At 44.5% G+C, this 144179-nt stretch overlaps 5 protein-coding genes across 6 annotated transcripts; 3 read left to right on the top strand and 2 right to left on the bottom strand.

Annotated features, from left to right (window-relative positions):
* The first annotated feature begins 5228 nt into the window (after window positions 1-5228).
* klf9 (Kruppel like factor 9) lies at window positions 5229-10555 on the top strand. The gene is made up of 2 exons (XM_080003389.1): window positions 5229-5976; window positions 7914-10555. The coding sequence occupies exons 1-2, from the start codon at window positions 5616-5618 to the stop codon at window positions 8192-8194; spliced, it is 642 nt and encodes a 213-aa protein (XP_079859515.1). The 5' UTR covers window positions 5229-5615; the 3' UTR covers window positions 8195-10555.
* A 2185-nt stretch (window positions 10556-12740) lies between these two features.
* On the bottom strand, window positions 12741-18724 carry fam219ab (family with sequence similarity 219 member Ab; the record flags this gene model as incomplete). Of its 2 annotated transcripts, none has more annotated exons than XM_080003662.1 (6): window positions 12741-12899; window positions 13387-13441; window positions 14322-14402; window positions 15284-15389; window positions 17321-17420; window positions 18647-18724. In XM_080003662.1, the coding sequence occupies 6 exons, from the start codon at window positions 18722-18724 to the stop codon at window positions 12741-12743; spliced, it is 579 nt and encodes a 192-aa protein (XP_079859788.1). The 2 variants fall into 2 exon arrangements, with proteins under 2 accessions (XP_079859788.1, XP_079859789.1); XM_080003663.1 differs by having other exon boundaries at window positions 12741-12896; window positions 18698-18724.
* Window positions 18725-37814: 19090 nt separating this feature from the next.
* ela3l (elastase 3 like) lies at window positions 37815-41931 on the bottom strand (the record flags this gene model as incomplete). The annotated part of the gene is made up of 8 exons (XM_080004256.1): window positions 41880-41931; window positions 41624-41712; window positions 41254-41351; window positions 40809-40937; window positions 40061-40197; window positions 39042-39187; window positions 37952-38104; window positions 37815-37832 (listed from the first exon to the last, which is right to left on the bottom strand). The coding sequence occupies exons 1-8, from the start codon at window positions 41917-41919 to the stop codon at window positions 37815-37817; spliced, it is 810 nt and encodes a 269-aa protein (XP_079860382.1). The 5' UTR covers window positions 41920-41931.
* A 5476-nt stretch (window positions 41932-47407) lies between these two features.
* On the top strand, window positions 47408-63700 carry bco2l (beta-carotene 15, 15-dioxygenase 2, like; the record flags this gene model as incomplete). The annotated part of the gene is made up of 14 exons (XM_080004254.1): window positions 47408-47526; window positions 49341-49382; window positions 54489-54598; window positions 56666-56846; window positions 57870-58081; window positions 58562-58677; window positions 58779-58881; window positions 59719-59859; window positions 61359-61519; window positions 61710-61880; window positions 61993-62130; window positions 62797-62979; window positions 63127-63237; window positions 63575-63700. 14 exons carry the CDS (start codon window positions 47408-47410, stop codon window positions 63698-63700), a joined length of 1914 nt encoding a protein of 637 aa, XP_079860380.1.
* Window positions 63701-68949: 5249 nt separating this feature from the next.
* LOC307232781 (GDNF family receptor alpha-2-like) lies at window positions 68950-128369 on the top strand. Its single transcript, XM_080003937.1, has 9 exons — window positions 68950-69065; window positions 70317-70664; window positions 82714-82800; window positions 93936-94314; window positions 112757-112869; window positions 113891-114031; window positions 122352-122515; window positions 127149-127199; window positions 128161-128369. Exons 1-9 carry the CDS (start codon window positions 69029-69031, stop codon window positions 128308-128310), a joined length of 1470 nt encoding a protein of 489 aa, XP_079860063.1. The 5' UTR covers window positions 68950-69028; the 3' UTR covers window positions 128311-128369.
* Window positions 128370-144179: the final 15810 nt, after the last annotated feature.

Below are 144179 nucleotides of genomic sequence, written 5' to 3'. Positions count from 1 at the left end.
GGCCGCTCGCCACCGGGTCAGCCGTGGCGCGGGTTCACATTCAGTACACACACAGGAAAGGAACATTCTGTTCTCTTGACACTGATCACATGTCGACGTGCTCCGAATGCGCCGTGCACTTTTGCACTCTGGGTGAAAACGGGGCTGGGGCAACCGTAAAGACCCCGCCGCCGCCTCCCTTCCTCTCCCTTCCTCCCCCTCCCCTCTCCTCCCCTTCCAGGAAAGTGTTTACAGCCGGAGGAGACAGGCTTCAAGCCCAAAATGTTCTTGGAAAGTCAAGGCGTTAGGAAAACAACACAAAAGGGTGGGGCGGCGGAACAACTGGGAGGGGGGGGGGGGGTTAAAAAAACAACTGTTCAACCGCTTGAATTGTTTGTTCCGCTGAAAAATAAAACGCGGCTTTGCTTTTTTTTTTTTTTTTTTTTTTTTTTCGAAGTTAAACATTTATTCAGTTATGAGGAGCTGGCGTGGGATCTTCCCAACACTGACTTTACGTTTTTCAGTGATGGAAGAAGTAAAAAATACCCTGACACAACGTGACTCTAGTATGAAGGGAAAGTGCCACGTTCACATTTGTGCTGAAGTACTTGCTCATGAATGTACTTAAAGTATTCAGAGAAAAAGTACTCGTCATATCCAGTGCCCTGATATAAGATGTCATAAAGTGCTACTGTACCTTTTTTTTCCTGCAGATCAGTGTCCATAACTATTTTACTAGTAAAACAGTATCGGTGGTGTCATAGTAATTTGTAGATATATATATATATATATATATATATAAAAATACAAATCCGGATTTGAAAAAAAGGAAAGTAATGTGAATAAGTATGGATATTTGCCTTGCACCGTATGAAGTGAAAGTCGAAAGTCTCCAAAAGTGTTGTAGTGTAAACACTTATGTAAGTACAGACACTTAACTGTCAACGTATCTCCAGGCTTTTGGACTGACTGAGCATGTTGAGTTGTTTTCTTCTTGCCTGGAAAAAGAAACATGTCCAAACCATTTCTAATGCGTTGCTCAATATTTGCTCCTGGAGTTTTACACTCCATAAGGATTTGAAATTATGAAAGAACAGTCGACTGTTGCTCCATGGCTGTGGGCATTGGAAATAGTTTGCTATTTGGACACAGGTAAGATAAGACTTAAGTATCTAAACAAAGCACATCACAAACGTTTCTTTACATTTACATCAGACAGTATCCGCCTGTCTTTATAAGTGCAAAATAATTATCGCTCAATAAAACCTCTTAGAATTTCTGAGATATTCAACATCTCACAAAGTCCAAAAAAATAAGCAAATTGTGCTTATTTGGATTTACAGTTGCAACGTATGTACATCCGGACGTACCTTATTATGTACTTGTGTTGCTCTGCCTGAGTCTAAACAAATGGCATGTTTACAGCAAGCAGAAGTCACCTGATCAGTTATGCAGAAGAATATAGTCCATGAGTGGGTGCGTCAGAAAAAAATACATCAGTAAACGGATATCCCCTGACCTGTCAAGTCACTTTAAAAGCTCAGCACACTTCTTAACTGCTGCGAAGCGGGCCACGGTATTTCTTACAATATAGTAGGTCACCACGGAAGCACAAATAGGTAAAATGTACATTTCTAAATCAATATTGGCTTCTATATTCATCCTGTGTGCATAAATGATATGCATCCACTTAAATGTATGTACTATACAGCACTACATGTACTATAAGTAGCAGGACATGTTCTATATGTAGCACTTTATGAAGCACTAAAGGTTTTATATGTAACTATAACAGATTCGGTCTGGTGCACCCAAATGCAGGACACAACAAAGTCTCAGGAGTAGGTGCAAGGTTTAATGTAGAACAGGCAGGGTCAAAACCAGGGGAACAGTCAACAGGAAAACTTATCGGCAGGGAACCAGGGTCCAGGCGAACAGGTGGAGGATCAGGGTCCAGGGACAGACAGGGAACCAGGGAACAGGCGGGGAATCAGGATCAGGGAACAGGCCGGGAACTAGGGTCCAAGAACAGGCCGGGAATCAGGGTCCAAGAACAGGCCGGGAATCAGGGTCCAAGAACAGGAAGGGAATCAGGGTTCAGGAACAGGCAGGAAATCAGGATCAGGGAACAGGCTGGGAATCAGAGTCTAGGAACAGGCAGGGAATCGGAATCGTAGACAGGACCGAGAATTCAATACGCACTCAGACACACAGACACATAAGGAGACCAGGAGACAGAAAGGCACAGCTGGGGCTGTGACAGTAACACTATATGTACTATACATAACACCATATGGACTATACATTACACTATACAGTATGTACTATACGTAACACTATATGTACTGAAAAATAATCTCTTGAACTTGAACTAGAACTTGAACTATATGTAGCACTATATGTATTAACACTATATGTACTATACGTAACACTATAACACTATATGTACTATACGTAACACTATAACACTATATGTACTATATGTAGCACTATATATACTATTTCAAGATTCAAGATTTGTAACACTATATGTACTATACGTAACACTATATGTACTATACGTAACACTATATGTACAATATGTAACACTTTATGTACTATATGTCCACTATATGTACTATACACAACACGATAACACTATATATGCTGACAGTAATGCTGCATTTACATGGAACACGGTAGTCAGGAGTCGGCAAACTGGAAGTCATGTTAGTGGATGAGAGCATGACAGAAGACCGGCAAGGAAGACCGGCGATAGTAGTACTGGAGATGAGTTTTGGTCTCCAGACCGGTCATGAGATGACTTTTTGAAGGTCTCGGTCTCGTCTCGTAATCGACCGCATTTTTACTCTGTCTTATCTCGGTCTCAGACAAAGAGGACTCTGCATTTTATTTCAAGACCTACATTGCCTGTGCACTGCCTGATTTATTTGTTAACATCATTACTGTGATTGGATGTAAAACGTTTTGCTTTAAATTCAAGGAATAACTTGACTAATTTCGAATTTGAAATTTCTGTTACTCTAGCTGTCAGCTTCTTAGTGTTTGTTTGTATTTGTTTAGCTCATGGATGTGGGTGTTTTTTTTATGGGAATGTGGATCTTTCAGATCAATTTTAGGAGTGTCTATGGATTGCACATTCCAAATGTTATCGTAAGCGTGTCCTGCAGTGTGGGACTCACACTGGTCTGGTCCTGGTCTTGACTCACTCTTGCCCTGCCTTGGTCTTGGTCTCGACTTGGTCTCAACCCTCAAAGTCTTGTGTTTGTCTCTGTCTCAATACACTCTGGTCCTGGTCATGACTTGGTCTCAGTTTAGGTGGTCTTGACTACAAAATTAAATGGCAAACAGCAACGGTACACGGCATTTGCCGTCCAAGTTAAAATATTTTAACTTTTTGCCGTACGCCGCACCGGAATTACAGCTGGATGTTGTGTAGGCAAGGAGCCGGCTCTACTGCCCATATCTGCTGCGGCTGCCGGAGTTTTGGAGTCGGACCCGGTAGATGCCCTTTTCTCTGGAATACAGCACTTAAATGGCTTAAGTAAAAACCGTGGATTGATATAAAAGTTGTTTTTTTTATTTATTAATTGCATGGAAGCTGGTTGGTGCTTGTAGTGAGGAAGCAGATGGAGGATTTGGACGTGGTGGTGTCGCGTGTCGGTACCTCCCTCATGCTCCCCATGTGCCATTCAGAAAGTGCCGTTATGCCATCTCCTGTCTATCGTGTTCCATTCGAATGCAGCATATCATTATACACTATATCTTCTATATGTTCAATACGTAACACTATATGTACTATATGTACTATATGTTCAATATGTAACACTATATGTACTATATGTAACACTAGTGTTACATATTGTGTTACATATAGTACATATAGTACTTATAGTACATATTATGTACTATATGTTCAATATGTAACACTATATGTACTATATGTAGTGTAGAATGTGTTATGTTTAGAAAAAGTGATAATCAGCTATAATGAAGGGGACAAGTGGCCTTTCAATGTAACCATAAGAGTTGACCTTCATAGATTTCTGCTGGTATCTGGTGCTGCCGATGTGGGCGGGGCAAAACACACATTACAAGCACACACACAGACGCACACAGACGCGCACACACACACACACACACACACACACACACACACACACACACACACACATACACACACAGGAACCAGTATGAACCTATGCAAGAGGAATTTTTCACAGACGTATATAATAAGCCTGCTATGTAGCCTGCTATATTGTGGCTGCTTGTTTGTAGGCTTCCTTGTGATTTTTGGCGATCTTTATATTTTTCTTGTGTGTTTTTGAAATATATAAAATCACAGCATTTCCCTGTCCCCATAGAAGGCGTAGATTTAGATGAACAAGAAACGCAGTTAATTAAACATGACGCTATCTCCCCACGCTGTTTATATAATGTTATTTTAAATTTTTCAAATTTAATTTAAAATATATACTGTTTATACAATATTTTATCTCATATATATACATATGAGATTTGAAAAAAAGAAAAAAATATATATTTTTTCCCCTTCTCGCATACTTTTGTGCAGCATGCATAGTGCACACAATTCCATTTGTGACGCCAGTGGTTGCACGGAAAGCCATTTGTCCAACGCATGCACTGGTGTCGTGCGTTTGCACAAGAAACCGCAGGCTCTGCCAGCCCACAACTGGCCAGACGCCCCGTCCGTCACACGGTGAATGGGTGTTACCGATTCCGTGGGTGTAATGCTGCATTCCATACACATCGAAACTCGGGAAATCCAAGCATCGTACTTGGAAGAGCGCGAAGGAACGTCCATCGAGTCGGAACTTCGGGGCGGACAACTGTGGCCCGGGTTTACCGACACAACGCACCGAAAGTCGTGGCAATATGGCGGCACACAACGTCAACGGCGAACAAACTCCCCGTGGCATTGTTTTTATTTGAAAACACGTCTGACCTGCATTTTAAACGTCTCTGTAGCGTCATATTACGTTAACACACAGTTTGTATCTTTCGTAACTCACAAGTTTGCCGCCCCCCGCCGCCCCCCCCCCCCCCCCCGAACAGAAGCAACGTAATCTCGGATGTGGGAGGCTGCCGACTCCTAATGTGCACTTTCCGAGTTTGAAATGAACGCAGCGTTAGTCAGAAGCGAGTGACGTCACAGCGCTTGTTCCATTATGACGCGGTGGGATTCCGCGAAAATTGTTTCTCGGAGTTGCGGCTTCAGTATAGGACACGTTGCGCGAGGACCACGGAGAGACGGGGACGCGCGCAGACGCGACAAGCTTCGGTAATCGATCCTCCAGGCGGCGTGTTGTTGATCGGCAGGATAGTGTGTCTAAATGTAATCGGGCGACAAAGGAAAACATCAGTGATAACAGATCATATCTGTCCCCGGTGGGTGTCGATCCGCCCCGCGTCCCCGGTGAGAAACGCACCCTTTGCGGAACGGTCACATTGAGGACGACACGTGTGGGCGGTTAACCGCATGTCTCCCGGGACGAGCGAGGAAGGGACACCCACCGTCGATGTTTATTAGGATTACTTGGTTTTGAAAGTGCGGAGACACTCGCCCGGCGCTCAAGCCCCCTTCCCCTTAACCGAACCGGGTCGTTTAGAGCGACATGTCGGAGGTGGATCTCGCCAAACGCCCCGCGGGCGGTGGTCCCGGCGCTTTGCCCGAGGACGTGCTGAAAGAGAGCCAGGAGAACAGGGCTTTACTGATGGTGGCGATGATTCTGCTGGATCTGAACCCCGCGACCGCCGCCGCGACCAGCAGCGGCGGCGGAGGAGGGACCAGATGTCTGGGGCTGACCGACACCGGCGCCCGGGATCGGATCTCTGTGACGACTCGGGGTCCGAGTAACACAAAGGCGCGGATCGGACTCGACGCCCCGGAGAAGAAGCACTGCTGCCCCTTCTCCGGGTGCGGGAAGACCTACGGCAAGTCGTCCCACCTCAAAGCCCACCTGAGGGTCCACACCGGTGAGTGGTCCAATGCAATCACTAATTAATGGAGATGAGAAAACTCATTTTGGGGTTATTTTATCACCCAATCAAATATGTAACTGGGATACGAATAAAGAATCAGTCATATACTCTCCATCTGTGTGTGTGACCTTCGGGGTGTGTGTGTGGGGGGCGGTGTGGTGCATTGTAAATAGTTCGTCATAAATTGACATTTACATTTAACAGACCGAAAACATCAACATAATGAAGTTAGAAAAACGTTTAATACATTTAGACGAATATTCGGCTTGTTTCAGAGGCATTCAGATAAATAGATATTGAGGTCGATCGATCGATAGATCAGCAGCTCACGTCACAACAATACGCAGTAATAATAAAAGTAACCGTAAAAAACGAATCCCACTAAGCAATAAGCCCCAAAATTAACTACAGTAAAAAAAAACCCCTGCAATACAGTATACAATGAACCTAAAACATTAGGCATTGCCGAGAAAATAAAAAAATATTTTGGGGAATGTTCATGGGTTTTGAGTGTTGAATTACACGGGTCGGTTCATGTGAACAGTGCGTAAACTGTGGATGAAAGTCCGCTCCTCGGGGTCACTGCGACGTTCCTGTCCTGTCCCCACACGTTCTGCTCCGGCGAGAACAACCCCTGCGTCCGCATACGTCATCACCCGACCACGCCCCCTTTCCTCGGGTTGTAAACAAGTGCGGACACGTGGTTAGAGGAGCTTGGTACAGGCCGAGTAGCTGGGTCGTGTTATTTTAGCTTGAGCTTTTGAGTGATTTTCACGTGCCGCAGGATGTTTTTTTTTTATGATCAGAATCTATTTATTGGGCCATGTATTATATACGAGAAATATATATATATATATATATATATATACACACACACAGTTACTCCTCACTTAACGACCCAGTTTCGTTCCTACAACCGGGTCGTTAAGCAAATTAGTCGATAAGCTTGGACCCGTGTTTTTTCAGGGTAAGGGGGCGTGGCTGGTATATAAAGTGTGTGTATATATATATAATGTATATAGTCTATATAGTATATATAGTGTTATTTCACGGTAAGGGGGCGTGGCGATCGCGAACGCTAGTGTAGTGAATACTGACAGACTGCGGGAACGAGACTTGAGAACGGTGATGAGATGTATACAGTGTATATGGTATATATAGTGTATATAGTATATAAAGGGCGGTGCGATGAGATGCTTGACGCTGAGACGCCGCGGTATTGAACGCAGCGCACAATACAAAATGGTCGGAGAGCTGGTCAAACGGTCGTTAAACAGGTGGGTCGCTAAGTGAGGAGAACCTGTATTTGGTAAGGTCATTGTTGTACAGACAAGTAGTGTAAAAAGCTTAACAACAAGATTAAAAAAAAATGCAAAATGTGTGGCAGGATCAATTAAATTAAAGTGGCTAAGTGGCAGTATGGTTATATTTGTACCATGGGTACAAATATTAGATAGGATAAAACTTTATTTATCTGGGTGGGAAATTCAGCAGCAAATAATACTGCGAGTCAATAAAGGGATAAGAAGTAAGATTGAGATAAAAAATAACACGTGCACTATGCTAACTAGTAGTATAACTGGTATAACTCACTAGTATAAATAGAGGTGGGATATTCTACACAGGATGAATTAATAATACAGTAACAGGCATGGATAACAAAGGATGAGTTAGGTCTAAATTATTACGATGTTTACGATGGTTCATGCATTGTAAAAAAATATTTACAATGCATGAAGTCTACGTTATTACAACACCATTACAATGCAATTATTCCAAGAAATTCATGTCTGTCTGCTAAAATTGTGTTTTTGTCAGAGGAAAAAATATATTTTTAGTAGTAATAAAGCTTGTATTCTAAAGGCCTATTATATCCCTCTAATGTTTACCTCATTCGGCGTGTGTGTGTGTGCGCGCGCGCGTTTTCACAGGCGAGCGCCCATTCGAGTGCACGTGGCCCGACTGCAGCAAGAAGTTCTCGCGGTCGGACGAGCTGACGCGCCACTACCGCACGCACACGGGTGAGAAGCGATTCCACTGCCCGCTGTGCGACAAGTGCTTCATGAGGAGCGACCATCTGACCAAACACGCCCGCCGGCACGCCGCCTTCCATCCCAGCATGCTGCAGTGCTCCGGCGCGGCCAAGAGGCGCCGCTGCTCCGTGTCCGCCTCCTCCTCGGACTCGGGAGAGCTGAGCCCCGCCAGGGTTTGAGCGGCACGCACGCGCGCACACACGCACACACACACACACACACACACACACACACACACACACACACACACACACACACATACACACACACGCCCAGATAACACAGGGAACACACACTCAAATGTTGGCATTGAACACACACACACACAGCACAGCACTGTTTGTGCTGGGACGCCATAACCTCAGAGTGCTGACTAGTGACTACGAGGCCTCTGTTCTCCACGCTACCGGCGAAAATTAACATTCTGAACATTCTGGGATTGCTCAACCGCAGAACTTGTTGACAGAACCGTGATAAAGGTAGAGCCGCGCCCCCTCTCTATAGGTCAACGTACGGTCCTGTAAGGAATGTGAAAACGAACCAGGTTACACATTTTGCCTATTAAAACAAAATCATCACTCCTGTGTATACCCCATTGTCCACCATGATTGTATTATATGATAGTATAATATGCTTGTTTCGGGCCATTTTCTCTGGTACTACACTTATAGAGGATAGGAGGTAAAAATGCAGACGTGCTTGATTTGCCATATCAGACTGTTTGGCAGCTCAGATCTATATCTCTAACCACTGCAACTTATTTTACAGATGTAATTGCTAGAGAAATGTCATTAACATAATATATCTGCACTTTCCGGTGCCTTTGCGATCCACAGACGGCAATATCCCAATTCTTTGTGACCCAAGTGTGCGTTGCAGAGCGCCGTCGTTGTTGCAAGGCCGCCAAAGTCGAGTGTGTTTTCATCTGAATGCCCTGGAATTTGTGAATGATGGAAACACTTGATACCGACCTTTTTTTAAAGTGCTTGTATCAGAGCAAAGTGGCCTGATGGACGTTGATGGACGAGAAGGCACCTCCCATTTGTGACTGGGGTGTCACTTGTCCATTCAAACAAAGCTCTTTTTTTTTACAATTTGCCTTACTACCTTAAATATGTTTGTTGCATCAAAAGGCAATTCACAGAGATGACCCACAGTATGATCCAAACTAGAATCTTTGGTATTTTTTGCAGGTTTGCATTCGTTTTCAAGACAAGGGCACATTTGTGAACTTATATTATTTAAATGGACTACTCTTAATAGTTGACAATCAACAAGTCAGTGTCATCTTATGATTCTGATTTTTTTTATACTTGAATAATATGAAAATGTCTTGAACAAATCATTAATCAAAATGCATATGTCCATGCATGTGTGAAGTCATATGTAGATAAACACATGCAGTATTCGCTGTTTTTAATTCAGCTTCACTTCACTACAGGACAGAGTGAATGTACAGCGGTGGCGTAACTAAACACAAACTACCTTTTCAGACGGATGATTTATTCTGTAGTGAAGTAGAATTGATGAGAAACACAAGCCATGTTCTTCTGCAGAACATTCCAGGGCTTGGTATTTAGCTAGAACTATTTAGCTGTGTATCTTATAAATGCGGTTACATCCCAAAATACATACATTTTGGTAGTAAAACCCTGTGGAATTATTTTAAACATGTGGCTTATTTCAGGAGGGAATTTGCATATTGCATTTAACTTTATTGCTTTAGCGAGATTTAATATTCTTAAATTGAAAATATACATCTTATTTTAAAGCATAGGATTAACAATTTTATTACTTTACTTACAATTAAATCACTCTTTGGTCTTAAGACCAGGGTTTTCAGTGTTTTGAATCAAAACACATTGGACAGTGTGCATTTTCAGCCGTTGCTGCATAAATAAACTTTGCAAATCTGGTTTAATTAGCATTACCAAAAAAAAAAAAAAAGATTTCAAGTATTGAATTTCCAACACAATTGTCTCTTGGCACCAATCAATGAGTGCAAAGAAGGTAAAAAGTATTTTATTACATATGAACGGATTCTGCATGGTCACATGTACAACCCCTGGTGGTGATTTAGAAGCATAGCATTTTAAGTTTAGCGATAATGTTTATTTTATTTTTTGTTTGTTTTTTTACTTTTTCCATTGTACCATTATTCTCATATGTTTGGAAACCTTTTGCATTATGTAGCACGCATGTCATTTATTTTGTCCTTAAACCTTTTAGAACACTGCTCGTGGAAAGAATAATTTGCATAAAAACACATGGTGGGTTTTAGAGGATTTATCGTCATGGTACTTGTCAGTACCTGTCAGTTAATGCAAAGAAAGAAATTTCCTGGTAGAAAGGTTAACCTTTTCCTGCTGCGAACAACGTGCGGAAAGTTAAATGCTGCTTTCACCTCTTTTAAAGCATGATGTGATAAAACTGTGATCAAATGTTGGTGCCTTTCAGCTGATGCTACTGCACTGTAATCAGGTAATTAAAGTGTACATAGAGGGGAAATTACTGCTCTGCAAGAGTTAACATTAAAAGTACTTATCTTTCTAAACATGCTTCTCAGTTGTTCTTGAAACTGCACAAATGCACTATTCACAATTCATACCCATTTATTTTACGGTATATAGTAGAGTAGTAGTATACGTAATTTATAGCATATGATCTTAAGTGCGTACAAACTGTATAAACATTATGAACCCTACTTTAAAGTGAATGTACAAATGTTGAGCACAGAAGACAGAAGTGTTCCACTAGCTTTGTGTTCATTTATTGATTTCATTCACTACACATACCAATAACATTGTTAAATATTGGAATGAAAGTGTTTCATAGTACAACAAAATAGTTAAAAACAAAAGAAAACCGTTGTTTAAATGTAAAAAAAAAAAAATCGGACAGCAAATGCTCTTTCAAAATAAATATAAGTCGTCAGGAGGGCGCTAAATATACACAATATATTTTTTAATATCTCAGTACTTAAGGCATACTCTATTTGCAAATGATCACCGGCTATGGAGAGTGAGAAACATTACGGATTTGTTCATGAAGGAGCCTAAACAAAAAACAAATCCCACCTATAAGTAGAAAAGAAGAAAAAATGACCCATTGTTTTTTGTTGCCGGTTTGTGTGTGTGTGTGTGTGTGTGTGTGTGTGTGTGTGTGTGTGTGTGTGTGTGTGTGTGTGTGTGTGTGTGTGTGTGTGTGTGTGTGTGTGTGTGTGTGTGTGAGAGAAGCGACAAAGAGTGGAGAGCAACTTACTCGTGTGCTCGTTTTACCTTCTGTGGCGTACGCGAGATGAGTGTCCGGCCACATCTAATGTAATGCTGTAATGATACGGTTTGGTAATGGGTCCCACCAGCTGACAGGATTAAAACATTTTTTTTGTCCTTTTAGGATCCCCACAAGTCAGACTAGAAGTCTCGACAGGGCTTTGCCGCCAAGTTTGGCCACGATTTCAAGGGGTTGGGAAGGAGGAAATAGTGGATTGGACTGTTGGGGAGGTGGGGAAGGAAGTCAGTGTCACCGAACTAAAATAATTCTGACTGACTTTGAGGGTGGGGGGCTGCCATAAAACCACGTTGGAGAAATGGCAACTGAAGCTGAGAAACAGAGCTATAGACAGCCTGGAGTATCAGTGCAATAAACAGCGAACGCTCTTCCCTTTTAGCACAGTTCATACCAGATAAGGACACCGTCACTGTCTTTTGTAAATAGGGAAGAGTATGAACAACAGCCCGAACGCAAAAAAAGAAAAACCTCAAAATGTTCAGCAATAAGGACATTTGAAATGATGGGAAGCAAATTTCCAAAACAGTAGAGCGTCATTACACAGTAGAAATGGGGTCAAACCAAGCCAACGCAGGACTCCCGGCCGTTTTCCCATTGATGGACCGGTTGGACCTGGTGCTCCTCAAAGCTGGTACCTTGGTCTCCTTCCATTTTCGTTCATACATTCATTCATTCTCTGGACGATTTAACCCGCGCAGCCCCTCAAGCCAGCCAAAAAGAAGGTGAATGAGTGCAACGACATGGCCTGCGCTAGTTAAAAAGTCGCGTGCACTAATCATTGATTCAACAGCTTCAGATTTGGGGGGTGGGGGTTACACCGAGACAAGAGTCCTCTTTTCGATCACACTGATCCCTTCGTATTTGTTTATCGCACGCAACAAAAAACAAATTCAAATAAAACGCAAAGAAATACAGCAAATCAAATATCGGGTAAAAATACAAAAAATACTGCCTAGAATTGGTCGAAGCAGAGAAGGTGATCAGCAGCAGCTATGGTAGGGGTTCTTCCGATGGGAGACAAGTGTTTTTTTCTACTCAAAAGCATCAGCTCAGGCTTGCTTCGTCTCTGCGCTCATCACAGCCTGTCGTCCAGGAAAGTTTTAATGTGGGGAGTGAAGTCAACAATGCCAAAACCAAACCCAAAAAGCGCACGTCCTACCATAGGAGGAAACCATCATCACCGTTTGTCGCACCTTAAACGTATTATATATATATTTTTTAATTATCTGTTTAATGAATTGGATTAATTAATCGTTATTATTCTTACCATCGTCATATTACACAACAGTCGTAACAATATTCTATCAGTGCCTCTCTGTAGCCGCCCGGTGACAGAGATGGCGAAGTATAGTTAAGGAGGGTGAGGTTTTGGCGGGGGTTGTGTTGTGCAGAAAAGGGAAGAGGGGGCGAAGTTAGCGGATCTAGGGGTCAGGGTTACTGTATTTGACAGGCGGTGGAGGAGGTGGCCTGGCAGCACATGCAGGTGGGGTTGACGGATTTGGGCGGGATCAGATCCAGGTCCTCGTCGTCCGGGATCTCGTCCAGACGGTAACCGTCCTTCAGCAGCTGGATGTTCAGGTCCTGGTTGATTTGCTGCGGAAAAAAAAGGAAACTTTTATTTTTCTGCTTGCACTTCTCTTCCGGCAGGTCACCCATTTGACTGTAACACCGGTAACAACACTGCGGCACAGGGGTGAATGTCATGCTCGTAAACAGGGAATGAAGCGATAAACGAAAACATTTTTCCCTTAAATAACTCCTCAAATTGACAAAGTCAGACTGCTGTGGCGCATGAGCTTCATCTGAAATGTGGAGGGAGCATCTGCACGAAATGCAGATTGTGGATCGTCCCCCATCGCTTGCATTGAACTCCTGATGCAGGGATGGAGCTGCACATCCAGTTTGGAGAAAAGGCTGGAAACCGCCTATGTACTACACGAGGGGGGTGAGTATAAAACAGGGATAAACTTCAAGAAATCCAAGCTATTCCTTTGAGGAAACATTTCCACCCTTACAACCCCTTATCTAGCTGAGATTTTCACACATTCCACTCTTTAATAAACCACATCCCACATCTCACCTCAGCTGAAGAGTATCCCGATGAAGAGTATCTAGACATGTCAAAGTCATCATCACTGAAACGGAAACACATAGTTAGATAAGAGCCGGTCTTTTTATTCTATGCAGTTTTTAGATTTTACCATCATACATTTTATAGAGATTAAAAGCTCTGCATTGAAACAGTACGTAGAAGCAACTACTCTGACTTTTGCAGTTGCGTCAAATTAACCTTGCTGCTTGGTCACCCAGCACGTCCGCTTCTATGAACTGTGGTGTTGTGCCTCGGATTGCTCCCCTACCACAGAATGGATCCAGGCTATCAAACCACTTTGCTTCCTTAATATTTCAGCGTGACATGAAGTTAGGTCTGGAGGGATGTAGTTAATAAATGAAATAACAGTTGGTTCAAATTGCCTCAACTTAATTTCTCCCTGCATATGTCTGCAGACGACAACCCCGTTTTACCTGCTCTCCTACTGCAGCTGTTGGAGGAGTGCCGCAGTGGAGACAGCGTTTCCGCTGCTCATTTAATTTGAGGGTAGGACGGATGCTACATTAAGAGTGGTTTCAAACGTCGTGAACGCTGCCAGCCATGCTATCATTTTCCAGCTCGTGAAAGTTACGGCACCTTGCGCCGTAACTTCTCATGGCGCCAGTTAATGCAGTGAAGAAAAATTATGTTCGACATAAGGTCACCTCAAAACGAAGAGTGGTGTTAAATACCCGCACAGACTTGTTTTTCCCATGTTAAAAATAGCAAGAAACACATCTTGGTATTTTTAAAGTATTTTGAGTATTTATAGAGCTTATTGTGCATAATCACCAGGTGTCATAACATTTCACTGCATGTATGTGCAACCGTATGTATATGTATGTGACAAATAACCTCTTGGATCTTGGATAAGAAAAAAATTGTGAATGATATTTAAATATGTATATAATGTGTGTATTTACCTGTCTGTGTCTAGGGCGACCAGGGGCTTCTCATCTGGACTCTGGTCTAAGGAGGAATAGCCTTTGTTAGGAACTACCAACCTGGTAAGAAAAGAAAGAAAGACAAAGAAAGAAAGAAAGAAAGAAAGAAAGAAAGGAAGGAGGGGGTTAAGATGAAAACAGCTGACCAGTCAGTCAGAGCAGTGTGGAGGCGGGTGAGTGGGCAGTAATTGGGGGAACAATATAAAAAGAGAAATATTGAAAGAAAAGACAGTTGGAGCTGGAAAGAACAAAACGACAACGACCGACGCAGGTGATCTTTCCTAACGCGCCTCCATCTGTGTTTCCGAAACCAATTTTTCAATGGTATAAAGACAGCTCAGAAACGATTGGTTATGCGCATTCTCATCAACGGTCCAGTCTGCTTTCATTTAGAACTCTTTTACAGCTAAAAAATTCATTCATCAATGAATTTAAATCACCGTTAACCAGGGCCGGCTCCAAATCAGACCCGTTATCAATCAACCCGCCACAGGCGAACAAAATGACTTCAAGGCACTTTTCACAATTTACCCATAAAGAAGTGGATTCCTCTGAAAATGAGATTCATCGATACAACATATATATGTTCTATGGCAGGCCATTTATTTTAAATAACTGCTATAAAAGAAAACGCACCGCAGTTTTTGAGGTAGCTCTTTGTGATTGGACTCCTACAAAATGCAGTCTTTATTCTGGGAAACGCTTCTTTATGCCTCCGATGTCACTGAAAATCACCCCAAAATGCGCAAAGCGTGGACTCATGTTCCACCTCTCACGCTGCCTGTTCAGTGTGTCCATCTTGAAACCCGGAAGCTTACGGACAAACAGGGAAAAAACTGTATCCTAGACCGGACCAGACGTCCGGCTCTGCGTCGTGAAAATGTTCCGGCGCTTCCTCCGCTACGTCTAGGCTTTTTCGGAGCGGAGGAGGCCGCTCTCACCGCGTTCGGGCCATCACGTTGTTCTTCTTGGGCTGCTGGTTCACCGGACTCCCCGCGGTGTTGCCGTTCTTCAGCGAGCCCTTCCTGGCCAGCTCTCTCTGTTTCTCTGCAAAAAGACAAGACACATGCTGGCGTTTTAGGAAATACGAGGAAAGAAGTTCCAAAGAAGTTCTACAAAAGCGCGTGTCCTATGCCCCGCCCAGCCACGGCGGCGGGCGGCTAGGTGGGGACTCGGCCAGATCGCGATGCACCTGGAGTCGCCGTTCCCCAGATTGGATCATAACAAGACCATCAACGCCGGCCTGAACCATTAAAAAAGCTGGCGACATCAAACACAGAAGCTCAGCAAGGCGGCATCACGACTCTCATATCTTGAGTAACCTCTGTCAACAGCGGGGGATAAAATGAAAGCACCGTCATCAAAAACATATATATATATATATTTTTTTTAAGTACCTTTCTCGTCGCAATTTGATTATTGGTTAGAGCAGTGTCGTGTAGCTTTATAAGAGGCAGCATTGATTTGTCCCGAGATGTCAGTTTGTTCCGGTGGAAGTCAGTCCGATTTAATGTCGACGTTGATTTGATTCAATGGGTGTTAGTTGCAGCTGTGCCACGGCATTTATGTCATTTAAAACGTCGAAAGATCGGTCAGCGTTTGTGGCACCAGAGAGACCTGCAGAGAGACCTGCACTGGACACCAGTCTGGTGTAAGTCACTATTGTACCAAATGCCACACGGCACTCTGGAAAACAAAATTGTTTTGTCACAAGTGACAGCACATCGTTTTTTTTAGTTTTTTTTTTATGGTTGTTGTTTTTTTTCATCCTGAAATTTCTGACCACCGTAGATAAGGTCGGCTGAAAGGACAGAATGTACAGAATGAACTGAACGTGCAGAGATGGAGATGTATCAGCCTAGTGCGAGGGCTAGAGATGTAATGCTGCTGTTTCACGTGCTTTGGACAAACATTTAAGGGCTGATTACATTGTACAGGGCATTTTGGGTTCGGGATTTGGCCCGTCACAGAGGTTTTCTATTTTCAAGTATTTGCCTGTTTTCTGCAGTACTGTTAAATGTTTTTGTTTTTTTTACTATAAGCTTAGATCATAGGACGGGCTCGGTTAAATGCGGAGCTCACAGCATTCGTATAAATGCTGTGAGAATATGTTCTGCCTTGGCTGACATGGCACACGTGGGAGTGGTTGTTTTACGGGTTCAAAATGAGCCTAAATAACATTTCTCTAGTTTAGCAATATTTCAAGTATTTCAATATATGAATACTGCTTTTAGAGTGCCTTGGTTCCAAAAGGCTTGGACAAAGAGGTTAAATAAAAAGATGCCCTCTGCCTCCCTTTGACAGACCTCTCTCCAAGGTGCTGAAATGAGTCTTCAACGGTTATATTTTGAGACACAGGACAAGTTCAAGTTCAAGTTCAAGTTCAAGAGATTATTTGTCACATACATATACATACGGTCATACATATAGGCAGTGAACATTGAACTTAAACTATTAAAACCATTAATAATAAACCAGAATACAGCTGCCCATACCTGGTGTCAAAGATTTACAAAAGTAGTCTGTGGCTAAAGGCCAAAAAAATTCTATTTGCAATTAAAAACCCAGATTAGTAATATAGATTTATTTAAATCACACTTGAAAGTATAATCCATCAATGTGCCTTGTAGTGGGAAAGTTATCTCATAATTGGTCCTCACCTTACAGGAGCCATTGGACAGTGTTAATAAAAAACCCTGTCGCAAAATTGGTCAATTCATTCCATTCCAGCCTCTAATAGGCCTTTTAACATCCTTTGTGGAACAGCACACACACACACACACACACATACTTATATCCAACAATACACCAAAACGATCAACTTCCCTAACGCCTGCTCCAGGAAGGTTATATCACCTCAACCGCCCTGAGAGATTTAGGCCGGATTGATTTGTTCTCAAGAACCTCAAAAAGCACAACAACAGTATGACGTGTAGAAGGCGGGGAATATCCAAATCCAGCAAACGGCTCTGACGCACCTATTTTCATCTGCAAGGGGGAGGGTTTGTAGTTGAGGGTGACGGGCTCTCCTTCTCTGGTGTCCGAGTCCGCCTCCGAGGCCGTGGAGGAGGCCGGGTCCTGCAAACAGAAAGATGTGCATGTCAGTCTCAATAACCTATGAATGAGGAATGTGTTTTCATAATGCATAAGACACTCAATATCCAAAATAGGTTTCAACTTACAACAAAGGCTCTCTCTCCTTCAAACAACCCAACGGCATTACAACAAATTTTCCAAAGAAAAAAAACTTGCAACAACAAAAGAACAACAGTTGCCATTTAGACGTGGGTAGCTGTATGCCTAGTATACACTACAGGACTTCTGCTGGGATTTCCGAGTCTCTGACAAATTTTCAAGATGTTAAGAGAATCATAAGGAAAGCTCTTGTCTTCATGGTGAGTATATCAGGTTGGTCTGACATTATTTTAAAGTCTTCAGTCTCGGCTCCTGTCGGGTGTGCTAGAATCCCGAGATGTGTGATCCCCTGTGATCACCGTCCCTGCTAAATCCTATAGTGTGTGCACTACGCAGATGGCAGGGGGGGGAAGTCTCTAAATATGCGATGCTGTTTTTTGAAAGTCTTTACGAAGTCTTTCGGCGTAGTCCTGCCAGTCAAAGCGCAGGTTCCGTACCATACTGTACCTTTACGAGGGACCAGGCATGCATAGATGGCACAGGGCGGAGGGATGAATGAAATCTCGGGTGGGCGAGACAATAGGGGGGTTTAGGGGCCAGTCTGGCTTGTGATTCCAGTGATAGTGGGATTGACTGTAGTGGCGCCAGGAGGCTCCCACCGCAGGATGGAGTGATCACTCACCAGACCAGACTGTATAACCTCCCCTCAGTGTTCAAGAAGCCATGGGGTGGTATCACGCCACCACACCATTGCCTTGAAAACAGGAGCGTCTTGGTGCTGATGCTGAGGATGGATGCGATAGGAGTGACGTGGACGCTGTTCACTACGCAGCATCCAATCTTGCCTTAAACAACATCATTTCCAGCCTCATCAGCAAAACACCAATTATATAGTTCTTTACGTGTTTTGTGGACTAAAAATAAACTAAAATAGGCTCATCGCATTATTATCATTGATGATATTATTATTATTATTATTATTATTATTATTATTATTATTATTATTATTATTGTTATTATACATCAGATATGGCAAGTGATGAGTTTTTACCTAAACGCATCATATTGTAGGCCTCTGTTCTAGCCCTGTAGCCCACGAGAGGAGGGTGCTTTGGGGGTTCAAAATACATCATTTTAACGCAATGATTTATCATTTTATAAACACTCACAAGCGGCTGCATCTCGGCGCTCATCTCCGCCTCCTGCACGGCGCTCGGCACCTGGAATCTGTCCATCTCTTCCATCATGGTGGAGACGCTTCTCTTCGAACCGTCTTCCTCTCAAATCGGAAGATCTGAAAACCTCAAGTATTACGATAAATCCTGGCTGAGGTGTGGTCCGCTTTTCGGTCGTCGTCAGATTTCCAGGCTACATCGGCCCCAGCGATCCCCGTGTTCCCAGCCTCATCCCAGCAGCAGCCAGTGTGGCGGGGCTCGCCAATAGTGGTGGAAGACTGGCGAACGATTCGTTCGTATTGAACGAGTGTTTGAAACGACTCGGGCGTCGGGAGTGTCTCCGGCAGAAGCGTGAATCTTCAACTCACAAACGGAAAATCATTATGAGGTACAATTTAAGGTGGAAGGGGGCCAAGCCAAGCCACATATCTCTTTGGCTCAAGTAAATCATTTTTGTGATTCACACTTTGCATTTCTGTGCCAAAATAAATATATTTTGAGAGAATGAGGCTGAAAGATGTTCTGGCATCCTTCCGCTTAAATAAATAGATTTGGCAGAGTGAAATGATTCTTGTGAGAATCCCATTTGCGACTCACAGCCGACCAGACATGTGGCCAAGTGCCTCTTATCAAGTCACAGTATCTTTTTTGTATAGTATAGTATAATATATTATAGTATAGTATAGTATAGTATAGTTTCTTTATAAAGAGAAAAGACAAGGTATTAGTACCTGTCTAATAATTATATTATTGGCCATACTATCTAACCTGGTCAAAAGGTATGACAATGAATTTAATTTTTATTATAATTATTGATATTCAGTCAAATAAATGTAATCAAACGAAAAACAAATAACTTCATAAAAGCTTATTTATTTCTTCTCAGTCTAACAAAAATATTTCCTCTTAAACAGTGAAATACTGACAGCCAGACTACAACATCAACCGTTGTTACAATACCTGCCCTGCCTGTCTCTCTGCCTGTTTGCAGAATATCTCAAAAGCTTATGAACAGATTTGCACAAACTGATTTGACTGAATGACACTTTTGAATCTGGACGTGGATGAGTCTTGGCACAGTCGCGGCTGCTTGACCATGTGATCTGATCATACTGTGTGTGTGTGTGTGTGTGTGTGTGTGTGTGTGTGTGTGTGTGTGTGTGTGTGTGTGTGTGTGTGTGTGTAACCAGGGTAACGACTGCTTCTCGTTGAAAAAGACGTCAGGTAGCCTGCAGCTTAACTGACAGGGTCGTCATGTATATTTAATATTAGGGCTGTGCGATATGACGATATATATCGTAAGACGATAGAAAAAAAATGTATCGTCTATACATATTTTTAGAGCCCGACCGATGCCAGATTTTTGGGGTGCGATGCCAATCCCTGTTTTGGAGAGTGCTGGCCCACCGATAACTGTTTCAGCGGGTGTTTTGTCAAAAAGCGCAAAAATGTTGAATACGTTTGATAAACTTTTATTTTATTACCGTTTCTGTATTGAGAACATTTAACGTACAACCAAAGAAATACACAAAAATAAACACAAAAAAAAATAAAAATTCTGATGGATAAAAAAATGTAAAAGATTATATTAAATTTAAAAAAAAATTACGAGTTCCGGTGATCGCATCACCCGAGTTTCCCATGAACGCGGCATGGCGTAAAGCTTGGAAGGCCATGTCCGCGTCAAAATGCGAGCGTAAACAAACGGACATCTGCGCTTATTGTGGTGAGTAACTTCAAAGTAACACAAAACAGACAAGTACAGGAGGAATAATGAATCTATTTTTTGTTTATTATACTTGGGGGTAAAAAAAAAAAAAAAAAAAGAGTCAAATAATGATTCAAGATTCAAGATTCAAGATTCAAGATTTTTATTTGTCACATACATATACATACTTCCATACATATATGCAGTGAAATGTAATGCAACGCACCCGGTGATAGCACACAATAAGTCCTAGGAAAAAGTACAAAAATAAAATAAAATAAAAAGTAGAAAATTCCTTTCTAATAGACCGACTAACTGACTCCTAAAACGTAATACAGTAAGTGGAATACTTATAGAATAAGATAAAAATATATGGAATATATTGACTCATTGAATTGACTCATTTCGGTCGGGCTTTTACACAGTTTCGATCAACATGCCGCAAATTAGCGGCAGAACTGCTTTACGGCAATGCCCGCAGGGGGCGGGAACGTTAACACACTGGAGGAGGAGCGTGGCGCTTCGCGGACCAATCGCGGCGCACGGAGCTTATAACGCGGAAGGGGACAAAAAAAAACCACCGTTCCTGGTTTACGACGGACAACTTGTTCAGCGCCAGTTGGTGTTCGAGCAGGAAATGACTCCCGAGATCTGTCCGTCTGCTGCCGAGTCGAGGGGGGGGGGGAAACACACACACACACACACACACACACACACACACACACACACACACACACACACACACACACACACACACACACACACACACACACACATACCACGCTGAACCAAAGTCGATTTTCTTTTTTGTTTGTCGATCGCGCCTCCATTCCGGTTTCGGTGAAGGAGAGCGGACGCAAAACAGGTCAGTCGAGTCACCCCGTTGCGAGTCGAGCTCTCGTGTTGGTTTGTTTCCGGTCCAGTCAGGTTGCGACTCGAGTCCGAGTCACAGTGACTCGACCGACTCTGCTGGGCGCGCGGTTCCTCGCTCGCAACCGAATCAGAGGAAGTCGAACGACTCTCTATACCGCGCGGCTCGTCGAGGAGCGAATCCCAAAGAATCGGTCGAACCTCCCGTCGCTTAATCGGCCCCTTGACCGGGCGGTGACGTCGCTCGAACGCCCACTTCCGGGTGCGGAGCCCCTGCGAGCCCGCTGCCATGGGGGGGACTCAACAGTCCAAAAACTTCTTGAACGGTCATTAAAATGCTGCCGTCGTGGGGCGGTGCGTGGTGCTGCCCAGTGGCGAGGAGATGAAGGAAATCGAGCAGTTCGGGAAACATGGAAAATAATGATAGAGTTTAGTGTGCGGCAGGATGACGTCAAATCTAAACACAATAAGAAATTTGGTTCTAGTCATGGGGCGATATGTGCTAACACCCTGTTACACATTTGAACTCAATTCACAATCTTAAACGTGACAAAACATAGTCCAAAAATAGTCTGTGTCTATATATATGTAGTATATATGTACACACACACACACACACACATATATACTGTATATATGTGTGTATATATAATCTTATTGTTTTATTATTCATTCATTTCTTCATTTTATGAATTTAATTTATTTATATATTGTTTTTCAACGATCAAGGCCCGTCAGTCTGCTTAAAAAACAAAAAACGAACTGTAGGCAGTCAAACTTTGCTCGTGATGCCAATGAATAATGACGCGGAGAAGCAAGCGAATGAACGCTTCTTGGGCGTGAACAAGGAAAGAACACTGTGCTGCGTCAGTCTCAAAGACACCCAAGCTGATCCAAGCCGCTCACAGGGAACATCCTTAAAAACATGGGCGTTTGTTTTACATGACAATTTTTTTTTGCATTAAAAATGTAATATATTATCAGGCATTCCAACCAACTTCTTTGATGGACCAATTAATGGTTTCCAGCAATATGTAATCTGGCTGTAGGGTAGACATTAAGCATTGGTTTGGGAAGCGAAAGTAGAGATCTAGATGTTGATCAGAGGGAGATCTAATTATCGCCGACATTTTTAATCACTCCACCGTGGAGCGTGTAATTGAAACTCGTTGTTTGGGCTGATTACCGTCTGTCCTTACGTGGGAACGCCAGCAGGGGGCGGCAGACCACGGTCACGGTGGGCTTTCTTTGTTTTTCTTAACTTGTGCCAACTCGGCCAAATGTGTTTAATTGATTTGATATTTCTGACGGGAAAATATTCAAAGCTTGATTAAAAAAAAAATACTAAGATATTTATGCATTTATTGTAACTATTCTCCCAACAAAAAGGCGATGCAACGGATTTCCATTTGTATACAAATGATCTTTCTGTAATATTGGACCCCATCCTTTCATTGATAAAACAATGAATAAATCAATAAAAAATAATCAAAATAAATATTATAATAACGAATGAAATAACCTCACACATACTATATATTTTTACTTTATATATATATATATATTTTTCTTTTGCTAAACGTTTTTATCATGGTACACGTCGTGCTCCAAGCAACTGTAGTGTGAACCAGCAGGGGGCAGTGTTGCACTGGCCTTTCAACGGGAACGGAGACGTTGTGTTTAAAGGTCAGCTGGGTATGTATGGCTTTACTCGGGGGATTAGACTTTCAAATTGGATGAAATTAATTTGCATTTGGAGATAATGCTAACCCGCTCCCTTTAAATCTCTCACGGCCGCCCCCTCCCTCCTCACACAAACACACACACACACACACACGCATACACACACAGACCGCACACTTGTTTCCTCCAGTGTCATGATGCATACCATTGATTTTCTTATCACTGACATTATTTCTGCTTGCTTCATTCCATAATAAGACCTTGTAGAGTACTACTTTCATTCAGCCTAAATTAAAGTGAATTATAACGATTTGGATATCACAACTGTCTTGTCAAAGCAGATTTGCTACGGGGAGTCCATGTGCATCCGTGCGTGTATGTGTGAGAGTAAGAGAGAGAGAGAGAGAGAGTGTGTGTGTGTGTGCGCGTCCGTGTGTGTGTTTGTGTGTGTCTTTCCGCAATAGAGGGCAGTACTGCATTTACCATAGCACATTGCATGGGACGCAAAGAAGGACACCATCGCTGTTTTTTAATGTTTGAATAGGGCTCATATATCCATGGTTCAGTGACGTGTTATCACCATTTTGTTCATTTTTGTTTTGTGTGTGTGTGCGCCATTTTGTTCTTTTTTTTTTTGCGTGTGCGCGTGCACATGGCGGCGTTTTGGTGCTTTTTGCAGTCTTGACTATGAAGATGTGATTAAGGCTGTATATAATGACTCGTTTATGATTCACATGCTGTGGCTGCGCTGAGCGCTCATAGTACTCAGAGACATTAGCACCCACACACACACACACACACACACACTGACACACAAACACACACACACACACAGGGGGTTTCAGGGCCTGAAATCCTTGGCTACAAAGCCCCCCCACGCACTTGACCTTTACGCTGTCCCTCCGCCACCAGAGACGTATTTGGTTTCGCCCAAATGAGACCTCAGTTCAAACCTGCTGCGCTTGAACAAAACATGCAGCGGAGTGGAGCGGACAAGTCTATTAAGGAGTCTGAGAGATTCCCGGGGTACGCACTGACCCCCCACCTCCGCCGGTTTGAGAGGCATACACACAGCTCACGCACAGACACGCGCGTACGCATACACACATAAAATCCCTTATTTTGGAGGTTATTTGGGAGTCAACCTGAATGAGTAAAAACATACAGGAGTTTCCTTTAAGTTAAGGCTTTCGTAAAGTATATTCCTTTATGACAAGAGAAGACAAAACTTTATTAATCCCTATTGCATGCAATGATAATAGCAGTCCATAATAATTTTCACAAGGGTTAATATAGTAGTAGTGATTCTAATATAACAGCAGTCCCAATAAGTAACAACAGTCCTATAGTGTAGCAGAACCCAGCTGCCGTGTTCGGCATACTAGTCACAAATCAGCATTCCTTCTACTTCTTTTTATTATGATTCTTGTTGGTAATTTGCCACGTAATATGCAGGATAATGCGGAACCAACCGGTCATTATCGCAAAAGAACTCCCGCGGGGTGATCTTTGACCATCCCTTACTTCTATTATATCTGGCGGTGCAAAAGTATTTTTAATCAATGAAGAAACGACAGATCCCCTGAAAAATGCTGAACATCAGTAAACTGTATCAAAGTTTCTTAATTTTTTTTTTTTTTTAATTATAATGGCATATAATATCTGCCGTATATGCATCATGGGCAGATCCCTGTGCCTTTACTCGAGGTGACAGCGACGCCATCGATCCACACCGATCAAGGATTCAGACTTTCTTCTCCCAGTTCGCCTCCTGCTCCATCCATATCCATCCATCCCTATCCATGCATCCATATCCATCCATCCATATCCATGCATCCATATCCATCCATATCCATCCATCCATATCCATGCATCCATATCCATCCATCCATATCCATGCATCCATATCCATCCATATCCATCCATCCATATCCATGCATCCATATCCATCCATATCCATCCATCCATATCCATGCATCCATATCCATATCCATCCATCCATATCCATGCATCCATATCCATGCATCCATATTCATATCCATCCATCCATATCCATCCATCCATATCCATCCATATCCATCCATCCATATCCATCTGTCCATATCCATCCATCCATTCTTGTGCGGCAGAACAACAATCGGCAATTTCACCTCAGGATATACGTTCAAGGCAAAGTCCAGAATCACCTGGAAATGGAGAGGAAAAAAAAAAAATGTATATATATATATATATATAAAACTTTGCATCAATCTCATTTTTAACCGTCTCTCTCTCCTCTCACCTTCAGCCTGGGCTCCATCTGGGTGACGGAGCAGTTCAAGATGGAGGGGGTCAGGTCTCTGGGAACGCTGATCACCCGGGTCGCAGTCTGTCTGCCGCGGGACGCCACGCCCTCGCCCTTCTCCTTCACCATATTGCGTGTGTTGACCTTCCCGCGACCCCGCCGCCAGGAAGCTCTTTTTCCACGCACGGGAAAAAAGTTTGGGCTTCGTCGAGGGCGTCGAGCGGCTGTTGATTTCCGCCGTGACTTTCAGCGCCTGGCCTTGAACGTGGGAGGAAGGGAGCGAGGAGTCCGATTTGAAGTCGTGACGCAAGACGCAAACGATTCGTCCGTAGTGAACCGATAGTTGAAATGGCTCGGGAGGCCTGAGTAGCTCCGGCAAAAGAGTCGTTCGTTCACGTTCAAAAGCGTCCGCTGAGAGTAGTTTGTATGTGAATCGTTCCAACTGAGGGGACACTGCATCCCCACTGCTGCCGATCCATTTGATCCAGTTGCGAGTGCGATCCCCATTAGGTGGGGTGTACTGTACTTAATTTTATTATTATTATTTTGTGGAGTTGTTAAATAACTTTCTCCTTTTCTTTTTCTTCTTGGGTATAAATGGGTGTCAACATGCCACCGTTGCACCACCTGGAGTAATAATATTACTCCAATATTACTCCACTTAACACCATAATATTGTGTCAAGTTGTTTTGTTTTTTTAGAAAATGCTCAAAATGAGCAGTTTCCTTATTCTAAATAAATGAAATATACTGTAATAGAATGCACTTTACCAAAGGCAATCAAACAAAGGCTGCGTGTGTGTGCATCTTCATATAAGTGTATATGACCACGCACACACACGCAGCCTCTCTATCTGTTGGCAGTGACTCAGTGCGGATGTGGGTTATGCAATCCCTCCAGCGGTGCAGATGGAGCATCAGATTACTGGGCCGTGTTGTGTGTCTATTAGTAATCTCTGTGCTTTTAATATTTGTCCATCTTCTTGCGTAACGTCAACATGAGACCAGTGTCCGCCAGCGGAGGCCCTCCAGTGCAGCGCAGTTAGCCGGATAGTGGGATGGATGGATACATGGATGCGGTATGGAAGTCATGTTTTGAGCATTAGTTCTTCCTGCTATGAAGGTCACTTTTCATAGCCAGATGAGGGCAACTTTCATTCAGAGACGGCTTCAAACCACCCAGAGAGTGGGTCCACCGTCCAACAGGTGTGGCCTTGTGTGGGTGCTGCTTGCGGAAGACTATCACTGGGTCTCTGATGTGTTTTCAAAACTAAAGCCCTGCCTGGATCTCAGCCCGATCTTTCCCACCTCTCACCCCGACACTTTCACTTAAAGTATACAGTAGGTCCTCCATTTTTCACCTCATCCTCATTTGACCTCGCCGAACGCCTTAGTGTCCCATTGGGTTAAACGTTTACACCTTAAAGAACATGTGTTACATCTCCTTTTCGAAAAATGTGAAACTAATTACTTACTTACGACTCTCCATTCGAGAGTCATTACGCCACTGCCATTTGGCCGCGCAGTTACCACCAGCTCTCTGCAGACGGTAATCATTTTCACTCTAACCGTGTGTGGCTAGTAGTGTTTGTGAATTGGAAGCTCTATTGCAACGAGGCTCATTTGCGCAGAAAGGGGACAATTTCTGCACCAAATGTATGAATAATACCTAATTTAAATACATGCAAATTGCACCGACGCAGACGCAATTTGCGTGGCAGCACAGTCGGTGGTGCATTTACCCTTTGCGGCTGCTTTGTGAATTCGACGCCGCCTTTTTCACTTATCTGCACAGGTTTAGCGGCCGCAAAAGCCGCACAATCCTTTCGTGAATTACTCAAGTCAGTTATTCGGTCATAATCATCCAGTGTCTTATTCACCTGCGTAATGGCCTAGTGCTAATAGAATTAATACAAGCCTCTTAGAGAGAGAGACATGAAGGAATAGATCTGTGTACTTTGCTGTTTACCTCCCGTGTCATGTCTCCTCTTAAGTGACCTGGTATTGTCACACAAAGATAGATAGATTGATAGATCGATAGATAGATCATAAATCTGGGAAGTGAAGTAAGACATAGTCCACATTGTATTTTTACAAAAAACAACAACACTGCCATTTGGTCCTTGTATCCGAAAGGTAATTGTCCTTTATTACGTTTAACTACCACAACCGTGTCTTCACAATCATCCAAAAAAATTGAGTATGAGGTAGAGCACAAAGTGCTGCATCAGAAGCAGAGTTAAGAGAGAATTGCATAGATATGTTTAAGCGGAAACGTCAATCACTTTTGTATTAACCATCTTTCCGTGTTGCACTTTTTCCTCCTAAGGCCGTGACACAAATAACATTTTGATTGGCATGTGACACTATCGGTCAATCCAGTGTCTCCAATTTGAGGCGATCCCTCCGCCGAGAGACGGTCGTTCGGTCTTCGGAGGAACACAAGAGAGAGGCCGCGCTCGGAGTAGCTGCCGCTGTCGTTGTTCGCGATTCATTTTTCTCATCAAACACATCGGCTCTCCTTCACATTTCCCCCCCTCAAGACCCCGCTCCCATCCCGCCTTATCTCTCTCTCTCTCTCTCTCTCTCTAACACGTCCTGCCTCTTGCGCTCCCTTTCTCCCTCACCTTTTTCCTCCCTCCCTCCCTCCCTCTCTCTCTACCCCTCTCCCTCTCTCTCTCCCTTATCTTCCTTTTCGCCTCTACACCTGTTCCGCTGTTTGTCGCTCCACCCTTTGCACCATCTGGGTGGAAAAGGTATCAAAGCTGACGCCGTTGTAACAAGCTTTCCCCCGGTTTCACCCCCATCCTCTCACGTCGGCGCTGTTCTCTCCCGGCCGCCGCTCTCTCCCGGCCGCCGCTCCTTTCGTACGCGCTTGTCCTCGCTCTTCCCCACCCACCGCTGGGAGAGGCGGAGAAGGGGGGGGGGGTGCTGGAGAGCGGTGTCGGCGGACAGACAGATGGAGCGTCCCGACGCAGCGGTGTCACTGAGATAAGAGGATTGGGAGCGCTTGTTGTTGCTGACGTCATCCTTAACGCGCGATAGCCGGTCAGATTGGTTTGCCCTGAGCTCTGCTAAATGTCCAGGGAAAAGGGTCACGGAGGAGGTGGGGAGGGGGTTCAAAAATTTGAAGAAGAATCACTGATTGATCATTGATCAGTGATTGGACCTCTGCGTTTGACCCATCCTAGCCGTCTAGTCCAATTGCAGAGCCACCACCTTGTTCCAGGGTGTTGGCAGGAGTGTCTCACCCTCACATGCACGTCTTACGGGGTACCAGGAAACCTGCGCGAACATGGGGAGGACACACAAACTCCACACGGAGAAGATCCGGTCGGGTTCGAGTCCACAACCTTCTTGCCGTGAGGCGACAGCACCAACCACCGAGCCGCCGTCCCACCAATGGAAGATCTAGAAGAACCAGGCTGAGAACGACGGAAAGAGTCGACTCCGTACTTTCCAGGGGGAAGACAGAGACGGTGACGGAGGGAAAGTATAGAGGCCACGCGATCCTTTAAAGTCCTGTGGTTCTGAGCCTTCGGTCCCGTCTCCACCTCCACCTCCGCGTCCGCCAACCCCGCCTCTCCTCCTCGCCGCCTCCGTCAAGCCGCAGTCAGCAGGTATTTCTGCTCCCCTCTCTTCAGCTCCAGCTGCGGGGGGTTGAAGGCGAGCTCCGTGGGGGGCTGCGAGGGCACCTTGCAGGCCTTGCAAAGGACGACGAAGAGGATGAGGACCAGGACCCCCGCCGCGGAGTTGCAGACGATGGCCGCCACGGCCCACACGGACAGGCCCGTCCTCGGATCGGCTTCCATAGCGGCAGTGGTAATGGACGTCTCATGTGGGAATGCCCAAATCTCCGAAGTGCGATCCAGCGGCTCCATCAACATGTATGAGGTCGACAACGAGCCCCTATGAGAGAAAATACACATTTAGTGAATGTCCTGCGTGAGGCTCTGACACACCCCATGTACCCAAGCACAACCAGGTTTGGCTTTGTATTGATTCATCTGGAAAATGAGTCTTATCGGTGCCAACTCCACTGTTCAGGTCTGTTCAGCACATATGCAGCACCTTGATGGGTTTTGTTTTATCCCCCTGTGGATAAACTTGACAACGATCTCTTCAAAACGAGTCACGCTGCTCACAGTCAGTGACCTCCAAGAGCACTGCAGTGGGCATTAACCGAATAGGATAAGAGCACTTGATAAATCCCCGTGTAATAGTAACAGAATACATATAGAAAAGATGTATTTCATTTTAAGCAGCAATTTTGTGTTTAGCCTCCGTAATAACGCCCGGATCCCAGCAGAGCATTACGTCTGTGCTTTCCAATACAGGCACGTCCGTTTGTTGAGTGACTGGAGATAAGTAGGCGCCAATCGGTTCTTCCACCCTTTGGCGCCAGTCAGTACTTCCACCCTTTGAAATATTTTGAGCGTTTCAGAGCAATTCAACTTCCCGTCTCTTCCCTTCGAATGCATTCTGAAGGGAAGAAATAGGTATAATAATAGCTCTTGCCGCTTCTGTGGCTGAAGTGTCGCTGTGATGTGTGTGTTTTGCATTTGTGTGAGGAAGAGAGAGTTGAATCGAGCGGACGCCGTGGATCCACAGCATTACCTTCCACATAAACACAACACTCTGGCTCGTGCGTTTCCCCCCAATGCCTCTCCGCCTTAATGCATTATAAAAGCCTTAATGCTTTTCTAATGGCTACAGCTTATTTCTTCCCGTCTCCCACTAACACCGATAGCACAGACCGACATCCGAAATGTACAGGTTGGTCGGGGAGAAAGAGAACTGAATCACTCCCTCCGATTTTGAGCCAAAGAAGTTCTGTACTGCTCTGTTCTGTAGTGCCCTACATGTACAACCCCGAACTGAAACGCTGGCCACAGTTCAGATCCTCCCCCATATTATTGATTTCCCTCCTCGATTTCACTATCTGTTGACACACTTTGCTATACCAAGCACAGGACGGCCTGGCGGGGACGTTGATTTTGAATTTAAAGTCCATAGTGTCGCAACACTCATTTGCGAGAGACTGAATGTCAGACCATGCAACTGAATCAGTTCTATGAGACGAGACAGGAAAAGAGAGAGAGAGAGAGAGCATACTTCATATAAAATCCAAATTGTTCTCAGCAATGTTATCAAATGTGAACTCGTCGGTGTATTTATATTATATTGGCTGCGGAAAATCAACTGTGCGTGTAACAAGAAAGGACACAGAAGCAGTTCTCATAATTAATTAACCATAAATCAAAGTACCCACACGCACGCACACACACAACCAGACCTCCCATGATTTCGAGTCAGTTCTAAATCACTGCAAGGGACATTTGTTTGCGTTTGAAATATGATTCCTCAGGATAAGAAGCGGCTTTGTCTCAAGGGCGTGAGGGTTGACTTCTTTGGACTCAATAATCCGGGCCCCATAACAACCACCAAATAAGCAAAAGTAGGCTAGTTTGAGGCCATATGGATTTCAGTTTTAATATTTACGCTTCTTAATTGGGATAAGCCGCGGGTCTTAAGGTGGAGGTACGCTAAAAAAAAGACATCTTCAGAACAAGATCAGAACAAACTCACGCGGTGATCTGGGTTCTTGCTGTGTTCTCAAGTTTATTATAGATGTATTTATTTTGAGGAGCACGGCACACAGTCGGCAGTTGAGGTAAATAAAAGCCCCCGGTCACTTTTTGAGGAAATATGGGTACCGTCAATAAATGACATCTATTTTTCGTCTTTATGTAAAGCAAAGCCCCTCCCGACTCCTCTCGCTGTCGAGTTTGTGTTTCTTTCAGCGCCGAGTTCTTATTGAGAGTCCCGCTGATGGTGTTCTGGGACATGTACTCCGGTGGTTCTTACGTCTTTTGTTCTCACCTCTTTTTAAGTGCACCTCCCGCTTTAAGCAGAAACTATGCTGAGGTGGAATTCGGTTCGGAGGCCGGCTTGGCGCGATGCTGGATGGCTCGGCGCCCGGCGGGGAACAATGGGGTTCTCCAGGGCGCGCACGGAGCGGTCGGAGCGGTCGGAGCGGTCCCTCCCACACTCAAAACCTTTCATGGTCCATAACTTCTGATCTTAACTGATTTTGGATTCTAAATCGGATGTGATATGAGGGATATTCCTGTCTATTTACACGGCAGTGTCCAGAACATCAACGTGCATCATAGAATCGCGCCGGAAAACAGGTGAAAAAATGAAGACTGTCAAACCGGGGGTCATGTTTCCATCACTGCCTATCGGATTAATTCCCATGACTACTTGTTACGACCCAGCTCCTTAGGGCAAAGGGAAGCAACATGAAACCTGTTTTAATAGCAAAATAAAGTTGTTTATTAACAATGAACTTGTTAACTTGATTGTTCAATACAAAAACACAAGAGGCAGACTACAAAGGAATGGGGCCGGTGAGTGCTGTTCAAATCAATACCAAAATATAACAAAAAGAGAACAATTTAAAACTAGAGCTGGAATTATCTTGATCTCGGTAGAAACAAAATAAAAATATAAGAAAGTAAAGGCTTGCCGAAGCCGGTCAAAACACCACTCCTGCACCTAGTGTGTCTCAAAGAAAAACTAAGTGTGTGTTTGTGTTTTCAGTGCTGAGCAGGAAACCTGGCCCAGTCCCCAGGGAGTGAAACTCGTGGCTCATCAAAGGCAGAGCGGGAGACACGGTGCCGAGCCGCTCACGTCAAATCGCAGCCGCCCCGACTGTCAGGCTGGCCAAACTGTGGTTCAATTCCCCGATCGAACCGTCCGGATTGGACGCGCTGAGCGGTGCAGCGTCAAAGGGGCCTTAAATACTGTACACACGAATCAAGCCAACTGAACTGGTGGAATGTTTCCTTGTTTGTTGTCTCCGGTAAGTCCAAAAGAGCAGAAGGCACAAACAAACATCCAAATACTGCTGGCGCACGCAAACACACACACCACACACACTCTTTGCATACAATATGCAAACAGAATACATCAAGGCCGATGTCAATACACTGACGAAACCAGTTGTGTTTTTATCATGCAGCGGCTGTGTGTCTGCATGTCTTCCAGGGTTAGGAGTCGGGACTAATGTAAGATCAGTGCGTGTGCATGTGTTTCGAAGTGCTCATCGTTGACACACGCGCGGCCTTTTGTCCGGGTGCGACGGCCAAGACGCGTGCATGCAAGGAAAAAACAAACAAACAACAACTCACACCAAGGGATGCTTACAGGGCAGACACGGGAGCTAGATGCGCAGAATGCAGACATGAGCGCACAGGGAGTATATTACTAAATGGAAAAAAAAACCATTCTAATCAGTATGACATGCTTTGTATAATGCATGTCTTTGAACTCGTTTTTCTTCCCCCCCCCCCCCCCCCTAGAATCATCTTCGGTCTATCTGGCGAGAATCGGTATGACACCCAAGTGTGAAAACTCAAAGCTGTGTCGTTCGAAAAAAAAAAAAATAATAATAATAATAAATAGATGCTAGTGCGAGCATGGTTAATACGGTTCAACGCAGCCTCTATTATTTCATGCCGTTTTAATTATTTAAAGCCTTCAGTTTCGAAGCAGGCGCACATTAGCTATTCATTCAGAGAAAGTTGATCTCCTCCTCCTCCTCCTCCTCCTCCTCCTCCTCCTCCTACCAGGTCTGTGCTGTCCCGGCCAGTGGATTAACACGGACCCGTTTTAAAACGCATCTTGTTGCACGTCCGGCAGCTCGGCAGAAGTTATCCACACTTGTGCGAATCCATTTATTCGGCTGGAACTGTCGGCCAAGTAGGTCACCCGGGCTCCGGCTCCACTCACCACGCACGGACCCGTCGGAGCTCCGACCGGTTCCCGCTGACTGGTGACGGGAGGGAGGCGACGGAGCGGAGACGCTCGCGTCGCGTCGCTCCCGCCACCGCTTGTGGGCGTTCCCGGTCGACTCGTCGCCGAGTGGTTGCCATAGCAACGTATACACGCGTCAACGCGTGCACCGCACAAGTGTATTTATGTTTAAGTGAAACTATTATTGCTACCGCATATAATATTGCGTATTCATATGTTGATATTTGCGCATGCAAATATCAATATACAAGCGTCTCCCCGCTGCCCCTGCTCCTCTCTCTCCCTTCCCTCTGTGTCCCTCTATTTTCTCTTGCACTCCTCAACCAATGATTAAAATGCAATAACAAAACATTGCGATCCCCTGTCTCGTTGTGGATGCGTGTGAGTGTGTAGATGCTGTTGGAGAACATTATCCTCGAGGATCACCAAGTTGTTCCGTTGTAATTAATTCAAGTATGATAACTACTACAACCTGTTTCAATCAATTACCCAACTCCTGTTAACCAATTCAAGTATAACAATTACCTCCGAGGTTCAGTTGGTCGTATTTATTGTCCGGCAGAATCGAAAAGTACAGCATACAGAGTCTCTGGGTCCGCACCTTGTATCCCTGACAGAGCTATGGAGCAGGGTCAGTTCGCAAAGTATCCGCCTCGTTCCTTCTTGTCCGGACCCTTATATAGTTTCATGTACGCAAGTGGTCACAAAAGGACATACGGATCACAAAGAACTGCAGAACGTGCAGAACAACATGAACAACACGCACGCAAGCGGAAAAGTACAGGAACAACATGTGCGCGACTGGTCACAAAAGGACATTTCCAACCCGAGGCGCCATATTATTTCTAACGACGCACATACAGGAGTCTAACTTATAGAAGTTGTTTTCTATACCTGTCAGATTAACTTCTCAATCATTATTCCCACCTGTTCTGACCATGTGATGTGTGCTGTATGACGTCATGCTGCAATCAAACTGTTTGGGAGTATAGGGACAGTCTTGACGAGAACTTACCCTCAACAGAGATCCAACTTGGGCGTTCACATTTTATACTTCAGTGCATCGTGGAATAAACCAGGGATCCCAGCTACCTCCCAAAATCGTCTACCATCGTTTCTCTGAGACATCCCATAGTTAGTTCACTGTAGGGAGCCTCCAGCCGAGGACTAATGATCAATGGTGGAGAATGTAGGGTTAATATCAATGCTTTAGTATTTGGAAGATAAATAACATCTATATATTTATTTATCTATTTATATATCTATTTACTTATTTATTTATTTTTGTTTGTTTGTTTGTTTGTTTATTTATGTGTTTATTATTATTATTATTATTATTTTTATTATTATTGTTGTTGTTGTTGTTATTATTGTTATTGTTAGTATTATTAGTATTATTATTAGTAGTAGTAGTATAATACGATACGTTTTTTCAATCCCTGGGGCATTGAAATTCAGGTGTTACAGCAGAAAAACATTCCAAGAAAGAGATAAAAAACAAATAAAAAAACATAAAATAAAATAACCATGTCAACAAGCCATGCTTGTTCACTGACTTGTGTTTTTTATGATGCTGAGTGTAATAGTGAAATTCATATACAGTATACGTGTATATATATATATATATTGGGGTATTTTTCCTTTCTTATTGTAGAGTGTAGTGGAGAGAGAAGTAGAAGAGAGGCACTCCAAAAACACATGCATGCTCGGATTCCAACCTGCGTCACTGCAAGGTATTTGCATGTACACAAATGCTTGTGGTTGAGCCACAAGGACATGACATTATAATGATAACAGTAACCCTAATAATGACAGCAATAATTAGCATAATAAAACTAATGGTACAGTAGTACCACTAATAGTAATCATAATGTAGTTTTAATAATTTTATTTAATAATTATAATGGAAAAGAAAAATACTCTTTATTGCATGTGGGGCGCAAAAGAGAATGTTTCGTAGTTGTAGCAATAGTAGTATTAGTAGTACAATTCTGTATAATAATAATAATAATAACTGTTTTTATTAATGTATTATTTACTTTATTCAGAAACATCCATTAACATGTCAAAGTGGTCGTCTGCCTTAAAATGTGACTAATTAGACGATGAGGGGCGGTTTAGTAGCTCAGGGTTTTTAATTTCTGACAAATTTAAACAGGGTCAAATTAAAAAGCCCACTTCTCAATCTTCTAAGCAGGCAGTGCAAGTAACCCAGACTCTTGCAGCTGCACAAACTTTGGGCTGAAGTTCTCCGCCTCATTGCTATTCAGCAGAACAGCGTGATGTCCCTAAAGCCCTTTGTGCTCTGGCGCCGTGTGTGTGTGTGTGTGTGCGTGTGTGTGTGTGTGTGTGTGTGTGCGTGTGCGTGTGTGTGTGTGTGTGCGTGTGTGTGTGTGTGTGTGTGTGTGTGTGTGTGTGTGTGTGTGTGTGTGTGTGTGTGTGTGTGTGTGTGGACTACCCTGACCCGGAGAGCTCAGGCTGAGACAAAGCATGCTTTTCAGACCGGGCCCCCTCACTCCTCGCTCCTCGCTCTTTTGGACAGCTTCTCCGAAAACACGTCCACCGTGGAGTTTTGAGGGAGAGCAGAGCTGCGATTCGAACAGACAACAGCTTCTCCAGCAGGAAAGTGTATAAATGTAGGTTGAGGCCATCAAATGAAGGCGGCAGTCGCCGACCCATCAGTCCTGTTTGAAGCTTAGAGGCTGACAAACCCACCACAGGCTCCCCCGAGTGGCTGGGTGAGGTAGCCATCAGTAGTCGCAGGCTGACATTAGATTTGAGAAGCGCCGCCACACACCGTGTCCTTCCTCAGATTGGGAGAACTTCACTCGAGTGTAGGCATCACCCGAGAGGGCCGCCCGCAGGAACGTGCCTTTTAGTTTTCAGTTTCCTGCATCGCCGGGGATTGACGCCGTGCGCGTTTTCCTTTTAGGGATCTGAGTGTTGGGTCTCTCCTCCTGTCTGCTATGTTTTCTCTCTCTCTCTCTCTCTCTCTCTCTCTGTTGTAGCCTGTGTGTGAAATGGCGTACCGCAGTACCACACCGTTTAGTACGTCAAGTTCATGGGTGAACGTGTTTAGTATGACTCAACCCACAGTATGCATCAAATAGTATGCGAGGGCTACCAGGATGACGCGCGACAGCCGGTGAAATATGGCGCCGTGCAAGCACTGTGCACCAGTCGAGCCGAGCGTATCCCGCGTTTGCGTCGTGAGGGCGAGACGACGGAAAAACGCTGCGTTCTGTTGAAAAGTCGCAACGTCAGTTATGCTTCCAAAGATAAATGTGTTCCGTTCCCCCGGCCCAGGAAAACGTGGAGGATCAAGTTTTACCGGGTTCCATTTTCAGTGGATTGCAGCAGAAAAGTTTCATTCCCTCGAGGAGGGGACGTGGAGGGGCTTTGTGACAAATTGGTACGAGCCATCGTTCTTTTTTACTCACATACTGAGGTACACGGGACGAAAAATGCCATAAATGTGTAGCACGCAGGGTGGGTTTGGACGCAGGGTGTGTAATTATCTTCGTCACCCATAGGTGGCGGAAGAGAGGCACGGTGATTAGGCCAATATTATATTGACTCAATTTCAACTGTTTACGCAGTAGGGAGTATCGACCACAAGGGGGGGCTCTCTCACCACTAACCCCCATCTCGGCGTCCTCCTTTTCCGTCTCCCTCTCTGTCGGTGTGTCTCTCTGTCGGTGTGTGTGTGTGTGTGTACACACACACACACACACACACACACACACACACATAACTGCACATTTCATATCTAATGTCCATCATGTCATCAAAGCAGGTCTGATTCCATGTCAAAACCAATCTCAGAGTTAGAGAGAGACGAGAGAGAGCGAGAGAGAGAGAGAGAGTTGAAGTACATTTCTATAATTTCACCTCCTTTGATCACTGTAACTGATATCCTCATAATAATAATAATAATAATAATAATAATAATAAAAAAACCCTGAAAGGAGTGAGGAAGGAGTTAATCTGGTGTCAGATGAGTATAATGGCTCTCTATACGGCGCTCTCCCATTAGAGTAGGGGGTGGGGTCGCCCGGGTCAGAGACACGCAGGAATATTAGATTCATATTTCACATAAAGACTCCATTTCATAGATGAATAGACTTCATTTGGAAGAGGCCGCTGCTTCGACCGCCGAGATTAATCTTCATCTCCACACACACGTGGTTATTTTACTCTTCTCATTTTACTTCGTTTTTTTTTCCGTTGTCAAACTGCACATAGCATTCACTGGGATCATATCCCACACACGTCTGGATGCTGGGTGGACGGACGATGCCTTTTCCGGAAGCCCTGTCCGTTCTTTCCCTTCCTTTTTGGTAAATAACTTCAAATTTGTGAGTTGTTTTTTGTTTTGTTTTTCCCCCCGCTTTTTGGCCGGAAGCACTGACCATCCTGCACAGAGGCCCGCTTCATTAGAGCGCTGTCACCATGCATCGCTTATCACGAGTGTGCAGGGACACCTTGTGGACATGCGCTGACATTGTTTATTTTGGCTCAGCCCTTCAGATGACAGGACAGAGGCCTTGTAAATTTAGGGGGGGGGAAACAAAAATTAGGGTCACCGGTCAGAACCGTTCCTGCCGATGGGATATAATTAAATAAATGAAGTCGGTGTCTTTTGACGGTTGCACCAAATACACACGCACACACGCACACACACGCACGCACGCACGCACGCACACGCACACACACACACACGCACGCACACACACAGACACACGCAAAGAGAGAGCCGGGGTTTTGTCTGCGCAAATTTATTTATTGACTCCAGTTTAGTTGTTCATCATGGTCTGGAAAGAGAAAGGGAGCAGGCGAGGTTTAGTCAACCTGTTATAAGCGACACATTATACCACACTGTGCGGTAACGACCTGTGATGATATGTTTGAACCGCGAGGTGTGCAGCGTTACCTGGTCGATCCAGTCGTTGAAGGCGGACACGCGGGTGAAGACCGTGGGCTTCCTCACGTAGTTGCAGCCCAGGCCGGACACGAAGCTGGCGATGCCGTGGACCTCCCACACTCCCTGGGCGTTCTTACAGTTCAGGGGCCCGCCAGAGTCCCCCTGCACAAAGAGAGAGGGTATAGATGCAGGTGTGTACTAACATAGGCAGGCAAAACGCTCATTAAAACATAAAATTCAAATCTAAACACAAGTATAAAAACATGATTCAGTCATTTTCGTTAGGAAACCATAACTGGTGCAGCACGTATTTGACATTATTGATTAATTATTATTTATTTTACTATATTTATTTTACATTTATATAAAATAAATACATATATTTTTAATATTGTATATTAATATTTTTATTTTAATTATATTATTATTATTATTATTATTATTATTATTATTATTATTATTATTATTATTATTATTATTATTATATATTATTATTATTTTTTTCAGTTTCCAATAATGGAAAGAACATTTAAAGTTCTTAAGTACATTTTTCAAGTACCTGTACTTACTTGAGTAACTGAGTTGAGTTTCTTTAAAACAAATCAGGATTAATATGTATAAATATCAAAATCATGGGCTGGATTAATCAAACTGCTCATCAATGATCCATTAGATCTATATCTTTGTAAAGGATATACTGACCTATACTGTCTTTTTTGTAAATTGTAATCAGATTATGCATGAGAACTGAGCTGCAGAAAACTAAGGTATAGTAGTATTTTATGAAGCATTATTGGCTCTGTTCTACATATATATATATTGAGTCAGGTTTATTTGTACTTTTAGTGAAGCAAAGTATCTCAGAACCTTTTCCACCACTGGAGTGACACACTGAAAGACTCATACGGTTGAAAATGAAATTCAAGGTCAGCATAAAACTAGGAAATCTCATATCCAGATGCAGAAAAAGTTTCCCGTGCGGTAGTGAAACTAATCGCGCATCGACATTCTGAGCTGGGGGAAAAGTTCCGGCTCTACTCAGCTCAAGTTTGATTCGGAATGAAGTGGTTATGAAACAGGGATTTTCCTCAGAACTTACGTTGCATCCAGCCACGATCCCATCCCCTCCGGCGCACACCATGGTGGTCCTGACAGCGAAGCCCCACCAGTCAGGCTGGGAGCAGGTGGCGTGGTCCGCCACAGGCATCAGTGCCTGCTGCAGCATATCAGCGATGGGGCCTCCAGCTACAACAAACCCAGATGGAATCTTTTACCATGCTCCACGTGCTCCAGCCAGCCAGCAAGCAAGCATGATTTGTAGCATTGCTGGGGGTGCAAAATTAAAAAAAAAAAACATGATGTACAACTTTGTGGAAGATCTACACTATAAGCCCATAAGAAGAAGGTCCATGCTTCGCTAAAACATTTGATTCCAAGATTTTAGTGTAGAGCTCCCCCCACCCCCCATTTCCACCTTATATGGGCCTGAGCTCATACTCCGAGGTCCAGGCTCAGAACCAGAGGCTATGGGAAGTCTTCGGCAGCGGGGTTCCCTGGAATTTGCAAATGACTTGCTGGAGGAGCTCAGACACGACCATTCACTGTCCTATTTCAAATTTTGTAAATCTTAAAATGCATTATTTTTTTTTGCTTTTACCTCTTTATCGAGAAGTGCAATAACCTGGATTCTCCTATTTTATTCTTATTTATACTGTATCTGTTTGTTATGTGTTTTTTTTATTGTTTCTATCTTCTGTTATTTGTATTTATTACTTTCTTTATATGAATATTAAAAGTATAATAATAATAATAATAATAATAATAATAATAATAATAAAGTTATAGTAGTAATAGTAGTTTTAGTAGTTGTCATAGTTGATATAGTAGTCATAGTAGCAGTGGTAATAGTAGTACTGTAGTAGTATTTTTATCATCATTATGATGATGATGATGATATTATTATTATTATTATTATTATTATTATTATTATTACTAATAATTAATTAATTAATTAATTATTATTATTATTATTATTATTATTAATAATAATAATAATAATAATAATAATAATAATAATAATAATATGTCATTACAACATCACATCCTATTAATACATACTGCTGATTCTTCCCCAGCCAGTGATGTAACAGGGGTACAGGTTGGGCAGCAAGTTTCCAGCAGGGGGAATACAACCTAACTGGATATGGTCGCTCAGAACCGCAGGCTCAGCCAGCTTGATGAGGGCAATGTCGTTCCTGAGAAAGGCAGACAGACAGACAGACAGACAGAAATGTGTTCAGTGAGGCGACATCTCTTATCTATATGTAACAGTTAAAAGCCTTTTGATGTGAACAGTTTTCAAAATACCCTTAAAATTTTTTTTGAGGACTTTCTCATTTTTCTTCCATATTTTTCTTTTACATCTTGTTTCTTTGTTTAATTACTTTAATGTCCGTGAATGGAAAAACTTCATACTTTAATTTCCAGCTTTGTCAATCATTCAAAAAATACCACTGCAGCAAATTAAAGAATGTTTTTTTTTTTGTCTCGCCCTTAATTTATTTAAATTTTCACAGACTTTTGTTTATCCTCCTCAAGCTCGTCCTGCAGATAGACCTCCGGGAGGCCAGGATCGAGGAAGCAAAATAGAATTAATCAATCTTTTTTGATAAGGAATTTGAGTCCTTCAGTTCATTGGTGTATGACACAACCTCCCTCAACACACAACCTCTTATGTTGTGCACGTGCCCCCTAGCCTCCTAAAATCTGAATGAGTCAAATAATTGTCCACACAGTTCCACTGTCTGTCACGGCGGGGAGCTGGCACGCCTTTTCGCAGGTTTTAATACAGAAGGACCCGCCTTACCCCAGGGCCACAAAAATGGGATTCCACTTCTCGTGAACGATAATCTTCTCGGGCAGGATGGCCTTGGAGCCCGCCTCCTCCTCCACCAGGTTGTTTTTTCCCACATAGACCCTGTAAGAGAGCTTGGTGCTGGAGACAAGGAGAGACACGTTAGCGGTTCGCCACACCGAGCCATTAGATGAGCTATTAGATTTGGTTGTATCACCGACGTGTGGGGTGGCGGAGGTGGGGTTTCCTTTGGTAGCGGAGCTATTGAAGCTATCTGCGGTGCACTTATGTTTTGTGTGTATTACGCGTGGATTTGTTACAAAACAAATTGAAACGTACCTATGAATGAGTTTTTGATGCTTGTCTGTGTGTGTGTGTGTGTGTGTGTGTGTGTGTGTGTGTGTGTGTGTGTGTGTGTGTGTGTGTGTGTTTTGACTGTGCTGGTGCATGTGTTTACTTGATACAATGAGCAGCAGTCATGACCCAGTTGGCAGCGATCAGAGATCCTCCACAAGTGTGTCTCCACTGGCCGGCCCTCTCGTACTGGAGAGAGATCTGGAGACGGAGAAGAACAATGTCAGACAGATGGACGGACAGATGGACAGAGTCAGAAGGCAACTAAAGTTGCCACACTGCCAATAATGGCTTGGCCGTCTCCTTCCCAAAAACCCTTCCCCCCAAAAAAACATTTTCCAAAGTTTAATCTGATTATACAGCGCTGGATGGCCACTGGCGGTTCATTGTTTGAAACTATAGAAGCAGATGCAGGACCCGGGAGGTCCGCTGTGAAGTCAAGAAAACAAACAGATGTATGGGAACCAGCGTACCTGCCAGGGCCAGCTATGGGGCCTGGCATCCACTCCATTGACCACACGAGACGTGAGTGGCTCGATGGGAGGGGTGCCGCACCCGAGGGCTGGGGGGAAGCAGACGTACGAGTGAGACAGAATATTTATAAGGGTTCTAGCAAAGTTAAATAATAAGAGTTGCTTTCGATCGTGCCAAAGATTCGGTGTGAAAGGCATAGGCGGCGGAGAGGGGAACAAACAAACACAGAGTCTAGAGAATGCCAGATGTTCTTACCGCTAGCAATGAGCACTGAAGCCAGCACGATGGGGATCATGGTGATTGATGCTTCTGCAAATGGACGGCGGATCACGCGCCCCTTTATACCGTCCTCCACAAAGCGACACCCCTGCGGCGCACCCGCTTATTGGTCTGCGCTGGCCTTCAGGGCGGAAAGACAGACCAATGACAAAAAGGTTGGCACCGAGTGGCTTGGACGTCTAAACAGATGTGTTCTCTGGTACAATTCACACAACCTTTGCATGAGCATGGAGCTGATCACGTGTGGTTCACCAGCCTCGGCGATAGGGAGTCTTTCAAAAACCGCCTTAGTCAGATGCATGTAGCCTCATGAAGGTTGGTCATGTCTGCATTTGAAAATACTAGTGCATGCCCGTTTAAAATGTAAGACTTTCTAAGGCTAATGGCACAATTTAACAAAATGTCAGTGATTCAGTCCTGTGATCCACAATGGAAGACGAAACTGCTGGTTAAAGTCATACACCGGCGAAAGACACTCTTTGTGACTCCGAAAATTAGACGAATTAGAATTAGATTAGAAAATCTCAACACTGCACGTCCTTGGGTTCCCAGCAATACACCCACCAAGTGCAAAGGTGATCGGATGAACGGTTGTCGAGATAATCGAAGGACATACTAACATACATACTGTACATACAAACATACATACATACATACATACATACATACATACATACATACATACATACATCACTTGTTTTGAAAAGCTCTTAAACTTTAAATGAAATTATAACTTTGTACCCTGGAACTCCCCCACTGTTACCAAGCTGTACATAACATCTGGTTCAGTGAAAACTGACCATATTAGTTAGTAAGTTAGTTCATTAACAGTTTTCACCAACAGCTCACCAACCATTATTTCCAGTTTCATGAGTAACAACCAATTTAGAATGGATCATTTAAACACATAATTGACCATTGCCTTGGTGTCATTTGTGCAGACCCTACGGCTGTAATGGTGAGTTATATATGACCCTTTTTTCACTGCACCAAAGACCGGTAACATCTGGCCTTTCTCTTTCGTGGGAAAGGCTACACCTGACATTGTGTCCCCGGACAAATGACTCTGCAGTACTCATGCCTTCTTATCGGCTCCGGCTACGATTGGCAGTGATGGAAACAGGACACCCGGGTGGACACACTGGACCTTGGCGCCTAAATAGACAGGAATATCCACGTATCATTCGATCATTTCATTCCTGATTTAGAATCCGAAATAAAAACGTATTGACTTTTTTTTTTTTTTTTTCCTGCATGCAGGACCATGAAAGGTTTTGGGGGGAGTGGAGAGGCCCCACGGTCCGCCGGCACCACCTGAGCCACTCCAGCACCGCCCCGAGCCGGCCTCATGACACGCCGCTTTTCCAGCGCGATCGTAATGTCGAACGTGGCACACCAGGAAAAAAAGAAAAGAAAGCCATACTCGTTTACTGGCAATGGGAATGGCGTAGTGGCTTGTTTTTGGCGGCTTTACCCGTGTTTAAAAAAATCTGTGTATACACGCTAATTTTGGTTTTAGTCAATAAGCAGTATATGTCTGACAATTAACACTCAGGTGTGAGTTTTCAAAACAGTATGAGCAAGCTGGCAAGGTTCCGAAGAGGTCAAATAGTCCCGACGAAAGGGGAACAGTCGCAAAAAACATGACTGTATACTCAACATGGATGAACTGCATCAGCAAAGAGGTTCATTGTTTGCAAGTCGCAGATCACTGTCAGGGTCAGGTGACGGAAAATTAGAACAGGGTGGTGGACAACTGCTACGAAAGTAAAGCTTCACCGATTACCACGGAATTGAATAAGCACCTCTGTCACCCAGTCCCAACAAAAAGTACACGTCGTGAGGTTCAGAAACCTGGACCTTGAGCAATGGAAAAAAAAGTAATATGGGATGAAGAGTCCCTTTCCCTCTTGTCTGGAGAAAGCCAATGGATGCCTCCAACCCACAATGTCTATTGCCATTGTTTAACGGTGGTGGATCTTTACTGGTATGGCCAACCCTCATGTGGGGAGTCATTGTGTGCCGCAGTCATCATTGCTCTGCGTGGCTACGTAACAGCCAGAGTACCACCATTTAAGACAACATACCCAGAGTGTGAACTCATGTAAGACCAATGAATATTGATGTATATTGACATATTGATGACGATGGTCCCATACACACTGCTCGGCAGATTCAAGAGTACTTTCATGAGCACCAGGATCCTGTCAACCTCCTACCAAGAATTGCAACCTTTAGGGGAAGTTCTGGAGGGAAGCTCGAGTGTGAGCTAGACGTCCACCTTCTCCCTCCCTCAAAGAACTGGAGGTTTTTCTTCTTCGAGAGCGGTTCAGCATGTCACAATACACTCTTTAGAACTTGAATGACGGACATCCTACAAGGGCCGCAGCGGTTCTGAAGGTGAAGCGCTGCACTGTTTAGTAGGTCCTTGCTATGAATTCATCGCTTGGTGTTTCTACAGTAGGTGTCTGTTATTTTGTCCGCCCGCTGCACTTATATATACATACACAAAGAGTATCTGAATCATCATGAACCGATATGCTGAACTTAGGGGAGTTGCAGGAACCTTGGCCGTTGCCACGGAAAAGTATGCCAGTGCCTAAGGTGACACGGGTTCCGACAGATGTTGAAAATCCGTGCCAAGATTGCGCAAATGCCGTTGAGGTAGGACAAAAAATAATAATAATAATAATAATAAACATAAAATTGAGATAGCATGTATGTGTTACAAGTGGTGGGGAATATTTGATGTATTGACGATGCAAAGATTGAATAGGACAATGGTGTTGTTATTGCAGATAAGGGAATGTAAGAGGAAGAGCGAGTTGTTAAAGGAGAGACAGCGTCCTACCGTCCTATATGCCAATCCCGTGGCTCCTTTCAAAAGCGCGGCTTTTACTATCAAAAAACACAGTAGGTTTTAATTAAATGATACAATCTCATGTTTAGTTTGTAAAGCCTACTAGACTTAAATGTCTCTGTTTGTTCATGAATAAGTCTGTTTTCCTGCTCACCACTAGATGGGACAATTTATCTATATGAACAGAAGTGAATACAATTATTCCATGAAAGGAATATATGTATCAATAAATCTTTTTCATGTGTGCGGAAGCCAGTCATTTCTGTGGGAGTTCATAAATTGAGACTGCGTAAAGCGGGACAATTACGATGCAAGCCTGGAACCGAGCTGGGTGACACCATTATATGAAGACATTTTGGGGGGGAAAACTGCCATTTGCAATGATTACAAGAACTATACTCCTGACCTACAGAGGACGCAGGGGCATCGAAATAAGCAGCCATGACAGCAGAGGCAGGTCAGCCTTTGAAGATAAATCTAAACCCAGGAGTCCCTCGCTTTAATGTTTGATTTTCTCCTTACGTTGGAGAAGAAGTGTCCTTTTCGAATCTATAGGTCATTGTTAGGCTTATAAAATGACAACACTGAAACCTCTTTATTTTCCCATTTGTCTCTTTTTTTTCTCTCCACAAAAAATAGGACACCTGATGCTATAAATAAGAACTGAGTGCATTTTGGGTTGAATTGATTATGCTATACTTGATTAAAAATGAGCTGAGAGCGGAGAAAGCAATATTATATATCTATGTTTATAATATACATAGATAATAGACCTTTTGAAGCATCACATTCAACTGCAAACAGCGTCAGGATTTTGTTCTGTATCCTATGATCCAGAAGCTTTGATCATTATGCTGAAGTCATTGTGATGCCATTAAATCAAGAGATGCCATTAAATCAGATGTATCCTTGATTTAAAAGGAGGCTGGAGGATGGAGACTTCCAACTCGTATACATTTTCCATAGGATGGCTTTGGTTTGCAAAAGGCAGTTGAAATGCTTTATCCATTTGAACTACGGCTGAACTCTGTTCTGGGTGACCCCTCTAAACCTTTTTATGGCGGGTTTATGTCACAGTCGTCCCCGCCGTCCCGGCTCCAGTAAACACTTCAGTCGTGTCTCCACTCGAGCAGAGCTATTATCACAAGCGACGGAGGGCAAAGGCTCCGGCGCTAAAAGAAAGACTGGCAAAGATCGTAGGATGATGATGCAGAATGTGCGATGCATGGTGCATCTCAGAAATGATTATAATGACACATATCCTTCAGCATGGTGTTCTCTGTCATCGAAAACACTTAACCCCAAACCACTCCCGAGGAGCTGACTCTAAACAAAAAAGGGGGAATAACAACATGAATTCATTTACATTTCAAGTCTTTTGAGTAGCCATACGGGATATAAACCATATATACATCATATATACTATTCAATTTAGCATTTCATTGAAAATAACCACATTGTATATTCTTGAACTGTTTATTATTGATCTAATATTTGGAATGTATTTATTTGTGAATTATGTGTGTATATGATTCTGTACTTCACGTTTCCTGCTGAGCAGCCGCAACACCCAAGTTTCCCCCACAGAGGATAAATAAAATGCTATCTTATCTTATCTAATCTTATCTTATCTTATCTTATCTTATCTTATCGTATCTTATCTTATACCAATTATTGACATTATTATTATTAAAGGGTTATTGAATAAGCCTTTATTATTATTATTATTATTATTATTATTATCATTATTATTATTATTATTGTTGTTGTTGTTGTTGTTGTTGTCATAATTATTAATATTATGATTATTGATAATAATAATAATAATAATAATAATAATAATAATAATAATAATAATAATTATAGGGAAAAGGGACTTGTTGCCTAGACAGAGGGACCGAGCTGGGGATCACGTGCACCAGGTAAGGGCGGTGAAGGATTGAGATGGAAATGTGCTGGCAAGCGAGGAGAGTGTGTGGAGAAGGAGTACTTGGAGAGTCTGATGGATGAAGAAAATGAGAGAGAGAGAGAAGGTTGGATGATGTGGGGATAGCCGATCAGGATTAGTGGGTGGATTAGCTAGAATGAAGTGAGGGCAGCTGTCAAGAGGATGAAGAGTCTGTCATCTACAATCTTGGAAAGTGAGAGGATGCCTGAGGAGCAGGAGAAGGAGTGTTCTGGTACCGGTTTTGAAGAATAAGGGTTGATGGGCAGAGCTGTAGTAACCACAGAGGTGTAAAGTTGAGCGACAGCATGAAGTAATGGGAAAAGAGTAGGGGAAGCGAGGTTAAGAGGAGAGCAGATGTTAAGTGAGCAGCAGTGTGGTTTCACGCCAGGGAAGAGCGCTACAGGTGCAATGTTTGCTTTGAGAGCGGTGATGGAGGAGTATGGAGAAGGTCAGAAAGAGTGGCATTGTGTCTTTGTGGATTTGGAGAAAGCATCTGACATACTGTGCCAAGAGAGGAGGCGTGGTATTGTATGAGAAAGTCGGGAGTAGCGGAGAAGTATGTAAGAGTGGTGCAGGATATGTATGAGGGCAGTGTGACAGTGGGGAGATGTGCAGTAGGAGTGACGGATAGGTTCAAGGTGGAGGTGGGATTATAACTAGGTTTGGCCCTGAGCCCTTTTCTTGTTTGCAATGGTAATGGACAGGTCGATGGACAAGATCAGGCAGGAGTCTCGGCGGACTATGATATTCGCGGATGATGTCGTGATCTGTGGCGAGATCAGGGAGCAGGTTGAGGAGAGCCTGGAGAGGTGGAGGTAGAGGCGTAGCTGTATGCACCGGAGAAAAGAGGAATGAAAGTCAGTCGGCGCAAAATGGAATACGTGTGTGAATGGAGAGGATGCAAGGAGTAGAGTTGGCAAAGGTGGATGAGTTTAAATACTTGGGGTCAACCGTCCAAAGCAACGGGGAGTGCGGAAGAGAGGTGAAGAAGAGAGCGCAGGCAGGGTGGAGCGGGTGGAGGAGACTGTCAGGAGTGATTTGCAACAGAAGGTTTACCAGCAAGAGTGAAAGGGAAGGTTTACAAGATGGTAGTGAGACCAGCTTGTTGTGTGGTTTGGAGGCGGAGAAGAAGAAGAAGAAGAAGAAGAAGAAGAAGAAGAAGAAGAAGAAGAAGAAGATCACCCTTATTCTCGAAAATCACCATCACTTCTTCTCCGCTCCTGAGGCATCCTCTCACTGTCTAAGAGTGTGTTAAACAATCTAGTTAAAAGCTCCACTGCCATCTCTCCTAAACATCTCCATGCCTCCATAGGTCATCCTCGTCACAGCTGCAATCACTTCATCCTGGCTAATCCATCGCACTTTCTGAATCACTATCCCCACATCATCCAACCTTCTCTCTCTCTCTCATTTTATTCATTCATCAGCCCCTCAAATAATAATAGTTATAATAATAATAATAATAAATAATAATAACAATAATAATAATAATATTATTATTATTATTATTATTATTATTGTTGTTGTAATAATAAATTATTATTATTATTGTTATTATTATTATTATTATTAGTAGTAGTAGTAATAATAATAATAATAATAATAATAATAATAATAAGGCAAATATTAATATAATAATAACAAATAATTTTATGAATCCCCAAGGGTCTGTTTTGAAAATAAACTGGAACTGGCAATGATTTTTTATTTTTTTACCCTTTGCTGCTTTGATGTGGCCGACATAACAGTGATATTGGGTGTAACTGAAACGAGGAATGTACTGAATGCCTGAATCCATCGGCCTTGCTTTCCACAAACCAAGGCCGATGGCGGTAAAGTGGTTTCCACGGGGAAAAGAATGCACAGATTCATTATTCAAATATAAAATATTCGAAATTGTCCTCGCCGTTACGCAACGCTAATAGTCACAGTAGAGTCGTGAAATTGCTTTATGGGAAAAAATGTAAAAGGTTGTCTGCTACAGTACATGAAAAGCCACAGCTGTGGAAAGCTCAATTATACATACTATGAAATTATTAGATACTGCTAAGTGTGCATCGACAAGAGAGGACGTCAGGAGAGATCTTTGGTCAATTATGGCTGAAACACGATCTCAAGTTTTTCCGCAGAAATATGTAATAGAAAATGAGAGCTCAGTTGAGGTTGATATTTTAACTTAAGAAGAAGATTAATTTCCTTTTCAAAATAGACTAACTGTGGTTCCTTTCAGCATATGGATTATTGGTAAGGGCCACTTTTGGGAACTCACTGTGGGAGTAGTTTTATTGAAAGGTAACTGACGCTGAGATGGTGTAACTCGGCAGTTTTTCTCAGAGTTTTATGTTTGGCGAATAATTTCACAAAAGCAAATTGTTTTTTTTCAAGACACACACCATGAAAACAATGAAAGGAAAAAGAGAGAAAAAAAAGAAATTATTATTGTGAATGCCTAAAAGATCTCTTTTCACGTATTATTTTCTTTTAATGGGTTTATTTATGTGCTATCTTTCCTCAGATTCATGTGACAGATAGGACCCCTGATAGAAAATGATGCTTGATTTCATTTGAATTTACTGTCACCACTGTATTGTTTTTGTGCAACTGTTTTGTACCACTTTTGTGTCTGCAGGAACTCCCCGCCTGTGTTTGCCATCGAGCCGAGCGTCCAAAGGTCTGATTTCTCACTCCGCAGCGTTTAATTCCCACTCTGTCAGAGGCTGATCCCATTCACAGATCAGTGGCACCAGCACCAGCACCAGCACCAGCACCGGCACCAGCACCAGCACCAGCACCAGCACCAGCATGCCCAAGACAGCAGCGGAACAACATACTCCAAGTGGTGAGTATGTAGAAATAATGTAAAACTGCTGATGGGTCATGGACAGGCTACCAACCAAAGTGTATACTGAGGTAAAGGTATACTGGCGGTAAGGATTTTAAAAGTACTCAAAGCTTTTTTTTTATGTAATCTGTTTTAAGAAATACTATTTGGCTGATATAGTCTCAAAACTAATGTTTTCACATTCTACATGCACCTCCATGATCATGTCATTTTCTTGTGTGTAGCTTACATAGATTCATGTACAATTTGTAAACGTGCATATGTTAATACATTTGTGAAAATACAGTATACATGTACTGTATTTATGCAAACACAACAGTTCATAGTTCACAACACAATCATACATGGCTGCAACAGTTTGGGAACATGTATATAATAGTAATAGCAAACAATCACAATACAAAAGCAAATGTCTAAATACTACATCTGTGATTTTGTAGATTGTTTTAGAAAAGAATGTGAAAATCAATCTCCAAATTAACAAATTGAACCTAAATAGAAAATGTATCGATTTAATTACATTTACAAATATTCTTACACTCGCTTGCATGTTTGAGTTTTACGCTCACTGACTCAGAACAGATGTGAACCCATAAGTACAAGCCAAAAACAATCAGGTAAGAAGTCAAAGTGCACAAGGTTTATTCCAAAAAACAGGCAGGGGTCAAAACCAGGAGATCAGTCAGAGAAGGCAAACTTGTCCGGCAGGGAAACAGGTGAAAAATCAGGGTTTAGGGACACAGGCAGAGGTTTGGAATGCAAGAGACAATCTGGCAGAGAACAAAGGGAAGTGGGCGGGTATTTAGACCGATCGGCCACAACATTAAAACCGCTGACAGGTGAAGTGAATATATTAGGGATATATTAGGCAGCAAGTGAGCAGTCAGTTCTTGAAGTTGATGTGTTTGAAGCCGGAAAAATGGGCAAGCGTAAGGATCTGAACTACTGGCTAGACGACTGGGTCAGAGTATCTCCAAAACTGATGGTCTTGTGGGATGTTCCCGGTATGTAGTGGTTAGTGCCTACCAAAAGTGGTCCAGGGAAGAACAACTGGTGAATTGGCAACAGGGTCATGGATGTCCATGGCCTCATTGATGCACGTGGAGAGAGAAGATTAGTCCATCTGGTCCAATCCCACAGAAGAGCTATTGTGGCACAAATTACTGAAAAAGTTAACGCTGCTATGATAGAAAGGTGTCAGAACACACAGTGCATCACAGCTTGCTGCGTATGGGGCTGCGTAGCCACAGACCAGAGTGTCCGTGCTGAGCCCTGTCCACCGCTGAAAGCTCCTACAGTGGTCACGTGAACCTCAGAACTGGACCATGGAGCAATGAACAAGGTGGTCTGGTCTGATGAATGACGATTTCTTCGACATCATGCGGATGGGTGGGGTTACGGTCTGATCCGATGGAGCATCTGTGGAATGTGCTTGAACTACAAGCTGGATCCTTAGGGGGCCCCACATCGCAACTTCCAGGACTTAAAGGATCTGCTGCTAACGCCTTGGTGCCAGATACCACAGGACACCTTCAGAGGTCTTGGAGTCCATGCCTCGACTGGTCAGAGCTGTTCTTGCGGCATGAAGGGGAGCTACACAATATTAGTGGTTATAAGTGGTGGTTGTGGGTGATCGGTGTATACTGAGGGACTAAGGAGGGAATGAGCTGCAGACGAGGAAGGGCAGGTGAAGTGACAAAAAGTAAAAGGGAGCGGGAGGATCTGAAACGACATGGAGGTTAGTGACATTTCATCTGAGGAGATGACCAGATGATACTGGGAGATCAGGGAGGCATTCATGACATTTAAGACTCTCCTGCTGTCCTTGGGCTTTATACGTTTACTGCCTCACCAGTTGATAGAATGCAATGACCCTTCAGAGCCAATCAGAGCCAAACGATCACCAACCTTCAAGACTCCAGAACTGGTCCTGCTCAAATGTTTGTTGACCTGCAAGGCCTCAGCTGATCAAAAAAAAAAAATCCCACATGTGTTCCTATTTGAATCAGAAAGTGCATAGTATGAAAGGATGAATAGTAATAGTAATGTCATTGCATAAAAATAGGTTGGAGAAATGAGAAATGGCAAGATTCTTTTTAAACCTTAATTAAAAAACACCTGGTTACGGATATAATTCATGGAATACCAAACATGACTAAAAATATGTACTCGGGAGAGAATTTATCATCAGTTTAAATTATTTTTTATATAAAAGATGTCTTATTTAAGTCAAAACTCATCTAATTTATCAGATTTATTACCTAAGAATTTACTTCTTGAGATACTTTACTGGGGAACATGGTGAACACAGTTATGAGTAATTCTGTATTTTTTTTCTTCACCATTTATCTAAGATGCAAAAGAAAATCTTGTCTATAACATTGAATTATGGTATGATTAATGCATGTTACGATGCATGTTATGATGAATTATCAACGAACATAATTAGGTTTCCTTTTTTACATTATATTAATACATTTTTCTTTTTTTAGCACACAGGCAAACTAAGGCTTGGTAAGGCCAACTCAAACGCCAATAAGTTCATATTTTCGATAGAAAAGTCATTTGATCGTGCTGTTAGGAGCCATGGCAGACTTAATAAAAGCATGACACTTTGACAATCATTTAATATATTTCTGTTCACATCACTTTATTTGCGGCTATAGGTTAATGACGGTTAAAACCTAAATCAGTCAATACTTCTCTCCGAGGTTCTCTCTGGAGCCCGAAAAAACAGCTTTGTGGAGTTTAATTTAAAGTTTTTAATTAAAAGCATTGTTCTGTTTTTGACAATGAAGTGACTCTCCCAGTAGAAATCTGTCTGCTTTTCTGCTGAATGACGACTGAATCTCATGCTGGCGTTCATTTGTTGCATTCCACCGACGGTGTCGAGACGCAGACTTTGTGTCGTTGCACTGCGAGGTGCGGGGCTTTTTTCGGCTTCTCTTCAACATCTCTCTCTCTCTCTCTCTCTCGTTGTTTTAATGAATTCAATTATATTTAAAATGAGCATAATTCAGATTAACCAGATACTGTAGTTCAATCAGGAGGGACTAGATTGAAAAAAAATAATAATAATAAATGTTCGGCGTTAAGACCCCATCAAATGTTTTTTATAAGGAATATACATTCATGAGAAGAACCCTCCAAGGTTGGCATTAGGACACCTTTAAAAGTTGCAATAAAGTCCCATATGAAATACATCTTTGGGAGAAGCGTGAAAAAAGAATTCCAACATAATTTTTACAGATTCGACAAATATTGAGGCAGGTTGAAGATGCGTGAAATGATGAAATGGCTGATGGAGGCCCAACAGATGCATGTAGAATTAATAAATGTTGATAGTGATACATGGTACATAAACACGTTAATCGACCTGAATTTACCAGCGCAGGACCATAAAGTGTAATCTCATTTTATCTTACATATTAGAGAGTCAATCTGGCTGATGGAGGGCCAGACAAATGCATACAGAAATAATATGTACTGATAAATACATAAGTTATGAATACATAACTGAAAAGATGATGTATTGTTTCAATTAAATCTGACTTATTCAAGAGTATTTATATCAGCGCCAGGTATGCGCATGGCCTGCCTTTAAATGTCAGAATAAATGAACGATGCGAGGGAATGACAACAGCTGGAACTCTTGCACTTGGTGAGAAGCAATGAGAAAACAGCAGAAATTTGGATTTGGAGTATCTGTCTGAAAACGACACCTCTCTAATAGGTCAAGCATTTAATCGAGAGCGCTCAAAAACGCCCAGACCACAGTGAGTTTCCATCATTCCTTTCCAAACCTCATCAAAACTGTTTTGATTGCACCTGAATGAGACGACAATACAATAAGAACTGTAAATCGCTGTTCCCGTCAGGATGGAACAGAGGGGTCCAGCCTTATGTAAGTTGATCTGGCTTCACGAGCGCAGTATCGGTGCCAATGATTGAAAGGTGCATTTGTTGGAGGACAGATTATACCAGCATCCCAAAATAAGCTGTTAATGGTCATTAAACACAAGCTCAGGACAGCGGAAAGTTTTTAAAGGAGAGGCCGCAATGTTTACAGGACGTTGTGTTAACTTCCACTTCAAGAAAACCCTTCAGAGCGATACAAGACCCTCGTCATCCTGTCGGGGGCCGTTATTTTGCGATAATGACCTGTCTAGCTGCGCATTACCCCTTTCTAAATTCTTTGGGGTGGGCCACAGGGCAGGGAACGTTCCTTGAAGTGGAGAAGTGTTTACGCACTCTGGAAATGATCTGAGCTGTCAGTCGGGTGGAGCCAATTCCTTAAGGAGGGTCTAGGTCCCCTGGGAACGGCGTGCCGCTTGTTCTTTTAGCCAAGTTACGCTCGGGTCATGCCGCCGGCTACGGGGCTTCTGTGCCCCTGGCGTTTGTGGGCGTGTCGTCTAAAAATCCACCGGCTGTTGTGGGTGCGCCAGACATTTCAAACCTCTCTCCCTTTCCATATTTAATATATATTATATAGATGGTGTGTGTGGGTGTGTGTGCGCATATTTTTTTTTTACTGAAATGGTGGAGCTGTTTACCTCACAAAATAAATTACCTCTCAAAAAAATGATGTTGATAATCCTGTCCCTTAAAATAAAGATGTGTCCTTATTGTAGAAACATAAAATGACATTTTCCTTTTTTTATCGATAGTTTAAGGGACGCTTTTCATAAAAAAGAAATTGCCAAGTCATGTGCAATTATGCAGTGGCCCAGGTGTCAATTTTCCAAGGATCAGCGCCATTGAGAGCATATCATCCCTCCCATTGGCTGTTGCCCCGTCGCTGCTCATTTGCATAAAGTTGAAGTCTGCTCAGCTCTCCTTGTCGCCGTGAAGCCGTAAGCTCGTCGCCGCTCGCCGCTCCACCACTCCGCCCCCTGCAGCTGGATGAAGCTGCGCTCCATTTGAAATGCATTGCAGCCTGGCGCTTTCGCGACACCCCATCACTGGCGGTGTGACCGTACCGCCAAAGCCAGAGCAGATCCGCTTTGCGGCGGATGCACAGTGGACGAGGCAGCTGCTCTCGCACTGTAACCCCGAGTCGGAGGACGCACTTTGGGAGATTGACTTGATTTGTGCTTTCGGAGGGAGATCACATCACATTGAGTAACGGGGCGGTGAGCATGTGTGCTGGATGTCAGGAGCGTCTCAGAGAAGCAGCAGTACAAATACTGGCAGCCATGAGATTGGTTTGGTTCCCAGAGGGTTTGGCGGACTGTCATAGTTTGAGTGAAATTACGGAAATTTCAATGAAATGATTAATCCCTGACGACGAGTGGGAATGATGAGCAGAGTGCTCTGTCCGAAATTGCTACCGCGTACTACATATTAAATATGTGCACTGTCACCCGGCGTCCTCAAGTACGTATGAGGAAAATGAACAATGGCTCTTCAGACATCTTGAGCATGAGCATTGATAACAACTTTTACTGCGGTTTTGGCCCTCACAATGCATTGTGGGATACGCTATTGAAGTCTATGCTGGCACAGTGTGCAGTGTTTGTATTTCGCTGCACACAATCCGATCCATGCTTTGGTTTCAGCCATCATAAAAATGCTCACGTTCTAGCATGTTGAGCGACTTATTTACCCGCAACTATTTAGCGCAAACGAATCGAAATGGTTTGACAACGCAACAGCTGCTGTCACAGATGACAAAGTGCACTTGCAACAGCAATTTTACAAAAAACAACGAGAAGTTTAAGCAATACCCCCCCAATATCGATAGCTCCGCCACTTCCAGAGAGGTCATCTCAAATGCGCAGGTAATGATAGGTATTAAGCCTCCAAAATGGAATACTCAATAACAGCCAAAGCTGACATTTTAGATCGATTTAGAATGTGAAGAATGTCAGGATTGTTAGAAATTTCCGAATTGTATACAGCGGTATTGAACCGCCGCCCTCCCTCATGGTTTTGAACGTGGGTCTTTTTTTTTTTTATTATTGTACATTGAACTGCTCCCATGGTGCCGGGCACACTTTCTTTATGGCTCACTCTTGTAATAACCTCTCATGCATTCAAACCAATCTGCCACGATCCAAACCATGAACCATGGGCGTGGTCGGACTCCGCGTATCACCCGCAACACATTTTATATATTTTACACCCAGATATATCATGGTAGCGGAAATGCACGCAGGTCAACAGATAAGGCGCGCACACACACACACACACACACACACACACACACACACACACACACACACACACACACACACACACACACACACACACACACACACACACACACACACACACACACACACACACACACACACACACACAGTTGCATAACGACTACTGTTACAGTGTGTCTTGGCCTGTGCTTATATGGCTCAGTGTGGGGGTTTTTTGGGGTTGGGTAGCAGATAGTAAAATATATGACTGTCTTGGTGTGACTGTCCATAAAGGCGGAAAGTGGAAAGGGTGAAACGGTCACTTAAAACAGTCTCGCAACGTCCAATCTCTAGTTTTCCGTCAATTAAACCCAAACATACATTTTCTTTTGCCCCATGCCTACAATTACCTCCTTATCAGCCTTGCACTGTCAGCTGCTCGCTCGGCTGTGAAGAGGGCTGTTGCCCTGTTTGATAACCCGCCTGCTGATGTTCGCTGATTGGGGTCAGGTCGACGTACAGCGTTAAAAAGTAAAATATACAGCGATTGTTGCCAACCCCGACCGGTGAAGATAACAACACGGCCCTGACCCCGCGGTGAACTCCTCACACTTGGGCGCCTTCACACTCGTCAGGCCTGTAAAAATGAATCACGGCATTATTGGGCTCACTGATTGAGATTTGCCTGTTTGTTTTGTCCACGGATAAGCCTCTTACAGTACGTTTTTAGGTCCAAATGAAGTGACCTAATAAAAAAAATAATCAACTGAGGCCGGCTTAATTAACAGCAGTGTCCCGTTACATTTCACACTATTTTGTAATTCTGTGTCATTAAAGCTGATTGTTCTCTGTGGAATACTCGATTCTGATTAGCTAGTAGCATTAAAAAATGGTCAATTATTTCTGAATAATGACCGCTGTCTGTTATGACTGACCATTTTCACGGGCAACTGCCTCTCCTTTTCCTGTGCCGGACAGTTCCCGGAAGCAGGCAGCGATGTCCGCAGGCCAACGGTCTGGAGAGTGTGGCCCCGCTGGTGCAATCTGTGGAGGAAACACCGGAGCCCGTCCCGACCACCATCCAGGGAACCATCCCCTCCTGGATCAAGGGCAGCTTCCTGAGGAACGGCCCCGGGAAATTTGAGTTTGGACAAGACCAGTATGTGTTCATAACTACAGTAGATATCTCCTGTTGCGTAAGCTGGGCCCGGTGGGTGGATGGCTGCGTCCGTCGGTGTTTGAACAATTGTAAGTCGCTTTGGATAAAAGCGTCTGATAAATGACGTAATGTAATGTAGTTGTAAGTTTTATCTACCCTATAGAAAAAATATTGGCCGAGTGTCATTGAGACGACGGTAATGAAACACCTTATTTCAAGCTTGTTATCTGATCCAGTCTCTTTTGCACACACAGCATTCAGCCCCGACACTAGTTCCGCCAATAGAGACTCGTTTGGACTCGACCAATCAGAACGCATATCTCATGAATATTCTGTTCTTGCCAAGAAAATAAATCAGCTTCCTGCTCGTCTGGACTTTCTCCTCTCCTTTTTCCTGGCGGCTAAATAAAGTAATTTATTCTGGAATATGCCGCTCATGAAAATATGATAGTTGCTCTGTTATTCTCCTGCCGTGATTATAAAAAATTAGGCGGGGAAGGGAATTGTTGTCTTCTTTTTCCTTTTTCCCCACTAAAACCACAGAGGGGTGCCCGCTTAAATATGGTTATTATTTGGGCTTATATTATTCTCTTTTATCCAAACTTGACAGTTGATGTTCGGATTTAACACAAAAAAAACCACCCTGCCCTGCCCTTGCGCGTCTAACCCCAACCGTCTGACTAAAACAGGGGTGTGTCGGGTTCGAGACCCCTCTTTTGGTTAATATATAATACAGCTGTTTCCAATGAAATCTCGATGCCCACTCAGGCTTAAAAAAAACCCCAAAAACCTGCACGTGCGTGCGCCACTATATTAAATATATTGCCATCTGCAGGATGAAAAATAAATGCGGAAATAGGCAAAGCAAGGTGATAACCTACTGTTTTACTAGGAAAAAAGATTTGCCCCCTCGTCATTTTTAACTGTCCCCCTCAGTCACGTCACCCTGGCGCCGGGCCTGCGTAAAGGATCAAAGCAATTATCCAAATGGAAGCAAAAATGACTGTTCTCCCTCTCTTCCAGATACACCCACTGGTTTGACGGCATGGCCATGATGCACCGGTTCCACATCAGCGACGGAAATGTCACCTACTGCAGCCGCTTCCTGCGGAGCGACTCGTACACCCAGAATACGGAGAAAAACCGCATTGTAGTGTCGGAATTCGGCACGATGGCTTTGCCCGACCCCTGCAAGAACATCTTCGCTCGTTTCTTCTCCCGCTTTCAAATTCCCCGTACGTAGTGTTCGCTCTGTATCTTTGTAAATAGGAAATCCTAACGCACTCAATGTGATTGTTCTTAATATTCATGTGTGATGTGATGAGCAAGTAATTCTAAATAACACACGGTGAGAAGAAGAAAATACAGATCAAATGGCTGATGGAGGGCCAGGCGGAAGAATATCATATTAATACGTGCTGACATAATTAAGATAACTGAAAAGATGATTTTCAGAATTAAAAACGGTATTTACATCACCATCACCAAAGAAAGAAAAAAATACAGAACGCTTTATTGCTTCTGCCCTTGACTGTACAAGCGTACAGTAGCTTTCCTAATGTTGACGTTATGTCGTGTTGTGGGTTTGGAATCGTGGAAAGCATTTTGCTCAAGGGTAAAAAAGAATACCGGCTGAACAATTGAGGCAAGAAAATCACCACGGAATTAGTCCGTAAATGCGATTTCCTCCTATCTGCGTGTGTGTGTGTGAACAGAAGCCACAGACAACGCCAGCGTCAACTTTGTCAAATACAAGGAGGATTATTACGTCAGCACCGAGACCAACTACATGAGGCGAGTGGACCCACGCAGCCTTGAGACGAAGGAGAAGGTATTCCCATCACACCCTCACCATTTTATAATGAGAGAGAGGGAGAGAGAGAGAGAGAAAAGAAGGAGGATGATTAATTATATATCTTCCTCCATATTTAGGTGGATTGGACTCAGTACATCGCCGTCAGCTCCGCTACAGCGCACCCACACTATGACCGTGAAGGGGCCACGTACAACATGGGCAACTCCTATGGAAAAGGAGGTAGCACTACCGCATATGTATCTACCTCCCTATCTCCTACCTGCCTACCTATTACCTACCTACCTCCCCATCTCATGCCTCGCTTTCTCCTACCTACCGACCTACCACCTACATGCCTGCCTACCTACCCACCAAAATATCTGCCTCCCTACCTACCTACAGTACCTGTCTACCTGCCTACCTGCCTACCTCCTACAGTACCTACATACCTCCTACCTACCTGCCTGCCTACCCACCTATCTATGTCCTACAGTACCTACATACCTTCTACCTACCTACCCCCTACAGTACCTACATACCTTTTACCTACCTACCCCCTACGGTACCTACATACCTTCTACCTACCTACCCCCTACGGTACCTACATACCTTCTACCTACCTGCTCACCGCCTACCTACCTACCTATCTGCCTGCCTGCCTGCCTGCTTGTCTACCTATCTACCTATCTACCTACCTGCTGCTTACCTACCTACCTACCTACCTACCTACCTACCTACCTATCTACCTATCTATCTGCCTACCTAACTACTACCTATCTATCCACCTGCCTACCTACCCCCCTACCTGCCTGCCTACCTACTTATCTACCTCATACAGTACCTACTACCTACCTATCCACCTGCCTACCTACCTACCTACTTACTACATACCTACCTACCTACCTACCTACCTACTACATACCTACCTGCATACCTACCTGTCTACCTACCTTATACCTACCTACCTACAATACCTACCTACCTACCTACCTCCCTATCTACCTGTCTACCTACCTACTACGTACCTACCTAGTTTGTAATCAATGGTGTGAAGCTGAATATTTTGGAACTCTCCAGGCTTCTTCTACAACATCATCCGGGTGCCTCCTCCAGAGGAGACCGTGGAGAAGGAGGACGCTGCAGATCTGAGTGGAGCTAAAGTCATATGCTCCATTCCCGCCTCCGAATCGCGGAAACCTTCCTACTATCACAGCTTTGGTGAGACATGCATGAGACAACCACCCCCCCCCAATTTCTTTTGCTTCATCCGGTATTTTTGATGCTTGGCCCTGGGCTGGGAGTGTCATGACACTGACTAAAGCATTGCACAGGCAGTTTCACGGGAAAATCTAATTTCTCTTTCAACCCTGAGCGCTGTAAACCCACTTGAGGATAAGTTGGCCTTTTTAAAATCTTGTGAAATTGAAATTACTCTATGAGGCTGTGATATAGTACCAAATCGAAGGTGCTTCACATTGGAACACAGTGGAACTATCTCTGTTCATTTATATTTGTATTCTTAGGTTATTGCCCAATTGCTTTGAACAGGTCTGGAGAATGCCTGCAACTTGACAACGTGTGCTTGTGTGCAGTCTTCAAGGACATTACGTAAATCAAACAGAAGGTTCACAACGAGTCTAAAAAAATGGTAATGTACCGTGTATGTGAAGATTATTTTATTTGAATAATAGAAATCGGTTTCTACGACACCGTTCCTTCAATACATTTCAACCACTCAGCCACAGTAGATTCATATACTGTAGGTGCAATCAATGAAAGCTTTTCGTGTGAGACTTTTTTGTTCAAAGTTTCTTTTTTTCTGATTTTAACCGTACCATATTCTTGTTGTTTTTTTTTTTCCACTTTGGGTGTCTTTGTATCCCAGTTGAATTCTGTGTAACATTCCCTCTTTTTACCATTGCCTTGGTCCGAATGGCAGAAAAAACCCTGTCGAAAAATACACAGGACACACACTCCCTCGCACACACACTCCCTCCGTCCTCACCTTCGATTTCTTCAGAACTTTGGATTGTTTTTGCATTGCATTGTTGTTTGTTGTTTCATCACACCAGGCGCTTACACTCACGCACACTTTTGATTTGCCACTCGTTGATTCATTGCGGTCTGCTGAGACCACATGTTAAAAGTTTTTGCGTTTGTCTGGCTGCAGTCGAAATTGGAATTTACTCTGTTAATCTGCTGGTGTTTGTCTCCGCGTGTGGGTGACGCATGCGAGTTCTGTGTGTTCTGCTGCAGCAACAACAATTCCTGTATCCGCTTTTACAATCTTTTCTAACAGACCACCCTGGCTCTGTCAGACAATCTGGCACCAAGAAATAGGGGGGTGGGGATCTTTATCGTTCAGGGTGCTGTATAATTCTAATTAGTTCTTTTCTCCAATCATGGATCTAAACTTGGATATGTCTGCTCCGCCTGATATCACTAATTTAATGTGTATGTATTTTCAAGTGTGTGCATCCATGTGTGTAATGCATACTTCAGTTTAGTGCCTCCAGTGCTTGTTATTGAGTGTATGTATATAGTGTCATGTGTCGTACATAGCGTACACATGTGTGTGTCCGGTGCATTCAGCCGTTTTATATTTGACTTTCTCCTCCTATGTGTGTGTGTGTGTGTGTGTGTGTGTGCGTGCGTGCGTGCCTGCCTGCCTGCCTGCGTGTGTGTGTGTGTGTGTGTGTGTGTGTGTTTTCCTCCAGTCATGTCGGAGAATCACATTGTGTTTATTGAGCAGCCCATCAAGCTGGACCTGCTGAAGTTCATGCTGTACAGGATCCAGGGCAAGAGCTTCCACAAAGTCATGGCCTGGGAGCCGCAGTACGACACCGTGTTCCACCTGGTCAACAAGCACACCGGAGTGGTGCGTCTCCGCTTGACCCCACCGGGCTCGGCCGCCAGAGAGCCGAGAGGCTGCACTCGGTGAAAAAGCCCTGGCAATTCGGAGCGCTACCGGAAGGGAACACTGTTAATCCGTCCGCCGCCCTCCAAAATAAAAACGCCCCGGCATTTGCTTTCTAACATGCAATCGGTTTGTGTGGCTGGTCCGACAGGTGAGCAAGGTGAGGTACCGCGGTGCGCCCATGTTCACGTTGCATCAGATCAACGCGTTCGAGGACAGCGGCTTCCTCGTCATGGACATGTGCTGCGGCGACGATGGGGAGGTTATCGGGGATTTCACCCTGGAAAACCTGCGCAGACCCCAGGGAGAGGAAATGGACAAGGTGACCCGGACTATGTTCCGTATCCTTATTTCGACTTAGAGCAATTTTTGTACTACGTTGGAGGTCTCAGTCGCCGCTCTTGACGTTTTCCCCGGGTGTGTGTGTGTCTCAGTTTTACAACTCGTTGTGCAGAAACCTTCCTCGGAGGTATGTCCTCCCTCTGGCCCTGGAGCACGACACTCCCCTGGAACAAAACCTTGTCACTCTGCCGTGCTGCACAGCCACCGCGAAAAAGACAGGGCAGGACGAGGTGGGATAATATATGTGCTATGCATTACATTACGTAACGCTCTGATTAATTGCCAAGAATACAAACCTTTAGTCACACTGTGTCCAGTTTATCCACCCCCACACACTTAGTGCAGTTATGTAGCTTGTGAAGTCAGGTCAGACAATATGAAGGTATTTTATGCAAGATAGTAATTTGATCTTTCTGAGCAGAACATTAAGAGAGTCCAGTGTGCCCAGAGAACAATTACCTTTTACTCAGTATTCTCCAGCCTCCGACTGCCTCCTGCACACACACACACATACTCACACATACACACACACACACACACACACACACACACACACACACACACACACACACACACACACACACACACACACACACGCACTCACATCCAGACAAGCACTTAAACTCACACATACATACAGTATGCGTGTGCACACACACAAGCACCATAGTAGTTGTCATGGCTACCTAACTAACAAAGTGTTTCATCCGAGCGAGAACAGCGTTATGCAGCCACAGTAAGACGGGGATGGTGCTGAGATCTACATTAAGCAACTGATAGAAGAGTTTAGAAAGATAGTTTGTCAAAGATTCACCAATAATCTGATTAAATATAATAACTCAATCACTGAGAAGAAGAAAAACCCATATTCTGGGATGTGATATTTGTGTTCACAGGTTTTTTTGACACATGAGGAGCTACATAGCGATGAGGTGCTGCAGTACGGGGGCCTCGAGTTTCCTCAGATCAATTATGCCAAGTACAACGGCCGGCCGTACCGCTACTTCTACTCCTGTGGCTTTGGCCACGTCTTCAGCGACTCGCTGCTCAAGATGGACGTCCACACCAAGGAGCTGAAGGTCTGTATCAACGCTGCTTAAAGGCGTCCCGCCATCCGCCGGCCACGTTCAACGCTTTGGGAAGCGCTGCTTTACCGCAAGTCAAAATTGAACGGACGATATGTGAGATCTCGATTAGTGTCGAGCGTTTCGGCGTGATCTTTGCAGGTGTGGCGTCACCCCGGCCTCTTCCCCTCAGAGCCTGTGTTTGTCGCCGCTCCCGATGCGACGGACGAGGACGATGGAGTCGTCATGTCCGTCATAATCACACCCAGAGAAGTCAGTGAACATCTCAAAAAGAGATTTAAAAGTTATATTTCCCTCTGCCACACAATAACGTGCTCTTTAATTATTGACTTATTAATGAATGAACACATAATGAATAATAACATTAATATTAATTGCATACTGTTACCACTTTAATAAAAAAAAAAACAGACACTAGAGAGAGAGAGGAATTGAGGAATTTTGGTGTAGGGAAATCATAATCATCCTAAAAAAGTGTTTTATATCACTTATGAAAAGACAGGCCTTGGTCGTTTCACGATCGTTAATGTAAAAGAGGGTTGTTTTCCGAAACCGATCTTTATTCCCCCTGCATTTCACGCTTTTCCAGGATAAAAGCACCTTCTTGCTCATTCTTGATGCCAAGACCTTCACGGAGCTGGGCCGAGCGCAGGTCCCCGTCAACATCCCCTTCGGGATGCACGGGGTCTTTAACGGGACGGTTTCTTCCAACTGATGCTTTTGTTTATATTGACATACGACATATTGAATGATATAATTTCATACATTCAAATTGAGTTTAATATATGCAAGGACTCCAAATATGTGTTGCAAAACATGCCAGTATATTGTCATCTTTCTTCAAGAATATATTACAATGTACCAATCACATGTGCTGTATGTTAAATATGCTGCAGGAGGGGCAATTTGAGGTGCAAATGGTGCATGGCACTGACTTTGGAAGGGAATTTTGTTTATATATAAACTAAATAGCCCACGGAGGAGTCAAATTAGTTACAAGCAGCAGCATAAAAAAAAATTTAATGCGTTTTTCATCATCTCTTCATATTAGTATTATGTGTAATCATAACTGAAACTGTATTTAATTGATGAATGAAAAGCCTAGAATGTAAATATATTATGGAATACCATATGTGTGTATGTCATATGTATGGAGGATATGTATAAATTACAAAATGTGAGCGCAAATATCCCATTCCCACCATTACACTTAAATATGAAGTTGCACTTCTGGGATTAAAATTGCCGATATCCAATCACTAATATTTCTTTATCACATTCAAAACGAGGTAGACCCTCTATCATGATGGTCTCTTTCCATTCAGGTACACATAGGATTGAACAAGATAAGTGAACATTAATCAGATAAAAGTATTCAAATAAGAGATGTAACAGTTTGCAAGCAGAGTTCCAATTTTATTTTTGGCAGCGTTATCCTCTTTTTTCCCGTCGTACAAAATCCAACCAACTAAGACAAAGCCCTTAATTGAGTCCTCCAGCTCTGCCTGAACGACTCCGCTTTGTGTCTCGACGTGTAACAGTCTGAGTTCCCAGCCGAGCGCTGCACTTACAGCCACGTTCGGATATAAGCTATGTGGCACAGAGCCTGGATTTAAAAATTCGACGTTCCTAATTTAAATCACAAGATCAAAAAAACGTCATTTAAACGTGTCCCCGGACAGGCTGCCGTGTTGGATGTCGCGGCTGAAACGTGTCAGTGGATGACCCTGTTTGAGGGAAAAACCCAAAGTGCTTCGAGGTTGTTCACTCGAGTGGGACAAAAGAGCTGCAGATCAGATCAGAACCTGTGAGATGGAGCTGTTTCCTTTGATTCGCTTGGCAGCGGCACACTGATCCAGTCCGTCCTCTGCAGAATGACTCCTCACTTTGCTCCTCCGCCAGTTTGAAACATCTTTTGGACCGGAGCCAATAGCCCTGTGGCTTTATGGCGCTCAGTCGCAATCCATGTACAGTAAATATTGGTTTTAAACTGATTTGCTTGCGGGCGCAGTCATTGAGAAAACAAATAAAGCTCGGCATAAACACAAAAGTGACATCTTTCTTCTTTTTTTATCTTTTTTTTTTTTTTTTTTCAAAAGTCATTAAAACGTTAGTGTTTTTGGGTTGTTTTTTTTTTGTAGCATTCAGTCTTCGGAAAGGCAATACTCCCGACGAGATCCAAACAGCACTTAAGATTCACAAAAATGCATCAGAGGAAATTCAATTTCTCACCAAGTAATGCGATAGAAAATGGTCAATGTCTGGAAAACAAATGGATCTAAGTAGCGCGCCGCCTCCCGAGAGTCTGACAGGGGTCATGTCTGAAAGGTGGAGAGCGCTTCACGAGCCATAAACAGCCCAAAACAAAGTCAAGGCACAAATGAACAAGAGAACACGCAAATGATCACTCACTGCCATTTAAGACACAAGTGGAATATCTCCTGTTTTTAAAGCTGGATAAAACACCGATTTCTTTCAGATTCATATTCAATTCTCCCACAAAGTGCCATGTGCAAACCTGTACTTTGCTGTTTACAATTGTTTCTGTTGTTTTCATCAGCGCAAACAGGCATGTACCTGTTACGGTATCCATCTATATAAAAATAAAATAAAAAAAATTTGCATCTTTAACCTGAATGTCTCTTATTATGGAGTAGGCCAAAGGAGAAGAGATTCAAGTTTTACATTTAATTTTAATAATTCGATGAGTCAAGATGAGCCGCGTAGTGTTTCACCGTTCTCTCGACACGGGCCACACAGCGCGCCCTAATATTCATGCGGCACGGGTATCGCCAAGATACACATTAATTAGCTCATAATTCTTAATCTAATCAGCCATGTGTGCGTGTGTTCTGCGAGTGTGTGTGATTATGTTCACATTCATTTGCATTCTTAAAAAGTGCATGAATATTAAAGTGTCTCACTGACCTTTGGTCCAAGATTAGAGCGGGATAATGACATTTTCCTTTGGACGAACCTCGAGTTAATTTGTGTGTGCAAGCAAAATTGGGCTATTGGTTCGGGGCGCTTATCGTTTCAACTCGGTGCCCATTACATTGAAATAAAGTACTTTGGGAAGAGTCCTTAGACATTGGGGATCGATGGTTCATTCGAGACGTAGATCTTATCTTCATCAATGCTGGGGCCAGTTGGTCAACTCCCCCTTCATCATCGCCATGGCGACGATGCTTAAAGGCAACCGATATAAAAACACACATGAGCACATGGACACACACCGACCTACAAATATATATTATTATGGTCTTTCTTCAGATTTAATTATCTCTTTGTGTTTGTCCCGGTTTGCGGCGCTATCCAGCCCGCTTTTGTAACTGTGACCCTAATCTGTGTCATTATTTAGAAATCTCATGAATTAGTAATGGTATCATCTTTATTTACCACATTAGAAATATGTGAAGGAAGGGAAGTTATTCTCCACACATGTCAGAACACGACCTCCCTCTTTGAGCCAGATCTGTCATGGCCTGTACCACAGTCTTGGGCCATTTTATGTTAAAAAGTTATTTGATATGCAGATAATGTGCATCCCAATGAGCGTGTGCATGCGCGTCTGTGTGCATGCGTGTCTGTGTGTCCCTGTGAGTGTTGTGTGTGTGTGTGTGTGTGTGTGTGTGTGTGTGTGTGTGTGTGTGTGTGTGTGTGTGTGTGTGTGTGTGTGTGTGCGTGTGTGCGTGCTCGTATTCCTGCAGGATTGTTTGTGTGTGTGTGTGTGTGTGTGTGTGTGTGTGTGTGTGTGTGTGTGAGAGCGTACGTGTCTCTACGTGCATTTGTGCTATGGCGTCGCTCCATGGGCGCCTCTCTAATTGTACACGCCGAAAAGTGTAGCAGCACTATGAAGCCGGAGCGGAGCAATTAAATACCCATGGAGAAGGGTGCATCATGCAATGTCAACAAGAATTAACTCCCACCTTGGACTTGATAGCCTGGCGGTACGAAAGGAAGCAGAGAAGGAAGGAAGCATGCAGAGAGGAATTCATACACACGCGCGTTATTAGGCATGTAGATCATTTGTTGCCCGGATGACAATACTAAATGTAAATTTTACCCACGGTGGATGGCGCTGCCGTCCAGTCTTTGCCTCGCCTCTCTTTTTTTTTGCATTCCCCGTTGGATACAATCATACGTCATTATGAGCTAGTGGCCTTGCGGTTTGTCACTGTCGGAGGCCTCTAAATAGAGACTTTTGTTTTTCGAGATTTGTGAAGATTTATGACAGTCAAGGCACTATTTAAGCGATGATGCACAGCAAAGTCATTTTGGTTAATGTGAAGCCATTTTGAAAAATGTCAGGTTCCGTGGGTTTCCAAGCTCATCTCCTAGCTCCGAGCAGAAAAACAATACGGGGCATTGTGCCATTTGTTGGGTCTATTCTTTTAACGGGGTAACCACAGATGGGATGTGAAGTGTTATTATATTGCCGAAATGAATGATGAGTTTGTAATCTGTTCTGTCAAGTCAATCTCTGAACCCCACTTTTTTCCTGAAAAGCATCTTAAGATTTGTGGGGGTCACCGGCTTTCACAATGGATAATGCTTAGGAAAAACCACGATCTACCCTCTGTACTTTCTTGCAATGAATTAAACTACTGTTTGTGTGTGTGTGTGTGTGTGTGTGTGTGTGTGTGTGTGTGTGTGTGTGTGTCTATATTATAGACCAGGGGTTCCAAACCTCTTAAGAGTGGCTAAAGATCCCTCTCGAAAAAAAGGAACAAATTGGTAATAAAATAAAAGGTAAAACTAGGGCACGCAAATAAAACATTTCACTTAAACCTATCTGACAAATTGCAACGCTCACAACAAAAATCTCACCCTCGTTAGTGAGGCTGAGTTTACATATTTTGAGAAAACGATATATGCATTAAAAATGGCTGACAAAAAAATCGAAACAAGAAACAATGTTAACGAAATAATAATTTGGCTCCGGACGGACCCCTTTTTGGAAAACCCATGTTGTAGCCCAAAGGATTTGTCTGCTTTGTTTTGAGAATTATTTAAGAATTATTTGAATATTGCCTGGAGTAGTTCAAGACTAATGACTCAAGAGCAATATTTCAAGGGTAATAACGATTGAAAGCGAAAAGCTGAGGAATGATTGTGATCCTTCAAATTGCTGACCAAAAAGTGACCCAAAATTGAGTATAATATTTACTTATTGTCATTAAAATGGTTTTATGATAAAACATTTATTTCTTATGATAACTATTATTGCCTGCTATTACTGTAATGTAAAGCCATTTTGATTGCATGTGGTGGATGAAATTCTCCATATAAATATATATTATTATTATTATTATAATTGTTATTATAATAATAATCATTATTATAATTATTATTACAAGCAGTATTAGTATTAGTATTATTAGCAGTATTAGTATTACGAGGGCTTTTTTTTCAAAGTAATATCACGTTTAATTGGCGCTCAGCAGCGCCCCCTGCTGGCCATTGCGTTCCTATTTAAACTGTGATGTTCCGCGCATTCGAGCCCAGTCAAAAAGAAGCGTCCTCGCTCCCCACTCCTTCAAAGTCAGTCTCACACGCTCTGTCACAGCAAGCTGGGGTCCTCCACCCGGAGTTCACCCTCCCCGGCGGAGCTCGCCAAGCAACACACGGCGGGACCTCTCTGCTTTTGCCGCAGGAGGAATGTTTTATCAAGACAATTTGTGAGAAAATACCTGAGCACCGGCGATGCGGAGGGATCAAGTTTTTCCACTTCGACATGAACGCACCTCACGCGGACCCTGAACGGCAACTCCTCCTCTGGATTGATCGATTGATTGATTGATTGGTTATAATTTCGTTGTTTTTTTTGTTTTTTTGTGGGTTTTTTTTTTTTTTGTTTGTTCTTGTTGTTTTTGTAAACACGTCTGATGATTTTGCGCGTCTGGGGAAAAAAATGTCGGATTATTGTTAACAACAAGGGCATTTTCCGAAAATCCGTGGAGTTGAATGAGGATACTGACACGTTGGGGGGAATTTACAGGAATTGACGAGGATTTGAACTCACCATTCCCTGTCTGCGACTATGTGGATACAGGTGCAGGTCGTTCTGCTGTTCATAGGTGAGAGGTGATCCGCCGTCATTGCCCACGCTTTGCTTCTAAAGGGATGTTCAGGTATTCGCACTTGGACACATTGTTCATCGACGTAAACATCAAAATGTAAAGATGTGTGAGAGAACGTTATGAACTTCAGCGGCATTTGCGCCGGTCTAATTGATATTGATGAAGCGCCCACGTTTTATACCCAGTTAATCACGTGTGACAACTATTTGTTAATATAATAACCATGAAAAGCCTGTCGTTCACTCATTCTTAATTTTGGACCACATTAAGAATTCACTTGCATGGATGTCTTTGGTCAACCGTGAGCCGGTGGCGTCGTCGGATGATCGTTTTGTCCCTCACCTTCATCATCACCGTCGTCATCATCATCATCGCCGGCCTGTCGTGCATCCCTCTTAACGGTCAGAACTTGTCCTTTCCTGAGCAACTTGCTCCCACTTATCCCCTGCGCCGATGCGGCCGGCGCTCGGGGTTCACAACCACCACAAGGTGTCTCTCTTGTCCCTTCATCAATAAGTGCCCCGCGCCTCGGTTTGGAGCAAAACCCCCTTCCAGACACAGCACTCCGAGCACCAGCTCCAGCGTCTGATCCAAACCTGTTGACTGGTCTTTTCAACCTGGACTGTTATCTGCAAAATGCTTTGCCCCGTCTTCCTCCTTCTTTCCTCCCACATCGCTGTCATTTCCTCCCCAACTGGCGTTCAATTTGGGAAACTGTCCGCGGTCCGAGCTTTATTTGTCGTGGCTAGAAATGTGCTTCAATTCAAACTCAGTGAATTCAAACGGCGGTGGTGCTGCTTGTTCCCAGGCAAACGACACGAGACGTGATGTCAGAATCACTAATCTCAAAGCGGTACCGTGCAAAATGTGATAAATTCATGGCGCCCCGGCAGCCGTAATTCAGTTGGAGGTGATATTCACACGGCGGAACAGGAAGCCGTGCGGCGTGTTGTTCAGGGGCAGTTTGATGGGGATGAATCCTGCCTCTCAAGCAGCACCAAGCAAATCACGCTGCACAACGCAAGCTCCTTGCCACAAATTATAAGTGAGAGAGAAACGACAATACATAAAATCAAGGCCTGTGTTGTGGGGACCTTGTCTCTCTCTCTCTCTCTCTCTCTCTCTCTCTCTCTCTCGCTCTCTCTCTCACACACACACACACACACAGAACCACTAATGCATGCCCATCTTTAATTACCCCTCTTTCCATTTACTATCTCTCCCCCTTTCTTCTCTCGCCCACCCCAGATCAGGCCGTGACCTGGGGGGGCTCCTCGGCCTCGGCCCTGGCTGCCGACGGCCCCAGCGCCATCAGCATGGGGCCTCGGCCCGGCGCCCAGCCCGAGTGGGTGGACTGTGTCCAGGCCACCGACATGTGCAACCAGAGCCCCTCCTGCAGCTCTCGGTACCGGGTGATGCGCCAGTGCCTGGTGGGCAAGGAAAAAGACTCCATGCTGGACACCAACAGGGAGTGCCGCGCCGCCCTGGAGGTGCTACTGGTCAGCCCCCTGTATGACTGCCGCTGCAAGAGGGGCATGAAGAAGGAGCTGCAGTGTCTGCAGAGCTACTGGAGCATCCACATGGGACTTACTGAAGGTAGGGGGAGGCAGATGGTGAAATTAGGAACCTGAAACATGAAAGAACAGTAGCACATTTTTTGCACATTCTCAACCTGTTCCACCGCATTACAGTGGTTTCTATAAGACCACAAGCATCTTAATATGAGCATTTCATATGAACCGTAGCCCCCCCCGGTTTGTTTTCCCACAGTCTGCATAATTTATACAGTTTGCAAGCACGATGAACAGAGAGCGAGATCACACGTTGTCCATATTATGATACGGCTATTGAGTGATTATTTGTTTCAGTCTATCTACCCAGCGTGTGAGCAGCGATAGTTTGGAATGGGATCAATAATGTAGTCAGCAAAATGCAGTGGGCTGTTCTGCAAGACTCAGGGAAAGGGCCGGTGGGGGGTAGTCATTCTCAGGGCTTTATGGCTGTGTATGGTTTAATATGTTCATTGGACAAAACATCGAAAGTGCTTTAAACGCGTGCACCATGTGTTTTCACTAAATGGTATTTATGGATTTTTTTTTCTCATCACAACTCTTCTAAACACTCGTATCATTCCAGTAATCCAGATGAGGCTCCAGAGTGCCTCACCAAGCAGCGTCAGAAAACAGGCACCGTACCCAATAATGTTGCCCAATTTCCCCAATGCCTTCTTAAAAAGATACTAAGGTTCACACCTCCCCCAAAGGAAACTATAGGTTGTCCCGCTTTCCTCTCACACTCTGAGGTAATGGGGCTGTAATAGGATTACATTAGGTGGAAAACCGTTATGGGAGACCTATTGGTTTTCACCTAAAGTGTTCCATATTACCATGTTATTAGGTTACAACCCCACGGCTCAATAGCCCTTAAGCGTCCACTTCCGCTAAACATAAAATAATGCCCTTGTTGCAAAACTTGATTTTGACGTTTCAATATTGAACAAGTCACACTGTTGCATTGGTATCGTACATAGCGGCAGCTTGGATCTCAAATGAAATGGCTAAATTAAAAAATGATGGTCGGCGACCGCAGAAGTGGGAAATCATTAGACAAATATTGTCACCCCCCACACACACACACACACGCACGCACATACACACGCACACACGCGCACACACACACACACACACACACACACACACACACACACACACACACACACGTTATAGCCTGTTATGGAGGCTTTGCAAGGAAACAAGAAAAAAATGCCTGTTGTACCGATGTTGAGTGTCGTGTAAAGTCGGATTATGCGTTGTATTGAGCTTTGTTGACTGGTGGGGCGCCACTGAAGCGTTGCAAAGGCTCCACGCCCCGAAAAGACTCCGGCTCCCTGTGACGTGATCCGTGAAGCGATCGGCCATGCCAAGCGCTCATGGCACCAGCTCCACTTCATCAGGCCGAAGGCAGCACAGGGTCCCTGACATGAGTTCAAGCAAAACGTAACCACGTGGACGCTCCCCCGGCCCTTTGTCCCGCCTTGTTCTCCTGGTTTTGTTTTCTCTCGTTCACACGTCGGGGTATACCTTCATTCATCTCACTCTTTCCTCTTGTTCTCTGCCTCCTCTGTAGGGCTGGTCAAGATATCGATAGGATATCGATATGATATTGATAAGTGACTAGGGATCGTCCGCGATTTTGGTTCAACATCCTAATATCGATAAAGTTAAATGTTGTTTTTAAGGCTACATTACAGTAAAGTAATGCTATTTTCTGAACTTCATAGATTGTTTTAGCATTTCTAATCAACGCATCTACCTGATTGGTCCCAAAATCCACATTACTAATGATTGTTTTCTTGGGTGTAAATGTTTCATAAGCAGAATCTGGGCCAAGTCCCTTTCCCTATACGAGAATTTGCCTTGGTACTAGTTGGTGTATTGTAGTGCAGGCAGACAAGTAGCATAAAAAAGAATGCTTAACAGTCAAGACAAACAACCAAAAATCCAGTCTATACAGAATATGAAAAATATGATCTATATTCCAGATAAAGATAAATTACAAAAAAGGCCATGACAGGGGCTAAGTGACAGTATGGATGAAGTATCGACTGGATATGAATATAAATATAAATAAAGTTGGATATTTCTGTACATGATGAATAATACAATATGTATACAGCAGTGTGGACACGGCTAACACGGTGAATATTGCCCATTTTACGAAAGCACCAAGAGTCACCCCCAAAATATTGGCAAAATTACCGATATCATCCAAAAATACCGCAATATTTTATTTGATCAATTTCGCCCAGCCCTACTCCTCTATCTCCCTTTTCCTTTCCCGACTCTACCAATTAAAAGGTTTTCTTGTTCATTCTCACTGTCTGCTGGAACCCGTAGAATCATCAGTCAGAATGTAAATTTTTTGGGGGGGTATAATTCGGAGCAGGTGTGTTTACGCAGGGCGCAGGCCTCCTCTGCGTGTACCGCGTGCCCTTCAAGCTCCTGCCTGCTGGTCCAGTAGAACACTTCACAGCAGTGTCCCGTTTTGGCCCACACCGCCCCAGGAGATAAAACCCGCTTTAACGCAGACGAAAAAGCTCTTACAGTGCAGCTTTAATCTAATCACGATCCATTGTGCAGTCGAGCGGGCGTTTGTTAACTGGAAACAATCCGTTGTACAACATCCTTCGCTGGAAAACAAACACGAATGGCAGAGTCCCAACAGACCTGCCCAAAAATAATTCTCCTAAGCCACTTAAAAAAAAAATCGTTCGCGGACACTCGAATATAGAGGGAAAGGGGGGGGGTTTGACAAGGTGCTTTTGTGCTCAAAAGGGTTGACAGTAGCTCAAAGGTTGAATTGTGCTCTTTGTAAAGAAGGGAGGACGATAGGGGGAGAGGGTTTTAATACACTTTTATTTAACACATGTGGTGTCTACTAACACAGTGGCACAAGCACAAAAAACTGAAAGACAAAATAATGAACAGAGCAATACATAAGTAAGTTATAATGATATGGTAATTATAATACTAATAAAAAATAAAGAAATACCAACAAAAGTAAAAAATAAAAACATTAACCACATAAGAAATAAAGGCCAAAAAAGGAGGGGGCGACATCCATTTAAAACACCGGGAATCAACCAAACTTGGTGCAAAAGGTCACATTTCCCTCTAAAACAGAGCAAGTGAGAGATGGAGCGAGGGGCACTGTAAGTCAATCAAGTCAAGCCGAGCCAATCTTATTATCACAGTTACAGTCTGAAATAGATTTGCCGAGCCACTTTTAGGAGGCTTAAGTGGATCAAAGTCATTGAAGAAACTGATTTGGCCACACTTTGCATTGTGGATACAGTGCATTGCGAGGAAGGAGCGCTTTGCTGCGACCCAGGGCCAGGACAGGCAGTCCGTGTGGGGACTCGCCCACAACCTTGACATTGCCGACAGAAATAAGGAAACGGCTGAGAGGGTTTTTTTTTTATTTTTATTTATTTTTTTCCTTTGGGGGGTTGTAAGAGCCTGGCTTGCACATTTCCAAGAAGCGACTGAACGTAGGAAACCACGAAGACTAGGTGAACCACACAGTGTGAAGACAAATTTTAAGTAAGTCTACTAATTACTAATCCGTTCCGCCCAACATGATTTTTACAATAATACTGGACAATAATGCCTTGCTTGGGTTTTTTTTTGTAGAGATAACAGATTAATTTGCCGGCATTATGAAATCATTTCGCAGCAAACGTAATTGCTGGCGTGCTCCGGGTCAGCCTGTTAAGTGCATTAACAAGCGATCTGGGGAAGGAGTCCACGTACCGCTCCTGCATTGGGCTCTGACTCACGCTGGCTTCTCATGCATCCATCACCTCCCTTATTGCTGCATGATAACTGGAAATCTTAAAGTCGCAATCAATGAGATTATCTCTGCGTGGCGGATTACACCAAAAGTCCCAGAATCCCATTAGAAACAGCAAGGTTTTTATTTTTATTTTTTAATCTGCTTTGATTTACAATCGTCTTCCCTCGAAGATGGTCACTGTCTTTTCTCAACGGTTTGCCGCCTTTTGATTGATTTGATTTTTTCACTTGAGGGGCTGGGGATTTTTATATTTTTTTAATGAATGTTCATCCAGCTGTGCTTCGCCTTGTGCGCGTGGCGGACCCCACCACCAACAATGATAAGCAGCATATAGAGAGCGCATAATGCAAATATATAGAATGGCTATTTCTTATAAAGTGCCGGCTAAATAAATATGTCATGAATATAAAATATATAGGAATCTTTTTTACAAGATAATCTTGCAGATTACCACTTTAATCTTAGCTGCATTGAACTATATAATGCTTGAATGCATTTCATGTCTGCATTTTCTTCCTATCCTTGGGGATTTAAGAATTTAGTCCTTCGATGTCCAGATGATAACTTATATATATAAAGCATGGCTGATAAAAAGCAGCCCCAGTTGAATAGCCCCTTTGAATGGCGTTCCAATGCCTTGAAATCCACATCCACCTTGATCCACATAAAAGTTGTTTAAGACTTGAATGCAAAACAAACCCCTGCAAGGTAACAGCAAACACTATAGACATGTAAGAGCGATGAGTGTCTCTACTTGAACTGATAAGAGATTGAATCTGAAAACCTCAAAGGCATTTTAAAGCTGAGGATTGGTTGGAATAATGAACAAGTGCATTGCGCCCGGAAAACACTTAATGTCGAGAGCCTCGGTTTGACAAACCCATGTCTCAAAAAGTGTCATTGTGCGTTATCTTTGTGAAGCAAAATGTGGCGTGTTAAGGAGATATATCCATCAATTGAGTTTTTATCTCTTAGACCATCCCAAAATGCCATATAAGCGACTGCATATCTCTGGTCTGAATACAATATAAACATACCTTTCAGAGGAATTAAAAGGGATTCAAGACTCTAACAGCTACAAATTAGTTTAAACCTCAACCACTCACATAGTGTTGTATTTTACACATACAGAGCACAGAAACCATTTACTCCTTCATAAAAGCAACAAATTGGTTATATAAATGAAATCCACACTGGACTGGAAATAATGAACCTAGGATGAACATAAATGTGCAAGCAAGTTCTTTCAGATATATTCACGGAGGGCTACCCGAAACACATTCCTATTCCTAGCACTAGCGCAAGTAGGCTGTTTGGCACCAAGGCGTGGACCAGGGACATCGAAAACCCGGTGATCAATAAAGGCGACAGCAATTACGAGTGCCAATCACGGCCAAAAGCCGCAGAACAATGCTGGATGCGATCTGGTTTTTATGCTCGGACCGTAGCTTTGGGATCCAGGCCCTGTATCTGCAAGACTTTGGCTGGAAAAATCAGCAGTCCTCACGAGAGCATGCTCAGAGAGCTGGAGCAGCTTCCGATGAGTGGCAACTTTGTTTATTGCGCAGACTGCTGACCACTTATGTTTGGCCATAAATGTCTTAAAGAGATGAGTGAAGAGAAGTCGCTGTCAAAGGCTCTTCTGGAACTAGATGTGATCAGGAGCTAGAGTTGCTATTGAGAGCAAGAGCGGAACAGCACAGCAGTCGATAAACATTATCCTTCGCTCACCAAAGGGCATAATGTGGTTTTCCACAGGGATGCATCGTGCAAAATATTCCTCTACATGTTTTCAACTTATCCTGTACAAGTAATGTATGATTAAGGTAAACAAACACCCGAGCTCCGATCTCAATTGGCAGCGTGCTCAAAGTCCTTTTCGGGTCCTGGCGAAGGAATTGAGAAGTGATAGGAGCTGATAATGACGGAGGAGCTGTTGGCAGAACCCCGAGGAGGCGGCACAGGGTGGGCCCCATGCTTTCGGGGTGCAGCGCACGTTCCTGGATAGAACACAATTTAGCGAGGCACGCAGCAGGGGCTTGTCCCGCTGTTCGCACTCGGGAAAGAATCAACCCGGTCTAAATATTTCATTCAGCTATGGGCGGCGTTAGAAATCTGCCCTGCAAACTATGCAAACTATGCACTTTATTTATTCACGCAGCCGGGATATGGCAACATTTTGAAATTTGTCAATGAATGGAGCAGTTGTTGGCCTGCTGAGCCATCAACGCTTTGGGGAAAATGATTCCGATTTGGATCGTGGCTCTTTATGATGCAGTTTGCAGGTGCGGCCTTCTTCTAGGCTGCTGTACTGCACCCTTTCTTTGGTTAGAGATCTTAGCTAAATGGTGTTGTAATGACACTCTTTGAGTCATCAGTAATAATGTGCTAATGGTGACTAGTTAATTGTGGTTTCTAACAGAAAATGACAGCTGAATTCATTGTGTCAATGCCGCCATACTTGATGGATAATGGGTAGTTTTTGATGTGAATGGGCCTGTGTCGGTGGGAGGCGGTGAGAACTAGCAGTTTGAATCTATAAAAGAAGTAATTACGTGAAAAGAAACAACCAGGGATATACAGTATATATGGCTTTGGCTCTTTTTCAATTGTGCCCTGAGCCTCGTGCGGATATCGTCTGGCAGGTTTGCAGCAGAATTGGTAATTTAAACGATAACTTTTACACCCTGCACACACATTATTTCATAGCGTCAGCGATGAACACAGCCTGAATCACAAAGCAGGCTCGGAGATCTTTTGTGTGGACCTTTCATTGCACTTTAATTAGTTGCACTAACTTTAACTGGGGAGACAGAGAAGTACGTGTTAGACTCTCGGTTTAGTGCCGAAGAGACGTGTCTCCTCATGAAATGACAAGAAACGGGGAAGACTTTGCGGAGTGATTTATTTTCCCCGTTTTCGTGAATGTCGGCATTGTACGTAAAGGTCACAATCTCAATATGTAGCTATCCCACGCTAATGCGTCCAGCTGGCCACTAATACAGCTGCAACTTCCACGAAAACTACCATGTCAGCCTGCTGCGGGTTTTTTAGCCGACATTTCGCCCCTTTCCTTCCTCTGCTGATCTGCAGAGGGTGGAAGAAGAGAACGAATCTCTCCCCAATGGAGAGAAAGAAGCAAATAATGAGAGAGCAGGAGAGGAGGAGATGCTCACGGGGCCACGGTGGTACAGTATACCGGGTGGGGGCCGTGGGGGCGTTTACAAAGTACACAGTATTCCTAGGTGAAACCATCATTACTATGAGCAATGATAGCAGTCGCCGGCCATTACCATAGCCATCCACTGTCATAAGCACAATACAGGGGGATCGGCGGTTGAGTGGGCACTGCATGCTGAATACGTCCCCTCTGATTTTCCTCCCCTTCTGTCGCCGGGAACAGCACTGGCGAAGCGACCGCTTCATCATCGGGGGAAGGGACCTGTCGATAAGCCCTGGACCCAATCAATAAGGCCTTTCAGCGCCTCTCCTTCTGCCATGTCCCTCGTCCCTCGTTCTGAAGATGTGAAAAGGATCAGTGAAATATGATGAAATAATGGCCGTTGTTTGTTCTCGTAAATCTGTTTAATGATTTCCTATAAGTGTGAGTGAAGGGGGCATGGAGTGCCAGATGAATGGGGCCCCGAGATGCCCTCCCATTCACCGTGGAGTGTGTATGGAGTGTGACGGCGTAGGGCTGAAATGAGGGCCGGCGTGCGAAGTGGAGACCGGGTCTATTGTTGCTGAGTGAGTTCTCAGCCTCCCTATCCAAGGAGGAGATTGAGTGACAGGCCATTCTGCTCAGTGAATACTGTCATGATGTGGGCATTAGTGCTCGCTCCTGCCAGAAAGGTTCACAGTGTGATTGAATGTGCATCGTAGCAGTCAGCCAACCAATCCTAGACGCTGTTATCACAGCCGGAGCGCTCTCAGTCTCACTTTCTGTCTCACTCTCTGTCCGTCTCTCGCTCTCTCTCTCCCTTTGTGTCTCAATCTACAGTTATTGGATTTGCCTATAATATGGTCCACATTTACGTATCAACCAAGGTTTCCTGTAAAGGGGAATACCACCCCTTTTCAGCGTTATAATGGCCAAAACTACCCAAAACTAATTGTCATGTGGTCCATAGAACCAATTCTTACACTTTCTGAGAACAGGGCAATTTCAGAGGCAGGGACGTATCGGCAATGTACTGTTTGGACAATCTCAATTTTATTCAAAACAGCACAACATGGCACAACTTGTTTGAGATTTTCCAGGATGGTGTGGTATCATAAACCACCCAGATGTACTGTCGTAGCGACTTTTTTCACCTTAGCTCACTCTTTATCCACGAATGGAGTCGGGGGAAGCCTCACCTAGGCTGTGACGTATATGCCCTTATTTGGAGTTCCACCTTCTCTGGCTAGATAAACTGAGGTGAAGTAACGCTGCACATCCTTAGACGGCGCTGTCTCTTGAATTGATTTTTACAACTATTGATCTGTTAAGCAACAAGTGAAGAAATATGCTTATGTCGCATATGGTTTGGTGAAATTGATGATGATTTCTCCAAATGCATCCTTTGCTCTTTTTACATTGATGACCAAGAAAACCTGATAGAGCCCAAATGCCTTGTAACAACGCATTATGTGCCATCTACATTTTCTAATAACTTGCCACGCCTGCATTTAGTTACCAAAATGTAAAAATATTTGATCTTTAGTATGAAATTACACCTGTATTATATGAAGAGACCCATTTTTAGTTATGACTTTCTAAAATATATTTTTTACCTTTATTATGTCATCACACCTGCCTTTAGGAATAACTCATTCAACGCATTATGTTACAACACACCAAAATTACAGTCAAGTATTATATCAAGTGTCACACTTTAGCAAATGAGGAAATTTCACTTTGTTGTAACAGAGTGAAATAAGTAATAAAGCATCATGTAAAAGATAACTACAAAATATATTATTGTTCAAGTTAGTTATTTAAAAATGTGAAGTTATTACAAAATACTGGTGTTATTAAGTAATGAAGCTCAAATGTATGATATTTTGGCAAGTAGTTATAAAATGTGCTGTTACATAATGCATTGTAACATGCGTCATTTATCATGTATTGTATTATAATTCTAAAAGTTAATACTGAAGATAAACACAATGAGCTTAGGAGAGACCTTCGAAATGCAACAAAAACCCCAAGGTGAAAGATGAGTTGAAAAATTAAAAATGAACAAAAAATCCACAAGAAGGTCTCAAGAGTCCTCCCCGGTGTGGAGGACTCCTGAAAGCCACGGCGGCGGAGGAGACGACTCCGACCGCGCCTCAGAGAAGAGAGTGTTCCTTTCACGCCGACCATCTGTCTGAGAGCAGCGCTGGTCACGCTCTGCTCTGTCAGAGCAAATGAAGTCAAACGGAGGCTTAATTACAGTGATGAGTTGTTGCCCTGCGGCTCAAACCATCTTATCACTAAACAGCTGGGAAGAATTGTCTATTACTTGATGAATGCATAATTGGGTCCAGAGTGACTGTCAGAAAGTAAGTGGATTATTATTATTATTATTTTTTTTTTTTCAGGGGAAACAAGGCCCCCTGCTGTGTGAGGTTTTTTATTTTGTATTCATTTTTAATTTTTTCCATGCACTAAGGGCACATGTAATAATGACACTATTTGCAAATGATCTGATTTAGCATTGTTCCCAACAGTAAACAACCTTTGTACCGTACAATTTAAAGGCTGGTTCTGTTTGGAGTTCATTGTTCGGTGAAATTAAAAGAAAAGAATAAAACACATTTTTGGCCCCATGAAAATGAATAGAAATGATTTGATCGTTTAAACTGTAACATTACCGTTTAATATTTAATAAACGGGGGGGAGGCGGAAGATGGTGGTGCATAGTTGCGTGGCACAAACAGCATGTTATGTTGTATTGGAACACTCGGCAAATATTCTCCCCTGTTCCATTTACACAATGGTTCCGCGGGGCAGTAAAAGATGACCCTACCGCACTGGGGACTTCTTGAAAGCACAACCGCGCAAGGTAATTGTTGTGATTAGACCTGCTGGATGTTCTTTTGGTCCTGCAGCCTCTGAGGGAATTTCTCTCTGCAGAAAATGGGAACAGTAATCAAATTACAGTAATGTTGCCGAGGAACCGGTGATTCATATAAGAGACTTACTGACTGACAGACAGACAGGCAGAACGACCGACTGAAGCGAGGCGGACCACAGCATGAACAAACCAAATTCACGGATTTACGCAAAAAAAAAGGAAACATCATGAGAAAAATCACATGTATGCAGATTTGGGGTAGCACTCAAAGGAAAAAATGGCCGACAATCAAACAGGGAATAGTGTGTGTCATTTACCGGGCTAGATGAATGGCTATATGCATGAATATAATGGCACCCAAATATCTGGATACAGCATTTTATTGTCGTTGTTGACTGGGTGGAGGAGGGGGGTGGTAAGAGAGTGCCGGAGAAAATGTTCCCATTACATACGTATATACATTGCTTTTTTAGTTTCATTCAATTACAATAAAAACACACTGTATTTGTTTCCTCTGGTGAAACGGTGAACGGATCGCTTTATGCCACGCCAACGAGGAAGTTGCGCCTGGGTGTTCAGAAAGGAAAGGGTCTGCCGTTCACCACGCGAACAGTGACGGGCAAGAGCGAGTGAGGAAATAATACACGTCGAATTTAAAAATTTTATAATTGTACCTATTTTGGGATTCTCAGTGTGAGAAATACAAGGTGTGGCGCGTGGGCGCGTGAACCGGTTGATATGCCGCGAGTCACAAGGTCATAGCGTGTGACTTGGCAGCTCTGTTTAACAATTATTAAAATCCTTTTTCCTCATAATGTAATTTTAATAATGCTAGTAATAACCTGGAGCCGCAACTTAATCACTGGACCATCCGTGCCGCCACGTCCCAATCCTCCATCACCCCCTCGCTGCTGTGCACATACGTACACATACCGTTCATCCTCATTGTCCGTGCAATGAGGATGAACGGACAATGAGGTCCAAATGGTCCAAATGGTCCCGCGGACGGGGGGAGGGGGAGGGTGCGATATTTCAAGGCTGTGAAATATTGCATATTGGTGGTAAATATGACGATATTCGATATTATCGAAAATCAGCCCAAGTCAAATATGCATATACGTATATAAATATATAAAAATATATACAGTACATATATTGATTGGATCTGCTGATCAGTTGTCCAGGCAGCGCTGGTGTCCACCAACAGGTTTTGGATTTTCTCATTAGCCGCGGCGCCATCCCACAACATCCTCCGTGTGTTTCTGTCGGGATCAGAATGCAAAGCTATTACACACTGGAGGGTTTGTCTCAATCACACCGAATGGCTATGAATTTTAAATGCGGGATTAGGGCCTACAGAGGAGCAGGCACATGGGAGAGACTCCGTCAGCACCGAGTGCTAATTGGATTTTTTTTTCTTTCTTTTTCCTTACAAAACTGTTCACAGCAATTCCGTGCTACTGGTGAGGACGCAGTGCTTTTGTTTCAGCCCCATCAACCACTCTTCCAAATCACAGCGTACCAGGAACAAATACTCACCTCCAAAAGACAGAACCAATCTGACTGTGATGAATAATCTTCTGCATATCACAAAATAAGCTCTGACGTTTTTTCTTCTCGGTCACAATTTGTTGCAGCCGATGACCGTGCAGACTGGATTATGGATTGGATTACTTATTGTATTCTGTGGAAATATGTCATTTCAGACGTGCTTAAAATTTGTACAAACTCTCTGTTTATTATTATTGTTACTAATCAGGGCTCGACCATAACGGTTGCCCATTGCCCCGGGCAACCAGATTTGGGCCATTGTCAGCCTGTCAGCCATTGTATTGTCAGCCCGTTGTTTCCGATTTGTTGATATCACCTTTGTTAATGTTATTCTCTTAATATTGAAATATTGGTTATAATTACAGAGGATGGATATCACAAAATTTTTAATGATTACAATTCGGTAACCATTTTGTTACTCATGGCATCCAAAAGCTGATGCATGGTTCCCAACTTGGCAACCACTTCTAAAAGCTAGTGTCGGGCCCTGGGATTATTATTATTATTATTATTATTATTATTATTATTAATAATAATAATAATAATAATAATTATAATTATAATAATAATAATAATAATAATAATAATAATGAGTGATGGTACAGGTCTTTTTAATGTTAAATGTTACGCTGACGAACTCCATCTGTTTCACTGATCATATTTCAAACTTCTTGTCTTCCTCACTGTTTTGCCAGGTGGAGAGTTCTACGAAACTTCCCCATACGAACCCGTGGCGCCCATCCGTCACCCCGACGCCTTCCGCCTGGCCTCCATCATCTCAGGTAACGGCCACCACAGGACCCGGGTCTTCTATTTAACCGAGGCACTTCATCACACGAGAATCTGGCGTGAATGTTGCTGCAACCCAGAAAGGATGTGGTGATGGAGATTCCTCAAACAGGGACGGATGAAAGGAAAGCCACTCAAAGAGGCCGACAGGCTGCTGTATTTCCACTGTCTGATATTTTACTCATCCAGATCCTGTTTTTTTTAATCTCCTAATCCGTCCTGTAGCGAAGCGGGGGGGGGCAGTCGAGTTAAAGTGGCGATCCGTAAGGTTCTCTGTGTTGGGTAGATTACACTACAAGTCGTTGAATTCCATTTGGAACTGCAGCATTTTGTTTTTCAGCATCCGGGTTCACCCTCGTCTTTACACTACGATGTCACTTGGGGTTCTTTTTGTGAATATTCACTTATTCATAACGTTTTTCCGATCACAACTATCTACATCGCTTCATCAAATTCACCTCGGCGGCCTTTCGCTTCATGCGTCCAGCAGACCCCGCCACCAACAATGAAACCTGCATATATGAGATCATACTGTATGCACAACGCAAATACATTGAATGGCTGTTGCTTATAAAGTGTCAGCTCAATAAATATGGGATAAATATCAAATATAATTACCGCTTTGAACGCAGACTCCCCAAAGCAACGCCACATTCTTACTCATTGATGTTGCCTTCATTTTGATTTCCTATTGGGTTCACTGATTAAACAGCCAAGTGCCCATCAGGGAAACTATAGCTTGCTGTTTATTTTACTGGTTATTACCATCTGGGCATTACTAATCAATGCACATTATAAATATAAAGCACGATAGGCAGACCCTGGCCGTAGAAATAGGTGTGAGCGAGCTGAGCGAGGGGCCGGGGGTCCACAAGCTGCCAGAGCTACAGGCTAAAGTCACACGCAAAATGCAATCGTTTCTTTTCATCCGCTTCCAATACCAAAATCGCCGAAGGATGTAACATTCCACTTTTTTTTTTTGCCAAAAGCAATACGCACGCACAAAAGGCAGAACATTTTCCCTCCTTTTTTTTTTTCTTTTTTGCCTTGGCTGATGTATCCGTCTTTGTTTTATATCTGGGAGGTACAGAGAAAAGGCGTCTCACTTAATCCTCTTCGCTCACAATCAGCAACGTATCAGCTGTTTGATACGTTGAAAAATAAAAGGGGATAAAGATATAAATATATGAATATATACGTATGTATATGTTCAAACAGGAACAAGCTTTAAGTGCTTCAGTGTCATTCACATTTTCAATAATCAAGGAGAGCATCCGCACATGTGCCAGCGATGTCCAAGTGAGAGCGTTTTGCATGGAGAGCATGGTGTGATGTTCCCAAACATATTAAGACGCAACAAGGGACTCATTACTTTATCCATTTTGCTTCAGTTGTTTGCTCCGTTCTGTCCAAGGTGAAGTATTGGATTTGCTCTCCGAAATCTATTTAGCCGCGAGCTTTCCTCATTATTTATTTCTTCTGAGGACACAGTAATTGATTGTGGCGCGGCGAGAAAACCAGGGGCAAACAGATAAGTAATTACACACATGGAAAATAGTTCTCACTTCGATTACCCAAACCTCACAAAAGTATTCGTAATCGCGTCTATAAATGTTAAACTGTGCAAAGGCCAAGGGAGTGTATGATATCTGCTTCGGCTGATGAGGGCAGGGGAATTCGTTCTCTGTGAGAGGAAGGTTGGGAAAATTGAAAAATAATCTCAACTATTTGAAGAGTTTTTAGTCTATGAGGAAGATAAGGGAAGGGGCGGCGGGCGGGAGGGGGGTGGGGGTGATGTACCGTGTGCTTCTGCCCAGGTAACAGCAGGACAGAATAAAAGCACTTCTGCGTCGCATAGCCGGTGAATTACACTGTGTTTTTCAGCTGCAAGGGGCAGTTACCGCACGTTCAAATTGCCCTCAACTCAGTTCTCCAGCCCCAGTGAGTAGGCTCACTTGGCTGCGAAGCCCACAGAGTCCTTCCGCCACAGACCACAGAATCCAAATATTAGCCATTGATTTAAATGATGGTGGTGCCCTGTGCTCCCCTCCATTCCATCGCTTTGACCCGACGTTGAGGTAATTAACTTTTAAGTGAAAGTATAGAGCAGGCCTGAATGTTGCACGCCGACCCCCCCCCCCCCCCCCGGAATTTTGACAACCCGTAGTTAGATCTTCGGCCTCTCAGCACTAAGCCTCTCACCTCGCCGTTGAGTGCACACTATCCAATTAAATCTGGAAAGCTCTTTCTATGGGGGGGGGGATACCGGTGCAGCTGCTGTGCTTAGCATGCTGCGGTCAAGTCTGCCCCCCTTGTAACAATTACTATTGCCACCTTGTACGGAGAGGCCTCGGGGGTGTAAGGGGTGGTATTATTAGAGTTTTGCGTATCTGTGTTTAGCGTTGTAGGCTTCTACGTGAAGCGTGTAACAGGACTTGCGATAGTCCTGTAACCCTTTGTCTTTATGTAACTATGATGCTGCGCTTGTATCTAACAGTGAACTGATGCAGGACATGCTGTAGAATCATGCAGCAAACGACCACCGGCCAGGTTCCAACCTAGGGTTCGAACCTTTGAGTCCCCGACATGCGCTGCATTGTATCTAACATTATTTTGTGGGGGACTTGAGAAAGGTCTGCCAGAAGGGGGGTAAAAGAAAAGAGTTCTGCCTATGACAGCAGGACTGGTGTCAATAACGCCACCCTGATTCCAACCTATGCCTTCAACTCCATCTGTAACTTCACACATAAACATTGCTAAATACTTCCTATCACCCTGAGAATACGCTACGTGGCCATTCTCTTCCTGCTATAAGGCCGTGGTCAAAATGTCAGAACTACACGGGATGGCTACCTACAGTATTTTGCTCAAAATGGAGGCAGATCAATAGCAGTATCTAATAAACCAAAAACATATGTTTTGGAAATATTTTGTGTATTGCCTCTCTAGACGTGGCAGTATGGTAGGTTCTATGCAATTCATTCTCAGCGATCCTGTGTTTTTTGTTGCTACTTAGCCACATAGTTCGACGTTAAATCCTTTCTTGGAAGAGACCGTGTGGGAGGCAAAAGTCTGAGTTTGTTTACATCAATCGTGATTCCCGTGAATTTCGCTTGCAGCAGCTTTGTCATTTCTAAACGTAATCTAAACGCCTAATCGTAACCAGGTGCATTTCCACCGCGGCGGAGGCTTCTTAGGGACATTTTCTGGCTTATTAGCTCTCAGCTCTTGCCTTTAACGTCGTGACTGAGGACAACGAAAATCAATACATTGTTATCTCGGTGGCACTTATGCCAAAATTATTCGTTCAATTCGCGAATTCGGTTTACGTTGTTCTTGATCTATGCGATAGAGCGCTGAAAAATAAACGATTATCAAGCGGAGTATCCTGCTTAAAATGAGTCCAGCCTTAACCCGACTCTCCACTTACTCTTTAGGAGCGAGAGTCGTTTTGTTTAACATAATTAACAGTCAGCGTTTTCCTAACAAGTTCGAATTGAACAATGGTGATTTTCCAACTTGAAACACACAAAGTTTGGTAGTTTGCTCATGCATGCGTACATTGACACACACACATGCGCACACACACACACACACACACACACAACATGGATTTGCAAGACACACACGCACACAAACATGAATTTGCGACACACACACAAACATGAATTTGCGACACACACACAAAATTGAATTTGTGACACAGACATACACACACACACACAAACATGAATTTGCGACACACAAACAAGAATTTGTGACACACACAGTAACACAAACATGAATTTGCAGCGCACACACACACGCACACAAATATGAATTTGCGACACACACACAGTTACACAAACATGAATTTGCGGCACACACACAAACATTAATTAGTGACACACAAACATGCACTACTATAGTAGATTGTTCAAATAGATCAAACATTATTGCCTTTCACTAATAGCTATTTAAAAATGCTTAACAGCATGCATATTAAGACCGATGGCCGCTAAAGGAAGCCAAAGCTTTGAATCCCAAAGAGAGAGTGAGGGAAGAACTTGAAGGCAGATGTGGGTAAACAGCACGTATTGGGAAATGTGTTTACTTAGATGCAGCGTTCCTTTGGAGCTTTCCTTCCCGTTATGTACAACACTCGCACAAATTCACCCAAACGCCCCCCTACAGCTAGCCAGCCCTCATCGTTCTCTTTGAGCCTCTCTCTCACTTTCTCTCTCTCTCTTTCTCTCTCTCTCTCTCTCTCTCTCTCTCTCTCTCTCTCTCTTTCTCTCTCTCCCTCCCTCCCTCTCTTCCTCATCACTTTATATTAGACGCATCATTTCGCACTGGGGGGGGTACAGACGTTCCTTTGTATGGGGGAAACATTTCAAAACTTTACAGCTCTCCCTCAGATGATGGATGTCTACATATTGCTGACATGGATGAGGGATGTTGTGATGTAGAGTATTTATGTCGCCCGTCCTCGCCAAACCCGTCTCTCTCTCTCTCTCTCTCTTTTCCCTCTCTTTTACTTCCCCGGCCCCCCTGGAAGCCCCGGTGTGACATGAAGGCGTGGAGCTAATGACTGATGAGCCCTTTGACACAGAAATGCTTGACACGCTCCTCGGGGTCCGGACTAAAGACTTCCCTAACAAGCTCACGCACGCTCACCCAGGGCCGTATTAAATCCCAAAACTTTGGCACCTTTCCTAATTACTGAGAACGTACCCAGAGGGAAGAGCCTCCTCTGCTAACCTGGGCTGAACTACCCCCCACCCCCCCCCCCCACACCCCTCCGCAGCGCAGCGTCCCTGGAGTACCAGATGATATATGAAATGCAGAATTCAAATAAGGCTGAGGGAGAGCAATTACCGGGGAAGGAAGGAAGATCCCTTACTCTCAGGGAAAAAACTCATCAAATTCCAGATACGCCGTACGTGACTGGTTCTTCCAGCTTCCCTTCGCGTCCATGCATGTTCTGTGCGATGGAGAGGGGGAACTTAGACGACTTGCTCTCCTTCAAAAATCTCCCTGCGTCCTGTGTGAGACGGAGAAGAGAGATGGGAAGGAAAGTGGTGGAAACGGTTAAAGGCATTTTTCTCCCCTCCCTTGCTTGATCTCTCCCCTCTTTCTGTATCTCCATCCCACCGTCTAGTTTTCTTTGGCCCACTCTCTCAACTTATTTAGGTCTCCTCTTTCCCTCTGTCTCTCTCTCTCTCTCTCTCTCTCTCTGTCTCCGTTCTCTCCTATGGCCCTATTTTCGCTTGCTCTTCTTTTTTTTTATTCTCTCTCTCTCTCTCTCTCTCTGTCTATCTCTCTCCATCTCGATGCGGTATATACTGTATTTATACGTGTGGAATGGAATCCAGTCGCGTTTATTTTACCCCACGGAAAAGAGCGGCCCATTAAAATCTATCTATAGCCTGAAATCAAACAGCGGGGTCCCCAAAAAAACGATGACTCCACTCGAACCGCTTGGTGACATTAACAAAATCGTACACAGCGAGATTCCCCTATGCGGCACGGGGGACGGCACTGTAATTGTTTGCAAATTCCGTTAAAGAAAAAAAAAATTCTGATTTTCATTGCATTTTGGAGCCCAACACTCATTCATTAAATTATTCATTCATATAGTACGTCCGTGCGTGCGTGTCCATTTATTTATTTATTTTCTTTAGCTGCTTACACCTGCTCAAGGTCGCGGGGCCCATTTTTCTAATGAGCTGAGGTTTCACAATGTCCTCTCTAGATGCATGGCAGATAGGTAGGACTCATGTTCTGCAGATCACGCAGTAATGGTATTGCACCGCTGTTGAATAATCATAGGCTTACTCAAACTATCACCCATCTATCCAACTTTATGCCAATTCACTCACGTGTAAACAATTCACTCACTCGAACACGATTGACGGACACCAAGTGCCATCAAGTCAAAGGAGGAGGCTCCATAATGGAGCGCCGAGGTATAAACCCCCTAGTGGCCAATGGATTCGTTGAGGATTTTGGAATACAGGTACTCCTCCCTTAACGACCTACCTGATTAACAACCGTTCGGACTAACGACCAGCCTTCCAACCAGTATTGCGCGCAGCGCACAATACCGTCTCAGCGTCAAGCATCTCATCGGGCATCACCGTTCTCAGTCTCATCCCCGCAGTCTTGTCAGTATTCACTATACTAGCGTTCGCAATGGCCATGCCCCCTTACCGTGAAATAACACGGGTCCTCGCTTATCGACCACTTCACTTAACGGCCTGGTCCTAGGAATGGAGCTCGTCGTTTGGTGAGGAGTACCTGTATGTATTGTCGGCCGACTAATGTGTTTGGAGTACATATTTTTGCGACTTTTTACTCATGAGGTCCCATAGAGCCATAGAGACCCATAGAGGTCACTACTGTTGTCCAGCAAACAGGGACGAGTCTGGCGATATTGATTGATGTGTGTGATATTGAGATTTCGGACACATAACGTTGACAGAAGAATTGACTCACTCACTCACTCACTCCCTCACTCACTCACTCGTCGAACACACAACTGACGTACGCTGGGTCCGTTGACTCCACCCAAAGTCGTTCAAGTCAATGGAGGAGAATTAAAATGCGAGGGAACCGTTGAGAAATTTCAAACTTTGTGTTTTCTCATTCATGATTGCCTTGTCGAATGTGTGTGTGCGCGCGCACGCGTGCGTGTGTGTGTGTGTGTGTGTGTGTGTGTGTGTGTGTGTGTGTGTGCAGACATTTGTAATACTGAGAGTGCTTGATTGCACCGCTGATGATCCCAGGGTTAATTATTATGAGTGTGAGTCAGCCATCTCTGCTGAATTGCTCCAAATCTCTATGTGTGCTGCCTGCGTAGCGCTGCTTCATGCCCTCTCATTCCTTCTCTCCATCATAATCAGCCGCCGGAATCAACTCCTCAAGCCGCCTCTCACTCCTAAAGCTTTTTCCGTTTTTATAAGTCGCTTATCATTGACTTATCAACCCTCTCTCTCTCTCTCTCTCTCTCTCTCTCTCTCTCCACATTAGATATGTTTGCTGAAAACTCTCGTTATAATGCACTTGGAAAATCAATTAGCACCCTGTAACACAATACTGCATATTTCCCCTCCCATTTCCACTGCTCTCCTTCTTCCATTGCCCCCTCCTCCTCCTCCTCCTTCTCCTCTCTCTCCTCCTGTTGTCCTGCTGCTCGTGTGCGAGCGTCGGAGCAGTCAGAGGGTTTTGTGTTTTGTGTGTTTGCTCCGGGACATCTTTTCGGTTGAAGCACCGAATTCAATCTCAGCTCCCCAATCAGAGGTAGTAAAAAAAAAAGAAAGCCCGCTGCTGCCTGCCTGAAAAGCAGCCTTAGCCTCTGCTTGGTCAGATAAATCTTAGGAGCTCATCCTTCTCCTATTTTACTTTTCATACCCCCCCCCCCCCCAGTGGCCCACATTAGAGCCTGCAGATGGCCAGGGGAGATTTCGGAGCTGCAATCCATCAATGTTACGCAGCGCAGTCCGCTGCACAGCCGTCCCGCTACCCTTGCCTAAACATGGAACGTTCAGGCCTCCCTGCAGGACTGCCAAAACCAGGCTTGGCCCACTTTGGCAAAACTTTGGCCCTACTCCGGCCTCTTCGCACCCGAGTTAAACGTCAGCGTTCCTCCAGTGGCTCCATTCTCAGCTGTAGGATCCCAGCTGGAATGCCTGTCTAAACTTGATGGAGTTGGCTAATTATTTTTTAATTCGTTTTATAAGTTACTAAGTTAGAACTGTGTAATAACTAAGTAATAACCGAGTTATAAACAAGTTGTAACTAAGTTATCATATCTTAGTTTACAAACTTCAAGTGTGTGTGATTTCAGTCTTTAAATATGTTGCCATATAGGGCGTCACAATGCTGTAATTGTTTACATTTTATAACAAACATATAATGTTAATGTGCTTTTTATTTGAGCGAAGGGGTCTTGGTGTTCACCGGTGGTAATAAAGTCGAGTCGTGTTTAGTGCACTTGACCTTGGGACATCTGAAATGGAAAAACCCGAAAACTCGGCCCGACTGTTACCCCTTTCCCACTGCACCAAAAACCCGGTAACACCTGCTAACATCCCTCTAATTTTGGCCCCTTTACCTGCGCGATATGATGCGTGCTGAAGTTCCAGACGTTGGCACATAAACAGACAGGAATATCTGTGTATCATTCCATCATTTCATATCCCATTTAGAATCCAAAATCAGAGGTTATGGACTTTCCGGATGGGGGACCGTGAAACGTTGTGAATGTGGGGATTGCTCCGTGGGGAGTACAGATGAGAACAGCGGAGAACCCCCACACTCCCTGCCGGGCTGCAAGTCGGCTCAAAATACTTTTTTTCCCAAGTTTTATGTTGTATGTTGTTTGTTTAAGCTGCTCTCTCCTCTGCTTTGTTCCCAATTACACTGGCACCATATCACGCCCCTTTTCCGACAAAGTGAAAGGCATTTCTCCTGGCAGTGGGAAAGGTGTCAATCGCTTATTTTCAGCGAGTTCACCCGGAACCCGCTAGTCTGAAAACGGTATGTGTTTCACCTCACAGCAGGTAGTTGCTAGGATGGCATCAGGGGCTTAGCCATATAGGCGCTCTAGGCAAACCTTCGACGGGGGGTGAGAGAGAGTGACAGAGAAAGTGTCCCCATTGTTTGCACTGTGCTTTTTTCGTTTCATAGTAAAACGGAGTAAAATAAAATAACCTACATATAAAATAAAGACTCACTGTTTTGCCGCGCTGATCACAGGCACCTCAGTCAGTACCGTCAGAGAGGGAGCGATCGGGGCGCAGAGCCGGAGGCTATTCATAAAACATTCGGGGCTGACGCCCACCCCTAACTACGGCACTGCCTCACGGGAACCTAATTTTCTTCACCGTGCAGAGTTTGTAATTATCCGACGTGAACAGGAAACCTCAGTGCCATTTTTTTTTTGTATGTGTTTGTACACACCCCCCTCATTTTGTGGATTGATAATGTGCGATAGCGAGGCCCCTCTCGGAAACAATACCGATTTTTTTTCCGACACTGCCTTGCCCCTCTTAAATAAACGTTCCTCTTCCTGCTTGGGGGCCGTCTGATAGACACAGAGCGAGATTGGTTCTGTTGAATAAGAGATGAATCTCTCCGGGTGTCACCACGACGCCGCGACCCCTGAAATATCATTATCTCTCGGAAGGGGAGGTTAACTTTTTCTAATATAGCCTGAATACTAGAGAGCGGGGTGCCACCGGGCGAATGTAATGCTGTTTTATTACCCGTATATCTCAGGGAAAACGTACATACGCGACATCGCGGAAGAACATCCCAAAACACACACCTAGTTACATGATCTGTGGGTGGGAGGGGGTTACAATGAGGTGGTAATTGCAATGTTTCAGTTTTGGGATTACACTAAGAAGGGGTGGGGAAAAAAAACAAAACGTCAACCTAATCTTGTACTTGAACTCTGTGATAGGTGGGTCGTGCAGCACAGCATGTTTTGCAGTACCTACTCCTTGGCAAGTACTTGGTTTTTGGGGCGGCTGCTATGGTATTTTAGAGTCGTTTCACATTGACCAGTGTGCTCCGAGACATGTTATCACGCCCCGCTGAGATTCTTTGCGAAGGACTCCAGTTTGCTCTTTGCTGTCTCCACAGAGCCTAATTACGGTGTCTCTTTGACTTCATCAAAGCTCAAACAACGCACAACAGCAGATTCAACCAGAAAAAAAAAGGGCCGTTAATTACGTTGAACCATTAAATCTATATTACGGCAACAGCTTGACAATCCAGATGATTCTTCAGACATCTCGCTGTGCTAATAAAAATGAACGCCTGTAAATAACTAGTATATTAACCTCCAAAGTTGAAGCTTCGGGTTTCGGTTTCATATTCCACTCAAGGTCCCGAGCGCAGACTGACTCGGTTGTTATGCAAGAATGCGCTCGTTCCGGGAGCGTCTCAGGGTTGCGTGATATTGAATAGAACTCCTTTCGATGTTCAAGTGTAACATAAAGAAAGTTGTGTTAACTCCCACTCTGGCAGGAGTTTGTGGCACAAATCATTTGCTAGTCCTTGATAATGGAATTAGTTTGAGTCAGGAGAATCACGGAATTGTATTCTTTGTTATCTGAATTGCTCGGTCAAGCACCGTCAGCAGTGATACAGTTCATCGATCAGTTTGGTTTCTGTTGCTCTTTCCTTTAAATTTTTGTGTTGCAATCCTCAGTTCTATTGCACTATAAAAAATAATATGGCGCTTTGACTTGACCAAATTCTGTCTTGAACTTTTATCTTTTGCCCCGCTCACAACATTTCTAAAAAAGCAGGTTATTTTAAGTAGAATATAAAAGTTGCATCACGACACATCTGCAAAATGGTGCACTAACCTCACTCGCTTCCAGATTTGCCGTTCAGTTCAGATTCAGTTATTTTGTTTATTTGCTGATATTTATATATTTTTTTCCAAACCAGTGAGTCCAGCCCTGCAAACTCTGTAAACACACAAGTTTTTATAGCCCGAAGTAAAATGACTGAGTTGGTAAAACTCCTTTCATATAGTGTAGACAACTAAAACAGTGGAGTTTTTGCCAAAAACCTAGGGAAAGGGGGTAAGAGGTAAGGGAATGAGGGCACGTCTACGGGTCCAGTGACCATTCTGTTTATCCATCTGAAGAAGAAATAGACTTATCCCAAATCTAACAACATCAAATATGTGCATACCAGAAGTTCATACGGATTACAAAATGTAGCTTGCCGGAAAGTTTTTGGTATGACACAGGCTTTTCTTTAAAACCCTTCTCGCCCACAATTTTCTTTGAACATTTCCCTTCATCCTCTTTTTCGAACATTCAAATTCAGAAGTCAATAACTCTGTCCAACAGAATAGTATAACTTTCGGCAGACAAGACACAGCGGCGCTATGATTTTGACACCATAGCGCCGCCGTGTCTTGTCTGCCGGAGCGTGGAGCTGCCTGGAGTGATACAATGACTGATCTTGGAAATTTGGGGTAGCACCTGGGGTGGTAAATAGAATTTCATGGGGGGACTGTCCCTCTGGACACGCCTCTGGCATTGTCATTTTTTTTACCGTGTGAAGTCTCAACACCAGGAAGTTGAAGTTCCAAGGTTTCTAATGTTTGTATTGTTTTTAGGGATGCAAACGGTTGCCCCCAGGGGATTCCAGTGCCCCGACAATGACAAGAACTGCAACCCCTGCCTGGATGCAGCCAAGGCCTGCAACCTCAACAGCACGTGCAAGAAGCAGCGCTCGGCCTACATCGCCACCTGCAGCAAGGGCGACCCGGGCAAGGGCGACACGTGCAACCGGAAGCGCTGCCACAAGGCACTGCGGCAGTTCCTGGACCGCGTGCCACCCCTATACAGCCACCAGCTGCTGTTCTGCCCCTGCCAGCATGAGGGCTGCTCCGAGCGCCGCCGCCAGACCATCGTGCCCGACTGCTCCTTCAGGGACAAGGTGAAGCCTAACTGCCTGGAGCTGCGCAGGGTCTGCCGCCAGGACCCGCTCTGCAGGTAAAAAGGACGGGGGGGGGTTACGTTTCTGTGTTTAAAACCTCTGAAAAATGTCTCTGACCTGGGGCTGGGCGATATTGAGAAAATCACACATCACAATATTTTTGAACGAATGCCTTGATGGGGGCTGACCTTTGGTGCTGTCAGATATTTACACACAAGAAATATTTGAGGAACAATCAATGTCCAAACAGCGGAGCAGATTGCGGGCGCACCGATGTGACTCTCAATGCGCCCCTGTCTCCCTCTCCTTCTACAATCCTGTATGGGATTATTTTGGTTTTAAACTGGACGCAACTGGCAAGCCGAAGGACATTAAATAAGTAATTGGCCGTTCTTACAAACGCGGCCTGGGACGGAGCACCGGATCTCACCGACCGCAACATGAAGGTTCGGTTAATTTAGGGCTAGTGTTTTTTTTTTTCCTTTTCCATTTTTTGGGACCGCTTTCAAAAATCTCATAACAAAGGATAAACAGTGGAGGAGCAAAATTGAAGGATCAAATCATGTAATTATCCCGGAGAAAGTCCCAGTCTGGGTCTGAGGCTCCCCGTAGAAGCAATCGGCAGTTGCGGCTTCCCCGGGACTGGCCCCCCACCCACCCGGTAACAGGTGTGTCTGACTGCGCTCTACACCGCCGCATTGTTCCTCCAATATCTGAACCAGACTAAACCGAACCAAAGGGCGAAAGAAAGACAGAAAGCCTGTTTTAGAATGACCTGTTAGCGGGGTTTTAAGGGGAATGACATTGAATACCAGTTCCTATTCACACACGCTTTGAATTGATCTTTATAGGTCATAAAATTCCAAATCCAAGGACAAAAATCACCCCAAAAGTTGCCTTTAAAAAAAAAAAGTCTGGTCCAATTTTCCATTAAGAACATTAATAGTTTAGTTATATATAGGTTGGGGTTTTTTTGTAGGTTGAATAGTTTACACCATTGTTACAGTTTTAGCTCCGTGTTTGTGCGGAATTGTAGAAGCGGAAGCTTTGCAGTAGCCATGGGCGCGAGCCACGCTAGGCATACTAGTTATCAAATCAATATTCTGTCTCAATGTGTTATTTTATTTATTAAATAGCCGTGTAATAAGTGGGATAAAGTGCAGCCAGCGTTCATTATCCCATACATATCGCCCAGTCCTTCTGTGCCCTTGTGTATGTATGTGCATGTAAATGCATTTGCGTGGGTGCGTGTGTGTATCTGAGCACATGTGTGTATCTGAGCGTGTTTTTTAGGGCGTGGGTAAGAAAATTCTTTCTCTCACACGTCGCACGATTCAATCATATTCTTATGCCAAATGCCTAAAAAGAACAATTAATCCATGCACTATACCTCTCTTACTCTACTTCCCGTTTGACTTCAATTTCCTCCTACCCATGGCGTTCTAAACTTTTTATGTTTCTGCACTGCAACTTTGCCAGGAAAGTAATTACAGTTTGAGGGAAGCCGTGCCTATTAGACGCAGGATGAAGAGTTGAAGGGACAACGCTCAATTAAGCCGAGCAAAACATTAGTGGATCACTTTGGCTGTACCGAAGCCTCTATTGGATTTAAGCGACCGGATTTAATTCACACCCAGCCAGCCGTGACTTGTTTCTTGTGTCGGTTTCGGCTGCGAGCAGGAGAAACACGGCGGCGCCGCTTGCGATCAACCCAGGCTTTTCACCCCCCTTTGGAAATGGCACTCGGTATAGGAGCCGAGCAGAGCCATCTGAACTAGGGATGTTAATAATTAACCGTTAAACCATTAACCAACAATAAGAATTGTAATACTATCAGTTAAACTGTTAGAAAAAGAATATTAAAAAAAGTAATGAAAAAAGATGTTAAATGAGGCTATACAATCTATTTCTTGTATACAACTCATGGGGGCGACACATGCATCTAGGGCTGTGACCAATATCACGGTCGCGTGACGTCACTGTGCCGTTGAGCTCATACACCGCAAATAACAAAATAAAATATATGTATTTTTTTGTATTTCATTTTTTTGCTGGTGAAAGTCACAGCAGTGATATGAAATATGAACACAATCACAATAACACACCATTGTGTGTACCTCAGGCGCATGGTGAAAAAGGGCACGAGTTCCTCCTTGCCCCTTCCCCGTCCCTCCAAATGTTGTTTTATTTGGAAAAACGGCTCCAAATACGAAACGGCTCTCTGCGACACACGGAGAGCTGTGTTTGCGTATAAAAATATATTTATCATTCCCCTTATTTGTAAATATAATTTGGAAAGTCCAATAAAAAAAGAACGTAATTTGTTTTTTGGGGGGGAGGCAGTGCCATGACATTTTAATATTGGGAGATAACGGTTAATGATCGGTTAACGGGGCTCGGCTATCAGTCAGAAAAAAAAAATCTAAATGAGCATCCCTAGTCCGAACGGTCGCAAAGGATTCATCTCCAACGTTCATTAGCGTAACGTGAGACATCTGAATCATTTGAGGTGTTTAAAAACTAATTTGCACTACCTAATGGAGTTTGACTAAGAGTGAGGGCGTTGAGGGACCCCCACCTATCTGCCGCCCCTGAAAATAACAGCCATTTCGTGGTATAACTTATCAGTCAGGAAAAACTTTTTGGACTAATTATTTAGTTTCCTAATAGTCACAGATGGTTAAGCAGCTGATATGATCAAACAACGGAGGCAGCGTTCTAACAGTGTTTGTTTGTGGGTTGAATCCCCAAACAAGCCGTCCTATCACGGCTCTAACGTGGCCACGCCACCTGTGCAAAAACAACAGAGGAAGATGTCACTGACTGTCAGCGTTGACTCCCTTTTCTTTCTTCGCTTCTTTTTTTTTCTTCCTAATTTTTCTTCCTTCTTTTCTCAAAATCCACCTTTCCTTTTTTCTTACTTTCCCTCTCACCATACCTATTTAGCATAATATGGCACCCCACCAAGTCGTCGTTATTTGCATAATAACAATCAGACAGTGTCTGTTTTATCGGGAATTTATTTTATGAAGGCTTACTATGGTTTAAAAAGGTTTTGGGAAAAGTCAATTAATGTCATTTTGAATAGCGATGATGATATGATGTCTTGTTTTGGATGTGAGTTATCACTTATCAGAAATCACTTTTGAATATTCCTTCTGAAAAAACACATACGTTTGAATATCTAATACAATTAAAAAATGTTACAGTTTGACCAACTTTTGGCCTGTGTGATTGGGCGTCAGGCCTGGGGTATCGTGCAAAATTTCAGTTGTCCAATCGCGGCCACCAGCCACCGCCTCCCCCTCCGGGGAGCAGAGACCCAGTCTGGGTCTGGGGGGATGGCTCCTTTCTCCGGGATACTTAAGCGATTCGGGCCTTTTATTTTGCTCCTCCACTCTTTATCCTTTGTTGTGAGAGTTTAGAAAGCGGCCCCGAAAAATGGAAAAGAATGAGAGAAAAAAAAAAGGCCTAATTAAGTGATTGTTTTAACCGAACCTCCACACTGCCCCCCGGTGAGACCGGTTGCTCCGCCCTGGGCCACGATGCTCTATGCGGGGCAGGTGCTGCTGGCAGAGCCCGTGAAACAGAGTAGAGTCCGGACGGAGCCTCTTCCAGTGGACGTATGCACGCAGCATTTTTTATAAAAAACATTTCTGCTGAAACACTGCATATTTTATTTATCGAATGTTAATTTACGGATTCTAACATATATATATATATATATTTTTTTTACAATTCAAATAGCATTGGAATATGGAACCATCATTTTACAGCTCTAATCTACAGCAGATATCACCGAAACTGAGTATGAGAACATTTCATAGTCCAAGAAGGTCTCTGGGGCTTAAATCTCTTTCTCATACAACATCTCTGATCACTACATCTGTACTCTATTTACCATTTGAAAGATCCAGGGATTTTTGGGGCTTTTTTTGTCCACCTCCCGACATTGTTTATTTTGAGAGAAACATACTCTCCTCTCCCTTCACGAGAGAAGAGAAGAGTGAGTGGGACGCGAGCGGCGACGATGAAACCCCCACCCCGAAAAAGGTTGACGCGTTCGCATCGATTCGTCACCGACGCGGCGGAGGCGGCAAACTACCCCCGACTCCTCCCGCGACAAATGTACGATTTTCCTGATAATCACCTCTCGCCCCCGCCTGTGCTATCTATGTTCCCGAGCCCAGCCACTTCCGCTGACCTCCCCGTCTGCCGCCAGCCTCCTCATCGAGACGTATGAAACGGGAAGGTTAAAGCTCCTTATGTTTTCCGCTGCGTCGGGCTATCCCCGCCGAGGTCAGCGGCTCGACGGGGGAGAGAGAGAGAGAGAGAGAGGGGACGACGGCGACACGAGAGGCGTCGCCGTGTTGTTGTTGAGAGGGAGACAGAGAAGGCCGCCTCCGGAATTCAATTACCCCTCCAGACGCCGCTGGTTAGCGCCGGGGGCGACAATGTTCTCTGTTCTCTTGAAGGGTGATTCTATCCCGCGCCGAGGTGTTCGCGGTAATTGTCGCCATGTGATGTATTCTTAAAGTGACAGAAAAGTCACCTCCGTCCGTCCGAGCACTGAGCGATGTTGGGCATCTTCTAACTCGGGCTGACGGGACGTTTATTCTTGTTATCTTCGCTCATTTCCCCCAACCCAACACAGCTCAATACAGTTTGATTTCCGATAAGGCTTACTTATTTTCTGAGGTGACAAAACGGTAGATAATTTATCTGACAAATCACTTATAATTACCCTTTTCTTCCTATAATCAAGAGCGGTGCCACGATCAAAAAGCTTCATGTGGTTAAATACATTCATCCCAAATAGGAACCGTGCTCTTAATTGCATGTCGAGTCTCAGCGTGGAACATGAGTCTTGTCTCTTCATTTTTGGATACATGGAACATCAAAGGATACCTCAGTCTCTCAAAAAGCCCTTTTTGCCACATTCCACCGTGATCGGTACGAGTCTTTCGCCCCAAACCAAGTCCCAGTTTGAGTCCGGCACAGAAAACTATCAGTGGCTCCACCGGAGATATGTTGATAAAAGCGGGAGAAGATCATTGCACGACAGGCCTGTCTCCCTGGGGTACGTCTGCCTGACTCCAAACAGGCCATTCGCAGGCAGCCAAAGCCCATTTCATTTCAACACTGCGGGGAGGGACGGAAGAAGGGATGGAAGAAAGAAAGGAGAGAGAGAGAGAGAGAAAGAGAGAGAGAGAGAGAGCGAGGAAAAGAGGAAAGGGGAGAGATAATGAGCCAAGGGGAGAGAAGTAATGTGGGGGCTCGAGGAAGGAGGGATGGAGGGAAAGCGGGAGGGAGGGAAGGTTGCGGGGATCGATTGGGGGCCGTAAAGCTACTGCAGCAGGGTGGAGGTTAGCGCTGTGGTGGCAGAACTATGGATCCTACAGCGGGGAACCTTCTCTCTCATTCTCTCTCTCTCTCTCTCTCTCTCTCTCTCTCTCTCTCTCTCTCTCTCTCTCTCTCTCTCTCTCTCTCTCTCTCTCTCTCTCTCTCTCTCTCTCACTCCAAACACCGAAAGACAAGGATTCACCGGCCAAAACGCTCCTAGGTCCAAGAAGTGCTTTTAAAGAATGCAGGCACGCCCGGCCTGGCTTTATTATTTATCTTACACTTTAATAAAAGGTGACGACTCTGCGCGCTTTTAAGCCACAAGAGAAGTCACCCAATCAAATGACACTAATACTCTCCTTCTTCTTGGACTCGTCACCGGAGTGCGTCAGACACCAGATTGCCATGTTTTCACCTTGTGGTCCGTTCAATTCACTCCAGGTGGAGAGCGGCACTTATTCAAACACAGTTAAATATTTGAAAGGATTTCAAATGCAGTGAGCTTGGCTGAGGCCCGCGCGGCATATTGCACCATCCCCCCACTATCCCCCCCACCCCCCCCTCCGTCCAGTCTCTATGGAGACGCCGAGCTGACACACCACCGACCGCCTCTCGAGGTCTGAAGGGAAGTGGAATCTGGAAGGAGAACAAATGGTGAAGGTGGAGAGGGGGGAGGTAGGGGAGAGGGTGTGTGTGTGTGTGTGTGTGTGTGTGTGTGTGTGTGTGTGTGTGTGTGTGTGTGTGTGTGTGTGTGTGTGTGTGTGTGTGTGTGTGTGTGTGTGTGTGTGTGTGTGTGTGTGTGTGTGTGTGTGGGGTCGCTTATTTGTCACACCTGGTTGGAGGTCTGCTGCAGCTGTCTGATATTTCTTCCCATAATCCTGTGCAAACAGACAACAGAATATTCCCTTTCTTTCTTCCTGCCTTCCTTCCCAGCGCTCCCTCATTCTCTCCATCAGACCGTCTCTCACGCTCTCTCTCTCGCTCTCTCTCTCTGTCACTCCCTTCATCCCTCCGTCCGCCTGATGGATCTCATGTTTATTTAGTTGGGTTTGCCGGGTCCGTAGAGTGATGGTGGAGAGCCTATATTTGGATGAACTTGCGTTCGGCCCATCCACGGGTTCTATATGTAAGCACACACACACACACACGTGTGTGTGTGTGTGTGTGTGTGTGTGTGTGTGTGTGTGTGTGTGTGTGTGTGTGGAAACAAGTGAAGAAGTACTCAGATCTTTTGCTTGAGTAAAAGTACAAATACCCCAAAGACACAAAATGACTAGTTGAAAGTACCACATTGACATTTCTACCAATATAAAATACTTAACGTCCTGTTAATTGTACTTAAGGTATTAAAAGTAACAGCACTGCAGTACACTGCATTTTTATCCTCGTTACAACTTACAACAAACTTTTGCGACGGTAAAATCAACAGTATATCAGCACTTTGATCGATCCAGTTCCTGATTTATACATATATATTTATTTTTGTTTGTCTTGTTTTTGATATATATATATATATATATATATATATATATATATACAGTGTATCCTGATTAAAGAAAAAACACCAAATGTCACATGACATGTAAGTGGGGGCTAGAGTACAAAGCATAGATATTTGCTTTGAGATATAGTGCAGTAAAAGTCAAAAGTCACTGAAACTGAAAATAGTTGAAAAATGTACTTCGGTGCAGCAACACAGTATTTGTACAAACGGAGCGTCCTGGGCGTGAAGGGGTTTCTGGGTTTGTCCACCCATGGACTGCAACCCCACCCTCCACCCCACTACAGTGCGACCAAACCAAACCCAGCCCGGCGAGCAGCACTGCGTGTATGTATATGTGTGTGTACACTATCGATTGTCTCGAGGAATCAATGCAACACTTCTATCTTTGATTTATTTCCCCCGGTCTCCGGGCTCGCAGGGTGCTCTCTGATTGAGTTCTCTGGCCACTGGCTTTCAAAGTAGGGAGCTGAGAGACAATCGATCACTGTGTACAGGTAACCTGACCCAGTTTGGGAACCCGTGCACCGGGGCTTTTGCTTTTAGAAAACATACTGGACGCCTCCCCCTCCCGTCCCATCTCCCCACCTCTTTCTTTCTTTCATACTTACACACGCACACACGCACACACACACACACACACTGGCGCAAAGTGCCCTACATCAAGCCGAAACAGCGTGCTCTGCTGTATCTGACAACCCAAGTCTCCACGAGGGGAAACAGTAGTGAGGAGAGACTGACTGGCCCAGATGGCATTACTCCGTGGCTTCAGAAGGAAGGAAGCAAGCTGGAAGGAATCAGGCTTGAGCGCTTTTATCATCAGCCTCACAGAGCCACACTCACACACTCCCACACGCACACACAGGTAAACACAAAAAAACAATAATTTCTCCCAGCCTCATAATTACGCTCTCAAGGTAATACCTGGACTCTGTTCAATCTCTACAGTTACCATTTTGACTATCAAAGTGTCTTTCCCGCTAGTTGTAAGTGCCGGTTTTGCAAGCGAAGCGCATGTCAATTGTTGACCTTTTTTCCTCGTGCGTGGCTATGCACGCACGGTTTGCTGCAGTATGGCCGCTTTAATCAGAACTTGGCTACTGCAGGGATGTGCTGGCTACACATGAGAGCGAGCAGTGACTTGGGCCGAGAGAAAGAGAGAGAGAGAGAGAGAGAGAGAGAGAGAGGGAGAGAGAGAGAGAGAAATTGTAATATGGTGATGGAATTTGAAAAGAGGAGTGGAGCGTGTCCTGCGTGGATTACTGTACGTGCATTTACCTCCCCGGCTCTAATCTCAAAGGAAACATGGTGTATGCCAGGCACGGCACCTCTGACCCCCCACATTCACTATCTTCACAACGTTACGTACGGGGTGTCGTGCTTATCTCCACAACGCTGTGTGGGGGGTGTGGAATTTTTCACATGGGACCTGTTCTCTCCCGGTTTTTGACGAATCTATCGTTATTTTCTCTCTCTTTTTCTCTCTCTCTCTCTCTCTCTCTCTCTCTCTCTCTATCTCTCGCTCTCTCTCTCTCTCAATCGATCCCTCATGCTTTTGATCAGGGCTTTATCTGCGCTCCGAGGTGTTTTTCCACATCTGACGGCAGCCGTTCACTTCGCTAGCGCTAGCACTTCGCCACAAAGTGGCTTGTTCCCGTAATTACAAAAAAATAAACACTGCCATTTCGCTGTTGACCTACTAAACTCTTGTCAAGTTAATTAATTTTTTTGTTCGCCGTGTGTACATTTTCTGGAGGGCTATTTGTCCGTTCCGCCGGAGTATTTAGGTAGTTTACATACCCTTGAATATTCAAGTCTTCCAGCTTCATTTTGCATTCGTTTTTTAATGACTTTGAATGAAGGCGTTGCCTGATGTCAATGGCGGGTGGACTAGAGGGAGGAAGAGAGTCGCTGAGGTGACAGAGAGAGGAATAGAACGAATTAGAGAGTATCACAAACACAGGTATTCAGCCATGACACCAGCAGTGTCTCCTCCTAAAATAACGCGGTGTCATCTGCGTATCGTGCGAGCTGGGTTATAACTGAATGCCTCGTGGGCCACCGTGCCCTTTTGGAACACCGTGAATCCCGGTGAGTGCCTGTAAGTGCTGCCAAACGGGCCGGCGCTTGTCCAGGTGCATTCAATGAAAAAATAGCTTGAGGCCCCGTGGATAGCGTGGACAATAGCGTCCCGAGGAGACCGGGGGGGGGCTGTTCTCTTCGGGGTCAGCGGCCGAAGGTGAGATGACAGAGCAGATTGCACCACCAGCGGAGTGGGCGAAACGGAAGGAATGAAACACATAAAAAATTTCAAGTCACGGCGCTCCGGTTTGAAGATGTGCAGGCCGCCTCTGTTACCATTTGTTGAGTTGCACGACACGGAAAACTGACGGCGGGTGTCAAAAGGAGAATAATAGTGGAATACCGCGGCTGCCAAGGTCTATTGTTTGCTTTGGCATTTAACACTCATCAGCTGACAAAGAGAAACACGAGGCCGCGCTGTTCTATTGATTGGACCGGGGTCAAAATCCCATGCGCCGGGTAAACGAGCGCTGGGGGGGGGGGGGGGCGGTGCGCAATGACAATCTGTTTATATGAGAGCAGAGAGCAGAAGACGAGAGAAGGAGGATAAAGATAAGCGAAGAGGAGAGGGGAGGGGCGAGGGAGTCGGGATCAGAGTGGCGATAAGAGCGGAGAGGAGGAAAGTTAGTTGGCGGGGGTCTGGTCAGGGGAAACCGGGTGAGGTTGGTAAGCAAATTGAGGAAAAAGCGATTGAGAAAAGAAAGTGGAGGACGGGTGCAAAGGAAAGAAGAAAATGGGAGTCCTTCCACCATTTCCTTTTTTTGTTTTTGTCTTCATCTTTTTGCAGATAAGTGCTATTATGTTCCCACCTATTGTCTTTTGTGCTGCGTATCCATATGGTTATTATGCCTCCACTCGATGGGTGAACGACTCTCTAAGCCCCGTCTTCCACGGAGCGATAAGAGCGAACAGCAGCAATTTCAAATTTAACAGGAATTATCATCTGCGAAAGAAAGAAAAGGAGGAGGAAAAAAGAAATCAAATTCCAAGATAAAGCTCCGGGAGTGGAAAGAATCTAAGCCAGATAGGATTCTCCCCAGACGGCTCGGTTCGATGCAGAGAGGAAGCTATTAGAAGACTTTGTATTCTGATAACTCGAATGCCGTCCCCCTCCCTCCCATCCCCTCATCTCTCCCTCCCTCTCTCTTTCCTTCATCTCCTTCGCGAGGAAATGGCTTCCCAGACCGACACTCATCTGATTTGAGTCACATTGTTTGTCACGGACATCAAGTGATAGGAATAAGAATCCATATAAAAAGCCATTAGTTTTCTATTACTGCCAAACCGGACGGACAGGCTTTCGGTGCTCAGCCCAATCACTGTGTTTAAAGTGTCAGGATGGCTGAAAGCAGTCTACCTCTGTTGGGGCTCCCCCGCCACTTCCCCCGGGGGGCTGAGTGGCTGAAATGACCATAAAACTCCGTTGAGCCAGACAGCCTGTAATTTCAGCTGCGAGCGGCGCTTGGCTGAGGTATAATGGAAAGCCCGTGGAAGGCATGAAATGTGCAGCTTCTCTGTGTTGGAACATCGCTGTCCGAAACCTCTGCAAACTTTAAATTAATGTTTTTAAGCCGCCATTGTCTGAAGGAACCCTATTTCCTTTAAACAACAACAACAACAACAACAACAACAACAACAGCAACATCAGCAACAACAACAACAACATGGCGGTTGTTTGGATTCTTTAAATCTTCTGCAGCCTTTGTGTCTCCTAGAGAAACGTGAGGTTGAAAGTGGAACAAGGTGCCGTTCTGACGAGGTGGCTTTAAGCTTTTTTCTTCCCTCTGTCCCATCCCGTGCCGCCCTCTCTTATTCTCTTTAAAATGGTTTTCGGCTACAAGTTCCCTCAGAGCGGGCGGGCTAATACTACTACCTGCCTGACGGTGTGCATCCGATTCGTGAGCACGCGTCCCTCCATCTCTCCATTTGACAGCCATGGAAGAGCAAGGGAGTGAGTGTGCGTTTTTTTCAGTTTTCCGTCCTTCCTCGGCGATTGTCGTGTCCGGAGGCTCTCCGCCCGATTTAAAAGGCGGTCGGATGGAGACGGAGTCGGAGTAATGAAGTGAGTGTGACTGGGTTTTGTTTTTTTTTTCGCTGCAAGACACACGACACTGTTTGTTTCATATTCGAAGCGACAGAGGGATGTGTAGGCAGTCCATGTTTACAATCCAGTGCTCAATCCAACTCGGCAATCACATGCCAGTGTGAACGTGCGTTGTTTTGTTTTTGAGTCATGTTAATTGAGTTAATTGTCTGTCAGGAGGGTATTGTCTCAGAACACCGGAAACAAAGGAAACGTCACCTTTGATGGGAATGACGTTGTGAAGTATATCCAAGAGAAGCAGCTGCTTTCGTCCTTGAGCAAAGTCAGGGAGGCGAATATGTTTTTTCATTGTGAATGTATTTTTTATTTCATTAACTTATATAACTTATTACTTTTTGGTCTTAATCACAAGGTTTATTGCATGTTGCCAATTGTTTTCTACACCGATCAGCCACAACATTAAAACCACTGACAGGTGAAGTGAATAACATTGCTCACCTCGTTCCGATGGCACCTGTCAAGGGGTGGGATATATTAAATTGATAGAAAGGTGTCACAACACACAGTGCATCACAGCTTTCTTGATTTTTAGGTTCTATCTATCTATCTATCCATCTATCCATCTATCCATCTATCCATCTATCTATCTATCTATCTATCTATCTATCTATCCATCCATCCATCCATCCATCCATCCATCCATCCATCCATCCATCCATCCATCCATCCATCCATCCATCCATCCATCCATCCATCCATCATCTCTATATTCAAGTAATCACGGAGCCTTCAAATCGAACTAAAGACAATATTTAATCTTTATTTGTTGATAACATCAAATAAACTGAGACGCCATCAATCACTGGAGATTTCAATCCAATCTGTGATTATCAGAGCCCACGTTCACTAATCAGTTTTGGGGTTGGCGTTAAAAATAGTGGCGCTGAACCATCACGCTTTGTGCATAGAAATAAGGTTGCAGCTTGGGCAGAGGCCTTTATCGCGCTTGACCTCATTAATGTCGAATTTAAGGAGAACTCGAGGAGGTGAGGATTGTCTAAACTGGGCCTATGTCCATTTACCCTGTACACATCATTTTATTATTCTATGTGCCTACTCTGTGCTTCTTTGGATTCAAATAGTTCCAACGCACAGAAGATCAATCCATGCACCATGATAGAAAAATCACCATCCACAAATGGGGTATTTTTCTCAATGCTATTTGTACCGAGCACAATAGGAGGCAGAGAGGGCGACAAAAACAAACAAAAAGAGCATTTCAGCTCATCATTACCCTCTCTCAGAAGATACATATTTAAATAAAATATACATCTCTTTTTCTCATTTGTTTGGTTTTCCAATGAAAAATGTCCTCTCTACAGGAGGAAGATAACATCTGTATCCCTTTTATTTTCTTTTTTTTCTTCTTTTTTTATGTATTTAGTTTAGAAATATCCGGGTAGACACAGAGGATCAAACGTGTGCAGAAAAACACAAATAAGCAAAGACAATAAAACAATGTCACCGCTATCAATTCACTATTGTGCAATCACCAAACAGCATAGATTCCTCATGAACTCCTTTATGGGGTTTATAAATAAATGAGTAAATACATTTCCTCATGTTTTAAAAAGTTAAGTAATTTAAAATATTTACTGTAACTACGTAATCTAGTATAACATTATTATTATAATTATTATTATTATAATTATTATTATGGTGGAGAGGGTAGTGTGTCTCCATGACTCTTGAAAGCTACACGGGCGGGGGGGCACACCCCCTGGCAGGTTTTACCAAGCCGGACAGGTTTGAGAGTAGAGGCCAGACGAAAGTCAGCACCCGGTCCTCCACGTTGGGGGTTGGGCGTGGGGTTAACAACCTCACCCCGGGAAAAAAAGCATGTTACCGAAACGACGAGCGGAAGCCATTCCGGTAAATCAGGGCGAAAAAGAGACGGCACATCCTTGGATGTATCAATGACAGGGCCGGGTGAAATCCAGCTGGAAGCCCGACCCCTGATAACCCCGATCTTCAACACCAAGGCCAACGCCAAAGTTGGCGCCTGGAACGTACGCACGCTGTTCCAGTGTGGCCGCATGGAACAGGTGCTGAAGACTATGAAAGACTATCTCCTGGACATATTAGGTGTTAGTGAAATGAGGTGGACAGGGCAGGGGCGCCTCATGATTGATGGAGCAACCCTTACCCATGGAGTCGGCATCATCCTCTCCAGCTGCCGCATCCTCTCTGCAGCAAAAGCATTAGTTGGATGGAAGCTGGTGAGCGACCGCATCATCACAGCGAAGCTTTACACCAGACATGCCAAAGTAACCATCGTGCAAGTCTATGCCCGTACTGAAGTTGCCTCAGAGAAAGACAAGGACGCCTTTTACATCCAGCTCCAAACCGTGCTTGAAGAGATTCCCAGCTATGACATCAAGATGCTGATTGGAGACTTCAATGCAAAACTGGATAGCGACAGAAGGAGCCTCAACACCATAGTTGGACCACATGGGTCTGCAAGCTCCACAAATGACAACGGGGAGAGACTGTTGATGTTAACTAGCACCAATGGTCTCAGCATCGGCAACACCTTTTTCAAACACAAGCATATCCACAAGATGACTTGGGTGTCGCCTGGCGGCGAAACCCGGAACGAGCTGGATTATATCTGCATCAACGCAAGGTGGCACTCGTCATTGCTAGACGTTCGCTCCCACAGAGGTGCAGATGTAGGATCAGATCACTTCCTTGTGATGGGTAAAATCAGGCTGAAGCTGAAGAAGGTGCAAAAGGTGCAGCCCAAGAGTCCTTAGGGGGTGGAAAAGCTGAAGAACACCAATATATCACAAAGCTACCACGAGGAGTTGAGAAAGAAGCTTGAGGTACCACAACATCCAACAACCATTGAGGAGCAGTGGAGCCTGTTCTCCCGTGCCATCTCTGAGACTGCAGAGACAGTTTTATGCAGAAGAAGAGGTACCAACAAAGAAAGATGGATAACAGACAAGACATGGAAATTGATTGATGAAAGGAAGATGGCCAAGATAAAAAGGGAACAGAAGAGGAGGCTCCGGAATTGGAGGATGGAAGATGAGGAGTACAGGCGTCTGGACAGGAAAGTGAAGAAGAACTGCAGAAGCGACAAAAGAAGGTGGCTAGACGAGAAAGCAAGAGAGGCACAAGAGGCAGCGGAGAAGAACAACACAAAATCACTGTACAGGATCGTGCAGGAGCTAACCAGCTCCAGGAGCAGCTCCGGTGTGCCAATCAGGAGCAAGAATGGCACGGCACTTCTGAGCGACGAAGAACAGAAGGCTAGGTGGGTGGAAGACTTCAGCGAGGTTCTTAACCAGCCAACGCCTTCTACACTCTTCAGCTTTGACTGGGAACCATCAGCTGCAACCCTGAATGTTACTTCAGAGGAGATAACCGGGACAGAAGTTGCCAGAGCAATCAAGAGCCTCAAGAACAACAAGGCACCGGGTCTCGATGAGGTAGCTGCCGAGTTGTTGAAGCACGGCCAGGAGGTTGTAGAGTGCCTCACCCGCTTGTTTAACATGATCTGGCATGCAGAAGAAGTTCCTGCCGATTGGAGAAGTGGGGTCATTGGGAAGCTGCCTAAGAAAGGAAACCTCGGGGACTGCAACAACTGGCGGGGCATCACACTGCTGTCTATTCCTGGCAAGGTATTCTGCAGTGTACTGCTCCAATGCCTAAAAGAAGAGGTGGATAATTTCTTGAGGGAAGAACAAGCTGACTTCCGGAAGGGAAGGTCCTGCTCCGAACAGATCTTCTCTCTTCGCAACATCATTGAACAGTGCCAAGAATTCCAGACACCCCTCATGATCAACTACATCAATTTTAAGAAATCTTTCGACAGCATCCACCGGGAATCACTGTGGCAGATTGTCCAGCTGTATGGTGTACCACCCAAATACATCAACATCTTCAGGGCCCTGTACCACAACTCCACTTGCAGAGTCAAAGCCAACAACGGCTCAACCGAAGACTTTGACATTGTCACCGGAGTAAGACAGGGTTGTATCCTGTCACCCTTGCTTTTCATTATTGTCATCATCGCTGGTGAAATCTTCGGCATCAAGTGGGGAGGGGACAGACTGGCCGACCTGGACTTTGCGTACGATTTGGCTCTGTTCAGTCATACCCACCTTGCACTCCAAGAGATGACCAACAACCTCCATAAGCACGGGGAAAAGGTCGGCCTACGGATAAGCCAAGAAAAGACCAAGGCCATGACCGTCGGGCAGGACCAACACCCTCCACCTCTCACTCTAGGTGAACATGACGTAGAGTACGTCGAGAACTTCACATACCTTGGAAGTAACATCTCAAATACAGGAGACGTGGAGAAAGATGTATGAACTAGAATCGGCAATCAGCTGAGTATTCCAACGGCTGTGCAACATCTGGTCGTCCAAAGCCATCAATACGGACACCAAGCTACGCCTCTTCATGTCAGTGGTCATCCCAACAGCGACCTACGCCTGTGCGACATGGATGAAGACAGCCACCAACAAGTTGGATGTCTTCCACTGACAATGCCTCAGATCCATCTTGAGGATCTCATGGAGAGATCACATCACCAACGAGGAGGTGATGAAAAGGGCAGGTGTGGCAGCCCTGTCCGATTTTGTCTCTGCTTGGAGAAAGAGAATGGCTGGGCACGTACTCCGACTGCCAAGAGAGAGACCGGCAAGTGTGGCAACGGACTGGATGCCAGAGGGTGGAAAGAGGAAGAGGGGGAGGCCGAAGAAGACATGGAGACAGACAGCCAAGGAAGACCTAAATGAAATGGGTGTCAGCTGGCATGGAGCAAGAAGGGTCGCCAGGGACCGGAGCAAATGGAGGGGACTCGTCGCCCAATGTTCCAGAAGGAACGGGAGGAACCAACTAACTAACTAACTAATTAATAGTTGTAGTAGTAGTAGTAGTAGTAGTAGTAGTAGTAGTAGTAGTAGTAGTAGTAGTAGTAGTTGTAGTATTGTTGTTTTAAATAATTATTAATATTATTTATTTTAATGTAGTATTATTATTATTATACATATGTTTTCTGTAACTTTTAACATTTGGCTACTCTTTATAAACATTAATTCATATTAAATGTTTTAATTCATGCATATTCCCATCCTTTTAAGACCGGTCTGTCTGTAGATTTCTAATATATGGGTGTAATTGTAATTTTAAGGATGACGCTAAAAGACTGGAAATCTCCAGATAATTGTATTTTTTTTCCTCCTTGTGCTTAATTCCACTTTTCCGAGTTCAGTCAATCTGCACAGTGTAGCATCTGTACAACGGCATCCACTCTTTAAATTGGAAAATTGCACTTTATGTGATTTGAGGGCGGTAGTAACTCAATCAGGAGTAAATAACTCACTTAAACTGAAGCGGCGGTAACCGCACCCGCCAAATTTTGAGTGCATGGCAAAGAATTTGTGCACTCCTCAGTAAATACCAACACAGTTTGGTAAATAATTGATTGCTCTGTAAAAAAAAACCCTTTGGCCTTTGGCTCTACCTCCTTGAATAGCTGCCAGATCTTACAGGGAGTTAGAGAACAGTCCTGGAGCTTTTTTCGGGGATTGAGCCCCGTGTTCAAGGCTTTGGCACAGACCATGTCGGAGTTAAAATCCTGCACAATGGATGGAAGGATGCACTCTCTCTCTCTCTCTCTCTCTCTCTCTCAAACCAATACGATGTGGTCCAGTCGGTCGGATTAATAATTTTCGCCGGGGCTGTGGGGATAACAAATGAGCAGTTTCCATCTTGAACTATATTTCCCACGATCGAAGGTATTCACTTATCACGAGGACTCTTCCCTCTCAGACTGTTATTCAAATTAATTTCCCAGCTCACAGCCTCAATAATTCCTTCTCATCTCCTAAATACTCCCATACAGATGAACCCCAGATTGGGAGCGTTATGTTGAAAGCATGAATTAAAGATGCTATTTTCGAAAGTTTGGACGAAGGCATTTTGCAGCACAATTAACTTTTTCTATACTCTTTCCGTGCATGCGTGGATCAAGTCCAGGCGTCCGTACATGCACAACACACACAAACAGAAGCAAGCGTGTGTATGTGTGTGTGTGTGTGTGTGTGTGTGTGTGTGTGTGTGTGTGTGTGTGTGTGTGTGTTGTGTGCAACCGGGCATGTGGTCTCCGCGGACAGGGGGAGCCCAAGGCACATTACTCTTACCTTTGAACTTCAGAACTCAAGAGAGTGGTCAGACCGGGTCAGCATGAATAAGTCATGAAGGAGAGAGACGCAACACAAACACAGGAAAAAACACATAGTGGGAGAGAGAGAGAGAGAGAGAGAAAGAGAGAGAGAGAGAGAGAGTGAGAGAGAGGGATGACTAGTGAATCACTTAGTTTCAGTGGGCAGCACTGACATGAACAGTACAGACAGAGCAACTCTGCGCATGCTACTCCCAATAAAGACCTACTTAAGTGGATTAGCGATGCCACCCTAGGGCCCTCAGCGGACTTCAAGCACAGAAAACACACCCAAACAAAACACACCATTTTTATCGGAGGAAGGCGTTTTGGGAAGTAGGTAGCAGAGATGGGACCCGGGATGGGATCGGTGTGGGGGAGTAGCCCAGACCAGAAATGTGCGAGAGTGTGTGTGTGTGTGTGTGTGTGTGTGTGTGTGTGTGTGTGTGTGTGTGTGTGTGTGTGTGTGTGTGTGTGTGTGTGTGTGTGTGTGTGTGTGTGTGTGTGTGTGTGTGTGTGTGTGGTATGGTATGGCGATGGAGAAATGGCTTTGTGTTGTACTGTGGACGCCTCAGTGAGACCCAGTTATTATTATTATTATCATACTGGACACCTGTTGGGGTGGCAGAGAAACAGATGCTGGAAATACTTTACCAGTGTGATGCTGGTCACAACTGGCAGCTGTTCCTGACAAGCATCTCGCCAAAAAACATTGAAATGTGTGTGTGTGTGTGTGTGTGTGTGTGTGTGTGTGTGTGTGTGTGTGTGTGTGTGTGTGTGTGTGTGTGTGTGTGTGTGTGTGTGTGTGTGTGTGTGTGTGTGTGGGGTGGGTGATTTAGTTGGAAGATATTCTGCATGAATATCTGAGCGCATGCCAGAGTGCGCATGTGGCTTTTCATGTGCACACTGGCTAATATATTAAATATGTGTTGTTTATGCAAATGTGTGACTATATGTATCTAAATGTGGGTATGTCTATCTATATGTCTCTATATAGTTATGTTGTGACTTCATAAATATGCTAATACACATCACCCAATAATGCCACTTTGACGTGCATTAGCATTTCATCTGTGCTTACTTTGAATTCAGTGAGTGAACCCTGTCTGTGTGTGTGTGTGTGTGTGTGTGTGTGTGTGTGTGTGTGTGTGTGTGTGTGTGTGTGTGTGTGTGTGTGTGTGTGTGTGTGTGTGTGTGTGTGTGTGTGTGTGTGTGTGTGTGTGTGTGCGTGCCTGCGTGCATGCGTGTGTGTGTGTGTCTTCTTCCCTGCGTGTGTGCGTTGTGCAGGTCGAGACTGGCTGATTTCCACATGAACTGCGTGGTGACTCAGCACAAGGGGAGCAGCTGTCCCAACCAAGACAATTACCAGGCCTGCTTGGCCTCCTACGCCAGACTGATAGGTCAGTACAGCTGGGGCCCAGGTGGCACCATGCGCCCGCCTGTGTGTGTCTGGGTGTGTGTGGGCGTTTATGTGGACATGTTTGTGTATATCTGCTTGCCATTTGTGTATATCTGCTTGCCACAAGCATGCTGTTTGTGTGTAAGATTGAGCGAAGAGAGGTAAGCTGTGTGTGCGTGGGCACGTTTGCGCGCGCACGCATGTGGGTGTGAGTGGGTGGAGGGGGGACTCTGGCAGCATCCACCCTGGCCTGACATCCACCCAGTACAATGCGGACATCAGTGCTCTACTGGAGGAAAGAAGGGAAGAAAAAAGGTGGAGGAGGGGGGTGGATTAATTAAAACACTCGACGGCCATCTGTTTATCAATACTAAATATTCTTCCAATATTGCTGTGGGGGAATTTGCGAGCACGCCTTTATTTTCCACACTAGTAGACCTTATAATCAAAGACCGCATGGTCGTTGGAGAGACGCGGGAGGAAGGAAGCAAAATGTCGAACTCGTCAATCCAGAAATCCATTCTCTTCCAGTGAAAGTATCCGTCATTTTCTGGTAAATGTGTCTTAAATGTTCAGGTTTAGCAGGAAATAGAGCTGTAACGGTCACCGGGGACTTTTGTAGAATTGGCTGTAAGTGTACCAGAAGCGCAATACCACCCTAGCCAACCGTTCACCACGTAATGGACTCTTCACTGCGAAAAATAGCCGCTATAAAATGTTTCCTCTTCCCATAAAACTCAAATAGTTTTACCCCTTTTTCCCTCTGACTGATATCCCAATGTTCATTCTATAGACAATTTGTAATTAATGTAGTCCATTATTGTCCATTAGTGACCTCGAACTGTGATGCTAATGTATGTTTGGATGCGCACCTCTGTGTGTGTGTGTGTGTGTGTGTGTGTGTGTGTGTGTGTGTGTGTGTGTGTGTGTGTGTGTGTGTGTGTGTGTGTGTGTGTGTGTGTGTGTGTGTGTGTGTGTTTTCTCCTGCTGACCCCCCCGCCCCGCCCCGCCCTTCCTTCCAGGGACGGACATGACTCCAAACTATGTGGACGGCAGCTACTCCAACTGGACCGTCTCGCCGTGGTGCACCTGCAAGGGCAGCGGCAACCAGGACGAAGAGTGCGGCAACTTTCTGCAGGACTTCACCGACAACACATGCCTAAGTGAGCCCCCCTCCGACGCGCACGTGCACAGGGATACATCTGCATGCATCGTAAATGTGTTTCGAAGCTTCCGAGGGGATATGTAATATTGATGAGAGTCAGCGAGAGAGAGAGGGTGTGATACCTCTGTTACTTCTTCTTCTCCTTCGTCTTCCGCGGGTCCCCGAGAAGAGAGGGGAGTAAGAGCGAGGCTGTGAACTTTGATCTAATGCATCTTTAATGTTTTATGTCGGGGCTTGTGTTCTATGGTGTCCGCACCGCTCCCTAAAGAGAGTGGCATGTGTTGGGCGGCAGGGTGGAGGGTTGGGAGGGGGTTTTATTGATGGCGGTGGGACTGCAGGTTAGGAGTTATTTGTTGTAATTGGACAAGGCTCCAGCGTTCCATCCAGAGCGGTAGATCAGATGTTGTGACAAAGAAACATCAATGGATGGATGGATGGAAGGGACCTACAAACTGGGACTTCTTCAAAGCGGATGGATGGTTGGATGGATGGATGGATGGATGGTTGGGTGGATGGATGGATGGTTGGTTGGATGAATGGATGGATGGATTGATGGGACTTTTCCGGCCCCTACAGAATAGACGAGAGCCTCTGGGGCAGGACTGACACAACCCTTTTCAACCATTACAACCCTTACAACCGTTTTTGTGGTTCAGATATACACTACTCACAAAAAGTTAGGGATATTTGGCTTTCGGGTGAAATTTAAGGAAAATGTAAAAAGTTCACGCTACAGTAATATTATATCATTTTTATTCATTAATCATTAATTATCATTAATTATACCGCAACAAAAAATGTCAATGTCTCAATAACTTGTCATGTGCCCTTGAGCATCAATTACAGCTTGACAACGACATCTCATGCTGTTCACAAGTCGACTTATTGTCTGCTGAGGCATGGCACCCCACTCTTCTTGAAGGGTGGCCCTCAGGTCATTGAGGTTCTGGGGTACAGAGTTATAAGCCTCATAAGTTTTCTATGGGATTCAGGTCTGGAGAAAGTGCAGGCCACTCCATTTGAGGTGCCCCAGTCTCCAGCAGCCGTTCCCTGATGATGTGACCTCGATGAGCTGGAGCATTGTCGTCCATGAAGATGAAATTAGGCCTGTGTTGTTCATGCAGGGGCACAATGACTGGATTAATGATGTTATTCAGGTAGTATGGGCTTGTCACTGTACCATTCACAAAGTGTAGGGCAGTTCTGTATTGACTAGACACACCTGCCCACACTGTAACACCACCACCACCACCACCAAAGGCTCGTCTGGTGATAACAGTGGCTGATGCATAGCGCTCTCCTTGACGTCTCCAACATCGTTGGCGGCCATCATTTCTGCTCAACGTGAATCGACTTTCATCAGAGAACAGCACTGAGGCCACTGGTCCCTCGTCCGGCGTCAATGCTCCCTTGCCGGTGCAAGACGATGATGCCTGTGCCTGGTGGATGGTCAGGTACCCTTGCAGGTCGTCTAGCACGCAGACCACGCTGATGTAAACGGTTCCGAATGGTCTCACGTGACACTTGGGTGCCTCTCACCTCCCTTAAATGTGCCTGGAGTTGAGTGGCATTCATCATCCAGTTCCGCAGGGCACTGTTCACAATGAAGCGCTCATCAGTGTGGGATGTGGCCAAAGGACGTCCACTTCTATGCCTTTCTGTCACTCTTCCAGTCTCTGTATCTCTGTTGCAAGCTGCTGATGACACTCTGTGACACTCTAAGCTCAGTGGCCACTTCCCTCTGAGAACATCCTGTTTGAAGCCTCGCAATGGCGAGGTACTGTTGATCAATTGTTAGGTGTCGTCTTGGTCTCATGATGTCAAAATGTGAACAGCATGATGAAGAGGACTGTTTAAATACCAATTCTAATTGAACCAGGAAATTTATTTGTCGATTCATGGATCAAACACCTGTTGTGAATTTTGCCGTTCAGCTCCTTGTTGGAGAACAGCAAGTTGTGCAAAAAGTACTGAAAAATTGAACAGTTGGACATGTGCATTGAAAAGTTTAGAGAAGGTCAAATTAAGTTCACCTGTAAAGGTTATAGTGCATTTTAGGTTCATCCTGAAATTTCACCCGAAAGCCGAATATCCCTTACTTTCTGTGAGTAGTGTAGTATAAATATAGGAGTCCTGCAACCAGACAGCGTCCCTTTGAGGTGAGCAACTAGGGACAGTTCAGCAGAACATTTAAACATGCAGGGTCGGCTCTTTCTATAGGCGACATCCCAAGGGGGGCACGGCGCGGGACCCAAATTGCGCCCCGATCGTTTGCCAAAACAGTGTGCTTTTTTTTTAGATGTAGGTTATTTTACTCCGTTTCCCTATGGAACACTCCCCCCCGCCTTTGTCGACAGTTTGCCTAAAGCAAAATGGCTAGAGCCGGCCCTGTAAACATGGAATTTACTTACTCCAATGTAAAGGTTTACGCGTGGTCTCAGCATCTTCAGCAGCCACTCCCCCAGCGGCTCAGAGCAGTGGGAACCGCCCTTTTGTCACGATTTTGAAACTAAATTTTATACTCTTACCTTTTTTTTTATTCTTTCAAAATTCGCTGGGTGGTTAATAACACATTTTTCTATGGTGTGACAAACTCAGAACACACATCTATCTTTGCTTTGCAGGGACTTAAAATGTTCTTTGGCTTCCTCAGAAAAAAAAGAGTAACCTCTTATCACTTCTTATCCCTCCTCTGAGCCGAGATCTGCACAAGGATTTAATACAGAAGAAATAATTTGCATGTCATTTTTACATTCAATCACAGAGAGTTAAATATATCTCACCACATAATACAAAAAGAAAAATCAAAGGAAAGATCCAGTAAAAGTCGGATATTAAGGGAACCTGTGAATTTAATACATGAACATCAGTTGGTACTTGGCAACCCCTCAGATCACATGACCAGGTTGATCACCCAGCATGATGGAAATTTGTCCACATCTATAATATCTGGCTGCCCACTCGTGATTTATTTTCGTTTCAGGGCATTTTGTGAGCAGTGCAATTAATTATTCGATTTTCAATTTTAATTTCTCATTGGATCTGTATTTCTCACTCCTTTAACCTACAACTTCAAGAGGTTGAGAACTTCAAGGAGCCCCTTCCCCCCCCGCCTTTCTGTTTCGAGAAAAATCTCCGCAATCAACGCCGCGGAGTCGCTCAAGTTTCCGGATCTGGCGTTTGCTATCTGGCTCTCTCGGCTCCAAATGCCAAGCGAGTCCGGAGCGGAGGGAGTTCACCTCGTGCCCACTGAACCGCAGAAGTAACTTCAACCCGCCGCAGGCAATCACAGGCCTTTTTTTTTTTTTTTTTACTCGGCCATTATTGAGTCGCATCCTCACCTCATCCATAAATGTCTGCTCTAGATCCGACTGCAGTGGTTTGTGGGCAACCCTCTGTGTATCATTCCATCAGCCGAGCAGTTTATTAAATACGCAGCTTGTACTACTTGAACTGTGCTTCCCCGTACTCGGGGTCTCAGCACCTCCTGGCAAAAAAAAAAACTTTGGGGTTGAGGCAAAATCGTCATGCCAGCTGAACAGTTTCTTCCCCAAAACATGTCATAGCCTGACTAAGAAGTCACCTGCCCCAGATAGACACTGACTCTCACCAAACTAGTAGAACGCAGACACAAGCACTGATATACTGGTTATCAGCCACAACATTAAAACCACCACTAATATTGTGTAGGTCCTCCATGTGCCACCAAAACAGCTCTGACCTGTCGCGGCATGGACTCGACGAGACCTCTGAAGGTGTCCTGTGGTATCTGGCACCAACACGTTAGCAGCAGATCCTTTTAGTCCTGTAAGTGGCGTGGTGGGGCCCCCATGGATCGGGCTTGTTGTTCCATACCATCCCACAGATGCTCCATTGAATCCAACCCTGACCCCGACCATCCACATCAGTGTTAATTTCATAAACAAAAACTATGATGGAAAATGTTCGTCAATGACCTTTTTTCCATGACTAAGAAGAGATGTTGACGAGCTAAAAATACATCTTTCATAATAAAACGACCAAGACAAGACTAATATGTTAGTGGTGGGCTGTCAGACATTCAAAATGCATGATATTTTCACCCATTTGTGCATCTGTTCCTCAAGTTTTTTCTCTCACCTTATTTTCAAAACTGAGTTTTTGAGTTCCTCACCCATTGTTGAACTCAGTACGAACGGTGATCCTACGGTTCCTTTGATGCACACATACAGATCAAGATAATCCGTCGATGTCCCGTGTGATGTCGAGTCAGAATTTGAAACCATTTTGATCAAATAAAGTGTATTGACTCGGACAACTACACCGGCAAGAGTTGATGTCACTCCCGAAAAATCGTCAAAAAAACGACCACAAATAAACACCAGAAGCAAGACATTTCACTTCTCCGTGAAAACATAATCTCCATGTTGTTATGGATTAGGAGAAGAGGGTGGCAGAAGCTTTCAATTATATCCCAGGACTGCGCTGGCAGCGGGAGCCGGCGCAGCGGGGTCCTCCCAGAAAACAATAATTTGGAGAATGCAAATGGCTTGGAGGACTCCGCCATTTGCATTCTGGGAATTGTTGTTTTGTGCAGAATCCCAGCCATACAGACTATGTATTAGCCAAATTGAATTAGTTTAAAGAGAGAAACATTTTGACTGAAAGTAATAACTAAAAGTTGACTAAAATGTAATGAATGACTTTTCATCGACCAAAACTGGACTAAAATGTTTTGGGTTGTTGTCGACTAAAACTAGTGCCCATTGTAGGAGCTTTCACTCTGCCCGGTCTGCGTCTATGCAGCCCTATACGGTGCATGCTGCAATGCACTGAGTTCTGACACCTTTCTATCATAGCCAGCATTAACTTTTTCAGCAATTTATGCTACGGTAGCTCTTCTGTGGGTTTAGATCAGACTGGCTGAGTTGCTGAGATCCATACGCATATCTTTCCTGCTTCAAACACATCAACTTCAAGATCTGAGTGTTCACTTGCTGCCTAATATATCCCACCCCTTGACAGGTGCCAGGTTGGAACGAAATAATCAATGTTATTCACTTGCCCTGTCAGTGGTTTTAAAGTTGTGGCTCATCAGTGTATGCTTTCTTGAATGCATTGATGTGGGGTTTTGCAATACTGGGCATTTGGGCTTTTTTCTGTTTCTTTTCATTTTAAAGTGGAAATCCATAAGATCATCTCGGTTGGAGTCAAAAATAGAAACAGATGTCAACAAATGGCATTTTCTCATCAATTACCATTTAACTAAATGTGGGATAAATATAAAATATGGATCTTTTCTATGTATAATCTTACAGATTACCACTTTAAATGAATGATAAAAACTGCACGAATGTTTGCATGTTTGCATTCCACTTTGCGGATTTAGCCCAATTGCAGTATTATAAATAGTAATTTACAGATTTTTATGATATGGTTTTATTATTTGTACAGAGACACTCTTAATGCAAGTCAAGCATGTTTTTTTTTTCTATTCCATTTTTCCTGTAATTTACCAGGGTTCAATTCCCTCGCCTACCGTGTCAAATACCCCCGGTGTGTGTGTGTGTGTGTGTGTGTGTGTGTGTGTGTGTGTGTGCGCGCGCGTGCGTGTGCGCGGACATAGCTCGCAAATATGATCTGGTTCTGATATGGTTTGGAACCATTGCCGCCCCGCGAACCATCCGTGCACTTCATCATTAGCACTGAAATACTGGAATCTCTCTGGAGCCGCGCTGCTGGTGGCGGAGCAGGCGGTGTCATCAGCGCTACACGACACCCCTTCACGTTTAACATGTTCCATTGTGCAGGTAATGCTTTCGGACCGTTTCAATAGTTTGCCGGGCGCCTTTTTAGCTGAGTGTGCAGGATGAGGGATGAGGCCGGGCGCTGAGGAGGCGTCTTGAAAAATAACACAAAATGCTGCATCTCTCTCTCTCTCTCTCTCTCTCTCCCCCTCTCTCGCTCTCTCTCTGCAGTTGGGGGGGGGGGGGCGGGTCGAGAGATAAACTACCCAAGATGGAGTGTTTCTTTTATTCCATGCAGCGGGGAGGCGAGCACACATAGAAATAAAATTAAAAAAACACACTCTCTCCATACAAAGTATTTGTATGTACAGTACGCTCCATTACACCATAGAAAAAACACATATCTCTCTCTCTCTCTCTCTCTCTTTCTTTCTCCTTCCACATTCCAGCACAATCCCATCTCAACTAAAAGCTTCATATAGGACCTATTATTTGTAGTTTCCACCACCCCACCCCCTCCACCACCACCATCCAAACATATTTCAAAGGGTATATGTTTTGATGGCAACGCAGAGTTCTCTCTCTCCCCCTCTCTCTCTCTCTCTCCCCTCCCTCTCTCACTCCCTCTCTCTCTCTCTCTCTCTCTCTCTCTCTCCCTCACTCCCTCTCCCTCTGTCTCCCTCTTTCCCCGCAGGTAAGGGCTGCCCAGGCGGCGCCCAAGGGTTAAAGAGGAACATATCACGGGTCATTTAAAAAAAAAAAAAAAAAGAATGGAATTGCTGCCGGCAATGAACTTAATCACTCAGCGGAACATTTGGGTGCAGTAAAACATGCGGCGTGGGGGACCCTCCAACCGACTAACTTGATTTATGTCTCCCCCGACTCACCACCAAAAGCTTGTGAGCCAGCTATCTAGAGCCGACCCTGACAAACAGCAGAGCCACAACGTCTCACCTCTCACCGCGTCTTCCCCAACTCCTTCAGCGCTGACGCTAAAATTCCACGGTTTCCATCGCTGCTTCCATATTCAGGCCTGTTACCGACCCTGCACAAGTCAGCGCAAGGGCTGTTTCCCGAACCGCGTAAGGGTGCGTTCAAATTTTCCAAACGGCACGCAAACGTGCGGTGCAATTCCTCACGTTTCCCATCGAGGCGCCAAATATAAACACCACTCGACATGCAACACAGCTGAAGGAGTGACCATTTCCGGGAGCAGCACTCCAGCAGGGCCCCAAAAACATGCGTATGGGATGGAAGCTAAAGAGTTGCGTGAGGTCATGGACCTGCGTTTGTGTATTGCAGAAGAATAAGAGACATGTCAGTTTGTTGGTTCGTGCCTGTTCTGGTGTATTTGGGTGTTTACAGAGGGTGTGAGAGGCATACTGGACAGTACACAGCCACTGTTTGGAGACTCTTTGAAAATTGTGTCCAATTGTGCATGTGTTCCTAACAATCACTACCCTACTGTGTGTGTGTGTGTGTGTGTGTGTGTGTGTGTGTGTGTGTGTGTGTGTGTGTGTGTGTGTGTGTGTGTGTGTGTGTGTGTGTGTGTGTGTGTGTGTGTGTGTGTGTGTGTGTGTGTGTGTGTGTGCGCGCGCGCGCGCGTGTGTGTGTTGGGGTGGATTAGGAGGTTGCTGGTGCCATTTCTCCTTTGTTTGGGAACGTTTTGAATTTGATCAGTCACAAATCTATTCAAAGTCGTCCCCACCAGCTGACCTTATAATGGATGTGGTTGGCAAGCAATTACATGCCGTGCCTTTCTGTGAAGCCGAGCAGAGGGGAACAAGCCTCATGTTTTTAACAGATGAGCCGTGAAAAGCTACTCAGTACACCTCCAGTTTTACCATATCTAGCAGGAGGGACCCGGGAGAGAAGGGGATTTATCACATTTTTGTGCATTAAGACTCAGAATTACATATGTATACATATACCTGCCTTTAGATAAATGAACACACCTGCATGCACACACACACACACACACACACACACACACACACACACATACACAGTCGCTGCTGACTCTTGCTCACTGAGCTGATCTGTTTTGATTTTAAACATATTTTATTTGAAAGTGCATGACCGCCAGACGGATTCTTTCCGTGAAAAGAATCGGCGCTCGCCAATTGAGCGGAAAAATCTCCATTGGCCCTGTACTCATTAGCTGGCCGCTGTGGTTGAGCTTTTCTTCGGGGGGAGGATTTTGGAGTCGGAGTAAAGGACAGCGAGCATCATCGACGATTCTTCTGCGTCTGGATAAGGTGTCATATTTCTACAGGACTCAGATAAATCTGGTGTTGTTCCCTGTCTAGAAAATGTATAGCTCAGTGATACCAAGATTAAAAAAAAAAGTCTTTCAAAGACAAACCTCCATGACCTCCCGAGTTACAGACTCCACAGCTAAATTTCACATGGCCGTGTGCGATGAGCTCAGAGTCGTATCCCAAAAAGCCTCCACACCCCCCCCAACCTTCTTCATTCCTCAGAGGCATTTGGGCAGTTGACCAAAACATTGACTCAAAGCTGTCCGTCTGTCTTCTCGGCATTGAGAAAACGATGAATGGAACAAATGACTCCGTATCTCCGTCCCTGCAGGAAATGCCATCCAGGCCTTTGGTTACGGGGCGGGCAATGGCGAACACGTGGTGGACCCGAGCCCCTCAGCGACGGCCAAGCCGAGGCTGGACGCGTCGCCGTGCCCCTCGGAACCTCCCTACATCCCCAATGACATCCAGCCGGGCGACGAGGCGGAGGGCAAGGTACGGGGTGGACTGGAATTGGGTTGATCCGTTTTTTCATTCTAAATTTCTGTGGACTAAATCAAAGACCAAGGCAATTGGCATAATATATATAGAAAGTGACTCATTTATACTTTCACATTCCACCAAAATAAATCGTTTAGAAAATTTCCAATTCACACTTTGAATTTTCACTTTGATTACAAAAGTAAATCGTTTTGGCAACCCGAGTTCACAACACAAAAGTTGATTTTCTGTTGCTTCATTATTTTGTGATTCACATGCATAGAAATAATTACCAGATTGCAGGTGAAGTCTACGACACACACACACACAGACAAACCCACACACACACACACACACACACACCCACACACACACACACACACACACACACACACACACCAAGACATTCCTTCCTCAGGAAACACTGCCTCGGTGAGTTAACTTCCGAAGCAGCGTAACATTTTAATGCAAAAAAAAAAAATCCCATTGACTTATCAAACTGTGTGTGTTCAACCAGGATTTGATTAAACATCCCGCACGCTTGAGACAGGATGGCGTTCTTACACTATTACATTATTTTCCGCGGCACAAACACGCCGTCAATTTGCAGATTTTGGCTTTCATGATGGCCTGATTCGGTACAATTGGGGAAAAAAAAAAAATCGCAAAACACGCAAATTACTTTCCTATTTACACAAACACACTCACACACACACACACACACACATTGCATCTCTACGCTTGTTAAGAAAATTGGCAGCGCAGAATAGACTTAGGATAAGACAGTTTAGGCGACACAAAGGCTGATGACATTTGGTGGAAATATATGGTTTTTTTCCCCTCTCTTTCTCTCTCTCTCTCTCTCACTAAATGAAAGAGTAAAAGAGAATAGATGGGGGGGGGGGGATTTTTTAATCTGGATTAGAGGTTCTAAAATACCGGCCCCGGGCGGTTCTACAGAGTGCTCTGTAGAAGGCTGGAGGCTCCGCCGCCGTCTGTGGCAGATACCACCACTGCTTCCCGTGCAGCTTTTTCAAACAGATTCATCCTGATTTATTCCTTACTCATTCTTCCTGTTTTTACCCCCCCCCCCCATCCTTCACCCCCAAATGGGTCAGAAACCCTTCAATCTTTTCCATTAAGGACAATCATTCCTCTTCCGTCACTTTATCTCCTCCTGGATGTTGCATTCGGGCGTTTTTTTCCCCTTCGAAATCTCTCCCCGGTGTAACAGATGTGTTATAAAGGCGTCGCGCCGCCTCTACGGTTGAAGACTAATGTTGTTTTTCACCTCTCCTGCCAAAACTACAGATGAAATAAACACTGTAGCGCATATCGCTGTATCTCATGTATCGGTGGCTCTCAAACTGTTCCTCCAAGCCCTAGTGGGGGGGGGGGGGGGGGGGGGCACTGACACTGATTTGACTGACTAACGCGACCAATTAAATCTCATGAAATATGTTTATTTCAAGTTTCTAAATCTTATAGGATAATAGTGTATAAATATTTAAATGAATTGTTTTCATTATTTGTTTTCATTATTATTCATTAGTTGTGCACAGCTCTGTCCCTGTTTGCCTGTGTGATTAGGCAATAAACACCCCAAATGAATGTGATGGCTCAACCTGGTTTACTATAAGCTACGTTAGTTTGCATATTACAGGTTTTTTTTCTTTGTGTTTTTTTTGGTATTTTGTTGCGGGGGGGCGGTTGGGTGCATCAAGTCCTCAAAATCCTAAGGCAAAAAAAGTTTAATGACCATATGTATTTTAAAAATCCGCAAACCGTGCATTGTTTTGCGAATTTAAATTTCTCGAGCCAAGCGATGCTACCCGCCATTAAGATGTCCCGTTCCGTGGAGCTGAACTCTGGGGCCCTTTTGGCCCGGCTATTAAGCGGTCGGCCATCCCCCCTCGCGGCCGCACAGGCACTGTCTCTCCCGATAGAGACACCCTCATTGTGGAGGAGACAGCAAATTAAAACTGTAAAAAAAAAAAAAAAAAAACACAGCGAAGTGTTAGGATTAATGAATGGAGCAACACTGATAACAATAACAGTGTGTGTATGTTTCGGGGTGGTATTAAAAAGAGAGGGGGGGTGGGAGGGGGGGGGGGGGGGAGAGATACTGAACAGCGAAGAGGGAACGGGGCGGCGGAATTGCTTTCTTCCGAAGGTGCGGCGGTGTGCGGCGGTATTGATGCGCCGCTCTGTGCCCGTCTCACTGCGGCGTGGTGTTTAATTTATTGTAAAAATGGTAATTAGGAAACAATAAGACATGTGATTACTCAAGCAGGAAGTTTATAATTAGACAGGGAGCCAGTGGGGACATTTTGGGCAGTCCTTCTCCTTCGCCTTCTCCGGCAACTACGGCTCTGGCAATTAAAACTTGTCAAACTTCCATGGCAGATAAATTGAGGGAATGCTGCTACGGTTTGGCGTCTTCTTGGCAGAAGAGCGACTGGCTGAAAATGACACGCGCACACACACATACTGTACACACACACACACACACTGGACGGATACTCTGTGTAATAGGTTTTAAGAGCGAACCTCAGTCATGGATTATAAATGCGGTGGATGAAGTGGTGGATAAATGTGTGGAAGAATCGATAGTTTGATGAATTGATCCATCTAATAATCAATGGACGGTTTGGATGCGCGGTGAGAACCTGTTAGACTGAAATGGAGACGGTTTCCGTCTTTCCATCGTTCCAACATTCTGACTCCGCTCCGAAGCCTCTTTAGCATCCATTAGCGCCGGCCCTACGAGCGAGTCGTTTTTTCCATTCCGTTCATTACCGCACATTGTTTATTTGAAAATGTCACCGCCGGAGGTTCTTGCGGGTAAACACGTGGGGGCCGGAAAAGTGATAAAGTCAGGCGGGGGTTGGGGGGCGCATTATGACTCGCTGTTTCATTTGAATATGTAGATTGAGAGTTGCACTTCATGCGATAATTGTGTTTTTTTTTCTGCAGTTTGGCGAAGGAAATGACAAACCCACATTGATATGACTATTTCCCACCGTGTGTGTGTGTGTGTGTGTGTGTGTGTGTGTGTGTGTGTGTGTGTGTGTGTGTGTGTGTGTGTGTGTGTGTGTGTGTGTGTGTGTGTGTGTGTGTGTGTGTGTGTGTGTGTGTGTGTGTGTGTGTGTGTATGTGTGCGTGCGCGCGCGCGTGTGGGCCCGGCAGATAAAGTGGGTCTTGTGTATCCTATACTCCTGACTTGAATTTCAATGCCCCCCGCCCTGCTAAACACAATAAAGAGAGTTTAAAGAACCTTGTTAAATTCCGTCTCATTCTGAAGGCTCGTTCATAATGTAATCTAAATGGAACGTTATATAATAGAGTCCCCCTCCCCACCCCCCGTGCCTCCCCCATCTCTCCGCCCTCACCTCCGGGGAAGCCAACGCTGCCAGAGTTCCCTTAACTACATACTACCGCGTGTTGATTTTCAGCTCAATTTAATCTAATTGATTGCAGACCAGAAGTACTTCACCCAGGGTTACTCAATAACCAGACTCGGGCTCGGGAAATGCGTTCAACGGCCTTTGGAAGGCTCTGACAATGTGCTGATCGATACGGGGGGGGGATAATAATAAAAACCACACCCGACCCGTAGATATCAAGATATCACCTTACACTTAGATGTTAGACTATTTTCCACTTGTGTATTCTCCATACTTCAAACACTTACGTGTGTGTGTGTGTGTGTGTGTGTGTGTGTGTGTGTGTGTGTGTGTGTGTGTGTGTGTGTGTGTGTGTGTGTGTGTGTGTGTGTGTGTGTGTGTGTGTGCGTGTGTGTGTGTCTGTGTGTGTGTGTGTGTGTGTGTGTGCATGTGTGTGTTTTTTTGTTTTTTTTTTATTCCCTTCCCCTCGCCCCACTGCCACCACGACCACCATCTTTCGGCATCTGTGTGTGTGAGAGAATGTGTGTTTAACATCGCCTCTAATTTGGTCACGGTGCATGCATATGTATGAATGTGTTTGTGGTTTTTTTTGGTGTGTGTGTGTGTGTGTGTGTGTGTGTGTGTGTGTGTGTGTGTTGACGCACACGCTAAAGTGTGTGTGTGTGTGTGTGTGTGTGTGTGTGTGTGTGTGTGTGTGCATTGGCTGCGGCGAGAGATCTGGACTCATGTCAACAGGCTGCTGCTACACATCACTGCCCCTGCTAATTAATTGGCTTTAGTCTGGGATGTGTTTGGTGCATTGTCAAGCTACCCAGAGCTTTTTTTTCTGGCAACTGTCATTTAACCATTTCACGGAACCATCACATCGCGAAAACAACACGTCCGGGCTCCACCACCATAGCCGCAGCCTCTCCGTGTCCTCATTCCTCTCTCTCTCTCTCTCTGTCTCTCGATCTCTATCTATCTATCACTCAGTCCCTACCTCCCCGCCTCCATTCTTTTAGTCTGAGTTAGTCTCCCTCTTTCTCCCCCGTGTCTTCAATTATCCCTCTTCCTCCCTCCACTCGCTCTCTCAGGGGGGAAAACATTCCCGCTAGGTAAACAGCGCTCAACGCTGTTTATTTATTTTTTCATTCCGTTTCATATTTATTCTTCCGTCTCTTGAGCATGTTGCCTTGTTCGGTCTGGAAGATGGGATGCGGAGAGATAACATCTGACGGGGTGTTTTCTTCTGTGTACAGGGGAATGGACCAAAGTGCAATCTCGCCAAAGGTTACATTTGGGGATATGAGGTAGGTGGTGGTGAAAGGAGGAGGAAATGTATAGTGGGAGGAAATTGAAAAAAGTATTTAAAACGCGACCAATTCTTTGGGGGGGGGCACATAAAGGCCGTTGTGGCGTCGACATGAACAGTGAACGTCCAGAACGACGGATTCCCGAAAACACCCCGCTAGTGAACTTTCAAGCATCGTTTTCACTCACATTTAAAAAAAATAAAAAATGCGACATTTAAGGAGTTTTCTGATTGATAGCGAACGAGGTTAAATCACCTCCGATGGAACCCATGTCCATCATGTCCAAGGCCAGTCTACTGTGAGGACGTCATTAATGCTTTGCAGGAAATAAGGAAGCAAACACCACTGCAGAGACTGTGTTGGGGTTTTAGTCGTTCAAGTGTGCTGCCTGTAATGACGTCTTTTAAGAAGCATTTAAAATAGTTGTTTGGCACAGGCTCGGAAATTTTGTGGGGAAAACCTCCTCACGACGAGCTTTAATGTTGCCAACTTGTTTAAGAAGCAAAGCAGCGTGCTCGGCAGCAGCGACATAAAATAAACTTTACATATCAAAACCTTTCGGTGCATCAAACACTTTGATTTTTTTTTAACGTCTGTGTGTCTGTGATAGAGAACGTCTGCTGCAGGAACACGTGATCTGGCTCTTCCTTCCTCTTCTCCTTCTCCCTCCCCTTCCCCTTTCCTTCCCTTCCCCGTCTCCTTTCTCCATCTCCATCCCCCTCCGCTTCCCCTTCCCCTTTACCTTCTTCTTCTTCTTCTCCTTCCCCCTCCCTGTCCCCTTGTCCTCCCCCCTTCCCCCTTCTATGGTTCCCCCTTTCCCTTTCCCATCCCCTTCTCCTTCTCCCCCGTCCTCCCACCCTTCACCTCCTCTGCCTCGTCAAATGGCACAGCAGTGCAGCAACGTGAGTCATGGCTAACCTTTCCGACGTGTCCCTCTTTATGTCTTGTCCTTCTTTAGACCATACTGGAGCCCAGCAGTGGCTACGGCGGACCGAGCCGGCCGGAGGAACAGCCGGAGGGGGGCTCGGCCTGTCCCGGCGCCAGTGCATGGGCTCTGCTGCCCAGCCTCGCCTTGGCCCTGGTCGTGGCCCGGCATGCTTTATTATAGGGTGGCTGCCAGGAGGAGAAGGGAAAGAGGTCATCCCAACCCACAGGCTGATCCCAAAAGCAGAAGGTGTTGTTTTATCCCGGGGGGGGGGGGGGGGGGGGGGCTGATGTTGGGAAAAGAAAAAAGACGGCTGGATCTCTCTGAGCGGATTGTCACGAAAATGTCATTGATGAACGAAACGAGACGAAGAAAAAAAAATTAAAAAAAAGGGACGGCGAAGAAAAAAGAAGCAGAAATTCCGAAAACAGTAATTTTATCCTTTTTTTTTTCTTTTTCTTTTTTTTATGTTTTGTCGGCATATTGAGAACCGTGCACAGAGACGGAGAAAATGGCTTTTAAAGGGACCCCCCGGTGTGAGCTACCGCTAAGGGCCAATCTCTGAGACTGATCCTTCCCTCTGACTGTGACAGGGATCTGGAGGACATGGAGAGACTGTGCCAAAGATTTCTGCACTTTTTCTGCTGCGATGAATGCGGTCGGGGGTGTGGGGGAATCATGAAGGGGAGGGAGGGGGGTAAAATAATTAAAGGGGGACTAGATTGGCAGGAATGGAAAGCAAAAAAAAGAATAAGCCAGACGGGGGTAGAGTGGAGAAGAGATAAAAAGGAATACTCCTGGTATCAGTTACACTTTTTAATCTTGAATTGGTTTTTTGACTTAATCTCGTCTTGGATGAACGGAACACAAATTTGGGGTGTGGGGGGGGGGTGATTAAATTCTGTCTGTTCAACACTAGTGTAAACTCTAAACTGTAAAGCCTACTCAGTGTTATAAGTGTTGGTATAGTATCCGTGACCATAATCAGTCTACCGTACGGCTCTTTAATTTGGGTGCTACAGTCTATTTTTTCCGCAGAATTCGAAAAGTAAACTTAAGGGCAGTGTTTTCAGTTAACGGTTCTCTTTGAGATGATGTTGTTGTTGATAATAACTGTGGGTGCGAGCTGTTCGTCCACCTGCGCACCTGTGTATATTTTCTTGTCTCTATGTATATACAAAAAAAAAAAAAAAAAGAAAAAAATGTTTACTTTCATTTGAACAAATGTTATTCTGCAGTACCTTGAATGGACATTGCTGTATTTCGTGTATTTCGGCTCTAGATTGCGAATTGAGATGATTTGGTACTAATGACTACAGATGGAAAGCCTCCACCATTATCTGCGTTTATATTTGTCCATTAAGGCTGAAATCGTAAAGAATGTATACAGGGATGAAATTAAACGAGCGCTAATTGCTTGGAAAGCCATAACCTCTCTCTGTGTGTGTGTGTGTGTGTGTGTGTGTGTGTGTGTGTGTGTGTGTGTGTGTGTGTGTGTGTGTGTGTGTGTGTGTGTGTGTGTGTGTGTGTGTGTGTGTGTGTGTGTGTGTGTGTGTGTGTCTGTCCCTTTAAATCAGTTCACAATTTATGTTTATTCGGTGGCTTTTACACATCTGCATTATATTACAGCGGTGGGTCCCATCGGCACCCTCGGAGAGCTGAGGCTTTCTCCGATTCGTTTAGCTTTCCCAGAGCGGCTGTATACACGGCCGAACCTACAGAGTACGCACCCCTGCTGTTCTCCATCTCCCACATCATTTTCAGTATAACAATAGATTATTGTCTGTGTACCGTGTCCAACCCAAAGAAAAAAATCATTCCCAGCGTCATTCGTCACCTCTCTGCCCCGAAACCTTCACTGTCTCTTCCTCTCGTGATGAGGAAATTCCACAACTCTCTGTTGGTTCCTTGGAAAGCCTCCGTTTGTGTTTTGTACTTTGTTTTGCGTTTTGGGGTTGTTTTTTTTTCTAGGAGAAACAAAAGTATCGCCTTTTACCGCGAAACCATTATGTCTAGCAGAACGTTTGTGTTTTCAGGCAGCGCATCAAGTGCAGTGCCGCCGCACACAACCGCCGCTAAACCCGGAATGTATGTTACCGGCAGATTAAGAGGAAGGTTCACGCTTGTTGTGCAAGCGGGATCAAATCTAAACTCTTCCCTATCGGCCGGTTGGAAGGCGACTAGTCGTAATAACAGATATCCGCGCGCGGCTTTTCCAATGCTTCTCATTTGGCAGCGTTTTAATATCTAAAGTATAATCACTGGAAGAAATTACAATGAACAGCAACACGGCCAAATTCACAGTTTTCACTGAGATCCAGACAAATTACCATGGTGACGCAGCTAACAGCTCCGTATTGAGCTCTGACAGACAACCCTTAGATTTACTTAAAACTGACCTTTATTTATTTTGCATCATGAGGTTGGAGTCTGGGCTATAACAGGCATACTTATGGCGCTTTTCTACCCATGGAACCGGTTCAACTCCACTGGACTCCATTCGTCTTTTGGGTTTTCCATCAGGTAAAAGTTGTGGATGGAACCTGGTCCCTATGTACTTATTGTGGTACCGCCTCCTTCGAGGTTCCAAGCGATCCACTGCGTCATGGTTGCATGACACGGGTGAGAGAGTGACTGAGAACAGGACTGAGAACGTCTCCCCACACAGTTTTTTGTTTCTTTCAATTAGAAAAATGAATACAGTAACGATTAAAAAAAAAAAAAAAAAGACTTATTATTGGTTTTGTTTGGAGAATCGGGGAACAGGATCGCTCAGAGAGATCGGCGAGCAGAGAGATCAAGAACACCATCCCGTCCACGGCCTCCACTGTTCCTGTGTGTGTCGCGTTGGAGATGACGTCACGGCAGTTTGTTGGGGCGTCGCTGTGGGTACCGTCTGCAGTGAAGACCAAGTACCTGACACCAAAGTGGGTAGAGTTGAGTGGAGTGGAGTTCAACCGGTTCCAAGCGGAGGAAAAGCGCCAGCGAGCGTGAAATATAGGAGTGATAAGCCCAAATCCGCCCAATGGATAGAAGAGCAGAGCCCAACAGGTGGATTCAGGGGCGGTGAAGGGAGTGCAGCAAAGAAGGTAGCGCAGGAGGGACTGGCTGCTTAAATAAGCCGGCCCATAAGGGCGTGGAATCGTGTGGGGCCGAATTACACCAGAGCTGTTCAACTGCATTCTGTTGGCGGGGTCAGACATCCAACCTGTTACTGGCCCAGGGGCCTGAAAAATTCAACACTTAAACAAAATGCTCGAACCACCTTCATATCAATCAGATTATCTTCATCAAGTTTCAACAAAGCTTAAAATGAACTGATACTATTTTGGATAATATTCTTTCAGGTTTATATTCTTACATGCACACTGCTTCTGCATAGTCATATGGCTCATGGTTGTTGGTACTAGCCCTACGGGTATTTCTGAAATGAATGGAACTACAGTTTATTGCTGACCCTCAAATTTATTAAATTGAGCAGTCTCTATTTAACATGGGCCACAGTTGATTCAACTGAGTTGAATAGGCCTGGAGTAAAGACAGGGTTTTATTTAGAAATAGAAATGGTGAATGTTAATATAAGGTACTATTTGAATCAATGTCACCGTCCTGAATAATATACTGTTGGAAAAATTCTAATCTCGGATACCAGCTGCACCAAATGAACCCATTGCTGTGCATAGCAGAGAATATGGGTGTTCAAATTATATAAGCAGAATATGGCCTGAGGAAGAATTCGACTCACTCTATTATTTGATGCAAACTGCCTTATACACATGTATATACAGAATTTCATCTCAGTAGCTAGTGGTTGATTTGGCTACTCCAACGCATTGGTGACTTGTAATCATCTAGAGAACCGTATGTATTGCATCACACTGTACATGTAATAATTCTAAATAATTCAAGGTAATTCATTCTCATCACATGTAAAATATAGAAACAAAGTAAAAATGCCAAAGCTTGTTAAGATTGAAAAAAGGCTTCGTTCCTCCCATTATAAACCACTCATCAATGTTTTTTTCCTTCATAGTGTCCCTGTTAGTACTTGCTTGGAAACTACTTTATATTAATGAATTGTCTAAAGTACAAGTATATTACTCCATAGAGCTAATGCTACAAGGACATATACTCTCTCCTACCATTGCCCAATCAATGGATTTCCTTCACATGTCCGTGACTGGACTGTCACAAGGACGTGAATTCCTGGTGTTGCATCATTACCTCCAATTAAATGTTTTTAACTAGAGGTAACTAGAGGTAATGTAACACTGGCATGGGCACGTTTCCTATTCTAAACGCACTGCAACCGTGTATCAATTAATTGTCAAACAATTAATTGGTGAAAACAATCAAAAATCGACCTTGGTACGTTTTCACGTGCCTTGGATTCCTGAGGTCTCGCTTCACAAAAGGAATTCCTGTGTGCCATCAGGTGTGACTTTGCCACTAGGATAGAAAAAATAAGCCAACTTATGAGCTAAACAGTTTATAGTGTGAGGAATGAAGCAGGTCTAAATAAAGACCAAATAAACTACAACGACTGGGAACTAAGAACCACTTGACTATGGGGACGGATGTGATGATAATATGGACATAAACACTAATAAGGAACTAATTACTGGTGAATGCAGGCAGCTTAAACAGTGATAAACTACGCATGCTCATATTTTTTACACCGCATAATTTTTAGTGAACATTAAAAGCAGACAGTGGTATATACTCATATATTCGAACTGTGCCAGGGTACTTATTCGTCCGTCATTACTGAACCTTCCCCCGTCTGGTGATGCCTGTTTGTTTATCTGCCGCGAATGTGAGCGGAGTCCTAAAAGCAACAGGAGACTAAACCTCTCACCGCCTTCATTGTGCCGTACCGTCAGCTAAATCAGAGACTTGAACAACTGAAAGCACTCTGGGCCCGCGGTCGCTGTGTACCGAGCTGTCAACACAACAATGCGCTGCGCTTTGCTTCCAATTAATCAAACTTTGAGCTGGTCAGTTTTGTTTGCTGACTTTTCAGAAAAGACGGTGACGCGCCGTGAATGATTACGACGCCTCGCCTCGCCGCCAGCCTCCGGTAAAGGGCCATCAAACCCGCCAGATAAATTAAAGCTTTTGACATGTGCAGAATGCAAATAAACTGTTCGAAATTCCGGACTGCCCTCCACCCTCGTCCTCGCTCCTTTGGGGAGCGGATGCGGGGCGGGGGGGGGGGGGGGGCGTCTTGCACGTCGGGCGGAGGACGGAAGAGCGGCCTCAGCAGTTTTTGGAGCGAAAAAAAAATATGATTTTACAGGTGACACAACAGAGACAATTCGGGGCAATTCAAGGAGTGCGCTGAAGATATGATGGCAAGAGAAGATACTACGGCGCCGGTGAACGGTGTTGAAAGCCTTGGAAAAAGGGTACTGAATAATGCGGCTCCTGAGGGAGGGAAAATAAGCTGTTGTTGTTGTTGTTGGGATTTCTGTGTTAGATGGTAAGACCTCAAGCTCCTTCTTGATGCAAAAGCTACTCTCAAGGCCATATATAAACAGCCTTAGAGGAAATCCTGGCTCGCCAGCCATGAAAGCGCACAAGTCAGTCTGTCTCCCCCGGTTTGCTTGAAGCCACCTACACATGACAAAAATAAAAGCCCGCTGTTCAACACATGGTCGGGCTGTGATAACATATTTCACCACTCTCATAAGAATGGCAAAAGATATGTTCAATATGTGATTATTTGGTAACTGGTTAACTGTATATTATGATTGGAAAGGCTTCAAAAGGTCAATGTGTACTGGGTCGAAGTTCAAACTATTTCAACTTTGGATGTCACGCCCAAGCCTCCATGACCAGTAGAGAGGTTTTGTTTCGAACTTGATGTACCGGGAACTAGGATGTACCAACTCTGGCTCAACTACTGTATCTCTGCCCAAAAGGCATTTTTCCTATTGATACCCCATAGAAAAGGTCAATGCAGCTTAGTACCAGTTCAACAAATTCCCTTTAAACATCAGCACTCTGCCTTGGGAATACAAGGTGTTTCATTGCTTCAAAGTAACGAAACTGAGTTTAGAAAATGAACGATTTATGAAGGTGGATGATTATCATGAATATCACTTTATTACAGGAGCTGACAGCTCTGCTAATAAGCTGACTCAGCCCGTTATCGGGCTTGTTCGTGGCGATACCACTAACGGCAAGGCACTGATGTCATCGTCTCTTTTCTGTACAAAACCCTTGGATGAGCTGACCCCATCAACTCTCCATCAACTCCCTTCTCAGGACAAACCCCCCCCCGAACCGCTTCAATCTGGTTTCAGGCCTCCGCTCTCCACTTGACAGGTCTGCTGACCAAGTTAACCACCAAATCCTTCTCTCTTACTCTCTCAGTGTTTGGCAATTGAGGGCCTGCACTCGGTTTGCGTCCTACTTCTCATCACTTGTACCAGGTCATGTGGAGAACATCTCCATCTAGATCATGCCTTCACGAGGGTAGAGTTTATGTATGCATACAAGAATACACAAATAAAGGTTACCTCATGCAGTGTCAGCACAAATCCCCACGAAACAGCTCCAAATGGCTTGGTTGGCGACCAAGATGTGACAACCGCAAGTGCCAGAGCGATTATTTCACTGAGATTATCAAGTGGGCACCCTCTTTTATCGACGTCTCATTGTATTGGGCCCACTATACCTCCAGAAGTCTCAAGGGTGGGTTTCTGGCATCCCGGAATCACCTCCCTCCACGCCCACGTACCCACCCACCCTCGCAACCACCGCCACCGCCGCTGCACTGCAGACGTGTCCAGAGGCTGCCTACGATCCCTAGCCTATGGTGATTTGGAGGGCAGCTGGAGTTTCCAGCTCCCAACAATAACAAACACAAACAAATATAACTACTGTATATTTGTGGAAGACCAATGACTATCCTGGGACATTTAGTTAAACAATGATAATTCTCCAAGCGTCTTATTGGCTTATAAACTTGGCTACTCATCAGTTCCAAATTACCTCTTAATTCCTGTGCGCCATGAGTGAGCATACAATATATGTAGGACCCTTTCACAGCATATGAGATTATGTTTCCCACCAAATGTAATTCATTTCAATGTAATCGCCCGACCAGTGGACTTGCTTCAAGTAGATATTGCTGCTGTCTTGGCAAATTCAACTATGGTGAACAATGACATGTAAATGAGTGGCACTGATCAATAGCAAAACTGCTTGAGCAATGTTGGCTTCTGTCAAAGTGCTCAAAATGGAATTTGTTATCATTTTAGCAGTGTCAAATCATTCTATTTTAGACATTTCTGCTCACCCAGAATATAAAATATGACATGAAAGAGACACAGCATGCTTTGCAGTGAGTCATGAGGAGTAAATGGTGTAATTATGTTTCCTTGATTTGTGTTTATAACTGGTGAGGAACCTACCTTGGTAACCAATTATATATATTTGGCACCAGCACCACTTACTTTGCAAAGACATGCGGTACATACAATATAGACAATAATCACCTTAAAGGATAGGTTCAAAATGTTTCAACAATTCCTTATTAAATTGTGGGTTCTCATCATTTTGAACTGCTGATAGAACCACTTTACTGAGTGATTTACTCTTGAGAAACTTACCGCTCTGCTGCAGCTTCTCACTGTGGTAAAATGCAGACCAATAGGGCAGATGTTTTGGTGTCATATCTCCTGGTTTTCTCCAGTGTGGCGTCTCACAACCAGGTTGTGAAAAAGGTTAATATAGTCACACATCATTTTTGAGTACTGAGTTAATCAATGTTTTTGAGGTAAGAGTGGTCCATCTTGCTCTAATGGATATTATTCACCTTATCCAGGGCAACATGTCCTGGTGAGAACAGACCTTCCATCTCCAGTGTGTGTTGACCATGTCAAAGCATCACAAAAACTCCTGTTTTGACCTTTCCCATCACAAGCCTTGATCGGAACAGTTTGAGGAGCAGCAAATCAAGCAGCAGACCTCCTTTCCATGTCCAGACCCGAACCTTGAAAATGGCAACTACGCCAGACTGTGACCTCCCTTTTATGGGCATGGTTTTGCGGTGGCTCAGACTGACCTATTTGGCAACACAGAGACAACCTATTGCAGGAACAGGCAGGGAGGCCCCCTGGGCGTGGACGCCATGCCACAGGATTAGAGGACTCTTGTTGAGCTGCCTGAAAAGGGATGCCTCTTTCAGAATACGGTGCAGAAGCATTGTAGGGTTATTTTGCTCGGTTTCACAATCATATGGCTTCAACAGCAGCATTGGGTTCTGCTATGGCGTCAAATTAGTCTCAAAACCCGTGAGTGCACAGAACAGTATGCACAGGGGCTATGACGAGTGCGAGCTTGACCCCCCCTACGCACCCGCAACTGCTCAACACTCACTCACCCGTCAAGTCGACTTTTGAGGATTTGGGGGCGGGCACGGAATAGACAGTGGATGACATTTCCGCTCCTTTGAAAAAGTAGTTCAAATGCACCGTGACTGCATATGTTCACAGTAAATTTTATCAGATGTGATTTTTTTTGTTTGTTTAAGAAAAATATAAAGGAAAAAAAAACAATCAAAACAAAAGAGCAAAGTAAGGCATAGCTCTGGAAAGCTCCCTTTCCAACCCCCTTAAATGCATCTACGCATTGACTCTGATTCCATTTTACATATGAATAGTATTTTATACTCAACTGCTTCCCAGATACAACGTTGTGATATTTGGAGTGGATGGTTTCTCCAGAAAGGTATCTGGTGACCACAACTATAATTGAGTAATTATGCATGCTGTGCACTGGCTTTATATTTGAATAGATGATTGTTTACAGACTACACAATGTTTACTGAGGCCCAGGTCGGTCTACGCTGGTAAAGCCAGTGCACAGCATCTGGAGTTACACACGCGCGCAGGCGAGGGTGGAGCTCGTGCTCGTCATAGCCCCCTGTGCTCGCGGGACCGCATTTGTGCACGCGGAGCAGAAATGCGGTCGGGGACGGCGGGTTTTTTTTCCGCTCACGCACACTGTTCTGTGCGCTCATAGGTTTTTGAGACTAATTTGACGCCGTATTCTGCTGCCGAGCAGAGATTTCAAGGGGATAGGTTCCTCCGTTCCTTGTGCCACCGCTGGCACAGGTTACCCAAGGTGAAGTCGGAGTAAGGTTGAATTAGATCGTGAGTAAGGAATAAATCTATGGATTGGTGGCGCCGTTCGGGGTGGGGCCACAATGTTTTATGAATAGCCCCCAATCTAAAATAGAAACTGTGTACAATTGAGTTCTGGAGTTATTTTGTGTGTGGTTGTTGGGAGGTTAGAACAAAATAGTAGATTGATCAACTCACTAAATCCCAGATGCTAAATTATGGATAGTCCTATTTTCCTCCATACCTGTGTTTGATACCATGCACGTGTTCAGTCTTGTCTCTGCGTTTAAAGGCATGTGTGTATTAGAGTGTGTAGTGTGATACTCGGACATTTTCAAGCAGGGGGGGGGGGCGGGGGGGGTGCTTGCGTTGCATTTTTCTCTGTGTTTTTTAACTAGGAATTTTAACTAGAAGTGCAGTTTGTTTCTTCACTTCATAGATGAGTGGAAGGAGGGAATAGTGTGCGCTGGGTGGGCGAGTCGAGGAGAGGTTTTGAGGGTACGGGAATAAGAAAGCGGCAGGTAGCTGTACATTTCACACTTGATTAATGAATCAGTGGGATGATGTCTCTTATCAACACTCTGCACATGGCAGAGACAGAATAAAGGTTTGCTGGGGCTAGAAACGCTCCAATCACGGACGGCTCCCGCTGCCGTCCCATCATTCCTTTCTGCAGTCACCTACTTGTTTTGTTGCGTCTCCTTCTTCCGCTTCTCTCCAAAGCGGCTCCCGGTTGACGCAATTGCCCTTTTACCCTGAGCCGTGCTGGCTTCAGCCCTTCATGCAGAGTCTCTTACTAACTGCTACATTTACAATGTGAATCGTAGCTTTTGTTAAGCGATTACATCTCAAAGTGATGTAAACGTTTGCAACGAGGTGCCGGTATAACTTCTGTCATCACACGTGGCTCAATGGGCGGCTTTTGACGCCCGAACAAATCCCCAATTGAATACCCCGCAGCAAGCATTTCCGTAGCCACAAATCCCCTTAATAACATCACCGCTGCCGTAATGAAATAGGAGACGATGGACGCGTATGTGCTTGAGTACAGGTGTGTTCATCAATGAGATGTTAACATGAGCCAAGAAGTTGTTCTTGCTTTGGCAATTCAGAGCAAATTCAACAAATATTAGATATAAATACGTTATATAAATTATATAAAATATATTAATAAATTATAAAAATTCAATTTGATATACTGCAACTCCACAAAATAAAGAGATGCTTAACCTGGCAAATAAAGACAAATGAATGGAGGACTGAATTATTCGTAGGTTACTTTTTGAAAATTAAAAAAAAAATTGTTAGTTATATGTTGATTAGTAATTTTGTCGGTTAAAGAAAAAGTAAAAAAAAAAAAAAAAAAAAGTCACTTGAGTTTCCGTGAAGGAGCTCTTGTGATGTTTTTGCCTTAAAATTTGAAAAAGCCTTTGAGTAGTAAGTAAGCTGCTTTTGTGAATGGAATGCATCTTATCTAACCACTCAAAGTGCTTTACAATAAAAAAAATACAAGAAATAGCAATTGAATTAACTCATTTCAAGGGGGTGACAGCACGCTACTAAATACAGGTACTATTGTGTTTGTTGGATTTAAATTTGCCAGAGCACCAGCATTGACCAAGTATGATTGTTTCACTGGTAGTGTCTGTACTAGTGGACTGGCATTGATGAATGGCATGAGCCAACAGTTAATCTTATAAAGTACACCTGGATTTACCAGACCGCTGAGAAAGGTACATTTATAATCATCTTAGTTGATAATAATCTATGGAGGAAAATTCCTTATTGGATTATCCTAAATGTACTGTCCACACACGGGTAACATGAAACCAAGGTTGAGCGTGATATTTCCCCACAATCTCTACCCAAACAGTAGAGCATGGAAAAAAAATAATTACATACCTATTGAGATTTTTATTTTTCGATTGTCACGCTTTTTAAACTGTCTTCCAACAGGCCGCAAGATTGTTAACATTACATATTTCAATATCCTCCGCCGCAGTGTTTTGAGCCGATGCCGGACAAAAAAAAGGAGGAAAAACGGCAGAGAATGGGGGATGAATGGTGTATCCGGCGATTCAGGACGAGGCTTTTTTAATACGTAGTGTAATGGAGTGATGAAATGTATTAAAGCCAGCTCTCCACTACTCTATGTCTGGATTATGCGGGTCAGCTCCGGGTGCAGCCGGCAGAACGGCGTTTGAAAAATAGTTATGATGGATGTCCATGAGGCAAGAATATACTTCAAGTAATATTATTATTCCATTGGCTTGACATCAGATTGTTGCGAAAGAAAAGCCGGAAATCCCTGAAATCTGTCGCCCCGAGAGAAGAAAAGTGAATGTGCTCAAAAAATCTTCCCAAAGAATTTCAAACTTTCCCCTGCTTCACCAGTCACACGGCGGTGACAATGCGGCTTGTGAGTCCTCCTGAGCCACAACGCTGACATTCATTTGCGAGGTCGCCGGCCGCCCAAGGCACACTGACCCGCCCTGTCTCTTCAAAATACTGGATAAAGCATCGGTTTATCACGACATAAGGCCGGCACTGTGTCGGGCTCTAGGGGTGCTGAGTGACCTCCGACCTCGATACACACTGAAGATACGCGTTGTATTGTTATTGGCATTTTCTTAAACGCAAAGCGGAAACGCGTTTAAGATGCGGCGTACAGCATCATAGTTCAGCGTCGTAACAAATAGGGAGCTGGAGGTTTTGTGGGCAATGTAAAAAAAATAACCAAAAAAAACCCCTGTTATTTGACAACTCGTTTCCTGTTTCCCCAGACAAACCGCTGTGAAATGCATGAATAATGATTAAATATAAGCTCCCTTTTGTTTGATGATGTAACTCTCTTTTAATTAATTGTTTACCGCCTCTCGCGGCTGCCGCATGCCGTCAGAGGTGATGATGTGAATATGAAACATCTCTAAAACCTCCAAATGGAAATGAATTTCTGCGAGGAGTAAAAAAAAAAAAAACAACAACAACAACAACAAAAAAAAACAATAAACGACAGAGCAGGGGGTGGGGAAAAAAAAGAAAAGAAAAAAAGACTGTAATTGGAAATCAAAACTGGGGCCTTTTTTCTTCTTCTTCTTCTTCTTTTTTTTATTTCTTTTTTTTTCTCTAAACAAACATATTTTTTTTTTTGTCATCTCCAGAGGAGTGTGGACAGCGCTATTGAACCGGGCCACTTGAGAAGTAATTCCTTGCTCTGTTGAAGAAAGACTGGACGTTCCTATTGTCAAGAGAACGAGGGAAAGTGACAAAGAGGGGAGAGAAAAAAAGAGCAAAAATAAAAAAAAGGATGCAACGGCAAAAAAAAAAACCGGGAAAATCCAAGCTAGTGGAGCCACGGAACAACCCCATATAGATTGTGCCGCGGTGTGTGACTTTGACTACGTCACGGCCCGCTCTGCTGCCGCTCACATGTGGGAAGGTTATTGATGGAGCCGTCATATCCAGGCTGAACATCTGTAATGAAATTCTACTCTCCTTATTGGATTTGGCGATGGGATCTCTGTCTCCCTCACAGCTGTAGTCTGGGCTTTTATTGCGCCGGCACACAGCCGTTCCTATGGAAGGGACGGGGAGGCGCGCGCACACACACATTTACACACGAACACACACACACACAATACCTGCTGTCGGATTGAGCGTATAGGGATTATATTCGTCCCACCACTGGAGCTGCATGATTTCTACTCTCTCCGGATTGCTCTGACACCGGCACTGACTCTGTATACTTTGTTGTCCTTGCTTTTATGTCATTTTTCATTGGTAGAGAGAGAACGTTTCCACTTGAGTCAGGCGCTCAATCTTGTTGGTTGCTTTTTCTTGCGATAGCATTATTCTGTCAAAAGGCAAAAGAGGAGCCTCCCAAGGCCACAAAAAATACAAACAGCCGGATACTAAAGTTCTGTCGGCGTCGAGGCCAAGCGAGACAAAAGGCGGCGTGGAACGCATCGGATGGTTGACGAGCAGGATGGGAAAACGATGCCGGTGTCTGTTTGCTGGTCGGTATAAAAGCAGGGAATCGCGCCGTAAGCCAGGTCCAAGCCTAAAAATACCACTGAACAAAAAAGGACAAAGAATATAAGCAAGGATGTGAAATGTATCGCAGCGGGAAAAGGAAGGGTGCCTAAATCAATGTGCCTGTTAAATTGAAAGGGCTCGAGACAACACAGAAGACTATGAAGAACCGTTGTGGCCATAAGAGGAGTTTTCATCTCACTTACCAGATGGGGGAGAAGAGGCATGTGTGAGAGAGAGAGCGAGAGAGAGATAGAGAGAGGGAGAGAGAGAGAGAGAGAGAAAAGGAACGGCACAAACAGTGAGCAGACAGAGTATGAAATCCGCATGACAGGTCGGGTTATCTTGAATGCAAATGCTGGCAGTGTGTTTTCCGGACTGACACATTGCTTCTTTTTATTGATACTTCAGGGAGTGCTATACAGGGCCGGGGCCCGGGTGAAGGGTCCCACTCCCCGGGCGCACCGTGATGATGATGGTAGACCGTTACAACTGGCTCTCATTACTCCCGCACCTAACGGCCCCTTGCGTTTTTTACATGTCTGTGATGTATGCATGCGGGGAGATTCATTATCCCCGCTGCCGGCCGCCAAACACCCGGAATATCCAGGTTTCGGCTATTTAAACGACAAGGCTTTTGAAAAATTAATGTAGGGTTGAGCCTTCCGCCACGAGGAATGTTGGAATATGAAGAAGGTGATCCCCTAGGAGGGCCCCCTTCTTCTACTGTAAAACGTTTTTGTCAACTTTCCCGTTATTTGACGCCGATGCGGTGTTCCTCATTTGGCGTTTTTTGATATCTCGACGTTTGAGATTCTCGACTCATCTCGTCTTTGCCGCAGCGTCACGCACGCCCAGTCCCGTCATGCATCTATCCAAATACCCCACATTTACAGTGTATATGAAGCTGTTAGATGTGAAAATTCATTATTCTATCTATATTTCATGCATGCAACAGGCCCCCCCCCTTTGCAACCAACATACAATATTCCCTTGAAAAGAGCGATAAAGGAGCCTCTCCCTCTGCCCCACTCTCTGCACCCTCATTGCGGGGGCATCCGAGCTGTGTGCATAACCTTCTGTGCACGTCTCGGGGAGCTCTAATCATATTTACATGGATTGTACATATTCCAGCAGGACTGCTGCATAAGGCCTAATCACACTGGGGCTGCTTTTGAAGACCATCCACAATGCAGCATCGCGGATTCAAAAGCCAGGGAAGCACAGGCACAAACACACAGTCCATCAAGCCCGTGTCTATCAAAAAGTCTCACATTTTATTTATTTATTTATTTTCTCGAATAAAATCCATCAGTAAATATTGCAGATCTTCAATAGGTCGGCAGTTTCGTTGCCAATTGGATTCTGCTTTTCTTTAATCCTTTCTCCACTGATGGAGGAATGTTTCCCACCCACTGGATTTTGCTGCGAGGCTCCAGCAGCACCAGCCTCCACCATTCAGCCAATTAGGAAATTACCCAGGATATGAAATACTGTACACTGGTGGTTCATCAATTACCGTAAAAAACTGAGTATTTCGCTGCTCCAGCAAACCTGCCCGCTACACCCGGCGGCGGCGGCTGAGGCGGTCATTATTTATTCCCCGCTGTTAACAGTCACAACAGTCATAACCTGACGGAATTTCCGCAAAATAATATTAATGAATTATGCGAAATAAAGCAATCGAATCGAGGTCCGGGTCCAAAAACGGGGGCGAAATTTATGATTCTGTGTCAACGGCTTTGAAATAAAGTATGACCTGGCCGTCTCCAGGAGGCATCAGTCACAGTGAGAAGTGGTTGGCTCCCCCAGGCACGACCGAGATGACACATGGAGACGTCAATGCGTATCGACAGGATCTCATTTTCATAATGAAAACCAGATTCGCCAATATCAGCGGGCGATATTTTGTGCAGCCTAAGCGGCGGATGATTGTCTCGACATGGCAGAACAAATTACGTCAATTACCGTGGAATCTGTATGTCTACCTCCGAGAAACCGAGAAAGGGGGAAAAAGAAACACGGACGTGAAGAGGGAGAGAAAGAGAGAGAGAGAGAGAGAGAGAGAGAGAGAGAGAGGGAGCGAGAGAGAAGGAGAGTGGGAAATGAGACAAAGAGAGGGAAAAGTGAGCGGAGGTGGATGGAAAATCTTCAGGATCAAAGGTGAGTATCGGACGGAGCTTACTGCACAGCTAGGAAACATCTGTGGTAATCTGTGTGATATATCAAGGTGTGTGTGTGTGTGTGTGTGTGTGTGTGTGTGTGTGTGTGTGTGTGTGTGTGTGTGTGCGTGTGCGTGTGTGTGCATGTGCATGCGTGCATGCGCGCACCCGTACATACATTTGCGTGTGTAGCTCGTATTTTTGGGTCTAGCCGGGGGCCCTTGTTCTACCCCAAGTCTGTGTACTTTATGTAGGCATTGAGGCATTTAGAAACAGAGATGAGGGAGGGGAGGGGATCGGGCGGGGAACGGGGCGAAGAAATAGAAGGACGGGGTCAACTGAAAGGAGAGTTGGAGAAACCTATACTTCCCCAACTGCCAGCACTACCACCACCACCTCCGCCTTCTGCAGGCTGCACCTCTTTGGAGGAGGCGGCGGGCGCCAGGTTTGTATTCTGAACGTGAGCGCTGTACTCCGCTGGCCAACAAACCCCCCTCCCCACCCGACCCGGGAGGACACTGCGGGGCCTCCAGCTGCTGTGGACGGACGTGTCGAACGAGTCCAAAGTGAAGTGGAAAAAAACGACGCCTCTCACAAGCCCACATCAGGCTGGAGAGATCGAGAGAGAGACAGGGAGAGAGAGAGAGAGAGAGAGAGAGAGAGAGAGAGCTGGGGGAGAAAAATGAAGGGGAAATTAAGCAACGGGAGAGGCGTACTTGGAGAC

The sequence above is a fragment of the Zeus faber genome (assembly GCF_960531495.2).
Source record: "Zeus faber genome assembly, chromosome: 7".
Lineage (NCBI taxonomy): Eukaryota > Metazoa > Chordata > Actinopteri > Zeiformes > Zeidae > Zeus > Zeus faber.
This window is presented reverse-complemented; position numbering and strand designations above follow the sequence as displayed.

Coding starts and splice junctions, on each gene's coding strand:
- LOC307232781 (XM_080003937.1), top strand. CDS start 69,029: ATGTGGATACAGGTGCAGGTCGTTCTGCTGTTCATAG. Junction 114,032..122,351: donor CACCGACAACACATGCCTAA/GTGAGCCCCCCT, acceptor CCGTCCCTGCAG/GAAATGCCATCCAGGCCTTT. Junction 127,200..128,160: donor GTTACATTTGGGGATATGAG/GTAGGTGGTGGT, acceptor GTCCTTCTTTAG/ACCATACTGGAGCCCAGCAG.
- klf9 (XM_080003389.1), top strand. CDS start 5,616: ATGTCGGAGGTGGATCTCGCCAAACGCCCCGCGGGCGGTGGTCCCGGC. Junction 5,977..7,913: donor CCACCTGAGGGTCCACACCG/GTGAGTGGTCCA, acceptor GCGTTTTCACAG/GCGAGCGCCCATTCGAGTGC.